Source organism: Aethalodelphis obliquidens, unplaced genomic scaffold (assembly GCF_003676395.1).
Source record: "Aethalodelphis obliquidens isolate GAN/ISIS:26980383/991018 unplaced genomic scaffold, ASM367639v1 scaffold38, whole genome shotgun sequence".
Classification (NCBI taxonomy): Eukaryota; Metazoa; Chordata; class Mammalia; order Artiodactyla; family Delphinidae; genus Aethalodelphis; species Aethalodelphis obliquidens.
Window position 1 is genome coordinate 11,730,995 of NW_020837982.1, and position 143,565 is coordinate 11,874,559.

Consider the following 143,565-nt stretch of genomic DNA (forward strand, 5'->3'; position numbering starts at 1 on the left):
GATGTCCTGTAGATGTACGAGCAAGACTAAATGATCACAGCTGTAGTCCATCGAGCATTAGGCGTGCTTTCCTGTTTGCAACAGCTAGCTGATACAGAGCTGAAGTCTCTCACGGTTCCTTCTTCCCCCGTCCCACGTGGTTGTGCTGGAAGCCTGGTGCTTCCCTACTTCTCCCAGGTCACAGGTGTCCTCCACCATCCCTTCACCTCCTTTCCTCTCCCTACCTGTGAGCCAAGTCTAATAACAGCCCCAGGTCCAGAGGGTCAGCAAGGATCTCACTTCCCTTCCTCTCGGCAGCACGATGAGGCTTACGCAGAAGATTTCGGCACAAGTGTATTTTTGATAGAGAGGAAAATTACAAAAAGATAAAAACAACCCCCCAAGAATCTTATTTCCACTCTACGTGAAGTGATTGACGTGAACTAGCCAGCTGGTGGGAAAATAACTAAGTCATTAAATCCAAGAGGAATCAAGTTTTATTTGACAATAATATTAAATTCCACTCGTCTATTCTTGAACAACTCTCAGACAACCAGCTCACACAACAAAAAATATTGAAGGTATACTGCCAGCCACTGTCTGGCGCCTGAAGCAAGGACAGATGGCCTTGACAGCAGACGGGGGACCACATGTGGTCAGAGACGCTCTGACCACTTCTCTCAAGTCCTGAGTACTCTGGGCTGGGCTTTCGTGGGCTCCTGGAAGCCCAGAACCTTCGGAGCAGATGAAGCCGGAGCAGGATGGGAAGGAGGGGTTCTGTGCGGAATACAATTGTCTCGCTTCCGTGGTGACTTTCTCCACCTCTACGAGTCCAAATCCCGGGCCTGGGCCCGCCCTCCGCCTACCATCCTAGCCCACATCAGCTTCCAGCTTCTCAAACCACTGCAACCCCGTAGTTAAAACTTTGGGCTCTCACGTTGTATCAGCCGTCTTCCCCTCAGCTGTCCATCCTCTACTCCTCTGGGAACTTGCCCAGGCACAATGGTGCCAGTGAACTGTGGGGCTGGAAGATTTCCCACACAATGGAGTGAGGTGGGAAGTGGGGCACAGGGGCCAACCTGGGAGACGAGGAGGTGAAGGCACGTGTGCAACCCTCCTCTCACCCTGGCGAAGGCAATTCCTCCTTCGGAGGGTAGAACTGAGGGCTCCTTACCCCCTCGGTCTGGGTCCTGCCCCATCGGTGAATTGGAAAGGAGGGAATGAAGAGCATCGCGAGAGCAGCGAGAGCATCCCCTCCCCAGCCCCCGCCCGACAGGTGAGTCAGGGCTGGAGGGGCGACGCCGCTGACCTTTACTGAGGACCTGCTATGAGCCTGCGGCTGAGCCAGGCGCTTTGCAGACAATTTTGTCTCAGCCTTTTAAGGAGGTCTTGTATCCCCCATCTCAGCGCTCAGGAAAGGGACGCTCGCAGAAGCTAATTCACTTCCTTCTGGTCATTTAGCTAGAAGGTAACTGAGCCGCCACTGAATCTAAGCTCGTCCTGTCTCCCAAGGATCTCGATCCAGAAAGAGGCTCCAGAGAGAGAGAAAGGGGGTGTGTGTGTGTGTGTGTGGGGGGGACAGGGGCGTGGGAGGGGGGCGACGGCACTGAGGTCAGAAGAGTCGCATCTGCGTTTCTACCACCTGAACCCCTGAGTAGGGGGACTGAAATCCCAGACTCCAAGGGCTCCCCAAGTCCCTGACAAAGTAAGGGGTGGGCCTGGCCAAGGGTTGGGGGAGGAGGCCTAAACCACACCCCAGAGCACCAGAGCCTCAGATCCTTCTTCTAGAAAGGATCCTAGACCACACTAGAGGCCAGGCCCGCCCATCCTTCTCATTTCTACCTGAGGGATCTGAGGGGCTGCAGGGCCAGGCCCCTCCCCCTAATGCCTGTTTCTTTCCCAGACAGAGCCCGGAGGCGCCACCAACCCCCTAACCCCTGCCCCCTGCCTGCTGCAGGGCCCACAGCGGGACCCTGACCCAGCATAGGGTCGTCCAGTTCTCCACGGGGAGCGAGGCCCTCCAAGAGGGAGGGGCTCCGAGGAGGCTGCCCCCGGGCTCGCTGTCCAGGCTGGCGCCGGGCCGCTAGGGCAGAGCTCCACTGAAAGTCATGATGGGCAGACAGAGCAGGGAGCAGAGGTCGGGTGCCGTCTGCGCCTGCAGGTAGGAGGGCCTCTGGGGTGGGGGGCAGAGGCTGCTCGTCTCCGGCTTGTAGCAGGGGGAGACCTCACACCTGTGGGGCAGGGCAGGTGTCAGGGCAGGCCTCCCACCCCTCCAGCTCCCTCCAGGCCTCTGGGTGGGTGCTGCAGCAGAGCCGGGGGGCCCCCGCTTTCCTACCTGACCACACTCTGCAGGATCTTCCTCTCGTCCTGGTCCAGGCACACGGCAAAGGGGCAGCCGTTAGAGCCGATTATCTGCACCTTGTCCACTTTGACCTGCGACGTGCTAATCTAGAAGGAAGGCCCGGGTCAGCCAGGAGCCCTGGCCCAGAGCTACCAGCCTCCTCCCTTGGAACCGCCTGACGGGGCCCAGGGGGTGGGGCAGGAGCTCGGCCGCCAGCGCTCCAGGCGCGATGGGCGTGCAGGGGACTGGTCCCTCCATCGGGCCCCGCTTCCTCCCCAGCCTCTGCCCTTTCTTGAGTCTGGAAGGAGCAAGTGTCCTGGGAGGAGAAACCCCACTGTCCTCACCGTGACAGCCCGGGTTCCCTGACACAGAGGCCACTCCGCCTTGGACTCGGGGCTGCCCTGGAGGCCACCACGGAGCCCCACAGGTGTGCACCCTCCCACCCACAGGCCCCAGCACAGCCCTTGGACACCCCCCCATACACACGCACACGCACGCACACGCCCAGTAAGTCTCCCGAGGGGATGACAGAGAGGAGAGGAAAGCTCTTACCTGGTTGAAGCCCTTCTTGGATTTAGGGTTCTGCCTTTTCACCACTTCTGTCAGGTTTAGCGTCAGGGCCTCCGTGCTGGAGTCTGAAGGGCAAGGGTGGCTCAGGCCAGGCTCAGGAACCCACGCCCCCTCCCCCTCCTCCCCTCCACCTTCCTGTCCCCCTCCCCTCCCCTCCCCCTCCCCCTGCCCCCTCACCCAGGTCCTCCTGCTGCCGGCAGGCCTTGCTAAGGTTGACGGAGGTGCAGACCTTCTCCATGTTACTCCAGCGACTGCGTCCACTGATGGCCCCCTGGGGAGGCAGCAAAGCCAGACCCTCTCAGCGGCATGCCCGCCCCCCAGTGCCTCCTGCCTTCTCTTTGAAGAAGCGGGTCCAGGCCGGCCAGCGACAGGGCGCCGCCTGCAGCCAGCACACCCAGGAAGCTCGCTCTCATTCACCCGAGCCTGCCGGGTTCTTCACCAAGAGCCCCTTGACCCCTATATAGACCTCACTGGCTCCAGGGAGGAGCATCAGGTCACTGGCTTGGTCCACAGGTCAGCCTGGCGACTGGGTCGTAGGGTGCGAGTGCTGACAACGTCTCGAGGGGTGGTCTGAGGATCTTCTGAACCCCGAGTGAGGGAGAGACAGGCTCACGGGCAGGGGATCCCAGGCAGAGCTGGGCCGGAGCCCCCTCTTTGGGTCTCTGTCTGAATGTCTCTCTCATCAGGGACCTCCACGTTGCCAAACCCACAAGCACCCTCAGTCCTCGGCTCGCCTGGCCTTACAGGAGAATGCATCCCGTTCACTCCTCCCCTCTCCTGGGCGGCCGCGGCGGCACGCTCCTGGCTTCCCCACCGCCAGCCTGGCTGGGGCCTCTGCTTTGCGCGATCACCCTCCTCTGCCCCCATCACAGGACGCAGGTGTCAGGAGCTTCTCCTGGGGCCTCCGCTCTGTTATTCCTACTTTCTCCTTGAGGGGGCCTCACCCGTGGCCCTTTCTCCATGACCACCTACACACCCATCTCCACATTTCACCTCTGAGCTCAGGCCCACCCTCCCACTGCCTGTTCTGGTCTCTCCTTCCCTCTCGAACCCACTGTGCCCCACACCCACTCCCCCACTGGAGCTGGGCTTCTTCTGAGAAAATGGTCCTGTCAGTCGCAGAAGGCTGAAATCCAGGAGTTGGAGCCTCTCCTTTTCTGATCCACCCCTAAGCCCTGCTGCTCGTGTGAGTCACATATAACCCCCATTCCCTTCCTCCCTAGTGCAGGCTGCCCATGTCTCTCGCCTGGACAACCACGGGAGCCTCTGACTTGGCTTTCCCACACCCGCTGGGGTCCACTCTGATATTCCCCACAGAACCACCACAGGGGGCTTCCAAACCTCAAATCTGATCCTGCCACACCCCAAACTGAAAGCCCTTCACAGGATACCCATTGCTCTTAGGACGAGGACAAAACTCCTCTCATTGAACCAAGGCCCTTGGCATTCCAGCCCTGCCCATTTCTTTAGCTTCACCTCATCATCCTTTCCCCCCAACACTGTCTCTGCTCCAGCCCCTCTGGTCCTCCTACAGTGTGCCCTTTGATGTTCATGTTCTCCCTCACCACAGGGCCTTTGCGCATGCTATCACCTCTACCTGGAGGGCACGTCTCTCTTCTTTTCCTACTTAACTAACTCCTGGTTTTCTTTCCAACATTGACTCGATGGCCCTCCTTAAGGAACCTTGTCTAACTTTCCTCACTGGGTTGAACAATCCCCTTAAGGGTTCTCACAGAACCCTTTACCTCTCCCTCATCTGTTCGTCACAGTTGTAATTATACATGTTGTGGCATCATCTAACCCCTCCAGACTGTAAGAGCTTCGCTCACTCTCGTGAACGCTCCTGTGCCATGAACAACACCCGGGACGCAGTGGGTGTTTAACAAACACCCGGAACACAGCAGCCAGCGAGTGTCAGTGCCCCTGCCCACCTCCTCGGCCACTACATGGAAAGAATCCTATCGTCTCTATCCCACCAGCCCTTTCGTTGCCTTGTCATCGCTTGCCACTCTTTAATATCACCTTGGGCACTTTTTGTCTCCTTGTTTACTGTCTGTCTCCCTCCTCGAGAGAAGTTAAGAGGGAGGGCCTGGCCCCGCACAGAACCTGACATGAGTAGGTGCTCAATAAATACCTTTCAAATTGCTGAGGGAGGGAGGGAGGCAGGGAAGAAGGTAGGAGGCTGCCCGTCCGGGAGGTGGGCCTGTCGTGGCCCAGAGCCGGGGTGTGCTCATGGGCTACCCCCCCAGCTCCCCCCACCAGGCACAGCAGTCCCTGCCCTGTTCCTCACTCTGCCCCATTCTCACCCCCAGCCCTGAGGCCAGGCCCCAGCGCTTCACAGAAGGGCTGAGCACGTTCAGCAGTGGGGAGAACCCCGGGGCGGGGGCAGCTTTGGAGGCAGAGCGGGAGAGGGAGGTCCACCGCCTCTCCTTCCCCCTTCTCTCAGCATCCAGGAGAGCCTGGGGAGCCTGCCGCGGCCTTCCAGCCTAAAGACCACCTGGGGAACACAGGGGGCTGGCTCTGGGGAGGCGGCATGGGGAGCAGGTCCCAGAGGGGCGGGGCCCGCATCAGTCTCACCTTGCTGTAAATAATCTGTAGTGTTAGAGGGATGGCCTCCCGGTCACCATCGATGCCCAGCCGCTTGCTGCCAGGACCTGTGCCACACACAGACAGACCCTCTGCTCCTTCTAATTCCAGTGCCCTTCACAGACCCTGGGCTCTGCCTCCCTGCCCGCTTCTTGTCCCTCCTGCCCCACCGCCCTGGGACCCCTCCTCCCCAGGGCGCCCTCTCCGCTGTGTCAGCCCCCAGCTCCGCCTCCACTGGGGCTCAGCCCACCCGAAGCCTTGATGGCGCGTGTGGCAGCAGAGTGACCCAGCTCCAGGGAGTGGATGAAGATCTCTGTCGTCTTCTCCCCGGTGATGAAGGTCAGCTGGAGAGGGCAGGAGCGTGGGCGTCAGCGTGGACCTCCAGGAGGGGCCCCCGGCACAGGCTCCTCCAGCACAGGGCTGCTGGCTGCCCGGGTGTGGGAGCAGCCCTGCAGCTAGTCTGGGGGAAGAGGTGGGGCCAGGCGGCAGGGCAGGCCTTACCTCGGTCTGATAGACCTGCAGCAGCACCGGCCGGGCAGCGAAGCGGCAGTAATAGAGCAGCATGTCCGCCAGGATGGGCAGCTGGGCAGGAGAGCCCTCCAGGGGCCGGGACTCAGCCTTCAGGGACTGCTGTGGGTTGGGAGGGCCGAGCCCGAGCCCGAGGGACAGGTGGACAGAGAGGGAGAGAGAAAGGGAGGATGAGAGGAAGAGAGACAGACGTGCAGACACACAGAGGAGAGATCCCGAGGCAGACAGGGCCAGGGAGGGGCACGGTGAGACGGGAGCAGGAAACAGAATGGTCAAGGGAGGACCCACAGCCTGGCCTCCGCCCCTCCCTCACTGGCCCATGGGCCTCCAGGGAGGCTCCGGCCGAGCTAGACAAAGCTGGGAGTTGAGGAAGGGAGCTGAAGCCTAAGGCAACTGGACCCTCTAGGGCCCCTCCCTCTCGGTGTGGTGACCCCTCCCTGGGCCCCCGAGCCCTGGGTTCAGCTCAGCCCTGCTTCCACCCACCCTCCTTGCTCGGTCCCACGTGAGCCCTGGTCCTCCAGTGGGGCCGCAAGCTGGATGTCCCAAACTAGGGCCTTCAAAGCGAGGCTGGGTGACCACCGACAGGGCCCTCCACCTGCACCCAGGAAAGCGGCCGCTTACCTGGCACAGGACTTCAGGGGGCAGGTGCATGAGGCCCAGCACGTTGCGCTCATACCAGGGGTCGAGCATGCCGAGGTAGTGCGAGATGTCATTGGTGCTTTCCTCCCAGGGGGCTGCACCCAGCTCCTGGGGCGGGGGCGAGAGTCATTCCCGGCCACCCGGACGCCTGCCACCCTAGCTTCGGGGCCCTGGGTGGCACCTGCAGCCCCACCCTGAGCTTCTCTGCGCCCTTGGAGAGGTCTGACAACTCTCAGTCCATGTCACACAGCAAAACGTGCCCCCGCCCACCGTCGGGCCAAGTGCAGGGCAGGGACCACGCCCGGGACGGAGGCCCAGGCAGGAGGCGGCAGCCCCTACACACCCCCTTCCGGTGCCTGGGGCCTGCTTACATCTCCTCGCTTTGCCGCCCTGCTGGGCCCAGGGCCGGGGACCTACCGCAGGGCCGGGGTGCCTCGGGGAGTCTGTGGGGAGCGGCGGCGTCTGGGTCCGAGGGGCTGGGCTGGCGCTGGGCCCGCAGCTCCGCTTCACGGGCACGTAGAAGAACTGAAGCTTGAAGAACCGCGTGAGGAGCGGACGGTTGCTCTCCAGCCGCCTGCCGAGAGGAAGATGGTGAGAAGGGAGGCCCTTGGTCCCTCTGGGAGCCCAGAGGCCGCCTGCTGGCACGCCGCCCCTGCTGCCCAGGGCAGACCGATGCCCCGTCTCGGCTCTCACCGCAGCTTGCTGTACGCCCGGGCCACCTTCCCCGAGATCCGATCGGAGCCGAAGACCACGACTCGCAGCGTGGAGGCCCCGGGGTCCTCGTCCCCGCTCAGGAAGGGGCAGCGGCGCTGGTGACGGGAGGCGGGGGCCAGGGCCCAGCCGGGCAGCTGGGAGCCGAGCTTGTGCTGGGGCAGGGAGCGGGAACGCTGGGCCCGGGACTGCGCCGGGCCGGCCAGGGGGCTGCAGGGGCTGCAGAGGCTGCCGGCCCGCCGCAGGGGCGGGGCGCCGTCCGGGCCGCCCTCCGGGGTCCGGGAGTCCCTGCGCAGCACCAGCTGGCTGGTGCTCTTGAAGAGTTTATAGATCCTGTTGAACTGCCCGGGCCTGCGGTGGGCCCGGCGCTCCTGGCTGCCAGGCCTCTTGGGCCACTCGAACGAGCCGTCCTGGCTGTCCTCCACGTAGCCGCTGTCCATGCCGTCAGAGAGGCCCGAGACGAAGGAGCTCAGCAGCTGGTGGGAGAGGCTGGGTCCCGAGGCCTGGGACGAGGCAAGGGACAGGGTGGAGTCGTGCAAGGCTGCCGAGCTGGTGGAGAGCAGCGAGTCCCTCTCGGCATGATGCCCCTCGGTCTCCACGTCCTCCTCGTCCCCCAGGATTCCCGGTTGGAGCAGCTCCTGTTCCTTGAGCAGGATCTCCTGCAGGATGTCTGCAGGCAAGCAAGGGGAGACGCCGTCTGGGTGTCCGAGCCCTTGGAACCCCTCTTGCACACCCTTGGGCGGGGTGACAGGCTGAGACAGGATGAACTTGGGGAGCAGAGGGCAGAAGGAGGGCAGAGGGCAGCCCAGTGCCCTGCCCCCTGCTCTGCTCAGAGCCTGCTCAGGTGGGAGGGCTGGCAGGGGGGTGGGGTGAGGGGCAGCTGCAGAGGAAGAGAGCCCGGGCAGTCTGGGGGGTGGGCACCACGAGGGCCCCAGCGGGCTGCTTACCGAAGCTGTCCTGGCTCCAGCTGTAGGTGTAGCACCTGGCGACAGGGATGGGGATGGTACGGAGCTTGCCAGGTTGTGCAGTGTCTGCAGGAACGAGGGAGGGAGGGGCAGGAGGTGAGGGCTGGGTAGAGGCCTTGAGATGGGCCAGCCCAGACCCCCCGTCTTGGAGGAGAGGCCAGAGTTGGGAGAGGACCGGTACAGGACACGCAGCCGGGTGGGCCGAGGCTGAGGTGGAAGCTGGGATGCCTGGCCCGCGGCCAGAGGGCTTCTCTCGAGCCCAGCAGGCAGATGCCCTTTCGTGAGCTGCACGAATGTGGCCCAGTCTCAGCCTCCGCGCCTCTGGTTCGAACAGGAGGACCACGGCGCCGTCTCATCAGGCATCCCTCCTTCTACAGTAGACGTTTCCCAGACCCACCGGGACAAGGTGGGCCATGTGACTGAGGTGGCTCAAAGGGGTACGCTGTCTTCATTGTGAAAACGAAGCCCCTTGCCCTTGATCAGCACTCTTTTCCTCCTCCCCCAGGCCGCCCCAGTGGCGATCTTGGCAGCCCAACCCTAACCCTGCAGACGGGAGCTGCACCCTCGGGGATGCTGGAGCCAGGAGGTGTCAGAGAACCTGGGTCCCTGAATGATTATGTGAAACAGAAGCACCAGGCCGACCGGGGCTGCTCACCTGGGGGGCTACCAGGGCCACAGGGGAAATGGGCCTCACCCCCCAGAGCCTCACCTAAGGCCCCAGGGAAGCCGGCTTTCTCCCCCACCGCCTGCAGCTTGGTTCTGAGCCACTGCCGGGCCTCTGCTGCATCCCCGATGCCAGATGCCAGTTCCTGTGCTTCGGCCGTCTCCGTGAAGATGTCCTCGAGCTCTGCCAGGGTCTTGGACTGAAACCCAGGGGGAGGCAGGCTTGCTCCCGAACCACAGCTCGGCCGCCCGACTTCTCGAGCTCCCGGTGACCAGTCCGTCCCCAGCCTCATCGCCTGCCACCACCCACGGCTGAGCAGGGAGCCAGGCCTCTCACTCAGTCCCTATTCTCCAGAAGTGGTCAGAAAGAAAGGCCCAGAGCCAGAGCCCTGCAGAGTTGGGAGGGACTTCAGAGCTCACCGCTGTGGCCCAGAGAGGGGAGGGCGCTGCCCAGGGCCACACAGCTGACCTGTCACAGAGCTCGGACTAGACCCCAGGGCTTCCAGCTTCAGTCTAAAGCTCAGTCCTGTACCACCCAGCCCACGCTGGATTCGGAGGCTGTGTCCAGCCCCACTGTCTAGGGTGCCACCCACCTGGGTTAGGACCCAGCACAATAGAAACCTCCCAATCAATGAGGCCAGCCCTCCAGCGACTTCCCCGCCACGTCACTCGGGGCGAGGGAGGCCAATGGACCCGGGCCGCGGAGAGGGACCAGAGAGGGGACCCTGCCTTTGCAGAGAGGTGCTCTGCCGGGAGGGGGCGGTGCTGAGCCCAGGGTCCCAGACACATACCTGCAGCTGGCAGTGCAGACCTGGGAGGTCGCAGTGGGCCCCAAAGGTGGCCTGGAAGGCGTGCAGGAGCAGGGTGGTGTAGGCGCTGTGCGGGGAGTGCCCAGGCGTGCTCAGCTTGTCGGCCACGGTGAGGAACTCGGCCTGCACCTCCACCGGGTTCAGCAACAGTACGGTGCTGGGGGACACAGAGGACCGGCCATGGGTACTGGGCGCGGGGGCGGGGAAGGGCAGCCACAGAGCCCACGTGGGCCCGGAGGCCAGGAGAGAGGTTGGGGGCTCAGGGGTCCCAGTTCCAAGGGAAAAGCTTATGATTTACTTTTGAGTAGTTTTCAGCTGAGGTCTTCAAAGACCTTTTAAAAATTGAACTCGGGACTTCCCTGGCGGTCCAGTGGTTAAGACTTCTCCTCCCAGTGCAGGGGTGAGGGTTCGATCCCTGGTCAGGGAGCTAAGATCCCACATGCCTTGGGGCCAAAACCCGTCCCCCGCCCAAAAAAAAACACAGAAGCAATACTGTAACAAATTCAATAAAGACTTTAAAAATGGTCCACATCAAAAAAATCTTAAAAAACTGAACCTAATTTTCACAAATAAATTCTACCTTAATTTTTACATAAAACATTTTTCCTACTGCGAGATGACGCAGAAAAGGATTGTATTTTAGGTGAGCTGACTGGAAGTCAGGCGGTCATTTTGGGAGGGGACAGCGGGACAGCCACATGCCGTCGTGTGGTGTGGCCTGAAATTTCAGCCCGAGCCCTGCTCCTCAAGCCAAGGGTCGGGGTGTGGGGTGGCATCTGCCAGGAGGAAGGAGAGCGAAGTCAGGGCCGCATCTGATTCCTCGGCTTACAGGGGATGCCCTTTCTAACTTGCCAAAGCCCTCATGCAGGCCAGCATCGGGCTGGGGGAGGGAGGGTGCATCCAGCCACGCCCCACCCCCGCCTCCTCTTCCCCTGGACCCTGGGCTCCCTCTTGATCCCAGTGTTTAAATGTCTTCATCACGGAAAATTTCAAACATACACAAATGTTAAGAGAATCGTGAACCCTGAGGATCCATCACTCAGTTAACAGTTAACATACGTCTGTTCGCATTTCACCCCGGCCAACCCCCATCACTGCATTTTCTCGAAGGTATTCCAGCCATCGCGGTATTATACCTGTAAAGGCTTTTAGTATGAACTGCTCACACTTGCTCTCGTTCTCTCACAAATCTGTGCTGTGTTTAAACCCAGTGCCAAGAAGCACCAGGCAGGTGGCCTTCCTGCCAGTGGCTGTGGACAGAGGTCCCAGAGCCGGCCCGGTGGCCAGGGTTCAGGAATGGGACCAGGCTCTGTCAGAGTTCCCAGGGTTTAGGAAGGATCTCATTTTGATTTCTCTATTTGTAAGAAAAAGGGATCGGGCTCAAGTAAACGGTCCCTCACTGAGCCCTCCTCCTTCACCGACTGCTGGATCATACCCTCATGGACATGCATTGAGCTCCACTGTATACAGGACCAGGCCAGCCACACCCGGGCCCTCACCACTTGCACCTCCTCTGCACGCCTGTTCCCAACCTACAGAAAACCAAAGTGAGACCTACTCTCTGCTCATAGCTCTTTCTACGAACCTGTCCGTGCCTCAGTTTCCTGATCTAAAAACTACCTTTCTCACAGGGTTAACAAAAGGCCTGTATGATGGAGTGATGCCTGCAACAGTGCCCGGGGCTCAGGAAGTACCTAGAAGGGTGTTGGCGAGAATCCACCGTTCACCTGCCTCAGCCCTCTGGCAGGGTCCTGCTTCCTTACTAAGCCAACATTTACAAGACATTTTTTATGCCCTTTCTGTCTCTCTCAAAATCTACCACTAGCTTTTCTGTTTGTTTTTACCGAGAAGGAACTCAACCAACGTTTGCTCAGTGAATGTGCTGTGAAACCCTCAGACTGAGGATGGGGGGGTGGGGTGACTAGAACTTCTGAGCTGGTGGAGGCTGGGGTCTTCAGGCACCCACGTGCTGGGAGGCTTGCCGGAGGGTCCTTGGAATGGAGGCTTCCTCTCTAATGCTTTTCCAAAAGGCGGGGACCCAAGAGTGGGTAACTAAATCACTTCAGGGATTCACAACCAGAACAGCCTTTTAAGTGAAATGGACTAGAAGAGATCAGAGCTCATCCTTGGGAGAAGGTGACTTTCATTTCCTAAAACTTGTCTCAGCTGTGTGTGTGTGTGGGGTGTGTGTGTGTGTGTGTGTGTGTGTGTGTGTGTGTGTGTACACACCAGGCTTCCATATAAAATGCATTTTTTATTGTAGGTCCCAGTCAAAAAAGTTTGGAAAAACGCTGTTTTACTAACAGGCAGAAAGACATTATGGAAAGAGCCTTGGCTTTTGAGGAAGTCTAAGGCTCAAATCCTGACTCAGACACTATCTGAGTGTCCTTGGGGAAGTTACTTGGCCTCTCTGACCTTCAGTTTCCTCATCTGAAAATTGGGGGTAAAGTAAGGTAATGTATGTTCGCTCAGCACCTGGCACAATCAAGGCAGGTGGTTTTTTTGTTGTTGTTTTTTTTTTTTTTGCGTTACGTGGGCCTCTCACTGTTGTGGCCTCTCCCGTTGCGGAGCACAGGCTCCGGACGCGCAGGCTCAGCGGCCATGGCTCACGGGCCCAGCCGCTCCGCGGCATGTGGGATCTTCCCGGACCGGGGCGCGAACCCGTGTCTCCTGCATCGGCAGGCGGACTCTCAACCACTGCGCCACCAGGGAAGCCCAAGGCAGGTGGTTTTAACCTTTTCCATTTCTTTTTTTCTCTAAAAGACTCAGACCCAATTAGGAATCTGATGAAAGACGCTTAGCCCTGAAAAAAGAGGCTGTGCACAAAACATGACCCCACCCCCCAAACTCCTCCCTCCCCAAGAGCACTCACACAGTGGAGCTGCGATGACTCCTAGTGGACAGGCCCTGCTCAGCCCTCACCAGTCGCTGGTAGGAGATTCCTGTGGCCAAAAGAACAAACACAAAAGAACAGCTCACGGACTTACCTGTTCCTTCAGCAGCCATGGCCCTGCACCTCGCAGGAGCCTGGCTCTGGAGAATCTGGCTGGGAGTTCCCGGATGAGGGTCAGGACAAGGGGCAGATCAGGCCCATTGCCACCAGGGTCTTTAACTGTCTGATTCCCAGGCCCCACCCGCCCTGCAAAGCTTCACTCTTCAGAGACTACAGGGCAGGGCACCCTGGGAGGAGACCGAGGCCCCTGAAGCGGCCGGGTCTCCTGCTATCCAGCTGGTCCTGGTTCCGTCCCCGCAGACCCTGTCCCGGGTGACCTCCTGCAGTGGGTGTGCCAGACACCCCTCAGCTCAGCCTCAGCTCCGGCCAACCCCCAGCCTCCCCCTCGGCCTCCCGGCCCCGCTTCCCACATGCTCTTGGGGGGCCCTCAGGGGCCCGTGGTCCTGCCCGGCGCTGTCCCTCTCTAGGGCTGAGCCTCTGCACCAAAGACCCCCTCCCCGCCTTCCTCTCTGGCCTCATCCACCTCTCTGTCACCTCTGATTCAAACGTGCTGAGAAGAAACTAGCCAGAGCTTTCCCTTTTTCCCTGCAACTTGACTCAATTCTGTAGCTGGAGAAGTACGTATTCAGTTCTGCGTCAACTATGCTGAGGCTGTTACACAATGGCTTGCGCTCCTCACTGATGAGGCTGGGATTCAGGGGGGCAGGCAGCCTCCTTGTTAGAGTCTGGACATCGCCACAGGGGCCCTGCCGGGTGTGGACCGGGGTGTGAGCTGGGAGCAGAAAGGCTGCCCCTCGGAGGAGTGAAAGCCAAGACCGGGGTTAGAGACGGCTGTGAACAGAAGGGCCCTGTCTTTTGTTTAGTAGATGGCCGAACATTTCCAATTTACAGTATTCCAACTTAGGGCCTAATTGCTTTGCTTTGGGGGCCTTTCACTTGGTGTGTCTTCCAGGTAATTGTCACATGTTTAGATGTTAATGTTACGTCTATTTTGACAAGAAAGTCCCTGAAACAGGGATTACTATGAGGAATCAGGACGCCATCTGGTGGCCGCTCACAGACACGAGAGAGAAAAGTCCCCTCGTGGCCCCTTCAACGCCCAACAAAGTGCTGCAGGAGTGTTCCCCGCACCCCAGGTCTCCCTACCCCCCAAAACACACAGAGAGCAAAGTCTTCTCTTGACCCGTCACACTTTTCTTTTACCAGCTAATGGTTTTAACGGGTAACGCACGCCCTGCTGACCCGCTGCCGGCCCCGCCCCATTTCTGACCCTGTGAACGCCCCGCCCCCATTTCTGACCCCTGTAAACTTAGAGCAGGCCGGGGCCACACTCCCGGGGGTGCTGTTGACCACTTTCTCCTTGAAACCTGCTCTTCCCTTTAGTCTCCATGACGAGGAACATCCTCTAACATCCTCTATCTCTCCACCTGCGTATCTTAGGATGCTTTAATGGTGTCATCTGGGGATTATGGCATCATTAGCGCTGGGAGCTGCTGTTTGCTTGACTTTGTTGTATTAGTGGGGGACCCAGAGGGCGTTGTTTCCAGAGCTGGTTGGCCGGTGCTGAACAGCCCGGATTCGAGCAGCATCAGCTGAAACTCTCTACCCCTCTCCCAGAGACACCCATCAAATTCCCCGCTCCTTGGATTTTTTTTTTTTTTTGCGGTATGTGGGCCTCTCACTGTTGTGGCCTCTCCCGTTGCGGAGCACAGGCTCCGGACGCGCAGGCTCAGCGGCCACGGCTCACGGGCCCAGCCGCTCCGCGGCACGTGGGATCCTCCCGGACCGGGGCACGAACCCGCGTCCCCTGCATCGGCAGGCGGACTCTCAACCACTGCGCCACCAGGAAAGCCCGCTTGGCTTCTCTTGATAACGGACCTCCACTTATTGGGGAGCCTCAGGGCACTGGGCGCCTCTCCCCCTTTGACCTTCACTCCTCCTGCCCTGGGCATCTCGGCAGACGGGAACACTTTTCTGGGACTGGCTTTCTTAGACCAAGGCTGGCCCAAGGGCTGAACAAAAAACCCACCTAGGCAGTTCCGTGTCAGGTCCTAATACGTAGGAAATGGAAAGGGTCCCCTCATACGGGCGAGGGATGGGTCCCGGCAGTTGGGAGCCGATGGTGGGCAGCCACGGTGAAGGTCAAACGCCTTGCCCAGGCACGTGAGCCCCTTCGTAACCGAGCTTCGTTTATCCTCCTGAGCTTCTCCTCTTTTTAATTTTTAAAATTGTTTTATTTATTTTATTTTTGATGGAAGTATAGTTGATTTACAATGTTGTGTTAGTTTCAGTTGTACATAACTTCGTGTTGTGTACAGCAAAGTGATTCAATTATATATGTATATATATATATATTCTTTTTCAGATTCTTTTCCATTATAGGTTATTACAAGATATTGACTATGGTTCCCTGTGCTATACAGTAGGTCCTTGTTGTTTATCCATTTTATACATAGTAGTGTGCATCTGTTAATCCCAAACTCCTAATTTATCCCTCCCCCCCCTTTCCCTTTTTTAAAGTGGTGACTAGAAATGCCCATTCTGCTCAGGACAGCTGACTAGGAAGACAGAGGATGCGTGACAATCACCCTGGTGCCACGGAGCAGGAACTGGTACCACATTAACGACACTCTCACAGAACGTCCACGCTGAGGGCATGACACGGTGCCGGGGCATCCGTGCGGCGGGCAACAAGAACGTTGTCCGGGTTTGCTGGCTGTCTTCCCCTGAGAAGGCGAGCGCCAAGATTCCACAGAGTCCTCAGGGCTGGCACGAGACAGGAGAGGCCCCGCCTTAGCTGCATGTCAGTCCCAGCAGGAGACGATGCTGTGTTCCTGTCCCGACCCGCATCGGACCCTGACATAAACCCGCCCAACAGCTGGCTTCCTCTTATGCCTTCCTCCCTTCTGGGGTCCCCTGGGCAGCAGTATCCTGACCTTCATCTCTGCGACGGGCCTGGGGTCTAGAGAGTCTGTGGGAATCGGGGACTCAGGCCGTGAGGCCTCAGCAGGCCCTGGGCAGAAAGGTGAGGCATGGCCTCAGGTGTGAATAATCCAGGGTGGGGAGGATGTGGAGGGTGGGAAGGGGTGTGGCCTGAGCCAGGTCAGGAAGGTGAGAGGAAAACACAGGGGAAGGAAACCACTGGGCAGAACTACACGCACGCAGGGGGGGATTTGGTTCTTGGCATAAATAGGCCAATGTAAAAAAAAAAAAAAAAAACATATGCTGCAGTGACCCCCCGGAACAGCCCGTGGGATGGACGAGGCCTCAGCCTGGCACAGTCTCCAGGCCTGGGGGTGGGGGAGGCGAGGCCTGCCGCCCCAGCCCTCTCAGCACCCTGCTGATAGTCACCCAGCAGGACCAGTCCAGGTCTTCCAGCCCCTCTTACTAGGAAGTCACACGTGGTAGACTTCTGGGCATCTACCCAACACCCACCCGCTTCTTCACCAACCGGACACGGGGCAACGTGCCCGGCTGATAACACATTTCTCAACCTCCCTTGCAGAAGGAGTTGGGTGGTGCCTCTGGAAGACCCTTCTTTGCAACCCCCCCTCACTTCTTCCTTTTTGTTAACTGGAATGGGGGCATGACGGCCAGAGCTCCAGCAGCCATCTTAGACCATGAAGTGACTTGAGGACGATGTTTCCTGCTAAGGATGGTGGAGCAGAAAGATGGGAGGAGGCCGGTCCAGAATGTTCGTGGGACCACTGTGTCAACCCTGGACTGCCTTCTTCCAGATTTTTTTTAATGTAAGAGAAAAACAAACCCTCATGAGTTTAAGCCACTGTTATTGTGGGCTGTTATAGGCAGCTGGCTAAGTCCTAACCAACCACAGCCTGTGATTTCTGGAAGAGGTGCCCTCCACGCTTTTCCTCAAACCTCCCCGTGATATTGCAATACGATAAGAAAAATATATGTGGTCTTCATCCCAGTTCCTCAGACAGAGCTCCTAAAGCTTGTTTTCCTGAGAAAGGTGAGTGATGACGAGTGAGAGGAGTGTCTTTTGTTATTCACCACGAGCCCCCTTAAACCAGACCTGAGTTTATGCCAATGAGGTAGCACATGGTGGGCCCCGAGGTAGCTTCTAGATGGGGGCTGGGTGCCTGAAGGAGCCAACCACGTGATTGCCTTCCCCTCCTCCCTCCAGGAGGAGCTGGAGGCTGAGTTAACCACCAATGGCCAAGAGTTAATTGATCATGCCTCCATAATAGAACCTCCATAAAAACCTCAAGCTATGGGGTTGGGAGGGCTTCTGGGTAGGTGAGTGCATCCATGTGCCATGAGGGTCATGCACCCCAACACCACAGGGACAGAAGCCCCTACACTCGTGACCCTTCCGGACCTCACCCTATGTACTTCTTCATCTGGCTATCCATCTGTATCTTTTATCATATCCTTTATAACAAATCAGTCAGTGGAAGTAAAGTGTTTTCCTGAGCTCTGTGAGCCATTCTAGCAAATTAAAGAACCTGAGGAGGAGGTCATGGGAATCCCCGATTTATAGCTGGACAGTCAGAAGTAAGAGACTTGGTATCTGAAATGGGGGTGGTCTGTGGCACTGAGCCCTCAGCCTGTACGGTCTGCCAGACTCCAGGTAGTTTGGGTCGGAACTGAACTGAATTGCTGGATACCCAGCTGGGGCCTGGAGAGCTGGAGAACCGTTTGGTGGGTGGGGGAACCCCATGCATCTGGTGTCAGAGTGTTCGTTCTGTAACGACGGCACAGAGGCCCACCTACAGCCAATGACGTTTGATGTTCTTTCAAGGGGTGTAAACCTTTCATTCCATAATCACAGATAAAAAGTATAACATGCAAATTCCTTGATCAGTCATGTCCCAGAGAAACATATTGCCACTTAAGAACGTTCAGAATTCACCCGCCACCAGCTAAGAGACAAAACTGACTAATCCAGTCTTATTCCTGCCTTGAAAGGAGGTCAAAGGGTGGGCACCTGCTCAGTGAAAGGACAAAGGGCAGGAGAAGTTGCCCAAGGGGGGAGAGTGCTCACCAGCTGGGACTGCCCAGGGCCTTTCATCACACACAGTCCCCTGCCTATGCCTCTTGGTAGAAACACAGCTTCATGTGAACATGAGAATGTGGTGTTTGGAGTCAAAGAATATGATTTCTGGAATCAAATGGACATGAGTTCAAGTGGTAGAACTCTTGTTAGCTATGTGACTATGGGTCAGCTAAACTGTCTGGCCTTCAGTTTCATCGCCTGAAAGATGCGAATAATAGTAACTCCCCAGGGGGATGTTCTGAGGATAGATGACACTGACCCTTAGCAGTGCTGAATGCACTGTCAGCCCTCAGTGAAGGCAACCAACGCCATCACTGCCATCAACATCCTTATCATCAACATCCTCATCATCATTATCATCAGCATCATCCTCCTCATCTTCATCAACATCAGCAGCAGGAGCAGCAGCATCCTCATCATCAACACCAGCAGCAGCAGCAGCATCAACCTCATCCTCATCATCATTATCATCAGCATCATCCTCCTCATCTTCATCAACATCCTCATCAACATCATCATCATCAACACCAGCAGCAGCAGCAGCATCAACCTCATCATCATCATCATCAGCATCCTCATCTTCATCCTCATCCTCATCATCCTCATCAACATCCCCATCATCATTATCATCAGCATCAGCATCCTCATCCTCATCAACATCCTCATTGTCATCAACACCGTCATCCTCATCCTCAGCATCTTCATCATCCTCATCAACATCATTGTCATCAACACCATCATCCTCATCTTCATCAACATCATCATCCTCATCTTCATCAACATCATCATCCTCATCAACATCATCATCCTCATCACATCCTCATCCTCATCCTCCTCATCATATCCTCCTCCTCAGCATCGACATCATCCTCATCACACCCTCCTCCTCAGCATCAACGTCACCATCATCAACAATTGCAGCCCTATTTTTTTAACTTGAAATGTAGTTGGTTTACAATGTGGTGTTAGTTTCAGGTGTACAGCAAAGTGATTTGGATTCTTTTCCATTATAGGTTATTATAAGATACTGAATATAGTTCCATGTGCTACACAGTAGATCCTTGTTGTTTATTTTATAGATAGTAGTTTGTATCTGCTAACTCCAAACTCCTAATTTATCCCTCCCCACCCCCCTCCCCTTTGGTAACCATAAGTTTGTTTTCTATGTCTGTGGGTCCGTTTCTGTTTTGTAAATAAGTTCATTTGTATCATTTTTTTAGATTCCACATTAAGTGATATCATGTGATATTGGTGTTTGTCTGACTTCACTTAGTATGACAATCTCTAGGTGCACTCATGTTGCTGCAAATGGCATTATTTCATTCTTTTTTATAGCTGAGTAATATTCCAGTGTGTGTGTGTATGTGTGTGAGTGTGTGTGTGTGTGTGTGTGTGTGTGTGTGTGTATCACATCTTCCTTAGCCATTCATCTGTTGATGGACACTTGGGTTGCTTCCGTGTCTTGGCTACTGTACATAGAGCTACTATGAACGCAGTCCTACTTTGGCCAAGGAGGCTCAGAGAGCTTATGTAACCTGTCCAAGGTCATCAGCTAGTAAGTGACAAAGCACAGGTCTTTGTTATCCGAAAGCCCGTGTTCCTTCTCTCACATTTGACTTTATAGCTAAGGCAAGAACCATCAAACTTTCCTGGGTCTCGGTTGTCTCACGCACAAGATGGGAGGAATGTTGCTTTTCCCTCTTACTCCACAGGGCTGTGGTCTGGGTGAGATACAATCATGGAGGTTTGGGTGCTTTGAAAACTGCAGAGAGACTCACACATACGATGCTCACTGTCTCCCCTCAGGATGACAGACCAGTTCTCTGCAGACAAGTATTATGGTCTGCACAGCTGTGTGGGCATAGAGTAAATACTCAACAAACATACGGGCTGAACCCAAGAGGGGTGTGGTGGGCAGGACCCCGAAGCACTGACGTGAGGTTTCCTGCCACCCCCAGATGGAGGCAGTAGGCGACCCTACTTGGGGTGGAGTCAGGAAGAAGGGGGAGGCCCTCAGGCTTGATAACCTGCCCGCTTCCTCTGCCACCCAGCCACATCAAAGTGGGATAAACTGTTTCCCTCATCTCCATGGCAACTAACTCCCCAAGGCTCCATGGGTGGAGGGCCCAGCTCCCCAGGTCCCTTGTCATCTTCTCCCTGTGACCTTGCCAAAATCCATCTATTAAGCGAATACCACCCCAAACCCTACTGTCCCCCGCAACGGGAAATCAATACAGGCCAGCATTCATCCTCACAAACGGCTGAGAGGGAGACATTCATATACGCCCATTTTTACAGATGAGGAAACTGAGGTTCCTATGATGTTAAATGTCTTGCCAGAGGCCCCACAGCCCCAGGATTTGACACGGCGATGGGCTAGTACAAAGTGCTGGTAACCACCAAGTGATTCTGCCTCAGCCTCTCCCCAAGAGCTCGTCGCGGGGCCTCCATCCCCGCCCCTCTCCCTTTCTCCTATTGCCTCTCTCAGCTGGGGTTACTGGAGATGCAGCTACTCAGCAACAAGGCAAAACTATTACCACGTGCCTTTACAAAACTCACACCAAAGCACTTCCTAACTAGCCCACTTAAGGGTTACGTAAAAGGAGCTAATTTGGTTTAATTTACTACTTGCTATTCATGAGGGCTCAGGTTCTGTGAAGTTAGAGGTTCACTTGTGGATGTGAGATGAGTAATTTTTGCTCACTATAAAGGATAACTTCAAAGGATTTTTTCCCCTGTATGATGTTTTATTCCCCCATATGATGTTAACTAATTTTGTATCTAATTCTGCCACCTTTTTGTGGCTTACATGAGAAATTTATTTCAGTTTCTCATACCCTCCTTTAAACCAGCCCTCCCACCTTGCCGGTCCCCTCAGTAACGAACTGAATGCGTTTTGACACAGGCTCGCTATACATTTGTACGAGTGCTAGGTTTTTTTTTTTAACTGTTTGAAAATGACTCTCTGACACAAGAAAGAGCTAATGGTTTCCTATTTCGGTTCTGCTTTCCCTGGAAGAGGAGGCGTTCCTGGCATGAACAGCCTGGCCTGAGCGTCCCCCTCCAGGCATTTGCTTCGGTCCCCAGCATACCTGAGCCCTCACATGGTCCCAGGGGCAAGGTCCAGGGGAAGACCCTCAGCAGTGAACGACTAGGGTGCCAGGAGTCCTCCCTGCTCTGAGTCCAAGGACCCTCACTCCATTTCCATCTCCAGTTGCTGCTCTGCCTGGCTCATGTCCCCCAAGCCTAGAACCCCACGTCCCCGAGTCCGGGCCTCCCCACAGCCCGCATCCGCCCCTTGGCCCCACATCTGCTCGCTGGGGGCTGCTCGGAGCTGAGTTCCTGCTTAGCTGCCCACAAAAACATCTCAAGGCATAGCGTGCATCCAGCTGAGGGGAGACAGCTGGTTCCACTTGAAACTGGGAAGCGGTCCCCCTGCACGCAGGTGACAGAGAGCCCTCCCCCAGGACAACCTCTCCTTTACCCATTTCAAAGTAAACTCATTTAGATCTTTGGTAGAGACTGAAGGTCCTGCCAAGGCATTTGCATTTTAAATCCTTTCTGTCTCATTATAGAAAGGAAGAAAAGCTTTGCGTTCTTGTTAAAGGAATTCTGGTCACCAGCAAGAAGCCCAGACGTGATCTAGATCTGTTTGTTTGGGGGGTGGGTAGCAGGGAGCAAGGGAATGAGATTAAATTGGTTTGTTCATTTAGGGTGCCTGGGAAAGCTAGGTTGCCTGACTTGTCTATTCACCATGTGTCTCAGCACCTTTCCTAGTCCAACCCCTTCTCCTGAAGGCCTTCCTGATTTCTTAATGCTTCCACCCAAGTCTCTACCAGGAGGTAAGGTCCATGTAATGGGTAGACTTTGGCTACCCTAGCCTATGCCTGTTCAGCTCTTAGAGCCTATAACAACGGACAGCTGACTGGCTGGGGGAAGACAGATCAGCTGATTGGTTAGGCAAACAGATCAGTTGATGGTTGGCAGACGACAGATCAGCTGATTGGTTGGGCAGACAAATCAGATGATCAGTTGGGGAAGGAAGTCATAAACCTCTCCAAAGGAATTTTCATATAAAGCTTCAGGCCTGTGCTTTCTAGGGTCCCTGAATCATTAGGGAATAAGATTTGGTACTTCTGTCCTGTGTGTATTTAATGCACATGATGAGACTTAGACACTCCCAATACTAAACAGGGTCTGGTGCATACACAGATTTAAAAGAAAAAAAAAAAAAACGGGATTACAACATACTTAGTATGGCGGGGGGGGGGGGGCTGCCTTTTTTTTTTTTTTGCGGTACGCGGGCCTCTCACTGTTGTGGCCTCTCCCGTTGCGGAGCACAGGCTCCGGACGCGCAGGCTCAGCGACCATGGCTCACGGGCCCAGCCGCTCCGTGGCATGTGGGATCTTCCCGGACGGGGGCACGAACCCGTGTCGCCTGCACTGGCAGGCGGACTCCCAACCACTGCGCCATCAGGGAAACCCCGGTCCTGCTTTTTTACTCAACACGTTACTCAACATCTTTTCATCTCAGTAACCTTATTTCTATGATCTCATTTTTAATAAGTGAGGCGGATTCCACCAAATGACTTTGCTACGATATATTCAACTATGTACAATATTTAAGTTTTTTGGAATTGGTTATTAAAAAGAATGCAGCAATGAACATCCTTGTAGCTAGGCTCATGTAACCTATTTTTCTTCCATTACTTTTATGGTCTTTTTTTTTTTAAATTTTATGGTTTTGATTTCCACACTTAAACATTTAATCCATCTGAAATTTATTTTTATGTTTGCAATAGAACTCAATTTTTTTTTGAGATAGAATTTTAAACCCCTCCTTTTTTTGGTCTGTCAATTACCTTGATACCATTTATAAAATGACCAATTGTTTACATCACTGATTTGAGGATGCTGCTTTGCATATAATACATTTTTATACATTTAATCTGTTCCTTGCTATTTTATTTAGTTCCATTAATTTTCTATTCTTATACCAACAGTGTACTATTTTAATAACTATAGCCTTACAGTACTTTTAAAGACCTAGTAGAGAACCATCCCATTCTTACTCTTCCTTAAGCATACATAAGTACCTAATAAATCCTACTGTAGAGCATTTATTCTGTCCAATAGACTTTATTTTGTTAAATTAAAAAAATATTATTGGTATTTTTGACTGCACTTACATTTATTTCCATAATACCTGATGTTATTATAATATTGATTCAACCCAGCAATGTCTCTTAAACTTTTTATCCTTCAGTAAAGTTTGTTTTCTCTATGTAGGTTATTCACGTCTTTACCTTATATTTTTAGTTGCTATTGTAAATTTTTTTTTCCACATTATGTTTTCTTACTGGTTGATGCTATTATAGAAGAAAGCTCTTAGCTACCTGATTACTAGTCTGACAGTGCTTTGGGTTATTCTCTTAGTCTTGACGGAAAAGCAATTGTTTGATCTCTATCTAATTAAAATTTTATCTTCCTGAAAGAGGAAATATTCTTTCTTTCTTTCTTTCTTTTTCATGGGCAAAATACCTACAAGCACGAAGAGGAAGATTATTGACTTAATAATGGAAACGCTGCTAGTTGTTACCTTATTAAGGTTGTTACCTTATTAAGGACCCTTCCATATATTAATAGTTTCCACATATTAGAGGGGCTTTGAATATCAGGAATGGATGTTGAATTTTTTTTTCACTTTTTTTTACCTTAAATATTTTTATTTGGAATGGATGGAAGTTGAATTTTATCTAACATTTCAGAGGCATCTACTGGGATGTTTGTGTGACTTTATTCCTTTGAGCTACTGATGGGATGAATTACTCTACTACGGGACCACCTCTCAGTAAATCATACCTGATTGTGTTTTTCTGGCTCTACAATAGTTCTCTTAGACCTCATTTTCACGTCTGCTATAGCACCTGCAACTTCTCAAGGACTACTTTTCAAGATCCACATATGAAAACTTGGACAGTACCTGGCCCTTGCCCACACTTGTCGTGGTGCCCATCTACCTGTTCATTCCTGGTACCAGCCACCTTCCCCGGCCAGAACTGAGTCCATTCACACATGCATCCCGCTACGTGTTCCGGGGTAAAGAGAACAAACAAGGGCCTCTTGTCAACATTGTGTGTGGGCTTCTCTGTCTGACCTGGGCAGCCTCAGAGACCCCCCCCCTGGCTAACCAGAGCAGAGGCACAGGCCAGGAGGCGGGGTCTCCTTGCCCTGAACCCCTGCTCAGCTACCCCTAAGAGTCCCTCCTTGGGTTACTGCCGGTGTTTGCTGCCGTCAGCCGTCTGATGCTGATGCAGACACAGAGCACTAGAACCATGAAAAGGGACTCCAGGCTTGTGACTCCAGGCCACGGGCAGAGACGAGCTGCACGATATGAAGTGAGGGGGGTCACAGCCAAAGCCCAGTTTCAGAAAAGCCGGAAACCTCCTGACCGCATGGTCCCTGCCCCACGTGTGTGCCACCTCCACACTTACCTGGGGCCTTCAGTTCAGCATCGATGAAGGTGAGCAGCTCCTGGCAGATGCTACAGTAAGGAACGGGCCAGGTCAGGAATCGGTGGTAGGTTTTGGCTGCTTTCAGAAGGAGATCTGAGTCTGGTGGGAAGTGTGGAGTCTGGGATGGAGAGGAAGCGGCAAGCAGAGAGGTCCGGGTCAGAGAAAGCTCACTGATATTCCAGAGCAGACCCTGCTCCTTTCTGGAATGTTCCACAAAGGGCACACGTTTCCTGGCAGCAGTGTGTCCCAGGACGAGGGCAGGCAGAATTGAAAGTTACCCACAGGAAGTGAGTTACAGATGGGCAAGATGGTGCCCAAGGACGTCTCTACTACAGGGGCCTTGTTTTCACCAAACATAACAATTTACCAAATACACAAGAGGGCCTCTCTGAAAAGCTGTCACCTTGGAGGTCATCCTAGATGGTGCCACTGCTGCCACTCCTTTCGAGGAATGGTCTTCAATGCCTAAACCGCCTTCACTTAAATATCCTCACGAGAGGCCAGTGTTTATTCTTTGAAGTGGACCGACTCAGTGTACGTGGAGTCATTTGATGCCACTGGTCTGGTGAACAGGGGGTGACGGCAGTGGGGGAAACTGAGCACTGCGGTACAAAAGGAGGTGGACATCACATGTCTTTAACAGAATCTCTCCTGCGGTTTGTGAAAGGGCTGTGACCGTATCCCCTGCATGGGTGCCCAGATACTCCAGGCACGACGGCATCCACGTGGACTTACTGGAGGCCTCTCAAATGGCTATTCTGAAGCCATCAGAGGAGTGACACCCACCTGAAGTGTCACTGGTGGACAGTTTCTCTCTCTGCGTGTTTATCCTCTGAGCTGTGAGGGCTCTGCCCCCTCCATGGAGGCTGTTCTCCCTCTCCTCCCCAACCTCCCCCAGCCTGGCCCAGCCGGAACTTACACAGAGGACAGTGGAGTAGAAGAGCAGAGCCAGGGGGGCGAGGAGGTCATAGGTGCCCTTCTCTTGGACCTGTGAGGGGGACAGGAGGGGGGCAGGCTCATCACAGGTGCACCACCAAGCACTGCTCTCTTCTCTATTTCTTTCTTTTCTTTTTCTTTTTTTTTTTTAAGTGAAAAGTAATGTAATCACAAGACAAACATTTAGAAAATAGAAGTAAAAAAAAAAAAACCCACGATATCCCCCTTCCAAACTCAGCCACAACTAATATTTCAGTGTACTTCTCCTTACACCATTTTTCTCTGCGTAGTTTCCTCTGCAAAGTTGTATATTTTTACTCTTCATGTCTTTTACGTACAATATTATAAATGGGTTTATACATGTATAAATCCAATATGTATAAATGGATTTATACATCATCATCTATAAATCCATGTATGGATTTATACATACATCATCTATACATCATCTCTAAGACCATATTTCCCCCCCTCCTAGTTACACATTTATCTATTATTTGTATTGTAAATATGTTTTCCGGTTTGTTGTTGGTCTTTGAATTTTCCGGATTTTTTTTATGTACATAACTTACAAGCGTTAGCTTTTTCCTTTATGGATTTTCACTTTTGCATGCAAGGTTCAAGTAAATATTCATATATGGTTTTTGTTCTTTTCTTGGAAGCTTCACTTTCTTAAATTTAAACCTTTAGTCCACCTAGAGTTCTGTATAATACGAATTTGGAATTTCACTCCATATTTTTGGAAACGTTTAATCAATTTTCCCTAAACCATTTAATAAATTTTAACGATGCAATTTGTTTTGGCAGCTCTGCAGGCTTGCAGGAGCTTAGTTCCCCAACCAGGGACAGAACCCGGGCCCCAGCAGTGAAAGTGCTGAGTCCTAACCACTAGATCACCAGGGAATTCCCCGCAATTTTTTAATATATTAAATTTTGTTTCTACCCTTGGATACTATCCATCATTTTTATTACCTATATAATACTCCCTCTGGTAGAGCTCCATAATTTATTAGCTTTAGACATTTGAGATTATTTTCTTGCATTTTAAGTACCTGTGCAGTGAAAATCTTTGTGTTCACTCCTTTTTCTATAATTTGCATTATTTACCTTGGATAGAGCTCAAGAAGTGGAATGAGTGGATACAAGACTGTAAACATATTTACGATCTTCGAAATGTATCGCCAAGTTGCTTTCCAAAAGAATTTTGCCATTTATCATACTGTGTATGTATGAAAATGCCATCTCACTACACCCTTCCCTGCAGTGGTTATTCTAATGTTTTTGCGAATTTGCTAGGCAAAAGCTGTGTCATTATGGTTTTCATTTACATTTCTTTTACTATAACTGAAGCAACATTTTCCATATTGTTTAAAAGTTCTATTGATTCTTTTGTGAATCATCTCTTTGATAAAGCTCACCCACCACACCACGAACGAGCACGTATAGACACAAGTTAGAATTCTTTGGTTAAAATACTAGCGGTCTCCCAACCCATCTGGAATTCATGGGTGTTGAAGAAGCAGAGGAAGCCCCACCACCTCTGCTGTGCCTGGTGACGGCAGCAGGATCAAATAGAATTCTCCTTCACGGTCCTGAATAGACCATGTGTCCCGTACACTTGCTGCTTGGCCCCTTCTATAAAACCCTCCCCCTGTTGCTATACAGTAGTTGTTCCTTTATATTTGGGTTTATAAGGTAAGCACTTCAGAGGTGCTTTAGCTCTTCTGAGTTGGTCTCCTTGTGATCAGCGTATAAAAGCACCAGGTAACTGGTGGCGCCAGAATTGAAACCTTGGGTGTCTTGATAAACCAAGACTTTTTTCTTAGAGGTAAAGGGACAGCTGAGAAAGACGTGCGTTTTCCAACTCAGTCATGTATTTAAAAATACAGATAAAACATCTTTAGGGACTCGTGCCTGTTCTGGAACCCCAGCCCAAATCAAGTTTGTTTTCTTGTTGTTGTTTTTTAATTTCTTTTGGCCACGCGGCATGTGGGAGCTTAGTTCCCTGACCAGCGATTGAACCCGTGCCCCCGGCAGTGGAAGTGCAGAGTCCTGACCACTGGACGGCCTGGGAAGTCCCCCAGATCTGCTTTCAACACGCTCTTCTTCTGAGTCATAAAGGCCTGTTTACTGAACTGTTAGAGGAGGTCTCGGTTTACCTCTCCAATCAGTTTTCTCTTTTGCATCTTTGTTTTCTCTTTGCATCTGCGTCTTTGGGGGGAAAGGAATTCGGGAGCGCGTCCTCCCTCCCTTGTAGTCGACACCTTGACTTACAAGCAATGTCTGTCTTAAAAAGCAGCTTAAACTGGGGACCCTGGCTCACCCAGCACATGTTCATAGCAAAAGGACCACGCCCCTTCCTGAGGCCTTCAATCCACAAACACCATCGAAGCAGAGAACTCAGGCTGCCAGTGCTTCCACCAAGCCCCCCTGGTGGTCCAGGCACCCCAGAACTGCCATTCTGTGGGGACCTATTTCTCGACTCTATGAGACTGATCCCAGCGCTGCCCTTCAAACCCAGGCCGAGCCCTCACCTCGCGGGTTTTCTGCAGGATCTGCTCCAGGAGGATAAGGAAGTGGCCTGGATCCCTGCTGACCAGCTCCTGCAGGCTCCAGCAGTTGAGACACAGCCCAGCTGCAAAGGGAGGGAGAGGCCAGGGGTCAGTTGTGGGTTGGAGGGAAGTGGCAATTCCTGGGGCTGCACTGGGGCATTCCCTTCTGAAGTAAGAGTCTCAGGAAATTCTGGATCAACACACTCGACCCTATGATGCCCCATCAAGATAATGATAAGTTTCTTCTTCCTGCATAGACAGGAGGCGTAAGAGCCACAGAGAGGGGCTGGGATCTCCCTCAGAAGCCAAGGACTGGCCACGACTCTGCTCCCTGTGCCTCTGGAGAGCACCAGCTTTCCCACATCCTCCGAGATGCAGCGAAGGGGCACAGAAGCAGAGATCGCCACCCCAGGACACAAGGCTGAGTCTGCAACAGCCACGGGACCTCCCGGAACTGCTGGGCAGTGGAGCCCGGGAATTTTGAAAGCTATGAGGAGCACTTTGTCACTCTGTAACTTCCCCAGACTTTCTTATTTTTGTCAATCTCTGCTTCCCTGCAGTCAGCATGGGTAAACTCCCCCCAAATTAAAGAGGCAGTCACAGAGGTCTGTGGTCTCTCTGTGTGTGTGTGTGTGTGTGTGTGTGTGTGTGTGTGTGTGATGGGGAATGAGAACAGTGGGGGTGGAAGTGGCCCCCTCATGTGCACGAGCTCCTTCTGAGGGGCTGCAGGCCCCAAGCAATGTGTTCATATGGTCACGGGTTTTAGTAAAATTTGCTATAGTCAGATATTTTTGTATTCTTTGACTTGATGGCCCCTCAATTCTAGAAGCTTAGTCTCCTTAAAACCTGGGTAGGAGGCCAGAAGGAAGAAAACTGTCATTTAGTGACCACCTACTATGTACCTCTAAGGTGCCAGGCCTTTCACACATCACCTCCATTGAATCTCCCATCCCCCCCTCGGGAAGGTGGTTCCTGCTGTTATTATTCTCATTTTACAGGCAAGGCAGGTGAGTCCTGAGAGGCTAAGGGACTTGCACAAGTTCCTACAGCCAGTGAGAGACAGTTTTAAGTCAGATCCGCTTAATTCCAGTGGCCAAGGAAAGCCTCTGAGGGGAGGGGACATTTGAGTTGAGACCTGAATGAGAAGGGGCCAGCTCTGCGTCGTTCTGAGGGAAGAATTCCAGGCAGCAAGTGCAAAGGTCCTGAGGTAGGAAGGAACCAGTTATGTTCAAGGAGCATGGGTATCTACCTCGTGGGGTAGTTAGGGAGGCAAGTGAGGCGCGGAAAATCTTTTTGAGCGTAAGGAGTTACTAAGTTAATCTCTAGCCTTGGAGACAACGGCCCCAGCCTACAGATACCCCTGTTTCTCAGTCCTGGGGATCATGTAACATGGAGGCCTCCTATCCCCTGAAGTTCTGCTGAGATTCTCCTTTGTTCTATGAGGAAGAGGAGGATGGGGCTGTGGAGAGAACGAGATACCAGGAAAACAGGAGGATTCTGGGGAGAACTGTCTAGAGATACCCAGCTGCTCTTCTGAAATCAGCAGTGTGGCATTTTTAAGCTAGTCCAGTGCCTTCTTCAGGGAGCTAAGCTTCTAGCTCACGAGGAGGATGAGGAAGGCTGCCTGGGGGAAAGGAGAAACTGCCACCCACCGGGGGCCACTCTCCATCAGCTGCTGTGCTGAGCACCTGCCCAGGTGAGGTCCGCGGAGTCACACACGCAGGGCTGGAACCAGAACCTGCCAGTTCCGTGCCTGAACCGGTGCTCACCACAGCCCCCGCAGCTCCCCTGGGCCCCGGATGCGCCTCCCCGGCTCCCTGGGACCTACCTGACCAGGAGGTGGAGCGGCGACTGAGGCTGAGCCCGTGCAAGCAGCGCTCCAGGGCGTGCTGGATGCGGTCCTCCGTGCACGTCGTGGCCCCTGGCTGCATCCTGAGTCATCGCCTGCATGGGGGACAGACGCTGGTCGGCCTGGAGAACCCCGGACTCGAGAAGCACATGGCCTAGCAGGGCAGCTGGCAGAGACAGCGGGCACTCACAGCCGGTGCCGTGAGCCAGCTGCCTCCGGGGCTGGACCGGCTCCTGGGCTCCTGGCGGTGCGGCTCAGAACGGCAGGGCACGCCTGTGGCCCACCAGCATAGGCTACGGGAAGTGAGGGGTGGCGGGGGGGAGTGGAGAGGTGCGGCCCTCCCTCCCTCCCCGCCCCCACCCCCGGCAGGGGTGAGTGGCTGCAACAGCCCAGGGAGTGCCCGTGGCGTGACCAGACCCCCGTGCTGGGCAGGAGGACCTCAAAGGAAAAATCAGGATCACGTGGGGGACTTTCTCTGAATTTCCAGGCCTGCGTGCCCCACCCCTCAGGGATGGCCATGAGCCTGGTCACAGAGCTCCCCGCCAGTGCGCCGGGGGCTCTGATGCTCGGGCCCGGCAGGGGCTGCCTTCACACATGCCACACCTCCACCCCGCCACATCCTCTGCTTGGGTGCCCAGGCCACAGGCCCCTGGTCCTTTTCTGCCCTCACCTCCACTTCGGCCATTTTTCTTTGCTGTCTCCGAGGCTTAGCAATGTTACCAGTTATTCAAAGACCTTGCTTGGCTTGGTCTTTCAAAGAACCCCCTTCTGGGAATTCCTCTGGGAACTCCCTGGCGGTCCAGTGGTTAGCGGACGCCACGCTCTCGCTGCCGAGGGCCCGGGTTCAATCCCTGACTGGGGAACTGAAATCCCACAAGCCATGCGGCACAGCCAAAAAAAAAAAAAGAACCCCCTTCTTTCCCCCGTCCTACTGAGGAGAGAGCCGGGGTGTTTAGCTCAGGCTGGAGGGCTGCTGTGGAGGAGATCTAAGAAGGGGTTTTAGCACCAGGTAGGGAACCATGCCAAGGGCCACATTCTGAAAGCCTCCAGCAGGGCCAGCCCAGCTTCACAGTGATGTGTCGGGGCTCCTGGGTCTCTCAGGAAGCTGTGACAGGTAGTGCAGTGCAGCAAATAATCCTGGCCTCTGGCATCAACAGACTTGGATTCAGATCTCAACTCTGGTATTTGCTAGCCATGCAAATGGGCAGTTTCTTTAAACTTTTCTGAACCTCAGTTGACTGATCTGTAAAATGGGTGTGACGATGGTACTAACCCCCCAGGGCTGTTGGGAAGATTAAATGCCACAGTGGATGTGCTGAGCGAGCTTTCAAGACACAAAAGCTGGGACTTCCCTGGTGGCACAGTAGTTATGAATCCGCCTGCCAATGCAGGGGACACGGATTCGAGCCCTGGTCCAGGAAGATCCCACATGCCGCGGAGCAGCTAAGCCCATGCGCCACAACTACTGAGCCTGCGCTCTAGAGCCTGTGAGCCACAACTACTGAAGCCCGTGCGCTTAGAGCCCGTGCTCCGCAACAAGAGAAGCCTCTGCAATCAGAAGCCCGCGCACCGCAACGAAAAGTAGCCCCCGCTCACCGCAACTAGAGAAAGCCCGCGCGCAGCAATGAGGACCCAACGCAGCCAAAAATAAATAAATTTAAAAAAAGAAAAGAAGACACGAAAGCTCTCCTGTTACAGTCTTTGCCACAAGCCCACTTTCCCTTGGGAATTTCACTGCGTTCACCCCGTCCAGGCAGACTCCCATGGCTCGCCGGTCAGGCCAGGTCATAGAAGGAAGTCGAGGAAGCAGTGGTCCAGCTCTGTGGAACAGGGGATGGACCAGGAAACCACAAGCAGAAGCACAGAGCTCAGAGCTGAGCCATGCAAACGACATGCAAAGAGCTAGGAAATCCTACCCCGGACCCAGTACGCAAAACCTCCTACTTCCCCAGCCAGGGAGGAACCAGGCACCCAGAGAAACAGAAGCCCTTTGTGAGCTGCCCAGCATCACTTCACTTCGGTGATATCCCTGGGATGGCATGGGGGTGGGTACACGGAAAGCAGCACGCATGCGTTCATTCTTCCATGGATTTACTAACTCCTTACTATGTGCCGGGCACTAACGACACAGCAGTGAATGAAGCAGGCGTGCCCCGTGGTAGGAGACAGAGACAGGGGATGACCTAACAGACGAAGAAAGAGGTCACGGCAGAGGGGGATATACGCTGAGAAGAAAGTGATGGTGCTGGGAGGGGGCCAAGTGGGGGGCCCCCTCCAGGTCATTGGGAGGTCAGGAGAGCCTCTCAGAAGGGACCTTTTAGCTGGATGAGGAGGCCAGGAGAGAAGTGAGGGGGAAGAATGTTCCAGAAAGAGGAGGCAGCAGGTGCAAAGGTCTGGGTGCAGGAATGGACCTGCCACGGGCTGAGACCTGGAGCACGGGGCCCAGGACGGAGCAGCCCCCCAGGCCACCCACCCTTCTGCGGCTGAGGTGGCAGACTGAGATCAGAAACACTTTCACTGGTGAGTCAGGGCCATGGACCTTGGGTGTTTCCATTAGTGGCACCTGGATGTCCAAAGACGTCCTTGGGCCCTTCTAGGGCAACTTTCGTGGTCACCTTAGGGCCTTCTGTGTGCCAACTCTTTGTGTGCAGTCCAGACAGGGGGTCTGTGACCCTGAGCCACACCAGGCAGACATCAGGCCCCTCCTCCCCGGGTGTGCCGGTGCCCAGCATGGATGCGTGTCCCTGGGCATGAACACTCAGGATGCGGCCTCGTCCGTCTGCCTGCAGTGGACACCCAAGTGCAAGACACTCTTGAGCTCGGTCCTGTGCAGGCTCAGGGCCGACGGCACCCACTGGAGGAGCTAGAAGACCAGGCACCTTCAAAAGGATGAGTTTGGAGCGTAAGTGGCTGGCCCAGATGTCATCAGCAGGCCTTGGTCCCCACAGGTTGATTCATCCCCGATCAGCCCCCGGGGCGGTGCTCAGAGGAGGAGGTGAGACCCAGAGAGCCTAAGGGGCAACCCCGGGTCCGGGCGGGGCTGGGAGAATCAACGCCAGAAAAAATCGACTAGGATATAAAGCAGGACTTCCGAAATCCCAAATGGCAGGGAAGGTGCTCAACGACCCACCTGCTAAAGTGCTAAGAGTCACCGTGAGCTGTCAGGGCCGGGGGCCGGCGACCACGCTGGGGGGTTGCCGGGAGGTACGGGTCCAGAACTGGTACAGCTGCCCACTCCGCAACCCCCGTCAATACAAGAGGACTGGGAAGAGAGGAGGGCTTGTCGACCATTCCAGAGGGTCCTCCTTTCTCTCCCCAAGGCCAAGGGCAGAGGAGCTTAAAAAGAATCCCTTATTCAGACGGGACACCTGCCAGGAGGGGATGCTGCCCTTTTGTTCTCAGCTCACTCTCTATCCAGACAGCAAACCTACTTCTGGGCTACCTGGGAGCCATGGGAGGGCTAAGAGGAGCGGAAGGCGCGGCTGGCAGGCTCCCTGCTGGGCAAGGCAAAGATGTGAGCTCCTTGCGGAAGGGTGGAGGTGGCGGTAGATACTTGGATGAAAAGCTAGACTTGAGCTGTTTTGTTGATTCTTCACCGGGAGGGCCCCCAGCCGGGTGAGGGAAACGCAGCAGTAAGAGGCTGAAGGTCGGACCCCCTTTGGGGGAAGCTGGAGGGCGCGTGGGCACTCTGTGGCACAGAGAGGTTAAACAACTTGCCTAAGGTCACACAGCTAGGAGGCGGCAACGCAGGGAGTCTGGCTCTGCCTGCCGCTTGGCACAGTCAGATGCAGTTCCTGGGAGACAAATAAAACTAATTCATGTTTCTACCCCAGCGAGCGCAGGCTCAATCAGCTAACATTAATTAGGAGCCCTGCGTTCCCGGTCGCTGGGAATCTTGAGCCCGCCACGTCTGTCTATGCCAGCTGTCCACTGCAGCCCTGCCTCCTCCAGAAAGAGGACCAGGGCCCACAGAAGCAACAGTCTAGGCTGGACCAGGCGATGACCATGGTGGCTTGAGGGGCCCAGTCATTCTCTAGCTCAGAGCGAGGGCTGAACCCTGTGAACTAGGTTTAAAGATCCCTCTGCCCGGTCTCTGCTGCGACAGACAAGTTGGCTGTGTCACAAAGCAGGAATGAGTCACCCTGCCCTGTTGTGTCGCAGTGTAACTGAGACAAAGGCAAGATGCAAATGCACATCCTCAGCTGCTGTCACTCCTGCTGCAGCCCTCTCCTTAGAGCAGCATCCTGGGGCCGCTGCAAGCAGCCTGTACAGGCTAAGGGCTGCTCCCCAGCACGCGCCCCAAGGCCCGTGGCCCACGCATCTTCCCTTCTCTGGGCCCCGAGCAACATTCCCATCTCCTGGCCTCAGTGTCCTCTGCCGTTCATTGGAGACGATCAAGACCTTACCCTTTGGCACTGGGCAGAGTTCCCGGGGTGCCCCCGCCTCCCTGGCATCCTGAGGCCATCTAGAGCTTGCCCTGGGTCTTCAGAGAGGCTGGACTTGCCCAAGGCGCTAGGCCGTGGGAGCCGAGGGATGGGAGCCTGGCCGGGGATCCTCAGCTGAGCTGTCCTGGGGGTAAAGCCAGCACCCCGCGGCTCGCCACCTGGCCCTCTGGCACGCTCATTTCTGTTTGATGAGTCAGTCATCAGCCGCTTCTGTCAGCAGAACCCCCGTGGCTTTGGGGCGGAGATGAATGGGGAAGAGGTGGCACCCCTCCCTCCCCAAGGATGATGCCTTTTCTCAAAGCCTTGGTGGGCAAGGCCTGGTTTCCCCTGGCATCCCCCTCCCAACCCCCGTTGCCACCTTACTAAAAGGAGCTCGAGTTGTGAAATTCCAGCTGCTGCCAGGAATGGGAATGCCCCCCGCCACAGTGGGGTAGTGTTGAGACATTCCACAACGGGGCCTGCTGCCACCTCCAACTTCCTCCTCTGAGCCAGTAAGGATGAGTCCTTACTGGGGACCCTGAACAGCACAGTGAGTCCTGGAGCTGGAGGGGGAGGGGGTTGGGGGAAGGGGGTGCCCAAGGGCAGAGGGAGACCGCCTCTTCACACGTTGACATGACCTGTGATGCAAGACAGGGGTCATCTCCCCTCCTGGGCAGGGCTAGTCAGAGGGGCAGGGCCTGCCTGGGTCCAGCTTCCTCATGCAGCCCCCCATGCAGCTGGGAAGAAAGCTTCTTTTCTTGGGGGACTTAGTGCAAAACGGCAGAACTGGAGGGTCCACATCTCCTAGGGACGGAAGTATGGGCCAGGGTCTGGCGGCACCCCACAATGCTTCCCTGGTGTTCTGGAATATTCCAGGCCCATGCTTTGAAGAATCAGTCCCACAGGTGGACGTAAGAGAAGCACTAAGGCATGTGGTCCCGTGCTGACCCCGCTCGCCTCAGTCCTGGGTCACTCCTCCCTCTCCCCCTTCCTATCGTCCTCCCTTCTCGGTCACCACTCTCCTCCTCGTAAGGCAGAATCTCTTCTACAAACTAATTTTTGTGTTTTTTTTGTTTTTGTTTTTTTGCAGTACGCGGGCCTCTCACTGTTGTGGCCTCTCCCATTGCGGAGCACGGGCTCCGGACGTGCAGGCTCGGTGGCCATGGCTCACGGGCCCAGCCACTCCGCGGCATGTGGGATCTTCCCGGACGGAGGCACGAACCCGTGTCCCCTGCATTGGCAGGCGGACTCTCAACCACTGCGCCACCAGGGAAGCCCCATATACGGCTTTGACTCTTAGAACCACAACAATATTTTCATACCCCAAATGAAATAAATCGACCAGGATATGGGGAGGCACGGGGTACAAAAATGGGAAACAAACAACAAATTGACCGTACTATAAATGATTAGCATAACCGCACTGAAAGGAATGGGGAATACAGGAACCACCTTGAGTTAACTCTGGAAAGTAGTATTTTCACTGGATACTGTAAGGCTAAAGACAAAAAGAACCACATACAAATACTGTGTTCTAGTTACTAAATCTGTTTCTTATAGGGATGTGCGTTAAAAATCCTGCAACTTCTTCATGTGTATGCTAGGACTGAACAAATAAGTAAACAGATCACAGATAATGAGAGCCAGTTTCTCATTGTTGGAGAAAGAAGTTGCAGATAAGGAAAAGGGAGAAGTCTAGACTGAACCACCTTATGGTGTTGGACTGGAATTGGAGAAATCAGTATCGTCTCATGGTTTTTCATGCATATTCAGATAGATGCATACAGAAGTGGAAAAAGGGTGTGTGTGAGCTTGGATTAACATGCATATATATATTTTCTAGCTCTGTCTGCGGAGACAGCCTAGAAACAACGACTTCCAGTAACGATGAGCACACCTAGTGCCCAGACCCTCGTTTCTAAATACCATTCTCCAATCAAAGGAACCAGGGCTCCTTAGAGAAATGGCTGATTCTAGGACTGGGACAGGAAATACAGAAGTTAAACCTGAAGACCTGGAACATCTTGTAGAGTCAGAAAATAAGTCAGTACTTGAAAAAGGATGGGGAATGTCAAAAAGACATGGGAGCCAGCTTAAAGGAGCTTCCAATGGCCAAAGCCAGGACAATTTGAACAACTAAATAATGAAAGTGTTGGATTATAATTCACAGGATAAAATAAATACCCATGAGTCTACACTAATGTCATAAATAATAAACTAAAAAACATAAATGGAGGGGAAGGGACAGGTCTTCTTTACTAAAGAATTCCAATTAGTAAATGCGGGAGGAATGAGAGAAATACAAAATGACCATTAGACAAACACCACGGTAATAATTATTGCAGGCCAGATCCACCAGTGGATGCTAAAATCTGTGAGTGAAAATCTGAGAGAAAATGAGAGATTTCATGGTCTCGGAGTATTTCCCCAAAGAAACTGATCAATTCCAAAAAAAAAAAAAAGAAAACAATAACTTCACAGTGGAGAAATCCAGCACGGCCGTAACTTCATGACCAAACTTAATAGCACCAATAATAAGACATATCAACATCACATATCCCCTGATATGCTGCACTGAAAGGGACATAACATCACTTCTGTGGGATTCTTGCCAAAAATTCCTAACCACACAATCTAATCATGAGAAATCATTCAAAACTGAATGGAGAGAAATTCTATAAAATAACTCACCAGTAACTCACCGAAGAGTCAAGGTCATAAAAAATAAGGCAAGACTGAGGAACTGTCACGGCCTGGAGGAGACTAAGACGACTCAGAAACTAAATGCAACGTGGGATCCTGGACTGGATTCTGGAACTGAAAGGGGAGGTTAGGGGGACACTGGCTAAAATCTAAATAAGGATTTGTACCAATGATCATTTCCTGGTTTGGATAACTGTACAATGTCATATAAATTGTAACATTAGGGGAAGCTCGGTGAAGGGTATATACCTGGATCTATATAACCCTTCATATAGTTACATAGCCTTATATACCCTTTCTGTATCTTTCCAGGTGGTTATCCAAAGTTTCACTGCCCTTCATGAACTTGATTTAATTGTTATTTAATGAAGAGTCACAGTTCCTAATTACGGGCGGGTGGACCAGCACAGAGCTGGCTGCCTCAAAATCCCCTGACCCCATGTTCCTAACCTGGGGTTGAGAATCTCTGGGGCTTTTAGAGGGCTGCTGAGGGCTTTCTGGAAGAATGCTTGAACCGTATTTTCATTTTGATGGCAATCTGGGAAAAGTTAGCAGTTAATACATTCTGGGATATCTTGATAACACTATGACCAAATGTTACCATAAAATGTTGATGTATTTGTGTCTATCACCAATTTTGTGTCCCCTAAAAGGACAGGGCATGCCAGGTGTGTTCCTGGGGTCTGCGAGAGCTGAAGGTTGAGCAGAATGAGTTAATAAGTGGGAAAATGTTTAGAATAGTGCCTGGTACATAATAAGCACTCAATAAATGCTATCTATTAGCTATCGGGGTGCCTTCTTAATGTATACATTTCAACTCCAGGTGGCTTTGAGATCAGGCCAAGAAATAAAACACTCCCTGGATGACTCTGATGCATAGTAGCGTTTTCTATTTTACAAATACACTCACACCCAAATCCCCACCACACACATGCTAGACTATACACCAGACTATAAGACTAGGAAAGCACCTTAGAGACCATCTAGTGCAACTCTCCCATTCTACAGATAGGAAAATGGAGGCTCCAAGCAATGAAGGACTTGTTCAGATTAGAAAGTGGCAAATTTCATATGATCCAGCAATCCCTCTCCTGGGCATATATCCAGACAAAACCATAATTTGAAAAGATACATGCACCCAGATGTCCATAGCAGCACTAGTTACAATAGCCAAGACATGGAAACAACCTAAATGTCCATCGATGGATGAATGAATAAAGATGTGTATCTATACAACGGAATTTACTCAGTCATAAACAAGAATGAAGTCATGCCATTTGCAGCAACATGGATGGACCTAGAGATTATCATACTAAGTGAAGTAAGTCAGACAGAGAAAGACAAATATCATACGATATCACTTATATGTGGAATCTAAACAGATTCACAGGTATAGAGAATAGATTTGTGGTTGCCAAGGGGGAAGGTAGTGGGGGAGGGATGGATTGGGAGTTTGGAATCAACAGATGCAAACTAATATATATGGAATAGACAAGCAACAAGGTCCTACTGTAGAGCACAGGGAACTATATTCCATATCCTGTAATAAGCCATAATAGAAAGGAATATGAAAAAGAATACATATATGCATAACTGAATCACTTTGCTGTACAGCAGAAATCAGCACCACATTGTAAATCAACTATATTTCAATAAAATAAATTTTTTAAAAAGAAACTGGCAAATCTATAACTAGAATCTCAGTCTAGAACCACAGGACAGTCACGGCACCCTCTGGCTTGGGTGAGAATCAGACACCCTGCCCGGAAGTGAGTGACCTCAGCTCCTCTCCTCAAGATTAAATACTTTTTCAAATTTCTTCCGGAGCTTTTGGGCTGTGTAGGTATTCAACTTCTTCACATGTCAACTTTGTAAATTTAGGTTTTCTGACAGTATCATTGATTTGAGTCAGATTTTTAAAATTCTTAGCGAGAATCTGGATCTAGAATTCCGATATAATTTTTTTAGATATTTATTTATTTTATTTATCTATTTTGGCTGTGCCGGGTCTTAGTTGTGGCACGCGGGATCTTTAGTTGCGGCATGTGGACTTCTTAGTTGCGGCATGCATGTGGGATCTAGTTCCCCGACCAGGGTTCGAACCCAGGCCCCCTGCATTGGGAGTGCGGAGTCTTACCCACTGGGCCACCAGGGAAGTCCCTAGAATTCCTATATACTTCTTGAAGTTATTTTTTAATCTGTGATTTTAGCCCCTCTCTTAATCTGAATGTTGTAACATTACACCTTCTTTTAAAATATTTGTATTTGTGTTAAATAATTTTACGCTGCATTACAATTCCTGAAATGATTATTTTTGAAATTTACAGTAAACATCATAACTATGATAATAATAGTTTTTTCTGGACAGTGGTTTTAAGTTTCATTTATTTCATTGCTTGCTGTTTTGTACCATGTCGTCCCTATTTAAGAGTTCTTTATTTTAATTCATTTCTTGCTCAGCCAGGGTATTTCGAGTAACTCCAAGAACAGTGTGAGGGTGAAGTACTTTCTGAGACTTTACGTGTCGTGTGTTATTCATGGAGGCTCACTATGAATTACGGCTTTGCCAATTATAGATTTGGCATAATTCACCATTTTTCCACCCTCAAAATGTTTATAGAAAGCCAAAATAATCCACTGAAAAATGGCTTTCACAAAGAAGAGAATTAGGTAAGGTGGCTGGATACAAATTAATATCGTTCAGTCTTATAGATGAAAAACAGAAATGGTGTTGGAAAAAAAAGACCCACATACATAACAACAAAAAGAATAAAAGAAAAGAAAATAAACTTTTAAAATCTGCAGGATTTTAATGAAATAAAACTTTCGAGGGACACAAAGGAAGGCAGATAAATGGAAATGCACACTCTGTTGGTAGACAGGAAGATTCAATACCATAAAGAATTAATTCAAAATGAATCAGAGACCTAAACATAAAGAGCTTAACTACAAAACTCAGAAGAAAACAGGAGGAAAGCTTCATCCCGTTAGATGTGTCAATGATTTCTTGGAAAAGACACCAAAGCCTAGGCAACAGAAGAAAAAATAGAGAAATTTGACTACATCAAAATTTAAAACTGCATCGAAGGAAACCATCAAGAGAGTGAAAAGGCAACCTACAGAAAGGGAGAAAATATTTGCAGATCATATGTCTGACAAGGAGGTAATATCCGGAATATATAAAGAACTCCTACAACTCAACAACAACAAAGAAACCCAATTAAAAAATAGTCAAAGGGCTTCCTTGGTGGCACAGTGGTGGAGAATCTGTCTGTGGGGACATGGGTTCAAGCCCTGGTCTGGGAAGATCCCACATGCCGCGGAGCAACTAAGCCCGTGCGCCACAACTGCTGAGCCTGCGCTCTAGAGCCCGTGAGCCACAACCGCTGAAGCCCACGCACTTAGAGCCCGTACTCCACAACAAGAGGAGCCACTGCAGTGAGAAGCCCGCACACCACAATGAAGAGTAGCCTCGCTCACCGCAACTAGAGAAAGCCCGCGCGCAGCAACGAAGACCCAATGCAGCCAAAACTAAATAAACAAATAAATTTATTTTTAAAAAAAAAAGGTCAAAGTGGGACTTCCCTGGTGGTCCAGTGCCTAAGACTCCACACCCCCGATGCTGGGGGCCCGGGTTTGATCCCTGGTCAGGGAACTAGATCCCGCACACCGCAACCAAAAGACCCTGCATGCCGCAACTAAAGACCCCTCATGCCGCAACTAAAGAACCCGTGTGCTGCAACTAGGACCCACTGCAGGCAAATAAAAAAGAAAAATGGTCAAAGGACTTCAATAACCATTTCTCCACAAAGATATTTGGCCAATAAGCACATAAAAAGATGCTTAACAGCTCTAATCATTAGGGAAATGCACATCAAAACCACAGTGAGGTCCCACTGCACACACATTAGCATGGCTATTATGAAAAACAAAATAAAACAGAAATAAGTGTTAGTGAGGATGTGAAGAAAATGGAACCCTTGTGCACTGCTGGTGGGAATGTAAAATGGGTCAGCCACTGTGGAAAACAGTATGGTGATTCCTCAGAATATTAAAAACAGAATTACCACAGGATCCAGCAACTCCACTTCTTGGCATATACCCAAAAGAATTGAAAGCAGAGACCTGAACGTATTTTTATACACCCATGTTCACTGCAGCATTCGCAACAGGCAAAACGTAGAAGCAACCCAAGTGTCCACTGACAGATGAATGGATAAACAAAATGTGGTCTATACATACAAGGGGATATTATTCAGCCTTTAAAATGAAAGAAGTCCTGTTACATGCTCCAACGTGGAGGAATCTTGAGGACATTATGCTAAGTGACGTAGCCAGTCACAAAAAGACAAATACTGTATGATTCCACTTCTATGAGGCACCCGAAGTAGTCAGATTCATAGAGACAGAAAGCTGAACGGTGTTGCCAGGTTTTGGTGGAGAAGGGAACGGGGAGTTGTTTAATGGGTACAGAGTCTTAGTTTTACAAGATGAAAAGAGTTCTGGAGGTTAGTTGCATAACAATGTGAAAAACAACACTACTGAACTATACACTTAGAAACAGTTAAGATGGTAAACTTTATGTCATAGGTATTTTATCTCAATTTTTAAAAAGAGTAAAAAACAAAAGAAGAATTAATCAACATCTGTGTGATATTACATAGGAATGTCAATTCTCTATCAGTTTCAGCCTGGAGAACAGGAGGTAAGGAAAGAGGACAGACTGCTTAATACAGGGTGGCCGGTCCACATCAGGTCCTGGGCTGGGTACTTCCACTTGATTGTCTAGTTTTGCTTTTTTTTAATAGATTTATTTTATTTATTTACTTATTTTTTTGGCCGCACTGGGCTGGGTATTTTTGACCCTGGGCTGGGTCTTTGTTGCTGTGTGCGGGCTTTCTCTAGTTGCGGCGAGCGGGGGCTACTCTTCGTTGCGGTGTGAGGGGTTCTCATAGCGGTGGCCTCTCTTGTTGCGGAGCACAGGCTCTAGGTGCGCAGGCTCAGTAGTTGTGGCGCACGGGCTTAGCTGCTCCGCAGCATGTGGGATCTTCCCAGACCAGGGCTCGAACCCGTGTCCCCTGCATTGGCAGGCAGATTCTCAACCACTGTGCCACTAGGGAAGCCCCTGATTGTCTAATTTCATGATCATAATGACCCCATGACACACTCACAGCTGTGTACAATTCCTGCAGTTCAGGGAGCGTGTGCCATTTATTTGGCCAAATTCCTGTGGTCATAGTTCTTTTGGCCTGAGCTGGACGCACATCCTAAGTTGGCCTGATTCCCAAAGCCCACGTTCTCACCTACACCACGTTCACAGGAAGTTATCTCTACTGTGTTCTAGACACCCAAAAGGCTGAGTATGCGGTCTTACCTCGGTGTTATCATTTGAGGCTTCCCGGGAAGACATCGTGCACAAAAATTGCCTCAATCCTCACTGTCAGTGATTCAATCTCCCTGGGTTAGGGTGGCTCACTTCCTCTGTCCTAGCTTATTTTTCAAGATATAAGATTCCTGGAGGGACGTTTAACTAACAAACAGGTCTGTGACGGCAGTGACAGTGGCTAGTGGGCAATGGAACGACTCCAGGGCCAGGAGAGGTAGGACATGTGAAAAGGTGGGTGATGATGGCGTGGGACGGTAGGGAGCGGATGAAGCAGACGTGAGGAAAAGGGGAAGGAGAAAGATGCTAACATGTATGCATGTTAGATTGAAAGACAACGGGAGGCATCATGTTGCCTTTGTATGTAATAATTATAATAACAGCAGCTAATGCTAATTGAGGGCTTACTCTGTGCCAGGCACTGTCTAGGTGCTCTCTATGAATTGACTCATTCAACCCATATGAGGTAGACACTCTCTTATCTCCATTTTCCCATTTTACAGATGAGAAGACTGAGGCACAGAGCATTCTCTCAGCTGGTAAGTGAGGCATGTCCTTTCTCGGCAGGACCTAGGCAATTTAGCTTCTCTGTGTACATAAAGGAAACCATAATGGAGCCAGAGATGGGCAAAATGAAATGACTGCGAAGATGGGGAACCAGAGAAAGACTCTAAGAATTTACCGAGATATAAACTCCAGGCAGCAACCAAATTCTACGGGTCCCTGGGCCAAACCCCGGCACCTGGCACTGGAGGCTGTTTAATCTCGCCACCTTTCAAATTTAGAGCCTGTCTTGTTTGGCAGCAAATGCTCACGGAGTAATAAAGCAGCAAATGAAGGCAAATGTAGAAACTCCAGGAAGGCCAATTACACATATCCTGGCAGCTTTCTGATTTTTCTGGATGTGGAAAAAGATTGTGGTTCTGACAAACTGCATTCGTTTAGAGCTGCTCACTTTCTGCAGAATCATTTCCAGTTTGTGAGACAGACAAGAATATTTCATAGTTTTGGGCAAAGAAGATTTTATGGAGCATTGAGACTTCCAGATAGATGCTTTGCCATTGGAATAAATTTGAGACGGACTGTCTAATTCACGATCTCTGAACTTGACTATCGTTTCCTCCCTCCCACAGTGAAGACAGTTCACCATCCATCTTCCCTCCATTAATCCAACAGCAGGTGATTGTTCTCAGACACCGGCGTGTCCATCTTCTTTGGTCTCTTTTTCACTCTCTTTCAGCTCTTGCCCAGTTATAGAAGAAAAACCTCTCGCCTTCTCTCTCTCTCTGTCCCGTTCATGAATACCATTTATTAGCTCTGGCCAGGCTATAATGAGGTGCCCCAACCCCTCCCCCAACCGTAGACGGTGTCTGAGAAAGCCAAGTAGGGAGCCAGGCGTTCCATGCACACTGGCAGTGATAAGCCCCCTTCCACCTTGCAGTCTCAATGGAGACCACTGGGATGCCTGCATGTCCAGCCCCACCAGACAGTAAAGAGCACTCCCCCCCAGTGGGGTGGTGTCAGAGGAAGTGTAGTGAGAGTCAGGGCTTTCACGGCTGCCCAGCAGTAATGAGGTCACTTCCTCTACCCCATGGTGTCAATGGGGCAGTAATGAGGCACTCCTGTCCCTCCCAGCCAGGGAGGTATCGGTGGAGGCCTAGTGTGAAGCCAGAATTCCCACTCCATCCACCCAGCAGTAATAAGGAGCATCTCCTCAGTATCAGTGGAAGCCGAGAATGGAACCTGGATTTACACCCTCACCTGGCAGTAAAAAGGCAGTTCCCCCTCCCCAACCCCTGCCCCACTCTCCCTTTCAGGGACGTGTTGGAGAAGCTCAGCAAAGCACAGGTTTAAATAAGATGCAGAGCCTTAAAACTCTTATAACAAAATACCCCAAATGTCCAGATTTCAGTAGAAAATAACTAGTCATATCAAGAATAAGGAAGATCTTAAACTGAATGAAAAAATGCAATCAGTAGATGCCAACACCAAAATGACAGATGGTTAAAAATATCTGAAAAAGACTTTCAAGCAACCATTATTTAAAATGCTTCAATGAATGACTATAAACACATGAAAACTAGAAAAGTCTCAGCAAAGAAATAGAGGACACAAATAAGTACCAAATGGAAATTTTAGAACTGAAAAATATAATAACTGAAATAAAAAATTCAGTGGATGAGTTCAACAGCAGAATGGAGGGGACAGGACTTCCCTGGTGGCACAGTGGTTAAGAATCCGCCAGCCAGTGCAGGGGACATGGGTTCGATCCCTGGTCTGGGAAGATTCCACATGCTGTGGAGCAACTAAGCCCGTGTGCCACAACTACTGAGCCCGTGTGCTGCAACTACTGAGACTGTATGCTGCAACTACTGAAGCCTGCATGCCTAGAGCCTGGGCTCTGCAACAAGAGAAGCCCCAAGCCTGCGTGCAGCAACAAAGATCCAACGCAGCCAAAAATAATAAATTTTAAAAAGAATTAAAAAAAAAAAGAATGGAGGGCACAGAGGAGAGAATCAATGAACTTGAACACACAACAATAACATTATCCAATCTGAACAACAGAGAGAAAATCAAATGAAGAAAAATGAACAGCGCCTCAAGGAAATGTGGGGCTATAACAAATAGGTTTAACGTGCGTGTCATCTGAGTCCCACTGAGAGAAGACAGAGCTAAAAAAACTACTCAAAGAAATAATGGCTGAAAACTTGGCAAAATTTGGCAAAATGCATAAAACTACAGATTCAAGAAGTTGTATGAATCCCAAACAAAATAAATCCAAGAAATACACACCAAGATACATCACAGTCAAACTTATAAAAACTAAAGACAAAGGAAAAATCTTGAAAGCAGCAATAGAGGAACAACATCTTCTCTTAGACGAAAAATAATTCAGATGACAGTGGATTTTTTATCAGAATTCATGAAGGCCAAAAGGAATGGAGCAGCAGTTTTCCAAGTGCTGAAAGAAAAGAGCTGTCAACCTAGAATCCTATATCCAGTGCAAATATCTTTCAGGAATGAAGGGGAAACCAAAACGTTCTCAGAGGAAGAAAAACTAAGAGAATTTGTAGCCAGCAGACCTACTCTAAAAGAATGGCTAAAGGAAATTCTCTAAACAGAAAGAAGATGATGAAAGAAAAATATCTTTTGCAATATCAGGATTGAAGAAAGAACGTGGCAAGCAAAAATCTGGGTAAATACAATAGACTTCCCTTCTCTTGAGTTTTCTAAATTATGTTTGATGGCGAATAACAACTTATAACACTTGTCTCATATAGTGCTAAATGTATGCAGATAATAAATAAATAAATGCAGAGTAAATATTTAAGACGATTTTATAATAAATGGGAAAAAGGTAAAGGGGCCTAAAAAGAAGTAAGGTTTCTATATTTTATCAGAACTGGTAAAATTATGACATAATTAAACTGCGATAAGTTATGTATATAAAATGTAATATCTAGAGCAACCACTTAGAAAGCTATATGAGAGATACATATAGAAACAAAATAGATAAATCAAAATGATTTCTCAAAAAAAGTTCAAGTAATCTATAGAAAGGCATAGGAAAAACCCAGAAACAACAACAAAAACACAGAAAAAAACCCACGAAACAAATAATAAAATAGCAGACTTAAGCCCTAACATATCAATAATTACATTAAATTTAATTGGGCTAAATGTACCAATTAAAAGACAGAGATTGGGGCTTCCCTGGTGGCGCAGTGGTTGGGAGTCTGCCTGCCGATGCAGGGGACACGGGTTCGTGCCCTGGTCCAGGAAGATCCCACATGCCGCGGAACGGCTGGGCCCATGAGCCGTGGCCGCTGAGCCTGCACGTCAGGAGCCTGTGCTCCGCAACGGGAGAGGCCACAACAGTGAGAGGCCCGTGTACCGGAAAACAAAACAAAACAAAACAAAAAAAAGACAGAGGTTGGTAGTGGATTACAAATCATGACTCAACTATTTGTTGTCTATCATAAACTCACTTCCAAATATAATGATACAGACAAGTTGAAAGTAGTAAATAGGTAAAGATATATCATTTAAACGTTTATCAAAAGGAAGCAGAAGTGGCTATATTAGTATCAGATAAAGCAGACTTCAGAGGAAAGAAAATTACCACAGACAGAGAGGAATGTTATATAATGACAAAAAGGTCAATCCACCGAGAAGACACAGCAATCCTAAACGTGCTTTCATCAAACAACAGAGTTACAAAATCTGTGGAGGAAAAAATGATAAAATGGAAAGGAGAGATTGACAAATCTATATACTTAGAGACTTCAACATCCCTCTCTCAACAACTGATAGAACAACCACGTAGAAACTCAATAACACAATCAACCAACAGGATCCCATCAATTTATAGAACATTCCACCCAACAACAGCAAAATATACATTCTTTTCAATTATCCATGGAACCTATACCAAGACAGACAATATCCTGGGCCATAAAACCAACCTCAACACATTTAAAAGAACTGAAATAATACAGAGTACGTTCTATGACCACAATGAAATCAAACTAGAAAGCAGTAACAACTATACCAGGAAAATCTCCAAACACTTGAAAATGAAACACACATCTAAATAATTCATAGATCAGAGAGGAAGTCTCAAGGGAAATCCAAAAATTCATTGAACAGAATGAAAATGGATATACAACATATCAAAATTTGTGGGACACGGCTGAAGCAGTTCTGAGAGGGAAATCAACAGCAGTAAATACATACATTAGAACTAACATATGGCCAAGCAACTGCACTTCTGCACATTTGTCTCAGAGAAATGAAAACTTATGTTCACACGAAAACCTGCACGTGCCTGTTTATAGCAGCTTTGCACATAATATCCCCAAACTGGAAACAACCCACATGTCCTTTAGTGAGCGAATAGTTAAACAAATGATGGTACGTCTATACCATGGAACACTCTTCAGCAATAAAAAGGAAACAGTCATTGATACACACGAAAACCTGGATGCATCTCCAGAAAATTATGCTGAATCAAAAAGCCAAAGATTATCTAATGTATGATTCCAATTATGTCATATTTTTAAATAACAAAATTATAGAATGGCCACAGCCTGGGAGAAAATATTCACAATCCATATACCTGATAAATGACTTATATTCCAGAATGGAACAAATAAGTACAGACACTTCACAAAAGATATCCAAATGGTCAATAAACACATGAAAAGACGTTTATCATTATTAGTCATCAGGAAAATGCAGATTTCGAATCGCAATGAGATTATACTATATTAGAATACCTAAAAGTAAAATGATTAACACTACCAAATTGGTGAGGATATCGGGCAACCATACATTATTGGTGTAACTACTCTGAAAATCAGCTTGGCCGGTTCATAAAGTTAACAAATCCCTACCATTTTGACCCAATAATTCCACCTCTTTACCCAAAATAAATGAAAACACGTGTCAACAAAAAACTTTGTGCAAAAATGTTCATGGAAGCTTTATTCGTCATAGCCCCAAACCGGAAACAACCCAATCCATGAATAGGTGAGTGAATAAACCTATCTGGTGTATTCACATAATCCATGACTACTAGGTGATGGAAGGAATTAAAAAGAGCAAACTTTGAATGTGTGCAACAACATGGATGGACACCAAAAACGTGTTGTGCAAATAAGCTGGACCCCCCAAAAAATAGATACTCTGTGGTACCATTTACAAGAAGTTCTAGAACAGGCAAAACGAATCTATGGTGAAATAAATCAGAACGGTAGTTATCCCTGGAATGTACAAGGGGAGACGACCAGGAATGGGCCTGAGAGAACTTCCTGGGATGATGGAAATATTCTATATCTTGATAGGAGTTACAAGGTTACATATTTTCCGAAACCCATCAAACTGCACAATAAAACTCGTGCATTTCACTGTATGTAAACCACACCCCAATAAAAATGGTTTTTTAAAGACTCACATAATACATAAGCGTATAGAATAAACCTTGAAAGGTTTTCTTAGCCTGACCATCTACCTGCACCCCACTTTCCCTTTTCAAACACACACTCTCCACTCAGTTTGGCCTGTTATCCTTCCAGTCTTGTTAATGCATTTACAGGCCTACGTAACATACCCCATCCCTCCCCCCACACACGTTTTCTTCTTACATACACGGCATCAGAGCGTAGACGTTGTTCTATGCAGAACTGTCTCTGAAAAAGCACATCTGACTGTCATTACCTCCCTGCCTCTTAAAGCTTTCTAATGGTTTTCCCTTGCCTTAGGACAAAGTTCGACCCCCTAACCCTGCTTATAAGGCACCGGGAAGTCCTGGCCCTTCCTCCCTGGCCAGTCTCACACCCCTACCTTCCTTGTCCATTAGAGACTTCTTCCTGCCCATGCTCCCTCGGCCTGAAACATTGCCACCATCCTCCTGCTTTTGATCTGGCTCTTTCTTTTTTTTAACTGTATCTTTTTTTTTCCCTCCTAGAGATTCTGTTTTTTTCTTTAAACTGAAGACTTACAATGTTGCATTAGTTACAAGTGCACAGCAAAGTGATTCAGTTATATATACATACGTATCTATTCTTTTTCAGATTCTTTTCCGTTACAATATGGCTCTTAGGCTCTTAATACACATTCTTTTGGTCACTTCTTTAGGGAAGGCCTCCAGACTCCCAGGCTGGGTTGGGTGCCCACCCCCTCTGACTCTGCTTCACCTTCGCCTGCGCTGGGACTGCTTCCTCCGCTGGACTTTCAGCTCTGACGACAGCGGCTCATCCACCATGCACACGGTTCCAACCCCAGCGCCTGGCGCAAGACCCAGGCGGAGTCTCCCTGGACAGTTAGGTGAGTTTGCAAATGTACTACAACCCAAAGCCCCACCCAAATGTGTAGCAATGACGCTGTGACCCTACGAGCAACAGGGGATATTCCTCAGGCCTCGAGGGGAAATCACATCTCTTGTAACTTCTCAATGAGTCAGTCCTGGGAGGGGCGTGTTGATCGAGTCATTCTAGCCACCCACGGTGTGGGGCACGTTGCCTTAGAGACCTGCTTCCTCCTGTAAGTCTTCTGCCAGAGGCCAAAAGAGATTCAGGCCAGAACCCAAGCTTTCCAGGAGCTGTTCTTCAGGCCACAGGGTACAAATACAGGACAATTTATGGTGCTATTAATTTCTTTCTTTCTGGACATTGTACCCTCCCCTGGCTCTGTCCCCATGCTAATAAAGCAACCACCTTGGGGAAAGTTCGTGGCAGGAAAGTTTAAAACTCTGAGCTCCCGGACAGTTCCTGGCAGAATAGGTGAGGCTCAGAGCCGGATTTCAACTGATGTAAGAAGATGAAGAAATAGTTATTTTTTTCTTCTTTTTATAAACTTTAACTTTCTTAGAGCAGTTGCAGGTTTACAGAAAAATTGAACAGAAAGTACAGAGAGTTCCCATATACCCCCCTGCCCCCCTTCCCCCCACAACCCAGGGTTTCCCCTATTATTAATATCTTCCATTAGAGCGGTATATTTGTCACAATTTATGAACCTATATCAATACAATAGTATTAACTAAAGTCCACAGTTTGCATTAAGGTTCACTCTTTGTGTTGTACATTCTATGGGTTCTGCCAAACACAAAAATGTCATGTATCTACCATCATAATATCATACAGAACAGTTTCATTGCCCTAGAAATCCCCAATGCTCTCATCCCTTCCCCTCCCTCCACCCCTTGACAACCACTGATCTTTTTACTGTCTCTATAGTTTTGCCTTTTCCAGAATGTCATGCCATTGGTATTTTACATGACGTAGACTTTTCAGACTGGCTTCTTTTACATAGTAATATGCATCTGAGGCGCCTCCATGTCTTTTCGTGGCTTCATAGCTCGTTTCTTTCCATTGCTAAAAGAGATTCCATTCTGTGGATGTACCCTGGGTTGTCTACCCATTCACCTACCGAGGGACATCTTGGTTGCTTCCAATTCTTGGCAATCAGAATACAGCTGTTACAAACATTCATGTGCAGGTTTGCAGGTGGACATAAGTTTTCAACTCATTTGGGTAAATATCTAGAAGCACGACTGCAAGACTCAGCTTTCTAAGTCTTGACTTTCTAAGAAACGACCAAACTGTCTTCCAAAGTAGCTGTGCTATTTTGCATTCCTACCGGAAATGAATCAGAGTCCCTGTTGCTCCGCATCCGTGCCAGCATTTGGTGCTGTCAGTTTTTTGGATTTGAGCCATTCTAATAGGTATATACTGGTATCTCCTTATTGTTTTAACTTCCAATCCCCTAATGATCTATGATGTCGAGCATCTTTTTATATGCTTATTTGTCATCTGTGTATCTTCTTCGGTGAGCAGTTCAGATCTTTTGCCTACTTTTTAAATGGGTTATTTATTTTCTTTTGTTGAGTTTTAAGAATTCTTTGTATATTTTGGACAAAAGTCCTTTATCAGATAAACATTTTGCAAATACTTCACTGTTTTTAATTTTAATGAAGTCCAGCTCATCAAATTTTTCTTTCATGTGTCATGCTTTTGGTATTACATCTAAACACTCATTGCCAAGGTCATCTAGGTTTTCTCTTGTTATCGTCTAGGAGTTTTATAGTTTTGCATTTTGCCTTTAGTATACGATCCATTTTGAGTTAATTTTTTGGAAAGGTTTAAGGTATGTATAGAGATTCTTTTTTTTCCCTTTTGTATGTGGATGTCCAATTGTTCCAGCACCATTTGTTTAAAAGCTATCCTTTCTCCATTGAATTGCCTTTGTTCCTTTGTCAAAAATCAGTTGATTATATTTGTGTGGGTCTACCTCTGGGCTCTCTATTCTGTTTCATTGATCTGTTTGCCTGTTCTTTCACCTGTATCACACTGTTTTAATTATTGCAGCTTTAGAGTAAGTCTTTTAGTCAGGTAGTTCAGTTCTCCTACTTTGTTCTTTTTCTTCTATACTGTGTTGGCTATTCTGGGTCTTTTGCATTTCCATGTAAACTTTAGAATCAGTAATTTGTTGGAATTTTGATTGGAATGGCATTAAATCTATAGATCAAGTTGGGAAGAACTGGCATATTGAGTCTGCCTATCCATGAACATGGAATATCTTTCCATTTATTTAGATGTTTCCCTACTTCATTTGTCAGAGTGTTGTAGTTTTCCTCATGTAGATCTTGTGCAAAATTTTTTGTGCTAATGTAAATAATGTTGTATTTTTAATTCCAAATTCCCATAGCTCATTGCTGATACATAGGAAAACAATAGATTTCTTTGAATAAATCTTGTATCCTGCAACCTTCCCATAATAGCTTATTAGTTCCAAGAGTTTCTTAATTCTTTGGCATTTTCTACATGGGCAATCATGTCATGTGTAAACAAAGACAGTTTTATTTCTTCCTTCCCAATTTGTGTAGCTTTCATTTCCCTTTTTTTTTTTTTTGTCTTATTGCATTAGCTATGACTTCTAGTACAATGGTGAATAGGAGGAATAAGAGGGGACAGCCTTACCTCATTCCTAATTTTAGGGAGAAAGCATCTATTTTTTCACCATTAAGTATGATGCTAGCTGTAGGGTTTTTGTAGATAATTCTTCACCTAGTTGAGGACATTCCCCCTCTATTCCTAGTTTGCTAAGAGAACTTATCATGAATGGGTGTTAGATTTTGTCAAATACTTTTTCTGTATCTACTGATGATCTACTGATGATATGATTTTTCTTCTTTAGCCTATCAGTGTAATAAATTACATTAACTGATCTTCACATGTGGAACCAGCCTGCATACCAGGAATAAATCCCACTTCGTCATAGTATATAATTTACATAACATAAAATTCATCATTTTGGGACTCCCCTGGTGGTCCAGTGGCTAAGTCTCCATGCTCCCAATGCAGTGGGCCCAGATTCGCTCCCCGGTCAGGGAACTAGATCCCACATGCCGCGACTAAGACCTGGTGCAGCCCAATAAATAAATAAATAAATAAAATAAAACATGAAAAAAAACTTCATCATTTTAAAGGGTACACTTCAGTGGTTTTTAGCATATTCATGATATTGTATGCCCATCAACACGACCTACATCGAGAACATTTTTAACACCGCAAAAAAGAAACCTCATAGCTATTAGCAGTCACTCCCCATTCTCCTTCCCCCATCATCTGAAAACCACTAATCCACTCTCTGTTTCTATGAATTTCCTTATTCTAGACATTTCATAGAAATGTAATCATACAGTATGTGGTCTTTGGCATCTGGCTTTTTTCACTTAGCATGTTTTCTAGGTGCATCCACGTTGTAGCATGTAACAGTACTTATTCCTTTTTATGACTCAATACTATTCCATTGCATGGACGTGGTTATTTCTTAAATACTTCAATTTATGGACCAAGATTCACACTGGATACCTGGGGGCTAGCTGCTCCCAGTCCAGAGCTAAAGAAAAAGATGACAGGCATTATCCAGGTATACAGTTTTCCCTTCTGTATGAGGGATGGTAAGAAATGAACTTAGCTTGGAGTTTCCTCTGTAATAAAAAAGAATCCTGCTTGAGTCTCATGGGCTTGAATAAACCACTGCCACTACCCCCAGCTACTACCCACCATGGTTCCCAATGCCTGCCCGGCACTTGCACATGGAACAGTCCTTCAAGATAGACCTTCTTTTATCTCTATATACCATAAGGAAACTATAGGTCTGAGAGATAAAGCCACTTTCTCAGGGTCTGCAGCAAGGATGCCAACTCAGGTCTGCCTAACACCAAAGCCCTCCTCAGCTGTCACCTAGAATTTTTTTACCTAAATGCTCCAGTAGTGGGTATTCTTAACCTCGTTATGCCCTAGACCCACTGGAGAAGTCTACAGACCCCCCCCGCCGTTCAGAATAATGTTTTAAACGCACGAAATAAAATGCATGGGACTGCAGAGGAAATGAATTACACTGAAATATAATTATCAATTGTTTGCAGTAATCAGACTTTCAACATGGTAATATCTGTTCTTCTCATTACACATTAAATAACAAAATCCAGCAGTGGGTCTAATCATTAGCATCGCTTTGAAGTAATAAAAGGCATAAGTGATGTTTGCAGTACATAACAACAACTGCAAAGTGATAGGAAAACATCTGGATTTCTACTGGTGATCAGTTCACAGGTGCTACTAATAATGTAACTGGTTTGTTGCCTACATTGCTCATGGCAGGAAACACTCAACTTCAGTTAGAGGTGGGTGACAATAAAGATGTCACATCTTTCCCATCCAAGCTCACAGACCCCTGGGTGAGAGTTTCTGCTCCCCAGAAGCTGTGGGACCAGGAGGAATGGGAATGTGGGCAGGAGAGGAGGGAGGGCCCATGCCTCCTGCCCCTGCCCCACCCTCCCGGAACCTGTTGTTGCCCTGGACGTTCAGGAGTCCCGGTGCGAGGACGGGTTGCCTTCCCACCCACTCTCCGTCCCTAGCCCAGAATTCCTCAAAACCACATCTTTTCTGGGAAGCTCCCTAAACAGTGTTTCAGTTTCTTGGGCTGGTTCCCATCTTAGTCTCTGTCTTACCACACGTATCTCTCTCCGGACAGTTTAATGCCTTTTTCAAACATCGCCCCTGAGAGGTTTGGGGAGTTTCTCTTCTCTCATATAACACTTCTCATATGACTTCAGAAGGGCAGCCCCTAAGCTCGGTTCCCCCTGGAGAGGGGGAGGCCCCTGCTGCAGGCGTGGTGCAGAGGCACTGGTGAGAACCCAGGGCAAAGCCTAGCCAGGGGGGCTCCCTGGGCAGAGAGGCCTCGCCTCGTGGGGCTGCCTGCGGAGCGGAGAACAGTGGTTAAGCCACATAGCCTCTCTGGATCTCAGTTTCTCCATCTATAAAATGGGAAACGGGCCTCTCCATCATACCTTATGGGGTGGGGAACAGACAGCAAGAAGGCTCGAGTACACCCCCAAGCCAAGCACCTGGCATGCTCAGAGCTCACCCCTGACAAGATGAGACCCAGGAAAAACTCGCCAAGGGACACCAAGAAGCAGCAGCACTTTCGGGCACTTTAACCAATGCTCAGTGCACAGAATGACCACAGGCCTCACCCCTGCATTTCTGAGACACGGCCAGGGAGGGGATGGTCTGGGGCGAGGCCAGAGCCGGACCCAGACCTCCTCACCCCCTCCCGTCCCTCCTTTTTAATCAAGGCATCCAACCTGGGGCCTCTGTGTCCCCAGAGAGATAAAGTGATTTCTGAGGACACCTCCAGCTCCAGTCTGACCCAGGAGGGATGAAGGATTTCCCATCCCAGCCGCATTGCCCCCATGTGTCAGCAGCAGGAAGCTACCCCAGCAGGTCCCGGTGGGCAGAGACCACTCTGCTTCCTGTCTAACCACCGTGATAAAGGTGGGGGACGGGTAGGAGGAGAAAGGCAGGTGCGGAGAAGCCAGACTCCCCAGAAGCACGTGCCCGAAGTTACAGACATCACCGAGATGCGGCACCTGTGTCCGTGGCTCCCTAGACCTGCCTCCTCCCCGTAGCAGTGATTGGGGGTGGGGTGGAGGGTGGCGGCAGAAGGCGAGAGGGAGAGAGAAAGAGGATGCACAGGTGGGGAGGAATGTCAAGGAGGAGGCCTGAAGGGCCGGGTAGAGCATAAATGCCCTTAAAACGTCCTGAGACTGAGACGGATGAAAGCGGTTCGAAAACAAAAACAAAAAAGGCAGAATGTACACCAGCAGCCCCAATGTTTCCTGTTTTTCTAACAAATCACCAATGACTTCCAAGAAAAGCAAGCTGTGCTGCGCTCGGCCCCGGGCACAGCCGCAGAATTTGCACATCTGGCTGTGCTTCGAGAATGGTACCCGGGCACAGGATGTGACAGAGCCACCCGAAACGTCGCAGCTCGAGGACACTCGGGAGCAGGATGCTGCCTGGGAAACAGGGAAGCAGAAGGGCCGTGGGGCTCAGAGGACCCTTTCGGAGGATGCACGTGGATGGGCTGCTCCCATGCAGGTCTGAATCCTTGAGAATTTCCGGTCAGGAGCATGTGGGGCGTTCCAGGGAGCAGACAACTGAAGAGCCCCCAGGCTGCCATCCCTCCCCCACCCCTGCAGAGATCCCACTGAGCCCCACCAGAAACACCCCCCTCACCCCTTCTCCCCCCAGAGGCAGGGCTGGGAAGGAGGCTGCCAGTAGGGGTTGTGGATGGAGGAAGGGGGACAGAAGTGCCCCAGCCTCCCTCTGCTCCCAGCCTTGACTCCTCCTACTAGGCTGCACTCCAGCGGGTAGACCCAATTCTCAGGTCGACACCATACACGTACATATTTTGCTGAACCATTTGAAAGTAAGGTGCAGGTTGCGGATATCACGACAAACCACACCTCGATATTAGATTGAACCATATTAAACGCGAGCAGATATCAGCGAGTTCCTACGGTTCCATCTAATATTTTAGCATGCATCCCTTAAGGACAAGGACATTCTCCGACCTGAGACCATTATCAGACTGAGCAAAAGAATGACAGTTACACAGGTTCGTCTGCTGCGCCCCAGGGGTGTGTATACTCTTGCAGAGCACCTGCTCCGTGCCTGACTACCCCCCACCCCGGCGCCTTGGGGAGCCTCACCCGCCCAGGGGCTAAGAAGTGGGGGGAGGAAGGTTGCCGGTCCTAGCAACCCTCTTACACGGGGAGTTTACGCTGGACAGGGTACAAAGCAGACATCTGAAAATCCACCACAGCCCAGTGACAACACAAAACGAGAATTCCTCCCCAGGGAAGTAGAAGGCACATCGTAAGGTTGTATTTTCCAAAGATGGCCACAACCTCTCCCATCCCACGGCCTCTTCTACAATGCAGCCTTGCCACTTCCCCAAGCAAGAGGTGGAATCTAATTCCCTCCCTTAAACATGGGCAGGCTTGAAGTGACTGCTTCAGCCGATAGATGACGGTGAAGGTGACACTGTGTGGCTTCCCAAGCTGTGCTGTGAAGGTGATGCAGCGACTGCCTCATGTACTAGAAGCCTTGCACTTGGAGCTCTGAGTCGTTGCGTCAGAAATCTAGCTACCCACTTGGGGTCGCCATGATGTGAGGAAGCCCAAGCCCCGGGGAGTGGCCACTTTGCAGGCACTCTGATATAGAGTTCCAGGCCCCAGCTGTTCAGGCCTTCCCAGCTGAGGCCTCAGACATCGCTGAACACAGACAAGCCATCCCCGTCGTACCCTGCCCAAATTCCTGGCCCACAGAACCCATGAGCATATTAAAATGGTTATAGTCTTCTACCACTCTGTTTTGGAGTAGTTTGTTACAAGCAATAGTATCTGGAACATACATATCCAGTGTAGACCCCACACCCTGACAGAGACCAGGCGACATGACCAGACGCCACCGGACCATGTGTTCAGAAGAGCCCAGATGGGACAGCTAGAAAGCAAGCTACTCAGAGATGGGTGCAAGCCACCAGGCAACTAAGATGATCACAGCAATTCAGAGATGAGAGGGTCCTTGATGGTGTCCAACCTAAATTCACTTATTCGAATAGAAACTTCTCTTATGGAGTATATATGACCACAAGATACTTTGTTGGATGCTGTGGTAGATACAAACATGACTGATACACAGTCCTTCATTTCAGATACTGAGTTACGCTGACACCAGCATGGTGGCTGCCACATTCCGTGGACTAGAATGACCAGGGCAACATGCCAGGCACACATCTGCCTCAGGACCTTTACACCTGCTGTTCCCTCTGACTGGAGTGCTCTGCTCCCAGATGTCTGCTTGGCTAACTCCCTCACTATTTCCGGTCTTTATGTTATGCTCTTAATGCAATCTTCTAGTAAACCTCTGGCACCTCTGCTTTATTTTTCCACCTTTCTTTTTTTTTGCGGTATGCGGGCCTCTCACTGTTGTGGCCTCTCCCATTGCGGAGCACAGGCTCCGGACACGCAGGCCCAGCGGCCATGGGTCACGGGCCCAGCCGCTCCGCGGCATGTGGGATCTTCCCGGACCAGGGCACGAGCCCGTGTCCCCTGCACCGGCAGGCAGACTCTCAACCACTGCGCCACCAGGGAAGCCCTTTCCACCTCTCTTATCACCAGCTGACACACTACTCATGTTACTTATTATATAAATAATAAACGATAACGTGCTTATTGTCTGTCTCCCTCCTCCAGTCCCATCAGAATGTCATTCCATGACGACTTGGAAGAGTGCCTGGCACGTATTTGCTGGATGAATGAATGAATAATGAATGAATAAGTGGATGACCAAGAGGTTTGAAGAAAGAAAACAGAAGAGAGAAGCACGTGGGATCGCACACTAGCTTGACTGAGACGAGGATGCCGCTTTCCTCGTGTGAATCCCAGAACTGAGCCACTGCAAGGCTAGGGATGGCCGCGTGCTTCACCTGGACGGCAGCTGGATGTCTCCTTAGAGACTTAGGTGAAAACCAGGCCACCTGAGAAAGCCTTGCTCCTCTGATCATCTCATCTCTTGGAAGGGCAAGGAAGCAAAGAGGAAAACTACTATTCTATCTTGTGTCTTTAATTCTGACCGAGAATAACGGAAGGTTTGTAAAATAGGAGTGAGGGGAAAACGGGGGGAAATGACCACCTCATCTCAAAGTGTGGACTAATCCCAGAAGAAAATGCTGGACAGTCAGACCCCCATCTTAGACGTTAAGGAAGCAGACTCCTAAGAGGCCAGGAATCGGAGAGGATGGCTTAGCAGGGAAAGAAACTCAGAAAATTAAATGCTGGAGGCTAGCTACAGAGTCTCATGAAAGAGAAAAGAGGGGGGATGTCAGGGGCCAGCGTGACTTCGTGGGGTGTGCATAGAAGTGGGAAGTGAGGTCCCCAAGAAAAATCACAAAAGAGTGGGAGTGAGCATGTCACAAAAGGGAGGCTTGAGAGAAACACAGAAGACATCAAAAAGGGCCCACAGAGCTACTTCAGAGCCTAAACCTGGAGAGATTAGGCCAGCCACTCACGAAAGATGGCAGCACAGTTACAGACGCAGGAGAGAAAGCAGAACTGCTCCGTGGCTATTTCCTCCATCTTTTTTCTCAAGGAGAACGGTTATCCTACCAGGAAGGATGGATCAAAGACGGTTTATTTAGTCAACAGCAAACATGTACTGAGTGTCTGTTATCTGAGGGTCTTACTAGGTACTGCGGCTGGGGCGGGGGTCCAGAAATCTCAAGGAGTTCATGGTCAGAGGGGAAGATGGGCTTCTGAAGGTCACCAAGCAATGTGGTAGGACCACCACCAAGAAAAAAAAATATGAAAAAGACAGATCACCCAAAAGACGTGAATAGACCCTTCACAGAAGAGGATCTCCAAGTGGCCAACAAACATGCCAAGGTGCTCAATTTCATCAGTCACCAGGGAAATGCAAATTCAAACCACGATGCGACGCTACTAGACATGCACCAGAATGGCTGAAACGAAAAAGCTGGAGAACACTGTGAGGATGTGAAACACCTGGACCCTCATGATTGCAGGTGGGGCGTGAATTGGTCCAGCCACTTTCCAAATGGAAATCCGTTTAGCGGTACCCACCACAGCACAACCTGCCCCATGACACAGCAATTCCATCCCCGGGTACATGCTCAAAAGACATGCACCAGGGCTTCCCTGGTGGCGCAGTGGTTGAGAGTCCGCCTGCCGATGCAGGGGACGCAGGTTCGTGCCCCGGTCCGGGAGGATCCCACATGCCACAGGGTGGCTGGGTCCGTGAGCCATGGCCGCTGGGCCTGCGCGTCCGGAGCCTATGCTCCGCAACGGGAGAGGCTACAACAGTGAGAGGCCCGCGTACCACAGAAAAAAAACCAACAAGAAAAGACATGCACCAGAAAGTTCAGAGCAGCACCTTTCAAAATAACCTCCAACTAGACCCTCCCCAATGGGCGAGGCCTCCCCGCAGAAGTTAACATGGGACAGGTGTGATGGAGGAGGGACAAGGTCAATTAGCAAAGCTTCTCCAAGAAGGTAACTCCCAAGGTAAGTCTACAGGAAGAAGCTGCCCTGGGATTCAGGCACGGGAGTGGGAAAATGGACAGGGGCAAGAGATGTGAGACAGCTTGGTTCCTGCAGGGAACGACCAGGCATTCAGAACTACCGGAGGATAAGGCATGACACGGGTGTCGGGAGATGAAGATGCCCGGGCTGGGGTGTCAGACTGAGAATGGCCTTACATGCCAAGTGAAGTGCTTAAGGGTTTACTCCAGGGCCCTGTGGAGCTACTGCAAAATTTTCAATGGGTGAGTGTCACTCTGGCCTTGGGAATTAGATGATCACACCAGCAAGGGGGTCGGGGGAGCCTGGGAGGAGAAGGGTCCGCCGACACAGAGGGCTCTGAAGTCAAATAGAGTTGAGTTGCTTAAAATGAGTTGAGGATTGCACATGAGTATAAATACCTCTCAGAGTCATAAAGAAACTTGAGGTTGTGAAAGGGAACTGCTACCAATAATCTTTGAAGGATCAGAGAAAATGAAAGACGTACGAGACAAAGACGGAGGGTGAGACAGACAGAGAAAGACGGGGACAAACCCTAGAAGAGGCTGTCCCAATTTTGGAAAACTTTACAAAAGGTAGAATCTTGGAAACTACAGTCTCTGAGTCTGCCAGCCCCCCTGACAACATGCAGGAAAGGGTCCAGGGACCACCGGGGGCCAGAATGGAATTCACCGACTAAACAGGTGATACAAGAAAATGCACAGAAACCGCACATCTGAATTTTAGCAAATCCTGCTACAGGCCCCTGACAGTGTAAAGAAAAATGTGAGCAGAATGACCACAAGATAAATGGATTCACCACTGGCTTAAGAACCTCACTCAAAAGAGACAAGGAGGGCTTCCCTGGTGGCGCAGTGGTTGGGAGTCCGCCTGCCGATGCAGGGGACGCGGTTTCGTGCCCCGGTCCGGGAAGATCCCACATGCCGCGGAGCGGCTGGGCCCGTGAGCCATGGCCGCTGAGCCTGCGCGTCCGGAGCCTGTGCTCCGCAACGGGAGAGGCCACAACAGTGAGAGGCCCGTGTATCGCAAAAAAAAAAAAAGAGAGAGAGAGAGAGCCAAGGGTCTTCATCTGGGGGTCACCTCTCCTAAAATGCCGGAGAACTCTGCTTTTGATCCTTTAGAGCATGCCATGGTAAAAATTGTGGTAAAATATAAATAACATAAAATTTACCATTTTAACCATTTCAAAATATACAGCTCGGTGGCGTTAAGTACATTTACATTGTTGTGTGACCATCACCACCATCACCTCCTGAACTTTTTCATCTTCCCAAACTGAAATTCTGTCCCCATTAAACACTAGTTTCCCACTTCACTCCTTCCCCAGCCCCCGATAACCGCCATTCTACTTCCTGTCCCTATGAGTACGACTACGCTAGGTACCTCATAGAAGCCGAATCAGACAGTACTGTCTTTCTGTGATGGGCTTATTTCACTTAGAGTACTGTCCTCAAGGTTCATCCACACTATAACATATATCAGAACTGCATTCCTTATTGAGGCTAAATACTATTCCATTGTACGTACAGATCCCATTTTGTTTACTCATTTGTCTGTAGATAGACATTTGGGCTGATTCCACCTTTAGGTATAGGATGCCTTTTTTTTTTTTTTTGCGGTACGCGGGCCTCTCACTGTTGTGGCCCTTCCCGTTGCGGAGCACAGGCTCCGGACGCGCAGGCTCAGCGACCATGGCTCATGGGCCCAGCCGCTCCGCGGCATGTGGGATCTTCCCGGACCGGGGCACGAACCCGCGTCCCCTGCATCGGCAGGTGGACTCTCAACCACTGCGCCACCAGGGAAGCCCAGGGTGTCATTTTTTTATTAATAGTTTTCAATAGGGCTTAGGAGGTAGGCTACTGCACAATGGAAGGGATAAAGAACTGTTATATGACAGTGAAGATTCAGAAAGATCTCAAACTAGTAAAGTTCAAATGTGGCTAAGACTCCTAACTGTCTTTCCATATCCATTCTCCCTTCTTCTATAGTAACATAATTTTTTGAAAATTTAGATTATATTTCCCAGATCCCCTTGTAGCTAAGTGTGGCCACCTGATTACCTTCCGGCCAATGGAATATAAGTAGACGTTGATACGTGTAATTTCCAAATCATGCTTTTAAAAGGAATAAGCACGCTGCTTCCTTCCTCTTGCTAGCTAGAAGGCAGATGTAACGGCAGTTGCTAGAGTAGCCATCATGCACCGTGAGATGAAAGCTACATGTTGAGGAAGACAAAAACAAGATAGAAGGAGCATAGGTTCCCAGCCTACGACGTTGTCATGTAAAGTCTGGACCACTTATGCTCAGACTGTTGTTACCTGAAGGAGAAATAAAGCTCTATCTTGTTTAAGCCACTACCATTTTGGGTCTCTCCAAAATAAAAAACACCAATATACTAATATTTCAGCCAACACTGAGTTATCTAAGAAGCAAAATTATGTTTTTGTTTGTCCATTACTGTGTCATTTAGATACCGCGGGTGGGATTTTCCTCAAATTCGTAGACTATGTTTTATGGTCTGACCTTAAATAGAGACTACACGATGTACCCAAAATTCCCTTGGAAAGCCGAAGTCATCCTCTAGAGAAGCAGCATGTATTTCCCATATGGTGTGCCCACCTCTGTGTATCCCGCTCTGTGGGGAGCAGCAGTGGCTGAGTTATTTAAAGGTCAGACATTCTTCAGAGCAAACTGGATTAACTGGCCAGCATTGAAGCAATTCAGGTTGAGAGGGTACTGTTTTGGTAAATGAATTGGAGATAATCGTTTATGGGTTGATAAGAAGGTACCATGAGAATAAAGTATGGGTATTACAAAACTCTTCCTCCCTAGACAAGATCAAATAGTTTACTGAAAAATTATGTCCTCCAAATGAAACTATGGAGATAATAAAAAGATCAGTGCTTTCCTGGGGGAGGGGGAGGGGGAGAGACGAACAGACAAAGCCCAGAGGAATTTTAGGATATTGACAATACTGTGTATAATATTATAATAATAGATATATGTCATTATACATTTATAAGACCCATAGAATGTATAATACCAAGAGTGAACCCTACGGTAAACTATGGATGTTGGAAGATTATGATGTATCAATGTAGGTTCATTCTTTATGGTTACCAGGTGGAAAGGGTGTGGGGGGGGAGGGATAGACTGGGAGTTTGGGATTGACATGTACACATTACTGTATTTAAAATAGATAACCAACAAGGACCTGCTGTATAGCACAGGGAACTCTGCTCAGTACTCTGTAATAACCTAAATGGGAAAAGAATTTGAAAAAGAATGGATACTTGTGTGGGTATAACTGAATCATTTTGCTCTACGCCTGTAACTAACACATCACTGTCAATCAACTATACTCCAATATAAAATAAAAGTTTTTTTTTTAATGTAGGTTCCTCCTTGGTTAAAAAAAAAGTGTCATTTTGGTGAGTGATGTTGATAATGGGAGAGGCTATGCATGTGCAGAAATCTCCGCACCTTCCTCTCAGTCTTGTCGTAACCCTACAGTTGCTCTAAAAAATTAAGTCTTTAATTAAAAAAATAATAATGTTCCCACCTCCATCTACTGAGCAGGTCTTAGGAGTAACACAGTCAATGGGAAGTAATCTCATCTTCAAAAGCACTGGATGGGTAGGGGGAGGAGGGGCAACGGGACTCTCTGAGAGGACTGAGCTCTGGACCCAACCATGAGGCCAACCCAGTCCCTCCGACATTCCCTCTACAGAAGCCTTGACGGGAACCCAGTAGGGATGAGGGCTGGCGCAAGAAGGGGCGTTCTCAGCCGCTACACCCATCTCAGGGAGAATGTGGGACAGTGATAGCACCTGGGCCGGGGAGGGAGGATAAGGGGAGTGGGAAGTTGGTGGTATTTCCTTCTGCATCCATTGCATCCAGTACTTGGCCCAGTACTGAGGGCTTGCTTCTGTCAATTCCCACACGTCCCCGCCATCTTGTTTTTCCAGCTGACTCAGGTGCCTTCTAGAACGACCATCTCTCCCGACCCCGGAACAGATCACATGCCTTGGACCTGAGTTCTATAGCCTCACGTGTTCAGAAGTGTGTCTTCCTGATGCCACACAAGGCTAGTCCCTGCTCAACTCAACTTCTCACCTCCCTTCTCAACCCCAGCCCTCAGGCCAACCTCTGCCGCTTTCAAGTAGGAGGTTTGAGTATCAGATTCTTCAAGTAAGTAAGTAACTTCAAGTAAGTAAGTAACTTCAAGTAAGTAAGTAACTTCAAGTAAGTTCCCTTACTGTTTTCTTCCTTTGCCCTTTACAGCAAACCTCCCTACACAAACCAGGATTATCGCACCATGACCGGCAGGCTAACGTGTTGGCGGCACAGGTGTCCCTCGCACCTCTGCCCTGTGGGGGGAGGGGCAGCTCATGTTCTGCATCTTTTTTCTAATGGGTTCAGAGAAAGAACTCACCACAGTAAACAATCTCAGGTCCTCAGAAGTCATGTAAAGAGGGTGAGCCCCATCTTTGGATCACCCACTCTCTAGAGAGAGCACCTGGAATATTCCTGTCCCCAGAGCCAAGAGATCATGAGGCACGTTCCCAGACCTTTTCAGGTGCTTATGTTGGAAACCAGAGATAGCCAGGGGCCCTGGACACAGGCCCGTGTTCTTGTGGGCGCCATGCCGGTTGGTTCCAGGTTGGTGGGTGGGCCAGTCTCAGCCCATTTCTCAGGTGGGCACAGAGAGGCGCGTCACTCTCCACCTTGGATGGACTCGGAAGTAGAATGGAAAGCTTCTCTCTCCTGGGGAGGCCTTTCCACTACTCTCTCCTTCCCCCAGAAAGCCTTCTTTCCTCCCCAAAGCATAACTCCCTTTCAAAAAAAAAAAGGAAAGGAAAAAGAAGCTCATCCCTGCTTGGGAGTGACCGAAGGGAATCGCTTTTCACTCTGATGGGCCACACATTAGACTAGCAGGGCCACGATTGTTAACAATGCTTTCTGTAAAGGGCAATGTGCAAATTAATAATAATTATCAGTCATACTTAATTTTCTCCCAGTTTAAAAACTGGAGCTCGTTCCACTTCACCCTTGGCGTCTTCCAGGGTCAGCACGGCCAGGCACCCCCTGGGATGTCTGAAGAATCCTCAGAAATCCTCCAAGCATTTCATTGCCCCACTCCCCTTAAGACACAGCTCCTGATTGCCCCACAGCCTGCCTGGTAGGCAGACAGGAAGCCCCTCTGCCTTGTAAACACCATGTTGCAAACAGACACTTCCCCAGGCTCGTGTAAGGCGGGGTCACCCGCCTGGGAGTGGCTTGTCCCCGGGGCAGCTCCCCAGGGCTTCCCAGCTCCCTGACTTAGAGAGCTGCTGCCTTGAATCTGAGTAACTTGGAGGGTGGGACGGAAGTTCCCAAGGAGCCAGGGCTTAGCAGCCGGACTTTGCCAGGGGCTCCGGGGTCTGAAGCCCCCCAGAGGAGGACATCTGCCTTGTCTCGCCCGTACTGGACTGCCAAGACACAGGGCTTTGCCCCTTCAGATGCCCACAGAATCCAGGGAGGTGCCTGGAGGGTGCGTCCCCAGAGGATGACTGAACCCCACAAAGATCTCAGACACCGAGTCATCAGCCCCCGGGGCTGACCCAGGCCTCCTCTGTGCTGGCTGCTACCAGGCAATCATTCATGCCCCGAACACGAGCTGAGCATCACCAGATGCCGGCCCTGCAGTGGGGAGCCGGCACTGAACACGATGGTTGGGAAGTTCTCCTCATCGGGAGGGGGAGGCGAGAGGTGAGAACACCCATCAGGTCTTGGGGGACCTGAGTCAGGCTGGAGGAGAGGGTGTGGATTCATGGAGAAGATAGCGGGACTCAGCTTTGAAACTAGAACACAAGACCTTGGACTTTGGACTTTCCCTAGGAGGCGGGTGGCAGCAAAGCCTTCTGAGTATGATGACAACGGAGTTGCTTTAGAAGAATCTCCTGGGGAAGCAAGGAAGAGAGCAGGGCCCGGAAGGCCCATGAGCAGGCCTATGGTGACGGTGACGAAAGCTGAGTGGTGTGGCCGGGAGGACGATGGGGAAATGAGAAGAAGCAAGAACACTGGGGAAAGGAAGCACCATCGAAGCTGGCTGGAGAGCGGGGACAGGAAGAGGGAGGAAGGACTCAGAGGTGACTGCGACATCTCCAGACCAGGAGTCTGGTTTCACTAGAGACCCCCAAATGGGGAAGTCTGGAGAGGAAGCCTGCTCTGGGGATGAAGAGCTGGGCTCTGGGTGTGTGTGGATGTTGAAATGGTGAAAATGACCAGCGTGGGCTTGGAGACAAGGGTCTGGGGTGAGGGAGCTAAGCACGTCCACGGCCGGCAAGAAGAGAAATGTGCAGAGGAACGCCAGGAGGTGCACACGGTGAGGAAGAGGCTCTAGGAAGGGGTGCTGGGCAGCAAATGCTACGGACACTGCAGAGAGAGATGCAATTGGGAGGAGGCCATTGGAATCTGCCATTACAAGGCCACCAATGACCTTAGAGGAAGCCATCCAGTAGAGAAGCTGGGCAGAGGGAGGCAGGGCACCACCGTGATCAGAAGGACTTTAGTCTCTGCGAGTCCCGCCATGACACGGGTACCACGAAGGAAGGAGCGGGTCCCCTCTCTGCTCAGCCCGTCAGAGCAGCTCCTACTGATGTATTCTTGGACAGCAGACTTTGAAAACTCATGGGGTGTCAGAATATAGAGCCCATTGATCCAAGAGGGAACAGGCTCAGAGAGACAAGGAGGTGAGTGGGGGACAGCTAGGATGAGACAACTCATCTTCTATCCCCATCCTGGAGCCTGAACATCACACCACAGCCCCCCGTGTTCTCTTAAGCACAACAACAGGCCAAGGAGAGCTCTGAGTTTTGGGTTTTCTCAAAATGAAACTCCCAAGATGTCAGTACAGAAGTGAATGCAAGATGCAAAGGCCCACAAAACGTTGGCTCGAAAACCCCAAGAACAAGAGGCCAGTAATTTCCAGCGCAACCTGGTTGGGGGGGTTGGCCCTGAGAGTTTATCTGCGACAGCCACACAGGAAGGTGACTCTGAAGTAGTCTACTTCACCAGGTGTTGGAAGGAGGCAAGAACGAGAGACCCCCACCACCATCACAAAAGCCCCTTCTCCAGCACAGGATATGGGCAAGCAGCCCGGTGTCCACTCATGCTTCCAGGGTCTCACCATGGACGGCTCTGGTTTTCTAACCGCCAACAGGCTCCTGCCCTAGGGAAACGGGCTGTGAAGCGGGGCTGTGGGATTCGTAAGGGGACTGCCCAGCTTTGGGATCTGTTTATTCAAGGCCATTGAATTTCTTAAATTCAAATCACGTCCTCAGAACAACCAACTTTTCTACAGCCAGTATGACACGGCCACTGTGATCTGGAGAGCTACCAACTCTTAGAAATGAAGTGATCTCCGTCTCCATTCTCACGGCTTCAGTTTCTACACCTGACATGTATTTTCCCCGAATACATCTCCCAATGGGGAACTCACTACCACAAGGCCGCCCATTCCATTGTTAATCCGGTCTGACTTTCTTCAAGATCTTCCTTGTGGCGAGCTGAGGTCTATTTCCTTATAATTTCCCTTCATTAGTCCCTTTTCCTTCTAGGAGAATGACCTCCACAGGGCAGGTCTTCACCTTTTCCAAAGGATGTTGCCCTTCAAACATCTAAAGATGGACATGACTTCTCCCTTACATCCTCTTCTTAGAGAAGAACATCTCTCCTTCTGTAAACGTTTTGTATTATGCCACCACTATCTTGGTTACCTTTCTCCAGGTATAAGGTAGTTCATCTGCATCCCCGCTAAACGCAGCACCTGGCCTTGAACTGCTCTCCAGATGGATGGAAGCATCTAAGAGTGGAAATGGGCCTTCCCTTAGCCAAAGGGCAGAGAAAGTTGGGACTCATGGGAATTACTGGCTGACTGTTGGAGGCCCAAGAATCAAAGATGACTCTCAGGTTCCAGCTTGGGAGCACTGAGGTGCTAGGTGTGTACGTGGGAGGACTGAGGAAGAGAGAAAAGGAGAGGAAGGCTTGCGGGGGGTGGGAAACCAAGGATCCAGCAGTGGAAGACCTAAGACCAGAGTTGTTCTCCCAGCCTCCAAGGAACAGATCATTCCCAGCTCTACAAGCTGTCCGCAGGGTGCAGGAGGAGAGGAAATGCCTCCAAACCCAGCACGTCACAAAACCAGCACATCACAACCTGACAACGGCAGTACGGGGAAGGAAAATATAGGCCGACCTGACTTGCGAGCATAGATGCAAAAATCCTAAAGGGAATCGCAGCGAATCAAGCCTAGCGCCGTACGGAAAGAACAAAACTCCTTGACCAAGTAGAGTTTATTCCAGAAGCGCAAGCAGAGCAGAAGGAAGTTAATAATATAACGTGTCACGCAAATCTACCTCAAGGTGAAAGAACACAAGCGTTTCCCAGTGGATGCTTCAAGTTGTAACTGACAAACCTAACTTCCATTCATGCTTTAACACATCCTTACAAATGAGGAATTGAAGAAAACTTCCTTCACACGTGACACTTGACTTCAAGGCGTCGGCCCTTAAAGAGCTGTGACCACATCAGTGAAACAAAGCCTCAGGCTCCCGCCAGTCCCTGGGCATGCGGGAGGCCGTGAGAATATAGACGGCAAAAACGGCAGCAGTGGCTGCCTCTCCGCTTCCTGGACAGCGTCTCTTCGTGCGAAGAGGCACAAACACGCACCTTCTCTGGTCTCGTGGTCTCTGGCTTCCCTGGAGCCTTAAATCTAGCTCCCTGGTTGCGGGGGGCGGATCAGAAGGGCTTCTTTTAAGGACAGCACTAGCCAAAGTAATGTTCTTTAATCATCTTGGAAACGGACTGAATTCAAGACTTGACAATAAACCCAGAAAGCACACATGTGGCTCGGGACTGGTCCCTGCACGGAGCCCTGAGAGCACCCCAGGGAGTCACCAGCGGCCTCCTCTGCAGCCTGCACGTGTTCACTACCCATCATCACCCCACCTGGCCTCTGACAACAGCCGACTCCCGCGTGGAGCTGTGCTGGGGGTTAGCCAAAGAAATCAGTGAAGACAAAGTCCTGTTTTCCAGAACAGAGGCTATTCACCTGGGTTCCGTGGTGGACAGCAGAGGTCAGAGAAGACCCTGAGGTTTTCTGCAAAACTTTGCAAGAGCGTGTGTGTGTGTGCACACGTGTGCCTTTTGCCAGGGGGGTAGGGGGTGGAGGAGATGATCTATCACTTTATCAGTTTTTCAAAGAGGCCCGTCATTGACAGAGGGTTCGCAACTCTTCCGTAAGAGCTGCAGGTGTGGATGTGATCTCACCCAGAAAATGCACTGAGGAGGTGGGTGGCCTCAGCCCGGCTGCATGGAAATGGCTGTGGGGAGAACTGCCTGACACGAGTCAAAACCACCAGGCCATTCAGGAACAAATGCTCAGACCCAAAAGCCAGAGGTATGTCCGCAGAGACCTCGTGGTCCTGGGAAGAAAACTTGGGATGAAGAAGAAGGATGTGAAGGCTGAAGAGGTGACTTCTTAGAGAATACACAAAATCGGGTTGCTTAACCCTGCAAGGACAGCAGCTCCAAGACAGACGAAATGAAGGACCAGCAGACGGCGCGGTGGCTTTCCGTGGATGGCCAACAGAAAAGCACAAATGCAGGGGACTCCTGCAGGGAGCCCCGGCAGCAGCAACGAAACACGTTCTCTGGCGACGATCAGTGCAAAGGAAAAGGGAGGCGCCCCCTAACAGCGCTTATGGCCTTAATGCCGTGAAGCCAGACCTTGGAGTATGGGGGAGGGGCAAGGAAGGAGGAGATGGGGCACAGGGGATGAGCCCCTGGTCTATGCCAGAGTTATCTCACCTCGTTCTCGCAGGAGAGGAGGACCCCACACCCCACAGAGATGCCGAAAGGAATACCTGAGAGGGTGCACCCAAAGAGTGCTTAGCACGTGTCCGCTCAGTGTTAGGAATTAGTTTTGTGAGCATTGCTATTTTCTTCTATTTTGTATCTCTCAAGTCTCAACTCCAATGTGACTTCTTCAAGGAAGCCTCTCCCTAACCCCCAAACTATACTGGGCTCCCTTTCTGTACACTCAGAGGACCCCATCATTGTCACGACTGTCATTACGTGATATGTGTCTAGTGTCCTGCCCACCAGACTAACTTCCACGAGGCAGGAACTTTATCTGTCGCACTCAGGATCCTCAGAGCCCGGCACGTGCCCGGCACCCGGAAGGTGCTCCGTGCAGAAGTGCTAAGACAAGGAACGGCACGTTGGAGGTGAGGAAGGGGCCGTGGAAAGCATCTCGTGTGCACTTGGAGGGAGACGGGGAAACTGACACCCAGAGACGTACACGGACTCACCCAGGGTCACAGGGCTGGGAGCGGAGGAGTCAGGCAGGAACACGGTCCCTTGACTCCACAAGAGGCAGAAGCCTGGAAGCTGCCTTTAGTCTTCACAGCCCAGCCCTGCCCCCCACGAGGAAACCACACAGACTCATTTGCCTGGGTCAACAACAACAGCAGAAAGACTGGAGGACACGAAAATGAAAAGTGCACCACTCCCTCTGCACCCCACCCTCTGCCCCTCGCACCACCCTGTACTCACATCCTCCACTGCTGCTACGCGGGGATTTCTCACCTGAGACATCCTGGGGAGAGATCCTGCGGTGGTGACGGCTGAAGAGCCAGGCTGAGCGCTGGTCACTGATGCTCAGACCCTGCAGGCCAGACGGGCCAGCGCTCTGGTAGGACGTGAAAGGCACGGTGAGGACGGAAGGACAGGGTGGCCAGGGCTATGGAGTGAGGAGGGGACTGGGAAAGACTTTAAAGGCGATGAGGTGGGAGCTGGGCATCCAAGGATGCATTCCCAGTCCAGCAGGCAGGCAGAGGAAGGGAAGGGCAACGTGGAGGGAAGGAAGAACACGTGCAACGGTACAGAGCAGGCAGGGTGACCTGGGCTGGGGGGCGGGGGCCTTGCTAGCCACGCTAAGGGGTACGGACCTTCTCCAGAGGGCAAGAGCAGCTCTGAAGGGTCTGCAGCTGAAAAGCGACTTGTTCAGATTGGTTGCCTTACATCACCGTGGCAACAGGAAAGAGGCTGGGCTGGGAGTTGGGGAAGGCTGGAGGCAGGCGTCTCCCGCTGAGGACAAACTCTAAAGCTCAAAGCCATGTGCGCCGACTGCTAGACCCGCTAGACACAAGAAGGAGCCAGTGTCTGCTCTGTGCCACCAGTCACCCACTTTTTCCCATTCATCGGCCCCCACCCTCCAATCGCATGCACCTTGCTACAGCTATACCTCGCGTATCCGGAAGTCACTTAGCTGATAACCCAGCTATCCGTAACCTCCCAGCCACTAGCCTGGAAGCAAACAGAAAAGACCTGGAGACGGCCACGATTCAGGCCCCCAAAGTCATGCCCTACAAGCCACGATCTCCACAGGCACAGACAGGCTGCCACGTGGGCTGGGTCATCTCTGGTCATCAGCCCAGCTCTGGTGCTTCCTAGCAGTGTGGTCTCGGCCCCCAGTTTCCCCCCAACATGAAATAAAGATAACAGCTGTAGCGACCTCAGAGTGTGGCTGTGAAGATTAAAGGAAATGGAGAAGTACTTAGCCCACTGCCCAACACCATGAAGTTATAGCTAAAGGGGGAAAGGACAAAAAGAAAGATGACAGAAATTTTGCCCCGAGCAGACCCAAGGTACAATATGGCAGGTAGAACCGTTTGATATTTTCAAGAAATTATTAAATCGCATACCGTGTGCTAGACTGCCAAAGGCAAGCAACACATTTGACAAAGATTTCCTTTAAAACTGGACACCATGAAAAGTTTCGGTGTTTAGAAGGTAGAGCTACTGGAAAAAGTGATGTGTGCAAATTCACTTACAAGAATGACATAATTCTGTGTGTACCTGTGTACATCGAAAGCATCCCCCCATATCTGTAAAACACACATCGTGTTTAACAGAATTGAATAAGATGCCATCAGTTGGACCTAGAGACTGTCATACAGAGTGAAGTAAGTCAGAAAGAGAAAAAAAAATACCATATACTAACATATATGGAATCTAAAAAAAGAAAAAAAAAGAAAAAAAATGGTCAGAAGAACCTAGGGGCATGACAGGAATAAAGATGCAGACCTACTAGAGAATGGACTTGAGGATACGGGGAGGGGGAAGGGGAAGCTGGGACGAAGTGCCAGAGTGGCATGGACATATATACACTACCAAATGTAAAACAGATAGCTAGTGGGAAGCAGCCGCATAGCACAGGGAGATCAGCTCGGTGCTTTGTGACCACCTAGAGGGGTGGGATAGGGAGGGTGGGAGGGAGGGAGACGCAAGAGGGAAGAGATATGGGGACATATGTATATGCATAACTGATTCACTTTGTTATACAGCAGAAACTAACACACCATTGTAAAGCAATTATACTCCAATAAAGATGTTAAAAAAAATTAAATCACTTTTTCGACTACAGGACTTCTCACAGACTTTAGCGTACTAGCGGGCTTGATAAATCTCTAAGGAAGGAATAGGGTTTCCTATTTCGTGAACTTTTAGACAGGAGTCCTTTTCTTTTTCGTGGAACATCTTGCAGGACAGATGGAATAGTTTTAGAAACTCTGATTTAGTAAATAAATTTTTAAAAAAAGATACCATCAGTTGTAAGAGGCACCATTATTTTGTGCGCCATGAAGAAAGAAATATTGCTGCCTATTATAATGGTAGGATACCATTGATGGTAAGATGCATCTTGATTTCAGAATTGTTAAAAAAAGTGAAAATATGTACATCTTCGAATTGATGGACTATTCTAATATGTAATATATGTTTGCTGTGGGAGTGTCTCATCTTGCCTTCGGGCAGAAGTCAGATGTAGTCTTTCCTTTGTCCGCCTCCCACCCCATCTATGACAGAAGCTCAAAACTTCACGCCTCTCCCTTGAGCTGCTGGCGACCACCCTATCTTGCCCCTCCAGAAGCTTCCTCTCTTAAGAAGCTGATCCAGGCTTTCAGCCCACCCACAGCTGCACCAGACAAGCCTTCTGGTTCACAGAGGTCCCACAGGGCTGGCCAGCTCGGCTTCTTGGGGTGAGCCTCTCTGAACTAATACCAAGTCAACACTAGTTGAGTGCTTGTCTGAACCCAAGCTGGGGCCTCCGACGCTGGGCTGCCCAGGCAAAGGCGACTGGCTCTCCTTCTCCCACTTCTCAGCCAGTAAACTTGTGATCAACCACTAACCTGGGACTACGGAGCAGCCTCCACTGTGGAACCTCCCCATCACGACCCTTCCAGTAACCCCAAACATGCTTTTCACCCAGTTAGCTTCCACTTGATTCTTCTCCAAAGAAACGAAAAGGGGTGCATGGGAGGGAGGGAGGGAGGGACAGGGAGGGGAGGCAGAAGGTCCTCTTCCACTACAGCTTGTGGAGAGAAGATAGTTTGTCGTCCCTCACCTAAGAGATTGGCAGGGGTCTTAAAACCCCAATGAGGCCCAGCATACAAAGACCCTGAGCTGTCCCTACCCAGCGTCCCAGCTAGTTATTCTCCAGAAAGCAGAGGAGGGTACCCTGAAGCAGGAAGAGAGAGCTGGACCGTTTGAAACTGTCTTCTCTGCCTTCCTGGACCCACACCACGATGGCCACACTGAGGAAGCAGGTAAACACAAGACGTCCACTCCCTTGTTCTGCAAACACCCAGTGCCAGCCGGGCCCGGCTGGAGCCCCTGGCCTCCTTTCCACACCACACAGGGTTCCCAAGTAACGGCACCAGCCCCATCACTTCAGGAGCTTATTCAAATTTTAGAAAAATACAGATTCCAGACCCCACCCTTGGAAAGCTGTGCTGTAGGGGGTGCCTGGAGAATGTGTGTTTTAACAAGTTCTGGGAACCAGTGCCCTACTGGGTGGTCCCAGGCCAGGAGGAAGGGAGCTGTGGAGGAGAAGACAGAACGACCACACCAGCAGGAAGAGAAGGGGATCCAGACAGGAGGCAGACCTGGCCTACTTCTGGCCCTCATTTCGCCTAAACCCACTCCTCCTCTCTGCAGGAGGCTTGCAACTCACTTGATACCACATCCTGCTGCTTTCATCTCGCCTTCCTTTTCCCTCTGAACAATCTCCTTCCTCCTACTGACCTGAACTTCTTGCTTATTTACCCCAGGCCTGGGATAGGCCAGCACGCACGCCCACGCGCACACACACGCACACAGAGTCACACAGGGACACCCGGGGTGTAAACACGAATCCGCTGACAGCAGCCACTGTCTGGGAACCCACGCTCGCTAGCGGTCCTGGTGGCTAAGGACCCCTTATGCGAAGGCTCACCGAGAGAGCTCTCAGACGGGAGGGCAGACTCTTTGACCCCACGACAAAGGGCGGCCTTAAAAGAGGCAGCAGAAGGCTGCGGCCACGCTCGGACCGCACAGACACGGCCAGCAGTGGCTACCTAGATAAGGATGGACAGTCGCCGAAACGCCCTTCTATCTCCGGGATTACTGGGCACGCTTGTGTGCGGATCCCGTCCCCAGCAGTGGACCCTATTCACGGAGCCAGAAGACAGCAGGCTCTGTCCAGCCCACCCGCTGCAGCTGATGCTCTTAGGGCGCACGGCTCCCAGACGGTCCGCGGGCAACTCTGTCTCGGCCTCGGGCCCCCACGCGTGCCCTCCGCGCCCCCGCGCCCCGGCCACACACCTGCAGTCCCCGCTGGGCGCCGAGCCCCTCTCCAGCGGCGACTCCCTGCGACTCCGGGTACGGTCGGGACCACCACGCCCGAGCTGGAGACGCGCGCGGTAAGTCCCAGCATCTATCCGGGCTCCGCTCCGACGGCGGGCTGGGGGCGGGGCCACGCCGGGGCCGGGCCTGCTCGGGACGGGAGCGGGGCGGGGCTGACCACCCAGCCGGCCTCTAGCGCCACCTGGTGGCCGGGCAGCGTCGGCGAGGCGCCGGCCTGACCCAAGCGTCCTCGGAGTCTGGCCCGAGCCAGCCGCGCGCCTGAGAAGCAGCCCCGTCTCTGAGCCCGTCTGCCCTCGGAAGGAACAGCCCTGGCAGGGGGCGGGCACGGCAGAAGGGACGCCAGCAACGAGCACCAGCGACCCCCCAGGAATGAGGTGAGGTGAGGTGAGGCCGGGGGAGCGGAAGCGCGGCTTTGGCCGGGGCTGGATGGGTGGGCGGAGCAGGAGAGGGGCCTGGGGTGAGGGCTTCGGGGAAGGAGGAGAAAGGGGAAGCTCCGACGAGCTGCTTCCTTCTCTCACTGCGACCGAGCGCCCCACTTCCTCCTCCTACTTCTATTTTCTTTGGGTGCTGTTAACATTTAAAATGTCTGCACCCCTGCTGTGCAGACGGGTGCCGTGACCCTCACCCTTCGGCAGAAACCTTCCTAGAAATACCAGCCGATCCAGACTTTGCGCACTGCTGCTCCAGCCTCTGGTCTGACTTTCTCGCCTTCTACCACCAGTGGCTGTGACTTAGCCATTTCTCGGCTCCTGAAGGCGGGTTGGGGTAGTCTCCAGAGTCGAGGCCCTTTTCTGGCCGCCCTCTTTCACCCCACAGCCCACGCGGCAGATGTAGTTTTACCGGAGCTGGAAGAACTCTTCGCGGGATCCCGGAAGTCACTGCACTTCCCTGTGCCTCCGTTTTCTCATTGCAAACTGGGAATGAGAAGTTGGCTACTGTGCTGACAGCCCTGGCAACGAAAGAATCGCAGTTTATGTCAGAGTTCGCAAAGGGCAAGGCTGGAATTTCCATTTGCACTCTTGAACGGGACTCTGTGTCACAATATCTGTTAGAGGCGTTCAAAATTGGCCGCAAGATCAGCCGTTATTGCTGGTCAAAAGCCACAGCCCTACCTGAGGCGTTGAGAGACGTGAACGCCAATGATTTTTCTTTTCCTGACTCGCTACGCTAACTACCAAGAAAAAGCAACTTCCCCAAAAACATAGAAACAGAAAGTACTCTTGGATGAACGCAGAGAATTGGTTCCAGCCTACAGTTAGAGATGGGAAGGCGCCCAGAACCATCTAGTACTTCTACTCCTCACCCACCACCCGGACCTTCACACCCACCATTTTACAAATAAGGAAACAGAACCACAAAGGCTGTGAGAGAATGTGCCTGAGGTCGTACGACTTGAGAAGGGTGGCCAAGGACTCTGGTCTCCCCTGTCCTTACTTTTTCCACCACAAAACAAGGAGAAGGGGGAAGATGGAGACAGCCCAGACATGGCCAAGTAGGGAAGAAGGGGAAGCAGGAAGCAGGCTCTGGAAGCAGGAACTGAGTAGTGAGAATGACATGGCGTGTGCCAGATTGACATGGTGGCTTCTGAGAGCACTTTGAAAGCTACAGAGAGTGCTAGAGAAGTTATGGCATCCTTGCCTTCTTCCATGTCTTTGGTGTTCCTAAAACTGAAGGTGGAGGAAAACCGAAACAGAGGTGCCCATTAGGGTTCACTACCAGGGAGCTGAGCATCCCATGAAGACCACTTGGTCCCATCCCACATCAAAAGTGGACATGCTCTTTCTCCACCAGCAGGTGTGACCCAGGTGTTAAGCTTGCCTGTTATCCACCCCCACCCCACCCCTACTGTCCCACTCAGCTCCACCTGTGTCTCCCTGTCCCAAGAGGGCAGACCAACTGGGAGATATGATCAGCACCTGACACCTATTATCCAGGACTTAGAACTGCAGCCACCCAGGACTGGAGCAGGGGTCAGACACTCAAATGTCTCCAAGAGCCAAACAGCTCAGACTCAGGGACAGAACTAGGGAGATGGTGTTCATTTACTAGATTACGGCATTTCACAATAGTATTGTTGATGGTCTGTGCCTCCTGAAACAAACCCTATTGATATTTCAGTCTTTTTTTTTTTTTTCTTCCAGTTCAGTAAGGTTTTCTTTCCCCTACACATCTTTTCCATATTCTTCTTATGAGTTTTTTATCTGGTGGCATCTCACATTGTATCCTTTCAACAGGCACACTTTGTGTATTAAACATTATAGGAATATTCTTCACTTCTGCCAAGAAATATGCATGTTCCCGTGTCTCCCGAAGCACATCTCCCTCTTGGCCCCTTTTATTTTTCCACATTTGCTAGAGACATGATTACAAGACATATTTCACTTTTACGCAATTCTGTTATAAGAAAAACTACTGCACAAATACAGAACATGGCAACCGACCCTTGACCTTGATGTTTGGGGACAATACAGTATGGAGACAATAGAGTGTGGAAAGGATGCAAATGAGGAGACCTCTAAAATACCCCCCACTGAGGGGGGCAACTTCAGCTCACTGTGATCATGTGAGAATGCAGGGCTAGTGCGATCAGATTTTATAATTTGTAAAGAGAAACCAAAAACTGGAACTCTTAATCTGAAATCTCCTGATTTTTAAATGCTGGAAACTAATTCAAAACAGTATTTTAAACCGCTTTGTAGGCCAAACCAGACATGACCTACTGACTTCCAGTTTATGACATCTGTTCTATATTATACAGGTGGGAGCTGCACCAGTAAGACCTGAGTTATTCCCGTTAGTGTGAGCTAATTTGTTCCTACTGGCTCAGGAGATACAGTTTACACAAGGGGCCGGTGCAGGGGGCTGTCAATGTTAAGAGTTTATTAATATTGTTCATCATATGAATAGGACAGAGGAGAAAAACCATATAATTATCCTAATGTGATGCGACCTGATGAAAACTTAGTGACTGCGAGTAAAAAGACTTTTTCAAGATGATAAATGTGTTTATTCCAATTCAACAGATAGTGTGATATCTAGTGATGACCTGGAATGGATAATATAGTCCTTAATAACAGGCAATCCTATGAAAACGAGGAGCAAAACAAGAATGTCACACTGTGAATAGTGTCAACCATATTCTGAAATTCAAGGAAAAACAATGAGAAGAAAAATAAATGAGACATAAACTTGGGGAGGAAGAGTCAAGCTTACTATTACTTACAAAAGATATGATTGTCTAGCTGAGAAACACTGGCTAATGGACTGAGGAACATTTAGAACTTATGGGAGAGCAGAGTAAAGTAGCTGGACACAAAAATAAATATATGACATTCAGTAGTTTTCTGTACACAGCATTGACCAAATCGAAAAGAGAGCTCGTTCATCCCAGCAGCAAAAAAAGCCTGAGAATAGGAAATTCAAGGGACCCAGAATAGCCCAAACAATCTTGAAAAAGAAGAAAACAGTTGGAGGACTCAAGCTCCCTGATTTCAAAACTTACCACAAAGCTACAGATATATTTATATATCAGTGGAATAAAATCGTGAGTCTGGAAATAAACTCTCACATTTACAATCAATTTTTGATGAGGGTGCCAAAACAATTCAAAGGGGGAAAGAATTGTTTTTTCAAAAATGGTGCTAAGGCAATTGGATACCCATATCCAAAAAAAAAAAGAGAAGAAAAGAAAGAAAAAAAAGCAAAGAATGAAAGAAAGAAACTGAATCCCTACTTCACACTTCACATGGAAATTAACTCAAAATGAATCAAAGACCTGAATGTAAGAGTTAAAACAATAAAACTCTTATAAGAAAACATAGGTGTAAATCTTCATCACCTTGGACCAGGCAATGGTTTTTAAGATATGACATCAAAAGCACAAACAACCAAAGAAAAAAACAGATAAGGTGGACATCATCAAAATTTAAAACTTTTGTGCTTCAAGGACACCATCAAGAAACAAAAGACGGGGACTTCCCTGGTGGCACAGTGGATAAGACTCCCTGCTCCCAATGCAGGGGGCCCAAGTTAGATCCCTGGTCAGGGAACTAGATCCCACATGCATGCCACAACTAAGGAGCCCATGTGCCATAACTAAGGAGCTGGTGAGCCACAACTAAGGAGCCCTGGAGCTGCAACTAAGGAGCCTGCCTGCTGCAACTAAGACCTGGTGCAACCAAATAAATAAATAAATATTTAAAAAAAAAGAAACAAAAGACAACTCACAGAATGGGAGAAAATTTTTGCAAATCGTATATATGATAAGAGACTTTAATCTAGAATATATAAAGAACTCCTATAAATCAATAATAAAAAAAACAATTGAAAAATGAGCAACGGATAAGAATAGATATTCTCCAAAGAAGATATATAAATGACCAACAAGCATGTGAAAATTGCTCAACATCATTAGTCATCAGAGAAAGGCAAATCAAAACCACAGTGGAAACACCACTTCACACCCATCAAAAAGAAAGACTATAACAAATGTTGACAGGAATGTGGAGAATTTGGAACCCTCATACATACACTGCTGGTGGGGATGTAAAATGGTGCAGATGCTTTGGAAAACAGTCTGACAATTCCTCAAAAGGTAAGCTACCATATGATCCAGCAATTCCACGCCTGGGTATATACCAAAGGAAAGTGAAAACGTGCACACGAAAACATATGTACAAACATCTATAGCAGCATTATTTATTAGCCAAAAGGTGGAAACAACACAAATGTCTATCAACTGATGAATGGATAAATAAAATGTTGCATATTCACAAAGTGGAATATTATTTGACCATAAAGAGATGAACCTTGAAAACATGCTAGGTGAAAGAAGCCAGTTACAAAGGAGCACATTCTGAATGATTTCATTTATATGAAATGTTCAGAACAGGCAAATCCATGGAGACAAAGCAAATTGGTGGTTGCCTAGTACAGGGATATTGGAGGAAAATGAGGGAGAGAATGCTAACGGGTATGGGGTTTCTTTGTTGTGGTGGAAAAATGTTTAAAAATTGACCGCAATGATGATTGCACAACTCTGAATATACTAAAAACTATTGAATTGTACACTTTAAATGGGTGAATTGTATGGTATGTGAATTATATTTCAATAAAGCTGTTTTTTTTTAAAACTATAGACTTTATTATGGGATACAAAAGAAGCCTTGATTAACAGAAAAACATTTTATGTTCTGGGATTGGAAAATGATACTATAAAAGATATCCATTCTTACCCGACGGAGTATATAAACATAACACGGTTTCAATCAAAATAAAGCTTTTGGTGGGAAGAGAAGGAGATTGACAAAATGACTTCACATTTCATCATGAAGAATAATTGTGTGAGAATAGCCAAGAAACTCCCTCAAAAGTTCAGTCTTGAGGGAGGAGTTGCCATCTGAGATATAAAGATGTCCCATGTACCACAGAGTGAAAGAGATTACATTTCTAGGAATCAGTCTCACAAAAATTCTTGTATATGAGAGAGAGAGAGAGTGTGTGTGTGCACGCGCACCTGTGTGTGTACATACATACATAGGCTTCTAGATAAAAATTGGCAGACGGTACTGATAAAGGAAATAGTTCCTCCCTTTTTTTCTTTTTTTTTTGTGGTACGTGGGCCTCTCACTGTTGTGGCCTCTCCCGTTGCAGAGCACAGGCTCCAGACGCGCAGGCTCAGCAGCCATGGCTCACGGGCCCAGCTGCTCCGCGGCATGTGGGATCTTCCTGGACCGGGGCACGAACCCGTGTCCCCTGCGTCGGCATGTGGACTCTCAACCACTGCGCCACCAGGGAAGCCCCTCCCTTTTTAATAATACAGAAATACTGGTCAAAATCTACAGCAAAAAATTTAAATACAAAGCCAAACTAAAAACCAATAAAGTGAAATCTCCCAGATGAACTGATGCAGGAAGTAAAGAAATCCGTGGGGCCAAATTGATCAGTTAGAAACAAACACAAGTATCTGAATGAATTTAATATATGATAAAGAAGATAGGATCAATTATCCAATAAATCAGCTAGGATGACTAATGAAACATTAGGAGAAAAAAGGCAAGTGTGGTTTCTACCGCAAATCTTATACCTCCCCCCAGTCCTAATTAAAGATCCGTATGTAAAAGTTAAAACAAGGGAAGTCCAGAAGAAAAAAAGGAAATATGTATACATCCTTGGAATTGTAGCTGGCCTTTTAAAGTGTGATGTCAAAATCAGAAATTATGAAGGAAAAGATTGATTTGCATATAGAAAAATAACGTCTGTACATGAAAAATCACATAAACATGAAATTGAAAGGCAAATGATATACTAGGGCAAAATGTTTGCAGCGAGTGTAAAGCATACCATCTTAAATGTAAAATACATTTTTTTACATTAAAAAGTTACGTACCCCAAATAAAAGTGGTCTGAGCAGATTAGACAATTCACCAAAGATATACAAGTAGCTGTAAGCACGTGAAAAATGTTTAACTTTATAAGGAAAAAATGTAAATTTAAACAATGAGATATAAACTTCCATCTGACAACCAGGCACAGATAAGAGAAATTATATTACCCAGAGTTTTCAAACATTTGGAGACCCCAAATTCTCATAAACTTTCACTGTAAGTATAAATTTGGTATTGAAACATATTAAAGTACATGTACTCTAAAGAGTATTCAGTAATTCTGCTTGTAGGATTTTATCTGAAGAAAAAAATAAATAAGTCATTCTTGTATGCCCAGGAATATTAATCATCAGTTTGTTTATAATTATAAGAAGTGATAAATTATAAGCAAAATTAGTGTTTAAAAATAGGGAATTAGTTTTAAATATGATTAATTTTACAATAGTAAAATATTGTGAGCAATTAAATAATAGTATTATAGAAAAATATTTAATGACATGAAAAGGTGTCCATGAAATATTAAGTTTAAAATGTAGTTTCAAAATAGTATATAACTTTTTGAGCTAAAGATTACATTTCTGGGAATCAGTCTCACAAAAATTCTTGTATATGAGAGAGAGAGAGAGAATGTGTGTGGGTGTGTGTGTGTACATACATATATAGGCTTCTAGATAAAAATGGCAGACAATACTGATAAAGGAAATAGTTCCTCCCTTTTAAATAATACAGAAATACTGGGTAAGGACTTCCCTGGTGGCACAGTGGTTAAGAATCTGCCTGCCAATGCAGGGGACACGGGTTCGATCCCTGGTCCGGGAAGATCTCACATGCCGCGGAGCAACTAAGCCTGTGAGCCACAACTACAGAGCCTTCACTCTAGAGCCTGCGAGCCACAACTACTGAGCCCACGTGCCACAACTACTGAAGCCCGCGAACCTAGAGCCCGAGTTCCGCAACGAGAGAAGCCACCACAATGAGAGGCTCACGTGCAGCAACAGAGAGTAGCCCCTGCTTGCCACAGCTAGAGAAAGCCCGCATGCAGCAACGAAGACCCAACTCAGCCAAAAATAAATAAATATTTTTTTTTCAAAGAAATACTGGGTAAAGTCTAACAGCAAACAATTTAAATACAAAGCCAAACTAAAAACCAATAAAATGAAATCTCCCAGGTGAACAAACATACAAACAAAACAAAAGAAAACAAAACAAAATAGAACTCACACACACTACAAGAAAGAGGAAAAAAGCAGCATAGAGAAAGTGAGACAAATAGAAACCAAGCTAAAATGGTAGAAACAAGTTAAAAGATATCAGTAACCATAACGAATGTAAGTGGAACAAGGTGACTATTAACAGTCAGAGGCTTGTTGGATTGGATGAAATAAAATCCAGTTACTTGCAGCTTATATTAATATCTGAGGTATGAAGACACCAAGGTTGAAAGTAAAAGGATGAAAAAAGAAATACCAAGCAAATACAAACTAAAAGAAAGGTGGTTAGTTATCTTAAATTCAGATTAAAATAGACTTAAGTATTATTAGAGTGATACATTCTGGTCGTTTCATTCACCAACAGATAAATCTAAACCTGTACAAAACTAATCTTAAAAATCTAAATAATATATAAAGCAGTAATTAATTCAACCTCATGGAGAAATTGAGAAATGTACCATCATTGTGGGAGAGTTCAGCAAGCCTCTCTGAGTTATTACTACTTCAAAAGATAAAATGTAATAAAGCTGTAGAAGATTTAATCAAAAACAAACTGGATTTGATGAACACAGAACCCTGCACTCAGTAATTTAAAAATCACACTCTTCTCAAGCACACATGCAGCAATGACTGAAATCATCATATGCAAGACCACAAAGCAAGTCTTCACAAATTTCAAAGAATTGATGTCATGCAGACCACATTCCCAGACCACAGTGCCATTAAGTTAGATATCAACAACGAAGACAGTTTAAAATTACCATAAACCTTGATATTTCTGAATAGCCCTTTGGTCAGAAAAAAAAAAAAATCACAATGGAAAACTTTTTTTAATGTTTAAAACTGAATGATAATAGAAAATATTACATATCAAAACTTGTGGGATGCAGTAGAAGTGGTAAATAGAAGGAAATTTATAGTAAATGCTAATCTGAAAAGAAGAAAGGCTGAAATTCATTAGCTAAGTTTCTAAGAAGTTATAAAAAGGATAATAGAATAAGTCCCCACCCTGCCCCTAAAAAGGGAGATAAAAATAAAAGCCAAAATCAAATAGAAAACAGGGAGAATCAAATAAAACCAAAAGATGGTTCTTTGAAAAGACAAACACACATCTGGCAAGAGAGATAAGAAATAGAAAGCACAGGAAAATAATATTAGGGTTGTAAAAGGAGATGTAACTACAGACACAGTGAAGGTTATGAAAATTATAATATGATACAATTGTTCAGTAACTTCATGCTAATGCATTTTAAAACTTAGATGAAATGGGAATTTTTTTCCTAGAAAAAGTAATAAAACCAACTTAAGAAGAAATAGAAGGCCTACAATTCCGTAATTTATTGAAACATTGAAGCAGTAAATCTAAGACCTTTTCACAAAAACAGTCTCAGACCCAGGTGACTTTACAGGTGAGTTCTAGCAAACTTCCAAGGAACAGTTCATTCCAAATGTAGACTGACTGTTTCAGACAACTGAAGAAGAAGGAAGAGTCCCCAAGTCATTGTATAAGGGCACCATAACCTTGATATCCAAACTCAATAAAGATAGTAGAAAAAACAAAAATTACGGGCCAATTTTATTTGTGAATCTAGATGCAGAGATATTAGGAGGCTGAAAATGACTATGTATGATGACCACTTGGGTTTATCCCAGGAATGCAAGGGTAATTTGACACTAGAAAATTCTGTGGTGTCACTCATGATCTAAACAGTGTAAAAGGAGAAACATCGTGTAATTATCTGATTGGATACCGAGAAGGCATTTGGTAAAATTCTCAATTTATGGGAAGAAAAAAAAAAGGTCTTAGAAAACTAGGAATAGAACTTCCTTAACCTGAAATAAGGTATCTATCAAATACCTATAATAAACAAACAGTTTTAATAAGAAAATATTGGAAGCATCCTCTTTAAACAGGCACAAGCTACAACATAGATGAACCTTGAAAACTTTATTCTAAGTGAAAGAAACCATTTACAAAGGATCCCGTATTGTGTGATCCTATTTATATGAAATGTTCAGAATGGGCAAATTCATAGAGACAGAAAATAGTAAATTGGTGGTCGCTTAAGGGTAGGATGGTTGGGAAAATGGGAATTGACTGCTGATGGGTATGGAGTTTCTCTTTTGGGGTGATGAAAATGTCTATTTTAGTAATGGTTGCACCTCTCTGACTATACAAAAAAAACACTTAGCTGTATACTTTAAATAGGTGAGTTGTATAGCATGTGACCTTTATCTCAGTAAAGCTGTTTTTGAAAGAGTAGTTAACGAGTTATCGGATGTTGCCAAGAACAGTAAATTTGAAATAAAAACATCTGGATTCAGAAAAAAAGAATCAGGTATAGATAAGCAACAGGGAATTGTACCCATTATTTTGTAATAACCTATAATGGAATAGAATCTGCAAAGCATGGACCCTTTTGGCAGCCCAGTGAAGCCTGTGGACCCTATTTCAGGATAATGTTTTTCAGTGCATAAAATAGAACACATAGGACTCAAAAGAAAACAATTATATTGTATTACAGCTTCAATATAAATAGAAACAAATTGGAAGTCTGATAACATATGTGCTTCTTTATTAATGTGCTAAATAACATGCTCCGGGGCAGAGATAATTGCTGGCATAGTTTCAAAGTAGTGATAAATGTAAATGATATTTCTGCAACAACTGTAATGTGATATAAAAATACTTGTTAATTTATTGGTGATAAAGTCACAGTTTCTGTTTATTGGCACCCCTGTGGTTTGTTGCGTACATCCATTATTGAAGGAAATGCTCGATTTCAGTTGGCAGTGATTGAAGATGAATATGTATATTTTTCCCCTCTAAATTCAGCAACTCCAGGTTAAGAACCCTGAAGTGTGAATGGAGACTTACTCCCACTAGAGGGTGCTGGTATTTTAGAAAGAGGAGTTTATGCCTTTAGCCGAGGGAGAGTATAAACTACCCATGACACAGTCTCCTGCCCTTTTCTCTGCCCAGACCTCACAGCCTCAGACCACCTCCTCCTCGCCTTCCACCCACCTCCAAACCCTCACAGGCACACTCTGTTGACAGTGGAGGTATAACTCTTGGTGTAATTGTCTGTGACATACACAGAGGCTTCCTGGGCATGAACCACCTGCCAGCCAGCACTCAGAGGGGTTTGCCAACACAGTGGGTGCCACTCAAGGCTGCCTGGGTCTAGGTCCTTGGCTGTAATGATAGTCCTGACTCCAGGCCAGCAGGGCCAAAAAATAACCCGTAGGAATATCACAGTCTCTGGTTCCAGTGCCAGCTGCTCAGGCCCTGCCATCTATCCATCTGTGGCTGGTGGGGTGCCAGGCCTCACGGGGCAGCATCTGATGAAATCTAAGGAGGACCAGTAGCCTTCTAAGTGTTTTCTGTGTAACATGTCATTTAATCCACTAACAACCTTAAAAAGTCAGTACTATTATTATCTCCACTTTAGAGATGAGGAAATGGACGTCCAGAGGCTAAATAACTTGCCTAGATTCAAATGTTAAGTACATGGCAGGGCTGGGGTTTCTAAAGCATGTGGGCTGGGGTCTGTTCCTTAACTGCTCACACTGCCTCTCAAATGATTTCAAAGCTGATAAAGGCAAGATAAAGACTTTCCTCAAAAAACATAAACTTAGAGTGTTTATCACCACTATGTCTGCCTTACAAGAAATGCTAAAAGGAGTTCTTTAAGTCAAAACAAAAGGACACTAATTGGTAACATGAGAACATGTGAAAATGTATAACTCACTGGTAAAATAAATAGTCAGATTTAGGATACTTTAATACTGTAATATGGTGGTGTGTTAACCACTTAATTCTAGTATAAAGGTTAAAGGATAAAAGTATTTAAGATAGCTGTGGCTACAATACTTTGTTGATGAATACAGAATATTACAATATGTAAACGAGGAAATCGAAAACTAAAATGGGGGGAGGGAAGTAAAAGGGTAGAGTTTTTGTATGCATTTAAAGGTAAATTGTTAACAGCTTAAAATAGACAGCTATATCTGTAAGATGTTTCAAGTAAGCCTCAAGGTAACCACAAAACAAAATCCTACAGTAGATGCATGCAAGATAAAGAGAAGGAAATCAAAGTATACTACAAAAAAGTCATCAATTCACAAAGGAAGACAGCAAGAAAGGAAGAAGAACAAAAGACCTACAAAACAGCCAGAAAACAATTAACAAGATGGTAATAGTAAGTCCTTACCTATCAATAATTACTTTAAATATAAATGGATTAAATTCTCTAATCAAAAGGAATAGAGTGGCTGGATGGATTAAAAAAAAAAAACTCTATTCTGCCTATAAGGGACTCACTTCTGCTTTAAGGACACACATAAGCTCAAAGTGCAGGGATGGAGAAAGATATTTCATGCAAATGGAAACCAAAAGAGAGCAGGGGTAGTCAAACTTATATCAGACAAAATGGATTTTAAGTCAAAAACTGTAACAAGAGACAAAGAAGATCATTATATAATAACAAAGAAGTCAATTCATCAAGAGGATTTAACAATTGTTAAATATATGTGCACCCAACATCAGAGCACCTAAGTATATTAAGTAAATATTAACAGACCTGAAAGGAGTAGTAGGAAAGAATACAATAATAGTAAGGGACTTCAGTACCCCACTTTCAACAATGGATCAATCATCTAGACAGAAAATCAGTAAGGAAACATTGGACTTGAGCTATACTTTAAACCAAATAGACCTAACAGTCATATACAGAACATTCCATTCAACAGCAGCAGAATGCAAATTCTTCTCAAGTACACATAAAACATTCTCCAGGATGTTATGTTACAAAACAAGACTTCCCAAATTTTAAAAGACTGATATCATACCAAGTATCATTTCCAACTACAGTGGTATGAAACTAGAAATTACTAACAGAAAGAAAACTGGAAAACTCACAAATATGTGGAAATTAAACAGCACACTCCTGAACAATCAGTGGGTCATGATAAAATCAAAAGGGAAATAAAAAATATTGAAACAAATGAAAATGGAAACACAACATGCCAAAAGTGATGGGATGCAGCAAAAGCAGTGATAAGAGGGAATTTTATAGTGATAAATGCCTACATTTTATAAAAGCTCAAATAAACAGCCTAACTTTACAAACTAAGCCCAAAGTAATCAGAAGGAAGGAGACAACAAAAATCAGAGTAGAGTTAAATAAATTAACTAGGAAAGCAATAGAAAAGATCAACAAAACTAAGAGTTGTTTTTTTAAAAAGATAAACAAGACTGCTTAGTTAGACTTACCAAGAAAAAAAAGAGAGAGGACTCAAAATTATAAATGAAAGATGAGACATTACAGTTGATACTACAGAAATACAAAGTCTCATAAGAGACTATGATGAACAAATTGAACAGCCTAGAATTCATAAATAAACTTCTAGAAACATACAACCTACCAAGTCTGAATCATGAAGAAGTAGAAAATCTGAACAGACCAATAACTAGTAAGGAGATTTAAGCAGTAATTAAAAACCTCCCGACAAAGAAAAACCTAGGACCAGATGGCTTCATGGGTGAACTCTACCAAACATTTAAGGAAGAATTAATGCCAGTCCTTCTCAAACTCATTTTACGAGGCCAGCATTACCTTAATACCAAATCCAGACAGGGATACTACAAGAAAAGAAAGAAATTGAAGAAAACACAAATAAATGGAAAGATATCCTGTGTTCACGGATCGGAAAAGTTAATGTTGTTTCAATATCCATAATACCTAAAGCCATCTATAGATTCAGTGCAATCCCTATCAAAATACCATTGGCATTTTTCACAGAAATAGAAAAAAAAAACTAAAATTCTTATGGACCTGCAAAAAACTCCAAATAGCCAAAGCAATCTTGAGAAAGGAGAATGAAGCTGGAGGCATCACAATTCCTGATCTCAAAATGTATTACAAAGGTATAATAATCAAAACAGTATGGTACTGGCATAAAACCAGACACGTGGATGAATGAAACAGAGAGCTCAGAAATAAACACACACACATATGGTCAACTACTATTTGACAAGGGAGCCAAGAATAATCAATAAGGAAAGGATAGTTTCTTCAATAATAGTGCTGGAAAAGCTGGATATTCACATGCAGAAGAATGAAATTGGACTCCTATCTTTCACTACACACAAAAATTAACTCCAAATGGATTGAAGACTTAAACATAAGACCTGATACCATACAACTCCTAGAAGAAAGCATAGGGGAAAGCTCCTTGACATCAGTCTTGGATTTTTGGAAACTTTTGGATGATTTTTTAGATATGACATTAAAAGTATAAACACCAAAGCAAAAATCAACAAGTGGGACTACATCAAACTAAAAAGCCCAGCAAAAGAAACAGCAACAACAACAAAAATAAAGGGCAACCTACAAAATGGGACAAAATATTTGCAAACCACCCATCTTTAAAAGGGCTAATGTCCAAAATATCCAAGGAACTCATACAACTCAATAGCAATAAACAAGCAGATTTTTTAAATGTGCAGAAGACTTGGATAGACATTTCTCCAGAGAAGACATATAAATGGCCAACAGGTATATGAAAAGATGCTCAACATCACTAATCGTCAGGGAAATGCAAATCAAAACCGCAGTGAGATAGCACCCCTCATCTGTCAGAATGGCTACTGTCAAAGAGACAAGAGATAACAAATGGGGAGAATGTGGAGAAAAGGCAACCCTGGTGTACTGTTGGTGGAAATTTAAATTGGTACAGCCACTATGGAAAACAGTATTCAAAAAAATTAGAAATAAAAGTACTATGTGAGGGGTGGGGGAAATGAGATTTTCGTCTAAGGGTACAAACTTTCAATATATGATAAATGTATTCTGGGAATCTAAGGTAGGGCAAGGTGACTATAGTTCTCAATACTTTATCGTATACTTGAAAGTTGTTAGGAGAGTAGAGCTTTAATTTTCTCATCATAACAACAACAATAATAGCAACAAAACGGTAATTGTGTGAGATGAAGGGTGTGTTAACTAACCTTATTGTGATAAGTATTTCATGACGTACATGTATCAGACCATCACATTGTACACCTTAAACTTACACAATATTGTATGTCAGTTATATCTCAATAAAGCTGTGGGAAAATTAATTTTTTTAAAAAAGGATACAACTCAGGTTTCCCTGGTGGCACAGTGGTTGAGAGTCCGCCTGCCGATGCAGGGGACACGGGTTCGTGCCCCGGTCCGGGAAGATCCCACATGCTGCGGAGCGGCTGGGCCTGTGCTCCGCAACAGGAGAGGCCACAACAGTGAGAGTCCCACGTACTGCAAAAAAAAAAAGATACAACTCTTAGAGGAAAACGTAGGAAAAACACTTTGACATAAACCACAGCTAGATCTTTTTTGACCCACCTCCTACAGTAACGGAAATAAAAATAAACAAATGGGACTTAATTAAACTTACAAGCTTTTGCACAGCAAAGGAAACCATAAACAAGACAAAAAGACAACCCTCAGAATGGGAGAAAATATTTGCTAATGAAACAACAGAAAAAGGACTAATCTCCAAAATATACTAACAGCTCATGGTGCTCAATATCAAAAAAACAATCCAGTTAAAAAATGGGTGGAACACCTAAATAGACATTTCACCAAGAAAGACATACAGGTGGCCAAGAGGCACATGAAAAGATGCTCAACATCACTAATTATTAGAGAAATGCAAATCAAAACTGCAATGAGGTATCACCTCATGCCAGTGAGCATGGCCATTATCAAAAAATCTAGAAACAATAAATGCTGGAAAGGGTGTGGTGAAAAGGGAACCCTCCGGCACTGTTGGTGGGAATGTAAATTGATACAGTCACTATGGAGAACAGTATGGAAGCTCCTTAAAAAACTAAAAATAGAACTACCATATGACCCAGCAATCCAACTCCTGGGCATATACCCTGAGAAAACCATAATTCAAAAAGAGACATTCACTACAATGTTCATTGCAGCACTATTTACAATAGCCAGGACATGGAACCAACCTAAATGTCCATAGACAGATGAATGGATAAAGTAGATGTGGCACATATATACAATGGAATATTACTCAGCCATAAAAAGAAACGAAATTGAGTTATTTGTAGTGAGGTGGATGGACCTAGAGTCTGTCATACAGAGTGAAGTAAGTCAGAAAGAGAGAAACAAATACCATACGCTAACACATATATATGGAATCTAAAAAAAAAAATGGTACTGATGAACCTATTTGCAAGGCAGGAATAAAGAGATAGACATAGAAAATGGACTTGAGGACATGGGGTGGGAGGGTGAAGCTGGGGTGAAGTGAGAATAGCATCGACATACGTACACTACCTAATGTAAAATAGCTGGCTGGTGGGAAGCAGCAGCATAGCACAGGGAGATTGGCTCCGTACTTTGCGATGACCTAGAGGGGTGGGATAGGGAGGGTGGGAGGGAGGCTCAAGAGGGAGGGGATATGGGCTTCCCTGGTGGCGCAGTGGTTGAGAGTCCGCCTGCCGATGCAGGGGACATGGGTTCGTGCCCCGGTCCGGGAAGATCCCACATGCCGCGGGGCGGCTGGGCCTGTGAGCCATGGCCGCTGAGCCTGCGCGTCCGGAGCCTGTGCTCCGCAACGGGAGAGGCCACAACAGTGAGAGGCCCTTGTACCGCAAAAAAAAAAAAAAAAAACAAGAGGGAGGGGATATGGAGACATATGTACGCATATGCTGATTCGCTTTGTTGTGCAACAGAAACTAACACAGTATGGTGAAGTAATTATACTCCAATAAAGATCTATTAAAAAAAAAAGGGATATAGTTTTCTGAGTCAAATGACCCGAGTCTAAATGCTGGCTCTGCCACTTTGTAGCTGTGGGACTTTGGAATAATGACTTAACCTCTCTATGCCTCCGTGGCCTCCTTTGTGAAACGGGGCTGACAATACCTTATTTCATAGCATTGTGGGCATTAGAAGAACTAATCCCTGTAGTAAAGTTCTTAGAACAGGCTGGGCGCGTAGTGAATGATCCGTAAGTGTTGGCTATTGTTAGGATTTTCTGACCACTCCAACCTGCTCTCTGACTTCAGGCCTTCACCTGGGCTGTTTCCGCCACTGGGAAGGCTCTTCCCCGCTCTCTTCACCTGGCTAACACCTTCTCATCCCTCAGGTTTCAACATGATGTCACCTCCTCCGTGATGCCCCAGTCCCCAGTCCCCTGTCCCACCCCAGCCTTTGTGATATGCTCCTTCACGTGGCTCCTGTATTACTTGTAATGCTGATCTCAGCTGCAATCCCATCGCTGTCTGTGTTATCGTTTACTGAATGCCTATCTTGTCCCCATAGACTGTACATCTTAGGAGAACAGGAACCGTGTCTGCCAGGTTCCCACTGCACCCAGAATGCCTGGCATACAGGAGGTGGTCGCCGAATGTCTAGTCACTGGATACACCATGAAGGCTTACGGCTGCAGGTGCATGGATGCCTCAGCGAGGAGCCATCTGGACTGTTTTCTGCAGAGCAGAAATACACCGCGTTACAGGCTCCTGACAGTTTCGTTTGATGACGGGAAGGCTCCTGGGCCCTTCAGCTGCCCTTTTAAGACCAGAGAGTCTGGGAGGGAATTCTTGAGGCGTCAAAACCTGTGTCGTAGATGACCAGCTGGCCCCGAGACATCAATCGGCAGGAGTGATGGAATGTGTACGGAAAGATGCAGCTGCCCTGCTCAGGAGAGATCCAGTCCTGCTTTGCTAAACCAGCTGAATTCCAGGAATACCAGCAGGGGGATTGGGTCATGTCTTACCTGCCTCTTGAGACAAACAAGCTGAAAGCTGGGGGGGGGGGGGGGGGGCTGATGCCATAGCTGCCGAGAGAAAGGAAGGGCCAGATGCAAGGACCGGAAAATGCCCCGTAGCAGGTGGAGGTGGACATAATTAATGGCGCTAGTGAGCAAGCCTGTACATGCCAGTATGTCAAAATCTTGTCCCCAGGAGCCCTGGGCTTGCTGGCCCCATCCCTGAGAAAGCAGAACAAGAATAGCTTGAGATTGACATGCCGAGCAAATGTACAGCAGGAAGTTCTCATAAGCCAGGGGTTTGCTCAGAGGCCCTGGCCCCTGTGGCTAAACTCAGGATTATGTCTCTGCTGATTTACTTCCCAGCTGGGTTTTAGGAAAAGCCTCAAACAGACCACTGGGTTGTGCCCGAGATTGGCAGGCGAGACCAACCTTCCTCCTCGGGCCTCCTCTTCCTGGACAAGGAAGGGAGACACTCAGAGGAAACAGCCGCATCCCACAGCCTCCCTCTCTCTGGAACCCCCTTGGAGTCCCCACTCTGGTCCCAGACAAGCGTATTTGTGTAGACTAGAGAAAAGCCAACGCCTTTGACAAGCTGAGCCCTAAGCAGATCGAGTGCTAGCTTTGCTGGAAATGCCCAAAGCAATTTTGACCCTGGACCAGTGGTTCTCAGTGGAGATGCTATTGTTCAATTGAAAATTTGTGATGAAGTGGTTTTGGCTGTCACAGTGATGGGGGACACTACTCCTGTTTAGTAGTCAGAAGCCAGAGGTGCAGACATCTGCACTGCACACTGGGGACAATCACAACACAACTTCCCGTACAACTTTTAAAGGTCCCACTGGACGTTCATAAAGACGAAAAACCATCTGTGCCCCGAGCCTAATTTTATTTTGTCTATGAACACAAAGGATTTGTTTTGTTTTGTCTTGATTCACAATTTTTACACATACTAACATTTCCAGGAAGGCAACTTGACCCACAACCGCTGGCCACTTTGGAAAATCACGCTGCCCAGGGCAACGCCACTCTAGGTGTTTGAACCACCAGAGCAGTACACCCCTATCAGGTGCCATTTGTTCCCGCGGTCCTCCTGGTAATTCTATTCGGAGCATTTGCCTATTGAAATGCAGTTATTTGACTCTACCTGACTTTCTTTTTCTTTCTTCCTTATATTACCATCAGGGCATGGTATTGACACAGAGGAGAAATTATGTGTTATTTGTATCGTCTAGAAATTTCATTTCAGGATGATAAGGGGGACTGTTACCAGATATGTGTAATAAAAAGGAGGAGGATGCTGTGGGGAAACACACATGGGCCTCACCGCCTTGGTTGGATGGCTGGTATGGATGGCACCTGAGCTGGTATGGATCTAACATTTTACCCAGACCATGCATTTTATTTGTACACATGCGCTGGTTTCTCTGGATAGGAGAGAATTTTTTTCCAGTGAGTGGCACTGATTAGAGAAATTTGCCGCACTGTAGGTGATATTACTATGTATATAGTTCACAGATGGAATCGCAACCGCAGCTCTCCTTGCATGGTTTATCAAAGTCCAGAGGTAACCGTGCAAGGGACCCAGGGGGCCACTTTCGTTGTCCGAAGTGGTGCGATGGCGCCACCTAGTGTGACATAGGAAAGTAGCAGGTCTGTGCTTGACCCTGCCGATGGATAACAATAATACCCCAGTAGTATCATCAGCTAACAATTATGATAGCCTACCACGTGCTATCATTTTACATATATTAACTCATTTAATCCTGCCATAATCCTAATTAAATAGGCACTGTTATCCCCATTGTGCACAGGGGGAAACTGAGGAACAGGGAAGGTAAGTGAATTGACTATGTCGGGTAGATAGTGAGAGGCAGGGCTGGGATTTGAACCCTGGAGGCCTGGCTCTACAGTTGCTACCTTTTTTTTTTTTTTAATTTATTTTTGGCTGCATTGGGTCTTCGTTGATGCTTCTGGGCTTTCTCTAGCTGCAGTGAGCGGGGGCTACTCTTTGTTGTCGTGCGCAGACTTCTCTTGTAGTTGTGGAGCACGGGCTCTAGGCACGTGGGCTCAGTAGTTGTGGCGCACGGGCTTAGTTGCTCCGCAGCACGTGGGATCTTCCAGGACCAGGGCTCGAACCCGTGTCCCCCGCATTGGCAGGCAGATTCTTAACCACTGCACCACCAGGGAAGCCCTACAGTTGCTACTCTTAATAACTGTGCTATGGCCTTGCAAGTGACTGCTCTCTTGGGAGACCCTAATCTGAGAGTCAGACTACTGAGTCTGCAGGGCTACCTGCAGCCATTTGGAGGATTTCCGAAAGAGAGGAAGAAGAATAGAAAGTTAATACCTGTCTTAGGACAGATCCAGAAGTCTTGCCTTTGTATGGGCCATGGAAATCTTGGTGCGTAAGTGTGAAGAGGGTGCCTCGTTCCTTGGGCAGATTGTAGGGCTCTGAATCCCCCAATTATACTGTAAGCTTCATGAGAACACAGACACGGTAAGTATTTTGTAATAGAACATCTGTATTGAGATACAATTCATATACCATAAAATTCATCCATTTAAAGTGTACAATGCAATGCTTTCAGTGTATTCACAGAGCTGTGTAACCATCACCACAATCAATTTTTATCCCCAAAAGAAAGCCCACTCCCATTAGCACTCCCCCCAACCCCCAGCCCCAGGCAATCACAAATCTATTTTCTGCCTCTATGGACTTGCCTATTCTAGACATTTCAGAGTAAATGGAACCATATAATATGTCACCTTTGGTGACATTTCTTTCATTTGGCATACTGTCTTCATCCATGTTGTCGCATGTATTAGTACTTCCTTCTTTCTATGGCTGAATAATATTGTATTATGTATTGTAGTATTGTATTGTATTATGTATTGTATTATTATATGCCACATTTTATTTGTCCGTTCGTTAGGTGATGAACATTTGGATTGTTTCCACTTTGGGGCTACTGTGAATAATGCTACTATGAATATTTGTGTACAGGTTTCTGTGTGGACGTATGTTTTCCTTTCTCTTGAGTATATACCTGGGAGTTGAATTGCTGGATCCTATGGTAACTGTCTGTTTAACCTTTTGAGGAGCTGTCAAGACTTTTCCAATGGCTGCACCAATTTTTTCCATTCCCACCAGGGATGCATGAGGGTTGCAGTTTCTCCACATCCTTGCCCACACTTGTCATTATCTGTCTTTTCTTTTATAGCATCCTAGTTGGTGTGAAGTGGTAGCTCACTGTGGTAGGACCATTGCTTTGGAGACTCCCGGGTCGTTGAAGCTGGATGGGACCACAGCAATCATGTAGCCCAATTTGTTCATTTCACAGGTGACACAGTGAATGTGAAGAGAGAAGGGACTAATCCTAGGGCACAATTCGTAAAGAAGGCAGTAATACAGCCCATATATTTTTTTTCTTTTAAGAAAGTAAACTAAAGCCAGCTGGCCCCCCAAAGATGAAAGGCTCTGAATGATGTTAGTCTCTAAAACCTAGGAGAAATTTCTGCAACTATAAAAATCAGATGATGAATCGGTTTCAGTTGTGTGAGAAATTAATCAAAATAAGCAACTCAGGAATGAGGAAGACGTTTACATAAAATAACGAAGACAGAAAACCTGAGTTAACTACTAATGCAGTTTGAAATCTCAACAAATGTCAAAAAATATTTTTTGAAAGAGAAGACACATGATGTAAAATTTTAATAATGGCCTGAAGCTAGAATCGCAGTTTATGCCTGCAAACGTGTGCCCTGCAGCGGCGGTGAGGTCGGCGGAGGGTCCCCAAGTGCCGGCCGCGCGCGTGAACTCGCCCCCCTGAGCTCGGAGGAGGCACCGGGAGAGAGGGTTACTCTCTGCGCGTCCCGGACCGACCCCTGCTTCTCGCCTGCTGAAGGTGGAGTTCCTTCAACCTTCCCTCGGGTCCTCTTAAACTTTTGTTTCAGGAGAGTGAATATCACATTTCCCTAGTTTCAAGTGGCGACAGTTCTCTATTTTATCGCTTCAGTCATTTCAGCGGTGACTGGGGGAGGCGTGTCACTCGCCATCTTGGATCAAGGGCGAGAGGACCAGTTTCGCTCGGACTTAAGGCGCGTCCTGGCGTGATGACAGTGGGGACCGAATCGGAAGTCCTCGGACAAGACTTCTCAGTCCTCGCCTCTCCCTCCCCCACCCTCAGCATCCGGCCAAAGAGAGATTCCTCCATCCACCAAAGCTGGAGTGGGTAGGATGGGTGCCTTCCTCTTGAGCATCCTTGGGTCCCAAATCACACCCATCCTGTTCTCCGCTGGAGCGGGCGCGGCGGGGCGCCGAGTGGGAGCGAGCGGCTGGGCTCTGCCCGGGGCGGGCTGGGGAGCAGGGAGCCGGGAGGGCCCGGCCGGCTTGACACCACCTGGCGGAGTCTCGGGGAGGAGTCTTAAAGGCGCGCGCTCTCCGCGCCCAGCGCACTCCAGCTGGAGCCGCCGAGAGCTCGCCTCCCTCTCCCGCCCGGCGCCTCGGGAGGTAAGTGCGGTCCGCCGAGCCGGAGTCGGGGCCCGGTGGGGTGCCCGGGCCTCCGCGCTCGGGAAGCTTCGGCCGGGGCCACGGTGGCCGGGCGGTACCCAAGTTGCTTGAAGGCCTCGGAGGGCAGCTGGAGCGGCGAGCGCCTGGTAGGGGACGGAGGGGCGGCCTCGGGCCGGGGCCGTCTGGGGGCGGCCGTCCCTGGCGATGATGCCGGGGAGTTACCGGCGCGCGGCGCACGTTCCAGCCTCGGCCCCGCGCCCCGCTCACTTGGCGCGCTCCGGCCGCGCCCCCGGCGAGCCCAGCCCGCTGGAGCCGCCACCCCCGCTCCGCGCCTTGCCGCACGCCCCGGGCCCCGGCAGCCCGCTCGCCCCGCGGTCGCGCCCGGTCACGCCGGCAGGTCGCGCTCGGCGGCCGGCCAAGCCCTCTCCGGCCCCGCCGCGCCCGCGCCAGCGCCTGCGCCCCGGGCCACCCCGCCCGGCCTCTCGGCGCTGCGCCCCTCGCCTTCCCCAGCTCCAGTCGCTTGCTATTTTCACACCTCCCGGTGCCCCGGCCCCGGCGCCTGATTCAGTGCTTAGTAATTAATTTGGCGTTTCAGAATGGTCAGCGGGCTGGATAATGGGCGCATTCATCCCCCGGGCTAATCTGAACAGAGGTGGGAAGAAAGGCTTTCACAGACAGAAAATGCCATTCGCTGAGCGCTCAAAGGGGCTGTCACTCCCTGAATAAATCGCCGCCGCGCCCGCCGGCTCCTCTGGCCATTTCCATACAGCCCGGCCCGCGCCGCGGACCCGCCGGCCTCGGCCTCGGCTCCCGGGAATCACTCACTCGACTGCCTTCGACGGGAAAGTCGAGCGAGAGCGAGACCCAGGCGGGGCCCTAGGGGAAACGGGGAAGCAGGGGGTTCGGGTTAAGGCCGCAGGGGACAAAGAGCTTGATTAGAAAATCAAATGCTAAACTAGAAGGAGGCGCAGCTAATCCGAGGCGCGGACTTTGGAGCTGAGCTGGGAGAGCGTCCGTCCCAAACCCCGAGGTTCGCAAAAGAGGACCCGCGGCCCAGAGCCGTCCGCGGCTGCCTGAGGTCACACAGCAAGTTTCTGGATCCCAAATTGCAAATGGAATCCAGTGCACAAGCCGAGATCGTAGAGATAGGGCCCGCTGGTGCAGTCCGGACCCTCACCAGACGTTTGATTTCGGGTTCCCCGCGACAACAGCTCTTCGCCTGCGGGGCTGGGGATGTGACACCGTGCCCTCCCCCGCCTCCAGCTTGCCACTCCTAATGGGACCCTAGGGTCTGCCCCGGAGCATCAGCTGAGCGGGTGACGGCGGCTTTATCCTCTCACCATGAGTCGCCCCGGCGAATGTTGGGCACAAACGTCTGCGCGCTCTGAAAGCTGGAGCCTCCTCCTGGCGGCGCCCCCTTCCTTCCGGCGAAGAAGGATCGTGCGCTGCAGACGCAGCTCTAACCGCGACGACGGCGCCCCGACGGCGCCCCCAGCCCGGCTGCGGAGCCTCGGGGTGGGCAGGGTGGACTTGGCTCTCTCCAGGGTGAAGCTCCTGGCGCTTGATTTTCCTGCGGTGGTGGTGGGGGGGGGGGCTCACCGCGCGTCCAGCTCGCGGGGCCGATTTGGCCGTGGGCCCTTCCGCCCAGTGGGACTTCCCGTCGGGGGAGGAGAAGGAGCTCTGGCCCTAAGGTCCAACCTCAGCGGGGTTGAGAGGCTGGAACAACAAGGGAAGTAGCTAGCGCGGGAAGAGACGTTTCTGGAATGACCAGATGGGTGTCCCAGGGTGTGTCTGGGATCGAATCCCGGCCACTCACCAACTTCTCAGCAGTCCCTCCTCCCTTCTGAGTCTCAGTTTCCTTGTCTGCAAAGCAAGGACGAAATGAGATCACCCTTGGCGCCAAGTGTAGGGCCCTCGGTGGAAGGGTTCCACGCACCACTCACAGCTCCCCGGGCGCCTCCCCAAGTATTCACCAACACCTCTCCTCGGAGTTTAAGGACTCCGTCGATTTTTTCTCGGGCTGCTCCCACCTTTGCTGCTTCTGGGTTCTGGTAGCCAACCCTCCTTGAGACCACACATTCTAAGAGCTGGAAGGGGCCTTTCAAAGGTTCTCGGGCCATTGTACAGATGGGGATACTGAGACCCAAAGTGGCTGGCAGGTGTCATCCAGCTAGTCAGTCAGAGGACTTGAACGGGTGAGGATTTTCATGCAGAGAAGTGAATCTCAAACCCTGAGCATCAGCTCCCCCATCCCCACCCGCAAGCTTCTGTAGGCCTGGGGAGGGGCCCAGAAATCTCCATTTTCCACAAGCTTCCCAAAGCCTTTCCACACTGGTGAGATAGAAACTATATTTAGGGAAATCCAGCCCAAACTGCGCTCTTTCCTCAGCAGCCCTTTCCCTCCCAGGACCGCGCCCCCCCCCACTTTCTGTGGCTCATATTCAATGGGCAGAACAGCCTTTACTCTCTCCCACCCCCCACTGGAGGCCAGTGGGGGGTGGGGTGTACCTCTAGGAGTTGCCTCGGGATCCCCTGAATGTGCAGCCCATGCGGCATCAGCTTCGGGGGAGCTGAGTACCCCGCCAGACGAGGAATGGTCCAAGTGGGCCGCGGGCTGACTGGGCGTTGGACCCCCAATCCTAGGGGGCTCCTCTAACCAACGCGCTTTCACAGCTGGACCCAACTCTGTGCATGGCAGGCCCCACACAGACAGTACCAATGGGCCCAGGGGCCCCTCTTAGCCGGGCAAACCCGGCCCACGCCAGGGCCAGAGCAGCCCGTCCTGAGCCGTCTGCAGCTGTGCCAGCAATAACCCAGGTGCGAGCCGTGGCCCAGAACAGCCGACACCTGCCCTTCACCAGGCTGGGGCTCAGAGGAGAGAAGGCGTGAAGGGGCACAGGGGGAAGGCCTGGAAGAGTGGAGGAAAGTCGGGGGTGGGGGGTGGGGGAGAAGCTGTTAGGAACAGAGGGGGGCCGGGGAGGGGCCGAGTCCCTATTTATGTAAGCCGTTTGTAGCTGCGGACTGTAAAACTGGTCAGGATTCTCTGGAGTAATTCATAGTGTTTGGACAAGACAAACATTGTTCTGCTTTAAACAAACCTCCAGAAAGGTCAGGCTGGTTCATCCCTGTGCTGCGAGCTGCTGAGACTATCCAGATGATGAGAAAATCAGATCCTGGCCGAGGGGCCCAGGCAGAAGGCAGCGCCTCCTGAGCCCTTCGGATCCAGGGTGAGGGCACCCAGCCCAGGGAGGGTTCCCGCTGCAGAGGCCTGGCTCCAACTCTGCAGCCAGGAGACGTGGTGCGTGTGTGTGTGTGTGTGTGTGTGTGTGTGTGTGTGTGTGTCACAGGTTAGGGTATGTCGACGATGCCAGCATCATCTGAGTTCTTGAGCAAGGCCAACGTGACCTGAAGTGTGAATCTTCTTCAGGTGGGTGGAGAGTTACTGGGAATCAAAGGCTCATGGAGAGAGAATTCGATCCTCTGACCTCAGGTCCAGATAGGCTCCTGGACACCAAGAAGTCTCCGCTCCTTCCCCAGGGACGCCCTGTCCGGGCCCCTCAGTGTTCCTTTAGCAAACGTTTCTTGAGTGTCCACTCTGTGCCAAGCTCTGTGCTAGGTGTTGGGCAAATAGTAGTGAGCGAGAAAGATGTTACCCCCAGTCGTGGAGCCTACGGTCTGCCTTTCCCTCCCTCCCCCGTATTCCCCAAGAATAGAATCTTCTCACAGTTTCCCTTCTAGCCTCTCCACCACCACCATCGCCTCAACAAGCTCCCTGGCTGAGACCTCGCAGACCAGTTCCCAGGCCAGGCCTGGCAGCGAGCACAGTGTTCTGTAAGTGCGAGCTGCCATCCTGATGGTGATTATGACTGTGGTCGTGACGATGGCTGTGGTTGTCATTATGGCTGTGGCTGTGATTATGGTTGTGATTACGACTGTGGTTGCCGTTACGAGACTCCTCTCTCGAGGGATCTACCTTGACCCCAAGCTGAAGTGGATACTTTTTATTGATACTTATTATTCATGCTTGTTGACTTATTATGAATATTAATTGGTAATTAGGAAAGGATTATTGATGTGCATTAACACCAAAGTCCAGTCTTTCTGTAGTGCTAGTTGTCACCGTCCTATACATGAGCTTCTGTTGCCCGGGGCATTTTGTCATCCTCTCAAGAGGGTAGCATCCCTGTCGTAACCATGGTGATGGTAGAGGCACTGGGTTAACTGGTTCCACAGGACTTTATGAAAATTATATTTGTCTAGGGCTTTGGACACTTCAGGGTCTTTTTTTTTTTTTTTTTTTTTTTGCGGTACGCGGGCCTCCCACTGCCGTGGCCTCTCCCGTTGCGGAGCACAGGCTCCGGACGCACAGGCCCAGCGGCCACGGCCCACGGGCCCAGCCGCTCCGCGGCACACGGGATCCTCCTGGACCGGGGCACGAACCCGCATCCCCTGCATCGGCAGGCGGACTCCCAACCGCTGCGCCACCGGGGAAGCCCCCAGGGTCTTTTGTATATGCTTTGATATCTATGGAAGAGATGGAAGGAAGGAAGGAAGGAAGGAAGGGAGGAAAGGGACAAATAATTTTACCATCCCCATTTTTCAGAAGAGGAAGTCAAAGCTCAGAGGGGTGAAATGATTTGCCCACTGTCAGTTCAGGCTGCTATAAACAGAACAACGTAGACTGGGTGGCTAGAGCAACAAATGTTCATTTCTCCCAGTTCTGGAGGCTGGGAAGTCCAAGGTCAAGGTGCCGGCCGATTTGGTTACTGGTGAGGGCTCTCTTCTTGGTTTGCAGATGGCTGCCTTCTTGCTGTGTCCTGACATGGTGGAGAGACAGGTCATGTTTCTCATGTCTCTTTAAAAAAATTTTTGTAATTAAATTAAATTTTTAAAATGTAGATATAATTGACATGTCACATTATATTAGTTTCGTGTCTCTTTTATAAGGACACTAATCCTATCATGAGAGCTCCATCTTCATGACCTAATTACCTCCCAAAGGCCCCACCTCCAAACGCTATCACATTCGGGATTAGGGCTTCAAATGAATTTGGGGCGAGGGACAGAACCATTCAGTCCCTAGCAACCGCTGTCACAGAGGTGTGAAGGTCAGGAAGTGTGTATGCCTGGCACACAGTCCAAGCCTGCACCACCCTACTGCCTACCCAAGCAGCTCCTGGCAAACAGGTCTAGGGACCTGGGATCCCCGGGATGCCTCATAAGCCAGGTGCTCAGCCAGAGGCAAAGAGGTAGCTCCCTAGGCTAGGTCATGTCCATCCAGCCTTGTGTCTAGTTTCTGGCATCATTCTGGGGGCTAGCATGGTGGTACTCCCTGCCTGATGGTAGCATTGGTGGAGGAGAGGTCACCTCCTTCCCCACCACTCCTACTTTCCTTTAATACCTTATTTTAGTTCAATAATCCATGCGCTTACTCAATCTGTTTGGAATCAATAGTCCATGTCTGTTTTCATCCCGCACCGCCTCTTGGAATTAGTCCCCTAAGTTTTCTCCCTGTGTGACGTGTAGACCAGTAATACCTCATTTTACTGACATTTGGGGGGAAAACAAGGTGTTCCACATCATTGATTTTTGCAGATAACAGAAGCTTACTCCTTGAAGCATAGAAACTTTTTTCTGTAATCATTTCCCCCTCCACAATCATGAATTTTTTGTCACTTCCCTGGTGGTCCAGTGGTTAAGACTCTGTGCTTCCAATGCAGGGGGCGCCAGTTCCATCCCCAATTGGGGAACTAATATCCCACGTGTGCGGCACAGCCAAAAAACAAACAAAACAAAATCATGATTTTTTTTCCCACCTAATTTAGATGAACTGAATTTAGCAGGTGTTCCCTAGGTGTGGTTGAAGGGGTGACCCACAGTCCATTCTGAGGAGTCATTCAGAAGACGTATTTTAGAGTATTGGCTCCTGGGCAATTCACTCAGCCTCCCTGCCTCAGTCTCCTTACTTGTAAACAGGGGAGCACGGATGGTTGCTCTCTGAGAGCTGCTCCCACGCTTTCCTAACTCCACTGGGCTCTCGGACAGTAATGCCCTTGGTAAGTTGGGTGGTTGTAAGACCTGCCCTGACCCCTGGGTGGTGGCTGGGATGAATTCTACTGTCAGCTGTCACTTCTCAGTGTGTCAGTGTCCCCCAGTCATCCATTCCCCTAGGATCCTGGTCTGTGGCTCTCTGTGACCCTGGAAGAACTGAAGATGCCTGACCTCATAAACAGTTCTAAGTGAAGAACTCTGGCTTCACTGCAGACTGAAATCCCCGGATATCATGGCAACTCTTCTCTCAAAGGCCCGGGAGACTATTAACACAACCACAGCCATTCTGAATCTTAAAGGGATGCCGCAACCCTGGCCTCCAGAAAGGGGGGTTTATGCTACGTTAATACAGACGGCAAGCACCTGGCAAGCTTATGTTGGAGGCACTGAACTCAGCCTTGTGGGCGGTAAAGAACAGGGCGAAGTGGTCACACAGCCCATGGGAAGAAGACCCAAAGGAAGACTTCAGGGGATTCCCTGGTGGCGCAGTGGTTGAGAGTCCACCTGCCGATGCAGGGGATGCGGGTTTGTGCCCCGGTCCGGGAAGATCCCACATGCCGCGGATTGGCTGGGCCCGTGAGCCATGGCCACTGAGCCTGCACGTCCAGAGCCTGTGCTCTGCAATGGGAGAAGCCACAGCCGTAAGAGGCCCGCGTACTGAAAAAAAAAAAAAAGAGGATGCCAAAGGAAAACTTCGGGAATGTTTCAAAACCACACTGTTAGTGCTCCCTCTTTTTGTTCCTTTCATTTAACCCAAGCTCGCCTTTTAAGATTTGCAAGAGACCCGCTGAGTCCTGGCATTCCTAGAATTTAGTGGTGTATTAGTTCCTGTGGCCACTGTACCAAATTCCCATGAACTTTGGTGGCTTAAAACAACAGAAATTTATTCTCTCACAGTTCTGGAGGCCGGAAATTTGAAATCAGTATCACTGGATTAAAATCAAGGGCTGTGGTTTCTCCAGAGGCTCTGGAGGAGAATCAGTTCCTTGCTTCTTTCAGCTCCTGGTAGCTGCCAATATTCCTTGGCTTGTGGCCACATCACTCTAATTTCTGCCTCTGTCTTCACATGGCCTTCCCTCTTCTATCGTTTCGGATCTCCCTTTCCCTCCCTCTTATAAGGACATGTGATGGCATTTAGGGCCCACCCAGACAATCCACTGTGATCTTCCCATCTCAAGATCCTTACCTTAATCACATCTGCAAAGACCCCTTTTTGCCACATAAGGTAACACTCAAATGTTCCAGGAATTAAGGCATAGATATCTTGGGGTGGGGGGTGGGGAACATTTTTCAGCCTACTGCAGTTGGTCACATCAACTGTCCATAATTTTGTGCTTTGATTAATTTTAATGAATCTGTAGTGCACTCCTATTCTGTGCCAGGCAGTCTGTTAAACACTGGGGATTCAAAGGGAAAAGACACAGTTCCTGTCTCAAGAAGCTCACGGATTCGTCAGGGAAACAATATGATATTAAGAGCTATAGGAAAAGCCTCCAAGGCCTTGGACGTACCCAGAATTCATCATTCAGAGTTCAGATTCCTTATCAACGTCTACAAGGCTCTGCATACTCTGGCCTGTACTGACCTCTCTGACCTTACCTCCCACCACTCCCCATCTCGCTCACCAAGCCCCCACCAAACTGACCTTCCTCCCGTTCCTTACACAAGTCAAGCTCTGCCTCAGGACCTTTGCACTTGCTGTTTCCTTTCCCTGGAACGCATGGTCCCCCTGTCCCCCCACCATATCCCCAAAGCTCCCTTCAGCACTCTACTGGATCCTTCTCAGAGAGCCCACCCCACCCCCAAGAACCTTGTCTAAAATCCACCTCCCCTCCTGGCACTCTGTCGCCTCCCTGGCTTTATTTGTGTCCCTAGCTCTTATCGCCACCTCCACAAGCATTTTGAGATGTGATGACCAGAACTTCCCAGAAGATCCTAAACCCAAATGCATCCTGTTCGTATTGCCAGTTGTCTTACTTTTTTGGCCTTAGTGAGACATTGAGCTAAATTTCAAGTGGATCGGGCTGGGGCTGGGGCTGGGGCGGGGCCTCTTCTAGGAGGAAATTGTAAATGAAAGGAGCCATTTTTCATTTGTCACAATGACGTGTGTGTGTAGGGGGGCGGTGGGATGTGACCGAGTGGCATTTAGTGGACAGGAATCGGGGATGCTGAATGACTGTTCTGCCCCAAATGCCAACAGCACCTCTGCGGAGAAACTGTCTTAGGGAAAGAGTTTGTATTTGAGTCCTAAAATAGTACTTTTCAGTTGTACTTGAGAACCTTTCACCCTAGAAGAGTATTTCAAATTATTTCTCCCCCAGTACATCACCTTCTGCTAAACCTGTCTGTGTCCCACGAACCACGTGCACGACTTCTAGAGATCCTGCAATTCACCGTCCTCCTCCTGATGTCACTCCAGGCCCACCTCTACATTTGCTGGTTTCACTGAGGGGACCCCCTCCTTCAGATTTTGTGTAAATGTTCAGTGAGCCAAGCCCCAACTCTGGGCTCAGAGGTCCCCCACGATTTTCCCCACCCAGAGGATCATCCTTTTATTTGCACCCTTTGTTTCCCTCCTCCAAGGCCAGTCTTCCACCCAGGACAAATCTTCCCCGGACGGTGACCCATTTTCTTTATTGTAACAGTGTTCAGGGTGGGACCTTGTCAAAAGCTTTGCGCAAATGAAAATAAATTACATCTGCTGGTTCCCCTCATCCACAGGCATTTTTCACCCCTTCAAAGAGCTCTGGTAGATGAAAGGATTTGGCGGATTTGGGGTTTGTATGGGTTTCTCTGCCCAACTCTGGAATCCTCAACCAGGAAGCCGGCAATAGGGGAGGGCCTGAGCGAAGATGCAGATGAACAGCGCTGACGCAACGGACAAACCCCCCAGGAAACCTACACGCTATACCCGCTCGCTCTTACATGCTCTCAAACCCTTTCCGGAACAGTCACATCTCCTGACGTTCCTATCGAGGAACCTGGGATCCCTTGAGCAATCTCCATGAGGCTGATCAGGGGAGCTGGGCTCTCAAAGCCCCGAAATGAGAGGAGGCCCCTAAACTCTTCCAGGGTGAGTGATCTGAGGATTGAGTTAGTAGAAGACTAAAAAAAATCTCAGACGCCCTCAACCATCGTATATTGAGCATCTACTCTGCCAGCTTCTTTCTTTTTACAGGTGCATCTTTCTAATCGCCCTGTCAAGCCTATAAGGTAAGTGTGATGACCCCCATTTCACCGTGAGAAAACGGATGGGTTTCCTCCTCGATGGCTGAAGCAACTTGCTCAGGGTCACACAATTAAGTTGTGAATTGGAATCAAGGTTTGTCGAAGTCAAGTTCTTTCTGTTTCCGAAAGTAACACAGTCAGTCCAGACTCCATTGAACCTTCTGGGGAGGCCAGGTGCCTGTATCAGTTTCCTCTGCTGCTACGATTTCCAGTCTGTGTTGGAAGTCCTGGGAACCACTTCATTTAACGTGTGTTCTCTTAACCGGACCAGGTGTGCTCAGAAGCACTGTCCAGCCAGGTCACAGCTCATACTTCTGGTAGACCTGGATCCCCTCTCCTGTCTAGAGATGGCTGAGACCCATTTGTATCAGATAATGTCAGCCAAGCCCGTCTTACCCACAGGTGCTGACTAAGAGCTGCAAACACTGGAACCAGACCATTTCAGTTCAAATCCCTGCTCTTCTACTCATCAGTGATACGAGCTTCAGCAAGTTACTTTCCTGAGTCTCAGTTTCCTCCTCTGTAAAATGGAGCTAATAATATCCCTATCTCATAAGGTTCTTACACGGATTATGAGTTCATGACTGACAAAGTGCTCAGAAGAGGGCTTGGCACTCAGCAAGCCTTATATAAATGTTTGACTTCAAAAGTAAAACCCTCAGTCATGCCCAAGGTGAAGGTCCCTCACGTCATCTCATTTCTCCAAAGCCCGGACTCTCCTCCTGTCCTCCTCCCTTGCAAACCATTAGCCTGTGCCATCTGGTGCCCCCCCATGATGGGATGTTCCCTCCCCTGCATCCTCACCCTGTTCACTGGCTGTCCCCAATTCCCCCGCCGCCTTCATGCTTACCCCCAAGCCTGGCCCTCCCCTGAGGCCCCACTCACGCTGTTCAGTGGGGCTGTGTTCTTCACCCACACCACACACACCCAGTGCCCAGGCAGGGGGAACCGTTTTCCTCTTCAATCCCCATTACTCTTTCCATCTTCATGAAAACGACGGCAACCCCTGCTCCTTTAAGGCCAGAACCACACAGTTGTCCCCCCATCCACATCTCATCCGTGCCATCTCCTCCCCATCGAGGTCACTCTTCTCTTTCTTTGAAGAGGTTGATGCCGAAAGCTCGGCCTCTGTGCACTGGTGCCGAATCGAATCTCGGAGACAGAGTTCTGGGTGAAGTAGCAAAGAATAGCTTTATTGCTTTGCCAGGCGAAGGGGGACATAGCGGGTTCGTGCCCTTCAAGAACTGTGTGTCCCAACCGGGGGAATATGGTGAGGAGTTTTACAGCAATGTTTCGAGGGCGGGGTTGCCGATAAGGATTAAAGGGCCTGTATTCCTTTAATCTGGCCTCAGGTGATCTGATCTCTGAAGAATGCTTCATCAAGTGGTTAGCGTCTTCCATTTGTTGGGGGTTTAGTTCTGCCAAAGAGCGAAGATATTGTTCTGTGTATCCCTTGAGGCGAAACCAGGAACCTGTCCCAAGGCTGCACTATTTTTTCTTGACTGCTACCCCCTTGTCTCTGCATCCCCTCCCTTCCCTGATTAGCAACTGTTTGAACCTGCCCTTTGGAACTCAGAGGTCATGGAGGCTGAACAGAAAGGCTCTCGTGCCCAGGAGCCCCACAGGGTGCTGCTTGGTTTCAAGATCAGCATCTGGGTCAGCAAGCCCGGATGCTGGTCCTGAGGAACTTTTAGCCCCGGTGGGCAGGCCATCTGGTCAACCTCCCCATCTTCAGACACCTCCCCCTCTGCTTCCCAGCAGAAACCCCCCTCTTTGCCCTTGGCGGGGCTTGTCATCACCCACAGCTCAGCTTTGTTCCACCTCTGGAATCCTCGGCGCAGGCATCCAGTTTGGGACCATGGTCTCCTCAGTTATTCCCTCCTCATCACTTCTATCTTTCTGACCCTCTAGACCAGCTCTGTCTAACAGAACTTCCTGTGATGATGGGAAATGATCTTTTTTTTTTTTTAATTAAAAAAATTTTTTTTGTCCACACAGCACATGGGATCTTAGTTCCCTGACCAGGGATTGAACCTGTGCCCCCTGCCTTGGAAGCACGGAGTCTTAACATCTGGACCACCAGGGACGTCCCAATGGAAAAGTTCTTTACTGGTGCTGTCCAAGTCAGGGGCAATGGAGGAACTTAGCTTTACATTTTATTGAATTTTAACTCATTCAAGCTGAAATGGAACATGTGACATGTGGTTATTGGCTACTGTCTTGAACAGCATGGGCTCTGGTCCCCGGCCTCTCTGTTTCTTCTCCCATCAGTGGCCTGTCTTCACCACCTTATCTCTTGAGCTTTGTCTCCATGGTCCATCACATCAGCCACATTGTCCCTCTGTCCCACCTCCTGGAAAAAACCTTCAACTCTGGATTAATCCAACGGTTCTGCTTTCTCCAGGTCTGCACAGGGGCCGCTGAGCACTGCTGGGCATGACTTTGCTGGGTGGCATTCTTTCTTGTAGATGGTCACCAACTGCGGTAGGTCTTTGAATTCTGCCCAGCAAGCATTATCCCCTTCTCCATAATGACCCAATCAAGACTTCCTGCCTTTCCAAATCTGCTCCCTCGCTCTCGGCAGGTGGCATTACTTCCTATTCTTTTGTAACAAGAGACGCTTTCGGACCACCTGACCACCTGTTTTACAAGGCTAGTTTTTATCCGTCTTCAACCTCCTTCTGCTTCCTATCAACATTCAGGCCTGTTCAAATAGCCTTATCTTATAAACAACAATAAAAAAAAATCCCAACCTTCCCTCAATCCCATGTCGCCTTCCAATCACCCTATCTCTTTCCTGCCACTTGTTTTCACACTTCTGGAAAGTTGTCTATCCTTGCTGTCTCCACTTTCTCACCTCCCATTCACTCTATAACCTGGGGTGGTCTGGCTTCTGTCCCCACCACTCCTCTGCCACTACCAGGCAAGGTCACCAAGGACTTCCTTGTAGTTCAATCCAAAGTACTCTTTCAGATCTTATCTTGACCTTGAAGGCATGCAACACCGCTCACCGCCCCTCCTTCCTTGGAACTTGCTGCCCCTTGGTGTCTGGGACGCCTGAGTCTCCCCGTTTTCTCCCTCCTACTCTGGCTACTTCTTTGTTTTTTTTTGTTTTTTGTTTTTTGTTTTTTGCGGTACGCGGGCCTCACTGCTGGGGCCCCTCCTGTTGCAGAGCACAGGCTCCGGACGTGCAGGCTCAGCGGCCATGGTTCTCGGGCCCAGCCGCCCCGCGGCATGTGGGATCTTCCCGGACCGGGGCACGAACCCGTGTCCCCTGCATCGGCAGGCGGACTCCCAACCACTGCGCCACCAGGGAAGCCCCTACTCTGGCTACTTATAAGTTTTCATGAAACGGCCACATTTTTGTCTCGCACAGGCGATCCTCAGGCTTCCCACGAAAGGCTTGATGCCAAGAACGCTGGCTCCGCCTCCTGATCGCATTCCTGGCCCAAACACCTGGGAATGTGTTTTCTCACCCAAGAGCCTCACTGTTGTGTTTTGAAACACCAGTTTGTACTGTGAATCCTGCCACTCAGAGCCTGACACGCCTTTTTGGGTGTGTATTTATAACCCCCACTTTGAGAAGCTCTCACCACACTTGGACATCTGTTTTTTTGCATTTGTCCCCTCAAAGGGCAGTATGCTATAGGGACACTGACGAATTAGAAGGCGTCAAGAGAGGCTGCAGAGCGGTTGGCAAAGTGTCCTGCAAGAACTCATTAAAAGAACTGCGGGAGCTTTCCTGGTGGCGCAGTGGATGAGAGTCCACCTGTCGATGCAGGGGACACGGGTTCGTGCCCCGGTCCGGGAGGATCCCACATGCCGTGGAGCGGCTGGGCCCGTGGGCCATGGCCGCTGAGCCTGCGCATCCGGAGCCTGTGCTCCGCAACGGGAGAGGCCACAATAGTGAGAGGCCCGCGTATCGCAAAAAAAAAAAAAAAAAAAAAAGAACTGGGGGACTTCTCTGGCGGTCCAGTGGTTAAGACTCCATGCTTCCACTGCAGGGGGCACGGGTTCGATCCCTGGTTGGGGAACTAAGATCCCACATGTCGCACGGTGTGGCCAAAAAAAAAAAAAAAAAAAGAACTGGGAACATTTTACCTAGAAGAAAGAAAACTGAGGGATGATAGATGGCTGATTTCCAACATTTGAAGAGGTGAAGAGGTAGAGCCTTGGTCAAGGCGGCTGTGTGGAATTGGAATGGAACCAACTGTACAAGTGGCAGGGAGGAGGGTTTTCCCAGAACGTTGTGGACCTCCATGATGCAAGGTGACAGTCCTACCCACCAGGATCCACTGCGGAAGATAAGCTTAGACCTAAGTGATCACAATAAAAGTGGAAAGTGCCCCACCTCCCATACGCACATGCTTCCTGAAGACCACTGACCTAAGCTCGCTGGCGAGGTGCACCCCAGGGAGGATAATTTCGAACTTGCTGCCACACAACGTCCATCAAAAGCTCTGGGACAGAAACAACATAGCAAGAAAAAGCTTCAGAACGCTGGGCAATCCAGTCTTGAAGATACTCCAAAGTAGACCAAGTTGGGTGGGCAGTGAGTGGGGTACCCCAGTGTACCTCTTCCAGACCCATCCTTGTCAGGATGTCTTCCTGACTTGTGTTTTGTTGTGATGCTGTTGGCTTACATTATGGCCCATCACAGCAACCCTCCGAGAGGTTTAGGGATGGTGAGGATGTTTGCTTGTTACCTCGCACTGTGTTCTCTTTATGAGGCCCCCCAGGAGAAATTCCTGTCTGATTTTAGTACCAAGAGTAGTAATTCTCTTGAGTAATACGTCTGTTTTTAACTCATGGACACTTGGAATTGTGTAACTGACATAGTCTCCTTTTCACTTTGGCTGTGGGAAAGCTTAGGGACAAAGTTGTGGCCCACTCCCAGAAGATGAATAGGGCATCCCAGGGAGGGTTTCACCTTTATTCCCATCTCTACTTTGCCTTCCCTCTTGGTTTTTCTCCTCTTAGCTCTCCTTATTTTACTGTACACGATCAAGAACAGGAAGCAAAAATAAACAAAAATCACCAGTAATCTCACTATCCAGAGATACCCACAATTAGCAATGTTGTCTTTTTATGCATATTTTAAAAAAAATAAAAATGAGAGTATACTGTGCCTAGTGTTTTTTGGGGGGCATAGTGTTTTGTAATTTCCTTTCTTCATTTTATAATATGTCACGAACGTCTTTCCATGTGATTAAATGTTCTTCTTTAAATAACTTGAAATTTCTATGAAGAGCTAGCAATTTAATACTACCAATGAACATTTCTACATCCCCTTACTGTGTGCCTGGTTTTATGTACATTTACATATAAATTTATACGACGGTACACCCATGTAGATGATCTAAGTACAATATTTATTACACATATTATAAGCTATAATGTTCTTATGTGTTAACTCATTTGATGCTCACAACCCTGTGAGATAGAGATTGTTGCCCCCTTTTACAAATGAGGAAACCAAGGCACAGAAAGATGCAAAACTTGTCAAGGTCACACTCTGGCTCCAAAGCCTGTGCTCCTTGACTGCTGTGTTGCCTTTCAGTACGCCATTGGGATTTCACAGTCCACAGGGTTAAACATCAAAAAAAAAGAGAAACGTTTATCTCCTTCCCCCTCACTTTCTAATTTATGTTATTTTGCCTTGTTTTAAGTACCTTGTAAGTCACCTGAAATCCCCCTCTGCCACAAGGCAAGGCATAGATAAATAGTGTGGAGAGTGGTACATGGCACAAGAAGGCAAAGTTAAAATGTTACGCCAGGGGAGGGGATGAGTCCAGGCTGTCCTGCAATGGAATGGATTTCTTTCTTTGGGCTGCGGTGAACTCCCATCCCTGGAAGTTCACCGCAGCCCAAGGGTGCAGTGAACTAGGATGGCTGTCTCTCAGGGAGGCTGGGGAAGGCCGTGGTCCAAAGAGACTGAGCTGGGCCAGGCTAGCCCTGAGGTCCCTTTTTAGATTCCCAGAGTTTATGAGAATACCAGTAAGACAAAATGAGGCACTCAGTGGAGTGAATGCAGCAAGTCAGCTGTTGGGCCAGAACCAGGACCCTGGGCTTTCAAGCCAGGTCTATTACTAGCTCACTCATCTAAAAGTAACAACCGCAATTCAGTTCCAAACTCTCAGCCCCGTGTATTCTTTTCCCAAAGTGCTTTGGCTGCTGCTGCAAGATGGTCAAAGGATGCTATTACTGTCCTCCCCCCTTTCGTTAAGGTGGCAGAGAAGGAGGCAAGGAGAAGCTGGGTGGCCCCGAGGATGCCCCATGAGACTCGAATTGGGTGGGATTATCCATTTGACAAGTGTGAGGAGAGGAAGAAGCCAAGTTTCTATGCCTGGATTTGATGTTTACTAGCTGGCAGATCTTAGGCAAGTTTCTTCACCTCCTGAGACCTCAGTTTCCTCATCTGCAAAATGAAGCTTAATACCTACTCTGCAAAGCTGTTGTGGGCTCCCACAAGACAGTATGGACCACAGCACCCTTCAACACTGAGCCAGCAAGTACCTACAGGGCTGCCTCTGGATCTGGGAAGGGCTAGGCTGCCCCCAGCCTGAGCCTGACAGAGCCGTCTGGGAGGGGCGTTGGCCAGTGCCCAGGTGCCGTCCCGCTTTTTTCCCTCTTCACCCTCCAGCCCACCACAGCTCCCCGGGCAGGAAAAGGGCAGCTTTCCCGACAGATAGGCCCACCGCACGGTGACAACTGTGGGGAGGGGGGCGGGGGAGCAGCTCTTTCTCTCCGGACCCCAGGGGCTTCGGGCGGGAGGGGTGAGCCAGCGGAGGCTCCATCTTCCTCGGCTCTTCCTTACGATCCTGGGCTGTCTGCCCACGGGGCACGGCCCTGTGCGCGGTGCCACCGGGGCCATCAGGCCGGGTTAGAGGAAGGCCCGACCCCGGCGCAGCAAAGAAAACAAACACAGATGTGTTTGCCTGGGACCAAGAGGGAGTAAATCGCCCCCTCCCCCCGGCCTGCGCGCTCCCCCGGGCGTGGGGCCGGCGGAAACCTGCGGGGCTCTCCGCGCAGCGCGGGGCCTGGGCGACGCGGACAGACCGCGGCCGGCCCCTCCTCCCTCCGCGGGGTGCGCGCCGGGCCCAGCCCCCTCTCCGGGGTTTCCCCGGGCGCTCTCCTTGCTTTCCCTTTGTCTCTGCTTCTCCTTCTCGGGCGCCCCGGTTCCCACCCGCTCGTGTCCTCGCTCTCTCCGGGTCCTGGGCCGCTTCCCTTTAACTTTCTTCTTTCCCGGGGTTAAAACTTTGCGAGCGAGCGGGCGGCTGCTCGCCGACGTTATTGGCCGGCGCCCCGCCCGGCGGCCCCGCCCCCCGCCCCCGCGCTCCCCTCCGCCCCCCACTCCTTGCGCGAGTGGCGGCTGCGGCGGCGGCGGAGCCTTCGGGGGCGTGCGTGCGTGTGTGAGTGCGCGCCAGCCAGCGGGAGTGTGTGTGCGCCCCGGGCGCGGGCTGGGCGGCACTCGCACCGCGGCGGGAGCGCCGGGAGCCGGGCGGCCGCGTCGTCACTCGGGCGGGAGAGGCGGCGGCGGCGGCCGGGCCGGGGCTGGGGCAGCGGCGGCCGCGCCGGGCATGGAGCTGGCAAGCCCGCGCTGAGGCAGGGCGCTCCTGCTAGCAGCCAGCGAGAGGCTCTCCGCCGTCCGGCGCGCAGGCTCCCCGGCCGGGGCCGGGCAAACTTTTCTTTCTCTTTTGCCCTCTCCTGAGGTAAAGTCCCGAACGCGGACTCGCCGGCGGGGGTGCGATATGGGACTGCTGAGCGGGACCCCGGGCTGCGGGAGGAGGGTGCTCGGGCCGTGCGGGCTCGGGGGGGCCCACGAGCTGTCCTGCGTCCGAGTTTGGGGTGCTGGCAGGCCGGCCGCGGACGGGCGGACGGGCGCGGGCCGGACCCTCGGGCGGCGGGGAAGCCGAGCGATGGCCGGCGGCCCCGGCTCGCCGCCGGCCGGGAAAGAGAGGCGCGGGTGGTGCGGGCTTGGGGCCCCCGGATTCGCCTGCCCCCCCGGGACGCGGGGGAGCGAGGCGGGAGTTCGTTCGGCCGCGGGCTTGGTGCGGGGGAAGCCGGGCATTCGCCCGCGCCCCCGCTCGCCGCCCCGCCGTGGGGTGGAGGGCGCGGGGCGGCCTGGCTGAGCGCGGCTCCTCTCTCTCCGCAGGCGCCTTCTGCGGCGGGCGGACCGACTCCTCGGCGCGGCGGGGCCGGGGCAGGCTGGACGCAGCATGATGCGCGCAGTGTGGGAGGCGCTGGCGGCGCTGGCGGCGGTGGCGTGCCTGGTGGGCGCGGTGCGCGGCGGGCCCGGGCTCAGCATGTTCGCCGGCCAGGCGGCGCAGCCCGACCCCTGCTCGGACGAGAACGGCCACCCGCGCCGCTGCATCCCGGACTTTGTCAACGCGGCCTTCGGCAAGGACGTGCGCGTGTCCAGCACCTGCGGCCGGCCCGCCGGGCGCTACTGCGTGGTGAGCGAGCGCGGCGAGGAGCGGCTGCGCTCCTGCCACCTCTGCAACGCGTCGGACCCCAAGAAGGCGCACCCGCCCGCCTTCCTCACGGATCTGAACAACCCGCACAACCTGACGTGCTGGCAGTCCGAGAACTACCTGCAGTTCCCGCACAACGTCACGCTCACGCTGTCGCTCGGCAAGAAGTTCGAGGTGACCTATGTGAGCCTGCAGTTCTGCTCGCCACGGCCCGAGTCCATGGCCATCTACAAGTCCATGGACTACGGGCGCACGTGGGTGCCCTTCCAGTTCTACTCCACTCAGTGCCGCAAGATGTACAACCGGCCGCACCGTGCGCCCATCACCAAGCAGAACGAGCAGGAGGCCGTGTGCACCGACTCGCACACCGACATGCGCCCGCTCTCGGGCGGCCTCATCGCCTTCAGCACGCTGGACGGGCGGCCCTCGGCGCACGACTTCGACAACTCGCCCGTGCTGCAAGACTGGGTAACGGCCACCGACATCCGCGTGGCCTTCAGCCGCCTGCACACGTTCGGCGACGAGAACGAGGACGACTCAGAGCTGGCGCGCGACTCGTACTTCTACGCCGTGTCCGACCTGCAGGTGGGCGGCCGCTGCAAGTGCAATGGCCACGCGGCCCGCTGCGTGCGCGACCGCGACGACAGCTTGGTGTGCGACTGCAGGCACAACACGGCCGGCCCGGAGTGCGACCGTTGCAAGCCCTTTCACTACGACCGGCCCTGGCAGCGCGCCACAGCCCGTGAGGCCAACGAGTGCGTGGGTGAGTGGGGCACCGCGGGGACGTGGGCGGCGGGCGGGGACCCGGGCGGCTGCTCCCGGGCCTCGCGACCGAAGGTTCCCGAGGATTGCCCGCTTCGTTGATGTGGTGGGATTGGTGGGAGGCGCGTACGTGGAAATCCTGCACCGCGGAGCGCAGAGAGCTGGTCCGCTCGCGCTCGTGGCGCCGGCCGTGGACGCTCGGGTTTGCGTTCACTGCGCTGTGCGAAGCCAAGATGCGAGGAGGGGGCTTTGCAGAAAATTTGCCGACCGGTACCCCTAACCCCAGATCCAAAGGCACACACTCTGTGCCTTCCCCTCAGTTTGACGGGACCCTGGCGTCCACCTCCGCCCCACCCCCCCTCCCCTAGGGCTGCAGCTGCGCGCGCTGTTGGGGAACCCGGCCCGGTTCCCGGGAAGTTCCAGCTCCACGACCACAAATCCCTTGGGAGATGGCAAAGGGATTTGCAGTTTGGGGCCAATTCGGTACACGGCGACTATCACTCCTGCGTCCTCCATTTGTCTTTTATGGTTTGAAAATAGATATATATTTTTCTTCTGGACAGCCTGTTTGTGTTAGCAAAAGAATGATGTGATTTAAATTAATTACTATCTACAGATTACAAAAGAGAGTTCACTAATTATTTTAAACTAATTCAATCCCGCTCCAAAAAAGAAGTATACCAGATTTTTTTGTTGTTGTTAGCGTCAGGGTTCGGTGAAATTAAACAGTTCCGAATTAACTAAGGGCCCAGATTCTCGATTTCATGGCGTTTCGGTTCCTGAAAGAGAAATCTGACAAACCCGGCACTGGTGGATACTGGTTGGAAATGAGGCTTTAATAAAAAAAAAAAAAAAAAAAAAGGATCCGTTCTGTTTCTGAATCATACGACTTTGCTGCTGTAGAAACTCTGCGGCATCAGTTTCTCCCCAGGAGGACAAAAAAAAAAAAAAAAAAAAAAAGGAGGGGAAAGGTAGTAAGACCATACTTTGCTTTTCCAGCATGAGATGTAAATGCCCAAATCTCATGTTTTATTTTAATGAAAATCATCAACGTCAATCGTCAATATAGTTGGTCAGTACGCCCTTGGGTGTTCATCTTGCGTGGAATATAGATGTTTTCTCCCCCTCCCCCCAGCCCCACACAGCCGGTGTGAGTCTCTTCAATTGCTTCGGCCTCTGAGGCACATTACAAAGTTTGCTGGTCCCCACAAACACACGTTTTGAGGTCTGGTTCTGATTAATTGTGTCATGTTGTTGTCGAATAGTTTGTGCCTCATGACTGTGGATGTAGACTTTTGGAATGGAAAACATGTTTTGGAGAAGCCCGGTCGGCGCTGAGGCCCAGGCAGGCGTCCTGGTCTGAAGAGGGCTGTTCTCCTGTTGCGTGGCGGGGCCTCCATCTTTGCACTCCAAGTGTACGCTTTTGCAGACCTAATTGTCCTTCCCCCCACTTTAAGGGACGGAACTGGTTGCCTGTTGGAAGAGACTTTTCAGGATTCGGTGGCGAGATAGTGGTTACACCCCGGCTTAGTCGTCTTGGAGAATTAAAACTCCTTTGATCTGCTCCATTCCTTCAGAACTGTTGGTTTTTCCCATTTCTTCTCTTTCTTCTCCCCTTTCCTCTTTTCTTTTCTTCCTTTTGTGCGTAAAAACCTTTTATTGAGATTTAAAAGGCCTCCCAGGGTTTTGCTATCAGTTTTAGTATGTATGTGCATATGAAAGATAACTTCTCATTGTCACCAGCAGGGTCTGATTGGAAAAAACACAAGTGAATACATCGAGGCAGATAAACTGGCTATGACGGTAGCATTTTACTGGCTTGAAGATTCCTCTTAGCAGGGGTGGTATTGTTCAGATACCACCCACCCCCATCTCTCCCTGTCAGTTTATGTAACCCGCAATTGTTATAACAATGGCCGTGTACTTGAAATAATTTCTATAGTCGAGGATTTTGTCTTTTGACCAAAGCACTAACTCTGTGCACAAATTGGATTGACTGGGTTTTTTTTTTTTTAAACCAAATTGAGCAATCAACATATTAACTAACGTAATTAGTAAGCCTTTTTGTTCAAAAAGTTTAATTAGGCCTAATAAGTACATAATCTACATGACAAATAATCGGCTAGCAATATTTTCTGGTTTTTACTGAAGTTATTTTAATTCTCAGTAGTTAAAGTATCTTTAAATCTTGCCAATTATTCAGTCATCTCATAAAAGCCAAGCCAATTCAACGATGTTAAAGTTATTTATAGTTTCCTTTTTGAATAGATGTTCTGATACCTTGTAGATATAGCCTCGGGAATGTCAGGTTGACTTCCCATAAAGTCTTAATTGAAGTCTTAGTGATTTTTCCATCATTCCGCAAAAGAGAAAGCCAGCAAAGACAATTTAGAAGTGATTTACAATTAAAGGTCGAGCTTTTTATGAAAAGGCCCTGAAGTGGAGATATGTGAATGAATTAGTATTTGACAGGTGTTCTGAGACACTACAGGGCACTGTGCTAGGAAAAAGCATTAATGAATCCTTCAAACACTAACTTTTGTACTCTCAGCGGCTCAGATTTTTTTCCCCAACATAATCCCATCTTGTGAATTTCACACTGTTGACATATTAAGTCAAGCTACCCAGATTATTTACAACTAAGGCAAAGTCTATTTTTAATTCTCGAAATGAGTTTTGATTAAAAATGAAGCATTATCACGGTCTTTGCCTTTCTAAAATAAAAAGACATGACATAATAAAGTGGCATCGTTCCCTAGGTTAACCCTCTCATCCCCGCTCCCTCCCCCAGTCCTAAAACTTGGAAAAAAATCGATATTATTATTTGACTAAATGGTTCTACACAGGGCTGAGGTGCTTTCGGTTTACTAAGAAATGCATATATCCTATCGGTTTTCTTTGGTCCAACTTTCTTTTTGGGGTTGTTTCAAGGTTAAGTTCTCTATGGAATAAACATGAACTTTTGTAAGGTCCAATTTTATTTTAAATGCAATTTTGGACTTCTTCCGGAGAAGAAAAAACCCAAAACAATATGAAAGAGAAGACTATGTATAACGTTACGGCCTCGACAGCTCTCCGTGGAATAACTAAATACTTTCTTCCGCCCATATGTATCAGCAGCGTTCACATGCTCTTACACACATGTGCATTTATATTCATTGTGTAAAGAAGCATCCGTGCATGGTGGTGGGGGGTGTACGTTCAAGAGAAAATGCATGAACAGTTTTAAACCACCTGGGTTGCTAGGCCCTTTTACCCCTCTTCCTTTTTTTAAAAAAAGAGCATCTGAAGACCATATTGTGTTTCATAAATTATTGACATCAGTTTTAATCAGTGTCCCCCTGACGTCGGAGCTGTGTTAGTATTTAGTGCCTGACGAAGCATGCTGTTTAATCTTACTGTGGGGATGTCAGCATGAACCCCTGCCTGGTTTGTGACAGGGTGAGCTTATGAAAACTCGTTTTGCGACTCACTCTATGGCTTGGCGTTGCCCAGCTGAAACCCAAAACCCACACAAAAGACGTCTCTGCAAGATGAGCACCGTGCTGGGCTGGCCTCCTATGGTCATGGGTACCTGCAACATAATGCTCATAATTGTTTAAACATGGCTTTGGGAAGGGGTTCCCCAGGCTGTAAATGGCCCTGGTGCTCGGGCCTACCATCATCTTCCCCGGCAGGAGGGAGGTTATATGGGAGGCGTTGCCCTGAGAAATCTAATGCCCCGATAAAGACTCTTGCAAAATCAGAAGGCTAAAGTGATTTGCTGCCCAGTCTGGTACATAGGGATAGATAAGTGAATGCTTTTATAGTCCTAGTAATTATTGTCATAATAATTACATAATGTAATCATAATGTTAATTATGATTAACCCTCAATAATCATAATGTTAATTATGATTAACTCTTGAGGGCTTATTTTTTGCCAAACACTCAGATTAATTTAGTCATTTAATCACTGTGACTATGCTAGTAATAGGCCCTATCATTGTCCTTATTTTACAGAGGAGGAAACCGTAACTGAGAGATATTAAATGGTTTACCCAAAGCCACATAGCTAGTAGGTGGTGGAGCTAAGACTCCAGTCAGATGCTTTGTGCTTGGTTTTATTGCATCCTCTGTGCTGCCTCCCCGTAGAACAGATGGATGGATAAATGAACGGCAGTTACATGTACAGGCCGACCTCAGAGATATCGCGGGTTCAGTTCCAGACCGCGGCAATAAGGCAAGTCACACGAATCTCTCGGTTTCCCAGTGCCTGTGAAAGCTGTTCACACCATACTGTAGTCTATCAAGTGTGCAATAGCATTATGTCTAAAAGAATGTACGTACCTTAATTAAAAAATACCTCATGGCTAACAAATGCTAACCATCGTCTGAGCCTTCTGAGAGTCACAGTAGTAACGTCAGAAATCACCGATGACAGATCACCATAGCACATATAAGAATAATGAAAAAGTTTGAAATATTGCAAAGAATGACCAAAATGTGACACAGAGGTATGAAGTGAGCAAATGCTGTTGCAAAAACAGCGCCAACAGACCTGCTCGAGGCTGGGTTGCCCCACACCTTCAAGTTGTAAGAAACACAATATCTGCGAAGTTCAGTAAAGCCAAGTGCGGTAAAGTGAGGTCTGCGGTAGAGGAGAATTCGAGGAGACTAGTCAGAACAGCCTGTTACCTAGCAAGCTTGTTACCTCTTGCTAGAATTGGAGGTGTGTTGTATTGCATGACGTTATGTCATATGATATCATATATCATACTCATATTTATTATGTTCATACATATTTAAATATGAAATTGTATATAAGAAGTCGTCCTTGATTGTAGCCATCAGGCCTAGTGGGAGCTGGGAGTTGTTTGTTTTTTTTTTTTTGCGGTACGCGGGCCTCTCACTGTTGTGGCCTCTCCCGTTGCGGAGCACGGGCTCCGGACGCGCAGGCTCAGCGGCCATGGCTCACGGGCCCAGCCGCTCCGCGGCATGTGGGATCTTCCCAAACCGGGGCACGAACCCGTGTCCCCTGCATCGGCAGGCGGACTCTCAACCACTGCGCCACCAGGGAAGCCTGGAGCTGGGAGTTTTTAGGAATGTAAGTGAAGAGGGTTTAAGCACCTTTGTGTGGGTTCTCAGCGTGCACAGGTGTTGCTTATGGCCAAGTCTTTCTTTTTTTCTTTTCTTTTCTTTTTTTTACTTTTTGGCCGCGCCGAGCAGCATGTGGGATCTTAGTTCCGGACCAGGGATCGAACCTGCACTGGAAGCGTGGAGTCTAAACCACTGGACCTCCAGGGAAGTCCTGGCCAAGTCTTTCTTGATTTCAGGGCCCATGATCCCTCTCAAAGGTGGTGGAACAGAGCTCGTAATCAGAAAATCCTTTCTAAGAAGCCCTTCTCCTTTGTCCCTAGTGTTCAGTATCCTGTTGTTTCTCTGGAACACACTGAAAAAAGTCTAGGAAGTGGCTAGGGAGTGTTGTTGTTAAAGAGGGGGGTTTAGTGGCGTATCCTGGTTGCCGGCGTGGTGCTGGTCGGTGCCGGGCATGTGTGTCAGCGGCACAGGACTGTCATTTATCGCTGTTGGCCCCGTGGCGGCTGGAGTGAGGGTCTCTGCTGGGGTCCTCATTAGCACCTGGTGGGCCCGGAGGCTGCTCCCCGCTCTACCCAGAGAAGCCAGACAGAGCCGTGTCAACGTGCACCTTCTGGGGTGCGTCTGTGCCTTTCCAAGGCTTTGCCAAGGTCTCCTTTGGCCCTGCCCAGACTTCTCCCTGACTTCCTTCTCCTGTAGAAAAATGAGATCCTCGGAAAAGTATTTGAGACTTTATGGCCAGAGTAAACATTGGAAAGGCAGTGGGTTGAAATTCAGATGTTCCCTGGAAGGAATCCCCTCATTTTCTGCTCACAGCTGGTATCGATATTTCCTTCTTGAGATGAGTTGTGCTTTTCATTAAGTAAATTTTTTGTCTTGGGATTAAACCAACATTGTATTCTTAATAGACTTTTATGTTTACACTTCAAAAGTCCACTGGGTTGTTATTCGTGTTATCTTGATGGCTTCCACAGCGTCTGCTATGCACACTGGCCTCACCAAAATAAATGGCTCTCTAGGGAACTGGATTATAAAACGGTCTTATCTGTCCATGCTCTAGTACGGGTATTTTGTGAGCCAGTATTTTTTTTTTCTTTTCCTTTCAGAAGTGATAATCATACCTTGGGTTTCTGCAGTGCCTTTCATTAGAGGAAGACTGGAGGTCTCGGAGAGCTTTTGAAATGCTCAGGTTTTAAGCCTAATACTTGCAGAGTGGCCTACAGCATTTTGCCTGTCATCTGGAAAGACACACATCAGCCCTTGTGGTCTCCGAAGCCTCGGAAGATGTGGCATCGGTTTGGGCGGCCCAGGAGTTAGAATGCCTGTCCGGGGGGTGTTGGGTTGCATCCTGAAGGCAGACCACAAACCCCTACTAAGTGCCAGGCATCGTACTAGGTGCTTTACATGTGCTTTATGTCAGTGAATCAGATTTCCACGAAGGAAGCCTTTCGAAACCCGATGTCGCTGCCACCAAAGGGCAGTTTTTACACAAACAAAACTGAATGTAGACGGGGTACATCTTGGCTCGTTCAGTGGCGCTGTTGCATATACAGAGAGCAAGGGGTATCAGTGGCCCTTGTTTCGAGGGCTGATCACATAAAAGCCGTGTCCTATTGTAACCATCTCCGAGGGATGGTTCCGAACGGTGCCTGAAATCATTGAGCTGCCTGCGACAGTCCTTGGACACAGGGCTACCTGCCTCCACGCTGTCTGCTGTCTTGAGGTTTGATGTGTACAGCACGTGGGGAGTTCAGGATCGCATTTCTGTAGTCTTATTTCAAAAATGTAGCTCTCTTATAGACTCGGAATTAGATTTTCATTTGCCTTTGGAACATTATATAATTTATGTGAATTTCCCCTAAGTCAGAAGGCAGAGAGACCCATTCCACTTGTCAGTTCCTTGCCTGTAGAGATAATACTTCCTTCCCATCCCCAGCTCCTGGGAGGCCTTGGCTGGGTGTGTGTTCAGCCCTGACTATATTATTTTGTGCCAGTTCTGCTCTCTGACAGAGAGAAGGGACTGTGGTCATGGGATGGATGAGAAGTGAAATGCCTCTTGTCCGAGCCTTTTCCAACATTTAAGCGCCTGCCCCGAGCCTCCTTTGCGATGGATGTTTCTATCTGCTGCATCCACTGGCACTCAGAGAACAAGGGAAGATGTCCTCAAGGAGACAGGTGTACCAGTCGTTCAGAAGTAGTGCCAAGGAATGGAGAAGTGTGGTCTGCCTTTGCCTCTGGCGGGGTCATTCCTGGAGATCCTGAGTCTTCTGCCATCAGGGTCATTGTATTAGCTAGAGGTAAGGTTATAATCACGTTGCAGTGCATTTGTGCATATAAAGACGATCCAGAAGAAAGATTTCCTTGTAGGTATGGCGGGCTTCTAGGGTATTTGAAGGGGTGAGTGGTTTTTCAGAGGTCAAAGTAAATTTGTTGGGTGAGAACCTTGAAAGGTAGAAAGTAACACTGAGAGGAACAGAAAGGTCACTATATCAACTGATAATCAATGAATCCACCCAACCCAGCCTAGAAGGAGGCTCTAGAAGGCTGTCTCTGTGGGGCATTCAGGACTAGCCCATGTAAGATGTGCGAGGTATCAGCCTTCTGTGCAGGTGGTCCAGTTTTAGTTGAGGGCCCATTCATGCCCCTTCCTGGCTGGTGCTGTGGCTAGATTTTCTAAATTTTCCCCGGTCCTTTACCGCCTCCAGATAAGAGAGATTTTTGGTTGTCATGTCCAATTTTTCACACATTCCAGAGGCTCCACACCAAAGTTAGACCATCTGTAGGACCGCAGGCACCTTTAAAGGGGCTGGGTTTGAATAAATGAGTGTTAGGTAACAAGGAAATAAGGTAGATTCTCTTTTAGTTTCCTGAGCACCAGTATGTTGCATTACGTCCCATATTTGATGGAACATCCCAAAGGGATGGACACTTCCCACTGCCTGATTATGGTTGTTGCGGCTTCTGATTTCATCTGTTCCTGCTTGGAGTGGCTGTGGTGAGTACTTGGCAAACGCATCACCCCTTTCCAATTCTGAAACCAGGGCAGACATCACTAATCAATCACAGCACTCTTTTCTCCTAAGTCCAGAAATGGTCTTAGGGTATTAGACTCCTTTTCAATATAATACCTTAGGCAGCTGTTACTCCTTAGAGTTAGCCTAGGAGATAAAAACTAAGACAGTTTTGGTCCCGGGAGACCTTCCCCTGCTCCCCCAGCCTGCAGGCAGAGAAGTACACTGTAAGTAGACGTTTCTGGAGCAATCAGTGGTCAGGTGACTCTGTTGGGTCTGGGGATGTAAAGCAGTGGGAAGTGATGCCCTCCCCGCAGGTGGGATGCAGCCTCATCGGGCCTGAGGCTCTTCCCACCCTAGAAGTCGGGCCCTGGACCCCACACCAGGTCTGCGTGGCATCGGGAGACAGAACTCTACACAGGCAAGGACTCTGCTTACATTTGGGCTGACACAGAAAGTGCTGAACGATAACAGCGCCAGTCCCGGCATGAAAAAGGAAACACATTGTGTTTACAGATACGGAGCTTGGCCTCCGAAACGAGAAAGTACCTTTGGATCGGGTGCCCCAGGGCAGGGCTGTTGGACGGCGGCCCCCCTGCTTTGAGTCCTGCGGCCAACGCGTTTCCTCTCTCCGCAGCCAGACCTCAGAGGTGGGCAGGTCGATCGAAGCCAACTCTTTCTTCCCAGACCCAGCCCTGTCTCACTCCACAGCTCAGAGCTGGGGAGAATTCATTGTGAGAAAGTGCTCGACCTGCCCAGCTACCACGAGGAAGGAAATTGCTTCTCACTCCAATCCACAGAAACCCATGGGGCTTAAACCAGGAGTGGGGGCAGATCTGCCATCATTGCTACCCAGACATGCCAGGGGAGAATGGGACTGGACATCCTCTGTATTTCTCACCCCAGTTTGTTGTTGGAACCGAGGTGAGGGAGCTGTTTCTTGTTTTATCTGATTGTATTTGTTTTTTGTATTTTGGCCACGCCGTGCGGCATGCGGGATGGTTCCCCAACCAGGGATCAAACCTGGGCCTCCGCAGTGGAAGTGCCGAATCTTAAGCACTAGGCCGCCAGGGAATTCCCTGTTTCTTGTTTTAAATCGAAGGTGTCTGCGGAAGAATGTGACCCACGTTGAAGTGGAAAGCAAGCTCTGATTTTTCTGCTGCATAGAAATGGTTCAGTTCTAAAATCAAGATCAGAGAGCACAGCGTTCTACTGAATAATATATGAAATACCAAGATGTGTGTATTAGGCGCTATGGTTGAGAGAACCCACCTCCAGCTTCAGACTGCTTGGGTTGAAGTCCTGGCTCCACCCTTGCAGTGCGACCTTGGGCGTGTTATTGAAGTTCTCAGTGCTTTCAATGCCTTCTGTGCCCTGGGGGGCTCCACTGAAGACCACGCTGGTATATGGGGTACAGTGCCGAGTGAGAGGGGCCCTTGCATTGTGTTAGGGAGGGGGCTCAGAAGAGGGCCATAAGAAGGAGACCCCCGAGGCAGGGTGCTCCTTCTAGACTAGGGGCTTTCTTTTTTCTTTTTACTTTAAAAAATTTTTTTTTAATTGAAGCATAGCTGCTATACAGTATTATATAAGTTACAGGTGTACGTATAGTGAGTCACAATTTTAAAGGTTATATTCCATTTGTAGTTATTATAAAATACTGGCTATGTTCCCCATGTCGTACAAGATATCCTTGTAGCTTATTTTATAACTAATAATATGTACCTCTTAATCCCTCACCTCCAAATTGCCCCTCCCCTTCCCTCTCCCCACTGGTAACCACTAGTTTGTTCTCTATATCTGTGAGTCTGCTTCTTATTTGTTTTGTTTCGTTATATTCACTAGTTGGTTGTATTTTTGTAGATTCCACATATAAGGGATCTCATACAGTATTTGTCTTTCTCTGTCTGGCTTATTTCACTTAGCACGATGCCCTCCAAGTCCATCCATGTTGCTGCAAATGGCAAAATTTCATTCTTTTCTATGGCTGAGTAATATTCCATTGTATGTATACATATATTTATTCATCTATCTGGTGATGGACACTTAGGTTGCTTCCATACCTTGGCAATTGTAAATAATGCTGCTATGAGCATTGGGGTGCGTGTATCTTTTCAAATTAGTGTTTTTGGGTTTTTTGGATATATACCCGGGAGTGGCGTTCCTGGGTTATAGGGTAGTTCTACTTTCAGTTTTTTGAGAAACCTCTATACTGTGTTCTACAGTGACTGCACCAATTTACATTCCCACCAACAGTGTACAAGGGTTCCCTTTTCTCCACATCCTCGCCGACACTTGTTATTTGTGTTCTTTTTGATGATAACCATTCTGGCAGGTGTGAGGCGATAGCTCATTGTGGTTCTGATTTCCATTTCCCCGATGACTAGCGCCGTTGAGCATCTTTTCACGTACCTGTTGGCCACCTGCATTTCCTCTTTGGAAAAATTAGACTTGGGGCTTTTTATCAGCACCCTCACTACTGCCATGCTCTGTTCGAAACATTCTGCAAATATTATCTTGTTTAGTCCTCATAACAGCCTTATGAGGTGGGTTCTGTTATGAGTATAATTAAGTCAGTTTCTTCACTGAAGTATAACATAATGTACAGAAAAGCACACGAATGCTTAGTGCACAGCTCAGAACTGTTCATGATGGTAGACACACCTGCATAACCAGCACCCCAGATGCTGCCGAGGGCCCCTCCAGTCACCACGCCCCTTACCCACCATGCGTTGAATTGACTGTTTTTGAACTTCACGTAAATGGAATCATATCCTGGCGGCTTAGGCTCAAGTAGTACGTTTGTGGTATTTATCCATGGGTGGTAGTAGTTTTATTCGTTTTCATTGCTATGCTGTAGTGTTCCGTGATACCCATGGATAAATTTATTTATTTGTTCCATTTACAGTGGACGTTTGGGTTGTTTCCACATCTTAGCTGTTAAAAATAGTGCTGCCGTGGCTGTACTTACCCATGTCTTTTGATGCCTATTTGAATGCATTTCTGTTGGGGATGTGTCTAGAAGTGGAATCTCGTGCCCTAGGGTAGGTATCCGTTCAGCTCTAGTACATTGTGTTTATCCGTTGGTCACACGTTTTGTAGAAAGCGGTCGTACACGTTTACATTTATGCACCATTTTGCAGGTGAAAAAATGGGGCACGCGCAGGGTACATGCCTCGCCCAGGGTCTCACAGCCGGCAGTGGTGGAGTTGGGGTTAGAATCTAGGCAGTGTGGTTCGGGCGTCTTGTTTTCCACCACTGTGCCTGACTGCCTCTCTCTTTCACCTGTATGTACCCTGTCAAGGAAAACCATTAATACTGCGGGCAAAGGTGACTTTGGGCCAGTCCCTTCACTTGTCTGGGACTTGGTTTTCTCTTCTGTAAAATGAGGGGTTGGGCCACAAAGACCATCTTGAGCACTCACATTTCTGTGCCCCAGTGGACGCACCTCCTTCCTGAGGACTTTTCGCAGCTACGTTACCCACCCCTTCCATTCCCATCTCCACCAGAGGCAGCTCTACAGTGTGAACGATGTTATTTCCCCCCACCTCCATTCCATTGGGGTGCCCTCAGGAGACCGCGCAGGCTCTGATTGGAGGACTCACTTGGGCCTGCCCTTCAGGACTTCCTGGAATTTCCAGGAAGGGGGAGGGGGAGACATGGGACCTTTGTTCCATCTTGGCCCTCTGGCATGTCAGCCACCCAGCCTTCTCTCTTCAGTCACGCGTGTTCAGCTGAATGAACGTTCACAAAATCAACTCACTTGTGTAACTGGCGCAGCCGTCAAGACATAAGATATTTCCGGAGGGCCTCGTCATGCCTTTCACGCCCCCACCGCATTGTGTACCCACCATCTTGACTGCCAACACCATAGATTTCGTTCTGCCTGTTCTCGGACGTCACATCCGTGAAATCAGACTGTGTGTTTTCTTCACTACCTGGCTTCTTTTGCTCAGCAGTATTTCCTCGTAAGTCGTCGTAATCATAACTTATCCTCTGGTCCTTTTTAGTTTGATGGTGAGCGCAGTTTCTTGGAGGTACTGATCCTTCTGCTTGTTCAGTCTGCGCACCTTTGCTCACGGTGAATGACTTTCCTCGTGTGTTTGGCACTGACGGTGAGCTTTTCTTTATCTGGGATTTTGTGGAATTCCCACGGGTCTTAGTTCTGGAAATGTCCCTTCTGAGTGATTTTGCATTTGATTTTGCCAGACATCCTGGAGGTATCATTGGCTTGGGACCGCTTTTTCCATTAATTAATTATCTTAGAAATTCCTCTATCAAATGAGGAGTATGTATTTTGATTCCAATCATTTTCAGACCTGGGGTTTCATTTTTTCACTGAAGACTCTTTCTCCCTTTACTCAGGAGTTTTGAGGGGACTTCCCCGGTGGTCCAGTTGTTAAGAAGCCGCCTTCCAATGCATGGGATGTAGGTTTGATCCCTGGGCGGGGAACTAAGATCCCACATGCCGCAGGGCAGCTAAGCCCGTGCACCACAACTAGAGAAGCCTGTGTGCTGCAGTGAAGATCCCGCGTGCCGCAACTAAGACCCGACACAGCCAAAAAAAAAAAAAAAAAAAAAAAAAAAGTTCTGGGTAGAGACACACTTTTGCTGTCAGATTTTTAGTCCCCTTTTCACTTACGGTGCATTTGGAAGGTCCAGGCTTTGGCCACCTGGATTACTGACCCTAACGGGTCTCCCTGCCTCTATCCTTGTCCCCCAAGCTCTTACTGGTAGTTCCCTCTGCCCAGATATCCCAATGGATGGCTTCCCTGACTCCTTCAAATCTTTGGTCAGCTGTCATTCCTCAGTGCAGCCTGACTATCCTATTTAATGATCCTAAAATAGCCCCCTCATCCGTGTCTGTCTGTCTCTTTCAAACACACACACACTCACAGACACACACACTTATACTTCTCATCACCTTTATCCTGCGCTTTCTCCTTTCTTCCCCCCACAATGCTTATATCCTTCTGACATACTATGGGGTTGGCCAAAAAGTTTGTTTGGTTTTTTCCGTAAGATCTTACGAAAAACCCAAACGAACTTCTTGGCCAGCCCAATATTTGATTTAGTTGTCTATTGTGTTTATTAAGTATCTTTGCATCCTGCCACTTGCTCTCTTCTAAGGCACTTGTTAATTTACATAAGGGCAGGAATCCTTGTCTCTTGTTCACAGGGAGCCTGGCATATAGTAGATGCTCATTAAATATGGTGAAGAAAAAGAATGCAAGGCCTCCTTTCTAACTCCTGGCCTTTTAAGACCCAAGGTCTCATCTCATTTGTGCAGGTGTTAAAAACTCAAGGCCAAAGCCATTAAGGCCTGTCTCCAGGTCTGACAGCCAGTCTTCCTTTCCCCTTATCTCTCTCCTCCTTCCCTTCCCTCCTTACTCACAAACACCCCATGGTTCCTCCAGCACTTGGGGATTTCCTTTTATTGCTTGTGAGATATACCATGCATTACATATTCTTAAAAATTATTTTCATCTAGTATTTCTGCAGTGGTCGGGCGTCTGCATTAGCTCAGTATACCTTGTTGCCAGAACTCAAAGTCCTATCTTTTAATCTTCGTCCACCTGGAGTTAATTGTGACATATGGTGTGAGGTAAGGATCCCTTTTTTTCCAGCAAACATTTAGCCAGTCATTCAATGACAGTTGCTGAAAAAAAATTATTCTCAGCCATTTGAGATGCCATATTATTAGATGCTTAAGTATTATATAAACTTGGATCTATTTTCTAGATTTCCCATTTTGTTTCACTGATCTCTTTTCCTTCCACTGCCTATCTGTTTGGATAGTGCGTTTCATTTATGGTGGGCTCAGCATTTACTCATTTATTCTTTTTCATTTGTTCTTTCTGGTTATTCTCGTTGCTATTCTTATGTATTTACGTATGTATGCATGCATGTATAGGCTTTAGATGAGTTTATCAAGTTTCAATACAGACGCCATTGGTGATTTGGTGGCAGTGTAGTTAAAATGAAGTTGGTGATAGTTGATAACTTTTTTTTTTTTTTGCCACACCGCATGGCATGCAGGATCTTCGTTCCCTGACCAGGGATCGAACCCGTGCCCCCTGCAGTGCAAGCACGGAGTCTTAACCACTGGACCACCGGGGAAGTCCCTACATTTTAAAAATTGTAACGGAAAAAAAAAGAAAAAAAAAATTGTGACTGTAATCAACATGACTGTTGTACTTAATGATTTCGTTATTTAAATGTCTCCATTAGGGTTGTTAGGATGCCAAAAGGGTAGGATGTTAAGTCTAAATAAAATCATAGATTGACTCTCTTCTGGATAAATTTTTAAAACAGTATTAGTTGAAATTCAATAAATTGCACATATTTAAGGAATGTAGTTTGGAAAGTTTGACATATGTATTTACCTATGAAACCATAACCACAATCATGATAAAGAACATATCCACCAGCCTCAAATGTTTCCTAATGCTCCTGGGTAATTCCTTGCATACCTTCTGCTGTTTCCGTCACTGTGCTTTCTATCCTTTTATATTAGTTTGCTTTTTCTAGAGTTTTATATAAATGGACTAATACGGTATGTATTTTTTTTGTCTGGTTTTCCTCAGTTTTCAGGATTATTTTGAGACTTATCCATGATGTTATGTACCTCAATAGTTCACTCCTTTTTTCTGCTGGATAGTAGTCCATTGTATGGAAATACCAAAACTCATCTATTCATCTGCTGATAGACATTGGGTTGTTTGCAGTTTTTGGCTTTTACAGGGAAATTAGCAGCTGTGAACATTCTTGTACACATTTTTGCACGGACATATGCTTTCATCTCTCTTGAGTAAGTCCCTAGGAGCAGAATGACTGTGTGATATGGTAATGGATGTTTAACTTTTTTTTTTTTGCGTTACGCGGGCCTCTCATTGTTTTGGCCTCTCCCGTTGCGGAGCACAGGCTCCGAACGCACAGGCTCAGCGGCCATGGCTCACGGGCCCAGCCGCTGGGCGGCATGTGGGATCTTCCTGGACCGGGGCACGAACCCGTGTCCCCTGCATCGGCAGGCGGACTCTCAACCACCGCGCCACCAGGGAAGCCCGGATGTTTAACTTTTTAAGAAACGGTCAAACTGTTTTCCAAAATGGTCGCACCACTCTACATTCATACCAGCAGTGTGTGAGCATTCCAGTGTCTCCAACTCCAGGTCCTCACCAGCATTTGATACGGTCAGTCTTTTTAAATTTTAGCCGTCTCAGTGGTTATAGAGTAGATAGATGACCTTTACAATTTTAAGTCTTACAATCCAGAAGCATTGAACATTTTCATTTATTCATGTCTTCTTTTATGCCTTTCTGTAGCGTATATACATTTCTTTATATTAGCCTTATACTTTTTAACAGAAAATTTATTTCTGTGTATTTATAATTTTTATTACTATTATGAAAGGCATTTTTTTCCTTCCTCATTTTATTTTCTAACGATATTGCTGACATATAGGAAAGTTGTTGATTTTTATATAAGTATTTGGCAACCCGCAATTTTACTGAACTCTTTTAAAATGAATTCTCATAGTTTTTCCATGAATTCTCTTCTCAAATTTCTTTCATATTCAGTTATAGCCCACAAATCATGAATATTTTAGCTCTTCTTTCCACTGCTTGGACTTTTATTTTCCTTGTTTTACTGCATTGGATAGAACTTCAAAGTAATGGTATATGATAATGGTAAGATACACCCTTGTGTTGATCCTGACTTGAGTGAGAATGTTTCTGGAGTTTCATCATTAAGTATGTTGTTTGTTACTAGTTTCAGATAGATCTTTATTGTACTCAAAGGAATGACCTCTATTCTTGGTTTACTGGGAGGTTTGCTCCTTTTTGTTGTTGTTTTTTTTTTTTTGCGGTACGCGGGCCTCTCACTGTTGTGCCTTCTCCCGCTGCGGAGCACAGGCTCCGGACGCTCAGGCTCGGAGGCCACGGCTCACAGGCCCAGCCGCTCTGCGGCATGTGGGATCTTCCCGGACCGGGGCACGAACCCGCGTCCCCTGCATCGGCAGGTGGACTCCCAACCACTGCGCCACCAGGGAAGCCCCTTTTTGTTGTTTTAAATCAAGAATATGTGGAGTGCTCGCTTCGGCAGCACATATACTAAAATTGGAACGATACAGAGAAGATTAGCATGGCCCCTGCACAAGGATGACACGCAAATTCGTGAAGCGTTCCATATTTTTAGAGGAATTTTAATTTTTATAAAAAAAAAATATATGTGGAATGTTAACCCTTTAGATATCAATCAAAATGATCATATAATATTTCTCCTTCATTATATTAAATAATGAATTACATTAATTGTTTTATAAAATTTTTAATAGCTTTATTGAAATATAATTTACATACTATACAAGTCACCCATTTAACACATACAATTCAGTGGTTTTTAGTGTGTTTATAAAGTGGTGCAACCATCACTAAAATTAATCCCAGAGCATTTTTGTCATCACCAGAAGAAACCTTGTACCCATAGCAGTACTTGTACCCATAGCAGTCACCCTCCCTCTTACCACTGTCCCAGCCCTAAGCGACCACTAATCTACTTTTGATCTCTATGGATTTGTCTATTCTGTACATTTCATATAAATAGAATCATACAATATGTGGCCTTTTGTGACTGACTGATTTCAGCTAGCATGATGTTTTCCTGGTTCATCCATGTTATAGCATGTGTCAGTACTTCATTCCTTTTTATGGCTGAATAATATTTCAGTGTATAGACATGTCACATTTTATTTATTCATTCTTCAGTTAGTGGACATTTGGATTGTTTCCACCTTTTGGCTACTAGGAATAATGCTCCTACGAACATTGATGTACAGGTTTTTGTATGAATATGCGTTTCCATTTCTCTTATGTATGTACGTAGGAGTGGAAATGCTGGGTCATGTGGTAACTCTATATTTAACTTTTGAAGGAACTGCCAGACTGTTTACCAAAGCAGCTATTCCATTTTACATTCTTACCTGTAATGTATGAAGATTCCAATTTCCCCACACCCTCATCTATCCTTATACTCTTTCTTTTTGATGATAGCTGTTCTTGTGAGTGTGAGGTGCTATCTCATTGTGGTTTTGTGATTTTCTAAATTGGAACTATTCTAGCATTCGTGGAATAAAGTTTATTTGGTTATATATTATTCTTTGCTAATATTTTATTTTTGATTTTTGTATCTGTTCAAAAGTGTAATTTGTCTGAACTTTTTTCTCCGTATATTGCCTTTTGTATCAGGGCTGTTCTGACCTCATAAAATGAAGTGAGAAGTTTCTATTCTCTTCCGTGCTGTGGTATCATTTAAGTAGCGTGAGAAATAACTGTTCCTTGAAGATTTGCTAGAATTAGCCCATCTGGGCCCTGTGCCATTTTTGGAAAGAGTTATTTGATAACCATTTCAGTTTCTTCCATGCTTATGTTTATTCAGGAATTTTTCAACTGCTTTCTGAGTCAAATCTGGTAATTTATTTTCCAAGAAAATGATGATTTACCCAGATTTTCATTTTTTAAGCATAGTTGTATATAGTAATCACTAAAAATGTTTTTTAAAACTTTCATATATGGCTATGTCACCGTTCTAATTTCTAACAATGAAATATTCTCACTCTCTCTTTGCCTAGATTTCTTTGTTTGTTTGACATTTTTGAAAATGATGATAATAATACCTGGTAATATCCGTTGAACACTCACTGTGTGCCAGGCCCTGTGCTGAGTACTTTGTATGCACTGTCTAATGTTCAGAATCTTGACAACTTTGTGAGTTGAGTACTGTTATTCACATTTACAGGTGGTTAAGAAGTTCAGACATTTAGCTTGCCTGATGTCACAGTTACAAAGCCCAGAGTTGTAATTCAAACAGGATCTCTCTAGTCTCAGTCAGAGCTCTTATATGCTATTTTAGTCTGCCACTTACTTATTAATTTTTTTTTTTTTTTTGCGGTACGCGGGCCTCTCACCGTCGTGGCCTCTCCCGTTGCGGAGCACAGGCTCCGGACGCGCAGGCTCCGCGGCCACGGCTCACGGGCCCAGCCGCTCCGCGGCATGTGGGATCCTCCCGGACCGGGGCACGAACCCGTGTCCCCCGAATCTGCAGGCGGACTCTCAACCACTGCGCCACCAGGGAAGCCCTAATGGTTTTTTTTAATTGTTTCTAATTTCTGTTTTATCTTTATTAATTTCTTACTTAGGCTTTTGTGGTCCTACTAATATTTTTAGTTGAATGCTCAGTTCAACTAATATCATTATTTTCTCATTCCTATTTAGCAGTACAACAATTTAGGCAATGACTTTTCATTTCTATAGTAGCTTTGACCACTTACCCTTGGTTTGTACTGCTCTCATTGTCACTATTTTTCCAGTGACTGTGTCATTGTAGTTGTGATACTCTTTTTGTTTCTGGAGTTATTTATGAATTGGCTTTTCATTTCCAGGATATTAAGTCCTCAAAATATATATTTTGTTATTAATGTCCAATTTCATTTTATTGCGACGAATACAATTTTTGTTTTGTTTCATTTTTAAATAATCTCATGTGTGTACCTGAGGTCCCTTCTGTTCCTGTTCCACGGGAACTGGAAGAGAACTCTGTTTTTAGGGTACAGAGTTCAATATATTTATTAAAATCCATCTTACTGATTATATTCTTCAGATACTCTGTATCCTTGTTTTATTTTTGCCTACTTGGAGCAAAAAGCCAATATTAGTGGGAGACTGACATACCACCCTAAGCGTTTAACAAATTAAGTGACAAAGTCATCCAACCTTTTAAAAATTAAGAGGTGGGCGAAGCCATATAAGGCTTTGAACACAAAGTAAAAGCAGGGGTCACAAAATAGTGTCTGAAATGTAGAGTTCTGAGCAGAATGCATTAGTAAGGTAAAGCTGGTTGTTTTATACTGATACCAGAAAAACTGCACCATATCATTGAACTTGAATGGAAATCACCTGGGCCTTGGTTTCGGTGGTGAAAAGAGATGACTTTTCAGCAGATGATTCCTAGTGTCCTCCAGCACTCTCATTCCATGAGGACGGTTTGGGGTTCCCTCCTAAGTGGCGTCAGGAAGGGAATTAACCGGGAGTTAATGACTTGAAGCAAAGAACAGAACAGGATGATTCCTAGTTGAGACTGGAGCAGTTTGAGCTGACAGCTGGGGCTGGGTTTATTGCTTTGGCTTATTCCTGTCTTCACAGGAGCATCTGCCTCATTGCCTCTTGGCCTGGCAAAGGAGATGTGTTAAAATAGAAATCAGTCTGCAAGGACGAGATGGCGAGGCCACAAGGACTCCCTGACATGGGGTGCCGCCTCCTGTAATGCAATATGACCCTGATGGCTGGGTTTGGCGCTGGAATATGCCCCCTTCCCCCACCCCCGGGAGCTCTCAGCTCTCGGAAAGAGCATTTCCATAGACAGCTACCTGCAGGAAACGGGCAGGTTCCCCAGCTCCATGCCTGCCTCTGTGTCCCCTCATCCTCTAGCCAAGAGATGATTAATTCATTGAACAAAGAGGGGAAGGTGAGGAGAGGCATGTGTTCCACAGGATACCAGGACCATGAGAAAGGCTGAGAATTAATGAGTTAAGTATCTGATTTAAGAAGTTAGGGAAGAATGAACAGAATAAGCCAGAACAAAGTGGGGGTGGGGAGGAGATTAAAAACAAGAGCAGAAGTCAATGAACTAGAAAACAGATATTCAACGGAGAGAACCAAAGCCAAAAGTTGGTTGTTTGGGAAGACTCATAAAATAAACAAATATCTGGAAAGATTGGTAGAGGGAAAAAAGAGAGAAGGCACAAGTAAACAACATTAGGAATGAAAAAGAGGCATAACTAGAGATCTGGGAGAGACAAAACAAATAAGGTAATAACTATGAACAACTTTATGCTAATACATTTTAAAAGTGTAACCTCTAGCATCTTGATCCAAACCCTTGGAGCATTTCTCATAGAATTGTAACGAGACGACCTGCATCACAGTCTTCTATGGAACCAAATCAAAAACAGAAAAAATAGACTTCATCAGAATTTGAAAGTTGTGCTTCGAAGGACACCATCAGGAAAATGAAAAGACAGCCCACAGTATGGGAGAAAATATTTGCAAATCAACTATCTGAAAGGGTCCAGAATATATAAAGAGTATCATATATAAAGAAATCTTAGAACTCAACAACAAAAAGGCAAAATAAATTTTAAAACAGGCAAAGCACTTGAATAGCTATTTCTCCAAAGAAGATATACATACACATGGCCAATAAGCACATGAAAAGATGTCAACATCATTGGCCATCAGAGAAATATAAATCAGGACCACTTCACACCCACTTGGGTGGCTAGAATCAAAAGAATAATAACAAGTGTTGAAAAGAATGTGAAGAAATTGGAACTCTCACGCATACACTGCTGGTGGGAATGTAAAGTGATGTAGCTGCATTAGAAAATAGTTCCTGAAAAGGTTAAACAACCCAGCAATTCCACTCCTAGGTATATACTCAAGAGAAATAAAAATACGGACCCACACAAAAGACTGTACACAGATGTTCACAGCAGCATTATTCATAATAGCCAAAAAGTGGAAACAACCCAAATATCTATCAACTGATGAATGGATAAAGTTTGGTGTACCCATACAAAGCAATATTACTCAGCCATGTGAAGGAATGGAGTACTGATACATGCTTAAACATGGATATACCTTGAAAACTTCATGATAATTGAAAGCCAGTCATAGAAGACCCCATACTGTATGATTCTCCTTATATGAAATGTCCAGGATAAGCAAATCCGTATAGGAAGCAGATTAGTGGTTGCCAGAGATCGAAGGGAGGGGTGAGTGGGGAGTGACTGTTAAATGGGTGTGGGGTTCTTGTTGGGGTGATGAAAATGTTCTAGAATTAGATAATGGTGATGTACAACCTTGTGAATTGTACACTTTGAAAGGGTAAGTTGTATGGTATGGGAATGATATTTTTATTAAAAAAAAAACTTGTGTGGAGTGGGAAATGTTTATTAAAGTGTGTATTTCCAAGCATTTCCCTGGATTAATGAAGTCACATCTCTGGGTGTAGGGTCTAGAAATCTGCAGTACTTTAGATGCAACCAGTGCACAGAGAGGTTGAAGAATCACTGTCCGCTTTTACTTTTAGTAGAATTCCCATTAATAAATGTAAAAAGGAGTGATGGAAATAGAAAATCACTCCTTGGGGAAAAAAATCCCTGTAATAGTCATAGAGAATCCCAATGTCTGCTACAGTTACTGAGTGAAAGTATGTTGAGACATAGAAAATTTACATAGTGTCAAAGTATCTCTCCACAATCTTAAAAGGAAAAATAGTAACTTTATAGTGAAGAAATCGGGCAGACATCACTTTAACCAAGTTATCAGAACTAAGAGAACCAATAGTGGGACAGACTGACATCATGTGTCACCCAATATACACACTGAGAGGGAAACAGCATTGCTTCCATGGGATCTTGCTAAAAATATGTAACCTGAATTTCATCCTGAAGAAACATCAAATAATCCCGAACAAGAGCCATTCTACAACGTAACTGGCCAGTACTCTTCAAGAGTGTCAAGGTCATTAAGGACAGAGCAAAACTGGAGGACTGGCATATGCTGGAGGAGAAAAAGAAGACAGGAGACCTAAATGCAGTGTCCGATGCTGGATCAGATCCATCCTGGACCAGAAAAGGACATTAGTGGGGCAGTTGGTTAAGTTTGAATAAAGTTTATAGATTAGATTTCAGTTTCCTGGTTTTGATCATTATGGGATGGGTATGTAAGAAATTAACATTTGGGGGAGCCGGGTAAAGGGGAGCTCAGCGGCCATGGCTCACGGGCCCAGCCGCTCTGCGGCATGTGGGATCTTCCCCGACCGGGGCATGAACCCGTGTCCCCTGCATCGGCAGGCGGACTCTCAACCACTGCGCCGCCAGGGAAGCCCTGTTTTACAACTCTTTTGTAAGTCTAGAATTAATTCAAATTGAGAAATTAACAAGAAACCACCATCCTGGAGTGTCATGATTCTCAGTTTGAAAGCCATTGGTGTAGCAGGAAGAGTTCTGGCTTTGGAATCAGACAGGCCTCAGCTGAATACCCTTACCATCACCTGCCATCTAGATCTTGAGCCTCTCAGTGTCAGCCTGTCATCTGAGAAATGGGATTAATCACGTCCATGCCGTAGGATTGTTGGAGGGTTCAATGAAAGGATGTAAGCAAAATACTAAGTACAGCCCCAGCCTGTATCAGCTGCTCAGGAAATGCCAGCCCTCCCCCCACGGTTCAGAGTGATTCTCCCACTCAGTCAGCCTCAAGTCCTTCTCTGGACTTGGAGCGAGAGAATCGTTCCTCTGGGCTGGGCTGTTTGGCTGGGCAGGGCGTCTAAGCACCCTGGCCGGGCACCTGAGAAAAGGTGCATCACGGGAGGAGGCTGGGGGTTCGACTAAGGTTGAGATGGGGAAGGAGTCGGCCTGGGGAGCTTTCTCACAGGCTCCCCTTGGCAGGCTGCTTAAAGTTACAACCAACTTCAAACACAAAGGGTTTTCAGACACAAAGGAAGGCTCAACCTGGCCAGTGTCAGGCCTGGCTTGGCATTCGAATTCAGAAATCCAAGTCCTCAGAGCTCACAGACAGGCCAGACCATCCCAGTAGCTCTGCCCCCACTCCAGGAATGCCAAGAACCTTCCAGAGAGCTCCCCTCCCAGGCCTGCTCCCATCATTGACCCCCGGTCCAAATTAATTAGAGTAAAGTAAGAGCTGGTTCCCTGCAGGCGTTTATTCTGCTGACAGCTGAGACCTGGCCACAGGCCCAAAGGTGGTGCCCCTTCCACCTGCCTCCGTCTCTGACTCTCCCCACTTTGCAGCACGTGGGTGGGTTGTGCTGGCGTGGTTTTCTTAATGGCTTATTTAAAAATAAAACAAAGCAGGTCGTGTTAGTCTCCCATTGGGTCGGGAACTTTAGGTAGTTTTTCAGTCCCTGTTTTTACATAGAATCCTCCGTGGTCTGTTACTTGGGTCCCCCGCGGGTGAGCTAGAGTTAAAGGCACCATCAGAGAACATTGGAAGGACTGAGGACATTTGAAATGTGCTCTCCCTGTGACCCGGCAATTCCGCCTCTCTATGCCCACCCTAGAGAAACACACAGGGGCGCAGGAAGGTACCTGCAAGTGTTTGTCCCAGATTTATCTAGATCTGCATCTCTATCTATCTCTCATATCTATCTATCATCTATCCATCTATCTATCATTATCTCTATCTTTATTATTTTAATCTCTATACATCTATTGTATATATCTAATCTATATCTATTTCTTTCTTTCTTCCTTCCTTCCTTCCCTCCCTCCCTCCCTTCCTTTCTTTATGTCTGTTTCTACATACACACAAAGAGAGAGACAGAGAGAGAGAACACAGCCTGAATGTCTATCAGTAAGGAAATGGCTAAATAAACTGGTCTGTTCACACCCTAGAATGTAATGCTGTGGGTGAAATCATAAATGTATGCATGCGCCCAGGGACAGGACTCCATAATATACGGTATGATACCACTTAGGTATCAAAACAAGATCCTGCCTCATCCACCTCTGAAGTGTGGGTACCTCCTCCTCTGTCTAGCCCTGTCATAGCTCTGGCGCTTTTAGAATAGCACTGGTTTCAGGAAATTTGTGACTTAATTGAGTTTGTTGTTATTATGTGGATTATTAATGTAATTTATTAAATTAATGAAGAACCAGGCCCGGAGGTGATTCTTTCTCGGTGCTGAACTGGACAATGTCATTGGCGAACTGCAGCCTGTGGGCCTGTTGCCTGTTTTGTAAATAAATTCTCATTGGAACACAGCTACGCCCATCGTTTACAAGTTATCTGTGGCTGCTTTCGGGACAACGGCAGAGTTGAGTAGTTGCAGCAGAGACCCTGCAGCCCGCCAAGCCTCAAACAGTTATTATCTGGCCCTTTCACAGAGAAAGTTTGTTGAACCTTATCCTAAACCCTTATCCCAGACCACCCCATTTCTTCCACGACCTGGGGGATATTGAAAGGAATTGGCCCTTCCCGCTGCCGCTGTATAACTCAGTGGGGTTTGGAAGAGCTGTTTGTAGAAGCCTAGACTAATGGATACTTTATTATGAATTAATCATTACGAAAGTCACTGCATCCCCTCGCCTCTCCAGCACACACAGCTCTGCAGCAACGCCTTATCCAGTGTAGGTCCTCAGTGGGCATTAGCTATAGGACTTCTGAAATGCACTGTTTCCTGGGTAGCCCCTTGAAGCAGACTCGATCCCTCCCCCAAGGACGGGCCTTTGGCTGTTATCTTTGTGTCCTCGGCCCAGCAGGATGCTGGCACGTTGCAGGTGCTTAATAAATTTATAGTGGATAAATCATCAATGAAAAGTGTTAAAAAAAGAATCATCTTCAGTCTCTTGCCCCTGGGGTGGCCTATTCTGAGTGCGTTCAGCAGAAATTAAGGAAATCTGTTCCCCTAAATGAAATGACCAAGCAAATGGCTCACAGGGCTAGTGCTTCCTGGGTAAAAAAAGAAGCGTTTTGCCTCCTCTCCCCGGGGGGGCAGATGAAGGCGGAAGCAGGCCCGTCTTGCCATGAATGCCTTGCCCCCCCCCCCCACCCCAGGTCCAGGACACACAGGCTATCATGTTCTTCAAGGCTGCGGCCGTGCTTTCTCCAGGGACCTGTGGTCACCTGCGTGCTTTAGCAGGGATCCCCGTCAGGCACCTGACATCCTGATGTTTTAGGCCGGATATAGAAAATGTGAGGCTGCCATGAGAAAGGGGAACCCCACTGGATGGGAGCTAAGGGACTGACCACGAACGAGTCTCTCTCCCCGAGAAGCTAGCAACTGGGGTAGCCTTTGCAGAAGGGTGTTTGTCCGATTCTCAGGCTACTTTCAGCAGCAGGGTGGTTATCTAGAACAATGGGCCACGCGGAGTGACGTCCCTGATGAGCTGACATGTCAACCTCGGGAGGAGTCACTTACTCAGACATCTCTGGAGCCTGGAGACACTGCTACGTGTGCCTCCCGCCCAGGTCTGTCCCACCTGCCTCGCGGGGACGTGGCTTCTGCTTTCTCTTGGAACGGGGACGGAGGGCGCAGTAAGGGGGCGGCGAGAGAAGGATTAATCCCCTCCCCCCCGTTTGTTCTATAATGAGGATATTCATCTTGCCTTGGCGGGGCGGGGGGGGGGGGGTCTTTCATTGGGATGAAAAAGTGTCCCTGTGCAGTATTTATCAAAAGAAAGTGGAGGAGAGAGAAATTCTTCGGAACTAGAGTGGGAGAAGGAGAATACACGCTGCATATCTGAAATGAGAGCACCAGCAGGGTTTGGGGAGGGAGGAGGGAGATTCTGTCAAGTGGCTGGGGGTTCGGGGGCTGTGTTTCAGCCCGAGTGGCAGGCCCGGCCCCGAGGCAGCAGCTCACGGCCCCCCTTCCCCGGGGACCACCTCCAGCCGGGCAGCACACAAGAGCTTTGGGATGCTAATAGCCCTTTAGGAATGCTAAATGGAGCATTTCGGTCTCCACGAAGGGGCAAAATAAGCGGAGAAAGAAATTTTAGTTTTGAAGTTTCCTTGGGGGAGGACCAGTGAGGGTTTAAATGGACAGCGTACAAGTTTGATCTGCGCTGCGAAAAACGGAAAATCCAGGGCACACGTCCTCTTGGCAGCATCTTGGTTGGGTTAAGTGAGTACCAACGCGGATCAGCAGAGGCTGGAGCCGAGTCTGCTGGGTATCAGGGACCCCCTCCCCTACCCCTAGCGCAGGGCAGCGGGTTGAGCTGAGGACCACCGGGTGGGTGCCCGCCTGATCTGAGGCCCTTCTCCCTGCCTCGCTGCATTCATGCAGGCAGTCACCCATGCATGCACGTGTTCATTCTGCCCATTCCCTCACTTATTCATTTTCCCATTCACTCATCTGCTCCTTCATTCATTTGGCCAATGATTAGTTGCTGAACGCTGTGTCCAGGTATAACAGGGAAGAGCTAAATCGGACTCCACGAGGGATCTGTTTCTTTGACTTTAACCTTTGCTTCTCATTGCTTTTGTTATTAAAATCATACATAATGGCCGGGAACCCTGCCCCTCTGCTGTACCGCTCTGACCCTGCCCACCTGTGGATGGCTGCAAGAAAGAAGAAACTAACACTTACTCTCACCGAGGCTGGTCATTCCAGGAGATGTTTTGCAAGACTGATGGCCCTTCTACTTTACTTCCTCACCGCCTCTCCCTCTCTAACTCTGGAAAAGAAACTGGCGTCCAGACCCTGATAAGATGGTTTTTTGGAGACAGTAGTCTGCCATCTTCTTGGGTCTGCCGGCTTTCCGAATAAACTCGTCTTCCTTGCCTCAACAGCTCGTCTCCGATTCATTGGCCTGTCGTGCGGCAAACAGAACGAGCTTGGACTCGGTAACACAGGCGGTTCTGAAGGCTGCAAAAACCACAGTGGACAAGCAGGGTCTCTGCCCTCGTGAAATGAATGGTCTATGGGAGAGGCAGACGGTAAAGAAGTAAATGATGGGAGATCATGGCAGGGAGTGTGTGCAGGGCGGCGCCTGGGGAGGCCTCCAGAGCAGGAACATTGGAGCTGAGACCTGAGTAAGAGGAGGCAGCCTTGCGGAGATGGGCGGTAAGAGCATTCCACGTGAAGAGAGAATTCGGGCAGGAACTTGCCATGTTTGAGGAGCAGAGAAAAGACCAACGGGAAGGAAGGGGGTGGGGTGGGAGCGGAAGGCAGGAGAGCCGCCGTCAGGTGGGCTTTGTGGTCAGAAGCCTGGAGTTTATTCTGAGGGCTGTGGGAAGCTCTTGGAGGGTTTCAGGTAGCTGCTGGGGGAGGAGGAGGGCAAAGGAGAAGCAGGGAAGGGACCTGGGCTGGACAGTCCGATGGCTCTGAACCAGGGGCTGCTCAGCCTGAGGTGGAGGGTGGAGGGGGGCAAGCGATGCCGGGGCCGGCGTGGGGCACCATCGCTCGTGGCTCGGGGCACCATCTAGAGGAGGAGTGAGGCCATTAGCCCAGCTCATCGGGAACACGCTCGTGATCACGGAGTTTGAGACAGGCGAGCACTTAACCCAGCTTGCCTAGGCTCTGCCCAGAGTCCAGAAATAGGATTCCCACCCCGTGAGAAGCAGCCGCTGGGGCCAGAGCCCCCAGGGAAGACTTGGTAGGAGCAGTTATCAAGCGTTGATGGAGGGAACCCTTTTGCTGAAAGTGAAGGGCAGGGTGATCCCACCTGCAGATCCAGCCCGCAGCCCCGTGCAACTCTCTCTTCACACCTCAGCCCCTGTTTCTATCAGACACCCCCTGCCCTACAGGGCACCCGCATGGGCCAGTAGGGAGGGGCTCAGGGCGCTTCGTGGAGCCTCAGAATGTAACTTGGACACGTTCTCTTCATTGGCCTTTCATCAGTTTCAGTGTGGGGCACCTGGGAGAAAGAAGATGCTCAGCTGCACTTCCCTGGCGGTCCAGTGGTTAAGACTCTGCTTCGAATGCAGAGGCCCCGGGTTCGATCCGTGGTTGGGGAACTAGGATCCCACATGCTGTGTGGCGTGGCCAAAAAAAAAAAAAAAAAACACAGCTCTCTGAGATGTGGGAATACTCGGAACACCTCTGCTCTTGGCCAGATGGTTAAGGAGTTAGCCTGGTCCTGGTGCCCTGGGACCCTCTCTGAGGTCAGTGAGGATGCTTTGACCCTTTGGGTCACTCGTGACATCAGGAAAGCATGCTTCAGGCAAGTGAGGAGCATGGAGGCTAGACGGGAGGCCGGGAGAGCTCGCAGCAGGAAGGCTGGGATCCAGGAGATGGGCCAGGCTGGCCTGGGTCAGCGGCAGAAGGGCTGGGAAGGAAGACATGTGGTCTTTTGAAGAGGAACTGCTAGGATTTGGGGCCAGTCCAGTATCAAGGATGGAGAAGCTGGCAAGACAGTCCAGAGAACTGGGACAGAGCAGGGTTCTTGCTGCGGCCACGGCCACTCGGCCGTCAAGCAAAGACCCTCTGAGATATGATAGGTTTTGCCTTCTTTCCACACCTGCTTTTGGCCGTGCCAAGCGGCCTGTGGGATCTCAGTTCCCTGACCAGGGATGGAACCCAGGCCCTCGGCAGTGAAATGGCAGAGTCCTAACCGCTGGACCTACCGGGGAATTTCCCAGGATTCTTTCTTCATACAAAATCTCACGTGGAAACACAGTGTGGAAACCGTGTAACAGTTGAGCTGCTCTGGTTGAAGGAGGTGTTGGTGAAGGGGGGGCTGGGGTGTATCATCCTCATTTCCCCTCCCCCCCATTCCCCCTCCCAAAGGACCAAAGGACATGCAGGGCCCTGGGGGTATAGTTTGTGAAGAGAGGCCCGCCCGGGAGCAACTCATACGACCGTTTAATTCCGACCTCACTGAATTTACTGCGTAAACAGCAGGCCCTGGGGCGTGCTGGCTGAAATCATTTCAGCACTCGATCCTCCATTTGACGTGTGACTGGGTTGGTTGCGCACAGATCCCTGGCGACCCTCGAGCCTGTTTCCTAGTGATTTCCCAGGGACATCACTGTCTTGCTTGCTCTTTGCTTTTCTTGTCGGAGTAGGATCTGCTTCCCAGGGACAGTAGTGTGACCTGTCCGCCTCTTTCTGGGTGACCCGTTGTCACTCTGCTTAACGCATCTCCCTTCATCTCCCCGCCTTCATTGATTTCTTGGGTATTTTCCATTCCAGAAGGCTTGGCCTGCTGTTCCTTCCTTGTTTTTACAGTTCACCTGCTGATTGCAGTTTACAAAACATCTCCACGAAGCCATCAGGTGGACAGGCAGGCTCACGACCAACTTGCCATGATGAGGTTTGAGAGGACCCACGTAGGAAAATTTTCTGGAAAATTACACACGGCCCCTTTAAGTGCAACACTTTTAATTTCATCTTAATCATTTTGAATAACAGTCTTTCTGAAATGCATCTTATACTCATCTGCCTTCTTGGACAGAGCCCCCCCAAACATAATCTAGCTTTTCCTAATGACTCAGGTCATCTGCACAGATGTTGTTTATTGCTTTATGTTGAATGCAGTGTACGGAAGCGTGTTGGACCCTAAAAGGTCCTGGATGGCCAAGTCTTTTATGTGTGTATGTATGTACGTATGGCTGCGTCGGGTCTTCGTTGCTGCGCGTTCTCTAGTTGAGAGCGGGGGCTACTCTTCGTTGCAGTGCATAGGCCTCTCATTGCGGTGGCTTCTCTCGTTGCAGAGCACAGGCTCTAGGGCACACGGGCTTCAGTAGTTG

General features: G+C 48.7%; 2 protein-coding genes and 1 non-coding gene across 8 annotated transcripts in view; 2 read left to right on the plus strand and 1 right to left on the minus strand.

Annotated features, from left to right (window-relative positions):
* Positions 1-458: 458 nt before the first annotated feature.
* Positions 459-73,882, minus strand: PIK3R5 (phosphoinositide-3-kinase regulatory subunit 5). Of its 4 annotated transcripts, none has more exons than XM_027131046.1 (19): positions 73,767-73,876; positions 29,596-29,711; positions 27,750-27,850; positions 25,199-25,267; positions 24,259-24,397; positions 12,664-12,733; positions 9,774-9,948; positions 9,029-9,182; positions 8,302-8,385; positions 7,337-8,024; positions 7,061-7,217; positions 6,626-6,751; positions 5,978-6,103; positions 5,727-5,820; positions 5,468-5,544; positions 3,068-3,161; positions 2,873-2,955; positions 2,315-2,427; positions 459-2,210 (listed from the first exon to the last, which is right to left on the minus strand). In XM_027131046.1, exons 2-19 carry the CDS (start codon positions 29,696-29,698, stop codon positions 2,063-2,065), a joined length of 2,601 nt encoding a protein of 866 aa, XP_026986847.1. In that variant the 5' UTR covers positions 29,699-29,711; positions 73,767-73,876; the 3' UTR covers positions 459-2,062. The 4 variants fall into 4 exon arrangements, 3 of the variants coding, with proteins under 3 accessions (XP_026986847.1, XP_026986846.1, XP_026986848.1); XM_027131045.1 differs by having other exon boundaries at positions 5,978-6,106; positions 73,767-73,875; XR_003438032.1 differs by having other exon boundaries at positions 2,100-2,210; positions 2,315-2,422; positions 5,978-6,106; positions 73,767-73,881.
* Positions 73,883-112,371: 38,489 nt separating this feature from the next.
* Positions 112,372-143,565, plus strand: part of NTN1 (netrin 1) — a 185,673-nt gene continuing 154,479 nt past the window's right edge. The window contains exons 1-2 of one of the 3 annotated variants that reach the window (XM_027131050.1): positions 112,372-112,689; positions 113,133-114,214. In XM_027131050.1, coding sequence (XP_026986851.1) covers positions 113,197-114,214 — 1,018 coding nt within the window. In that variant the 5' untranslated portion in view covers positions 112,372-112,689; positions 113,133-113,196. The remainder of the gene's footprint in view (positions 112,690-113,132; positions 114,215-143,565) is intronic. The other 2 variants (XM_027131049.1, XM_027131048.1) reach the window with 2 other exon arrangements.
* On the plus strand, positions 130,387-130,493 carry LOC113633202 (U6 spliceosomal RNA). The gene has a single exon (XR_003438116.1). It is a non-coding gene; the product is annotated as a U6 spliceosomal RNA (small nuclear RNA).

What these genes read in the sequence shown, in the direction of transcription:
- PIK3R5 (XM_027131045.1), bottom strand. Translation starts at nt 29,698, where the DNA reads ATGCAGCCAGGGGCCACGACGTGCACGGAGGACCGCATCCAGCACGCC. An exon ending in TGCTGAACTGAAGGCCCCAG is followed by an intron (nt 12,734 to 24,258) that starts GTAAGTGTGGAG and finishes TTTTGGCCACAG; the next exon opens with GAATCTCCTACCAGCGACTG. An exon ending in ACGCGCCATCAAGGCTTCGG is followed by an intron (nt 5,545 to 5,726) that starts GTGGGCTGAGCC and finishes TGTGTGGCACAG; the next exon opens with GTCCTGGCAGCAAGCGGCTG.